At 39.9% G+C, this 133,140-nt stretch overlaps 5 protein-coding genes and 2 long non-coding RNA genes across 45 annotated transcripts in view; 3 read left to right on the forward strand and 4 right to left on the reverse strand.

Annotated features, from left to right (window-relative positions):
• The first annotated feature begins 14,462 nt into the window (after positions 1–14,462).
• map7b (microtubule-associated protein 7b) lies at positions 14,463–51,205 on the forward strand. 10 transcript variants are annotated; one of them, XM_051960890.1, is made up of 20 exons: positions 14,463–14,736; positions 32,341–32,481; positions 33,166–33,243; positions 33,878–34,041; positions 34,886–35,003; positions 35,823–35,924; positions 36,741–36,851; positions 38,037–38,117; positions 40,004–40,123; positions 42,130–42,314; positions 43,594–43,742; positions 45,073–45,296; positions 46,497–46,647; positions 46,733–46,901; positions 47,586–47,690; positions 47,774–47,824; positions 47,916–47,940; positions 48,025–48,136; positions 49,010–49,182; positions 49,856–51,205. In XM_051960890.1, exons 1-20 carry the CDS (start codon positions 14,694–14,696, stop codon positions 49,864–49,866), a joined length of 2,313 nt encoding a protein of 770 aa, XP_051816850.1. In that variant the 5' UTR covers positions 14,463–14,693; the 3' UTR covers positions 49,867–51,205. The 10 variants fall into 10 exon arrangements, with proteins under 10 accessions (XP_051816850.1, XP_051816843.1, XP_051816842.1 ...); XM_051960883.1 differs by lacking the exon at positions 14,463–14,736 and adding an exon at positions 20,103–20,921 and having other exon boundaries at positions 43,597–43,742; XM_051960882.1 differs by lacking the exon at positions 14,463–14,736 and adding an exon at positions 20,104–20,921.
• LOC127537740 (uncharacterized) lies at positions 25,442–48,553 on the reverse strand. The gene is made up of 3 exons (XR_007947562.1): positions 48,418–48,553; positions 25,658–25,822; positions 25,442–25,558 (listed from the first exon to the last, which is right to left on the reverse strand). It is a non-coding gene; the product is annotated as an uncharacterized LOC127537740 (long non-coding RNA).
• Positions 51,206–55,017: 3,812 nt separating the features above from the next.
• On the reverse strand, positions 55,018–60,702 carry armc1l (armadillo repeat containing 1, like). The gene is made up of 7 exons (XM_051936805.1): positions 60,644–60,702; positions 59,514–59,686; positions 58,557–58,648; positions 56,337–56,520; positions 56,144–56,260; positions 55,888–55,962; positions 55,018–55,452 (listed from the first exon to the last, which is right to left on the reverse strand). The coding sequence occupies exons 2-7, from the start codon at positions 59,664–59,666 to the stop codon at positions 55,261–55,263; spliced, it is 813 nt and encodes a 270-aa protein (XP_051792765.1). The 5' UTR covers positions 59,667–59,686; positions 60,644–60,702; the 3' UTR covers positions 55,018–55,260.
• A 115-nt stretch (positions 60,703–60,817) lies between these two features.
• Positions 60,818–72,171, forward strand: mtfr2 (mitochondrial fission regulator 2). The gene is made up of 7 exons (XM_051936746.1): positions 60,818–60,946; positions 62,711–62,885; positions 64,332–64,436; positions 65,398–65,522; positions 66,764–67,210; positions 69,659–69,842; positions 70,758–72,171. The coding sequence occupies exons 2-7, from the start codon at positions 62,814–62,816 to the stop codon at positions 70,791–70,793; spliced, it is 969 nt and encodes a 322-aa protein (XP_051792706.1). The 5' UTR covers positions 60,818–60,946; positions 62,711–62,813; the 3' UTR covers positions 70,794–72,171.
• A 6,962-nt stretch (positions 72,172–79,133) lies between these two features.
• LOC110965675 (uncharacterized) lies at positions 79,134–84,314 on the reverse strand. The gene is made up of 4 exons (XR_007936836.1): positions 84,151–84,314; positions 81,074–81,180; positions 79,844–79,951; positions 79,134–79,712 (listed from the first exon to the last, which is right to left on the reverse strand). It is a non-coding gene; the product is annotated as an uncharacterized LOC110965675 (long non-coding RNA).
• Positions 84,315–98,648: 14,334 nt separating this feature from the next.
• LOC127530296 (NACHT, LRR and PYD domains-containing protein 12-like) lies at positions 98,649–118,155 on the reverse strand. 21 transcript variants are annotated; one of them, XM_051936676.1, is made up of 14 exons: positions 117,680–118,154; positions 116,993–117,130; positions 116,443–116,562; positions 116,147–116,251; positions 115,198–115,406; positions 113,212–115,078; positions 111,508–111,681; positions 110,433–110,615; positions 108,258–108,431; positions 104,621–104,794; positions 102,446–102,619; positions 101,195–101,368; positions 100,411–100,584; positions 98,649–99,021 (listed from the first exon to the last, which is right to left on the reverse strand). In XM_051936676.1, exons 1-14 carry the CDS (start codon positions 117,724–117,726, stop codon positions 99,012–99,014), a joined length of 3,723 nt encoding a protein of 1,240 aa, XP_051792636.1. In that variant the 5' UTR covers positions 117,727–118,154; the 3' UTR covers positions 98,649–99,011. The 21 variants fall into 21 exon arrangements, with proteins under 21 accessions (XP_051792636.1, XP_051792635.1, XP_051792639.1 ...); XM_051936675.1 differs by having other exon boundaries at positions 116,147–116,254; XM_051936679.1 differs by lacking the exon at positions 116,443–116,562.
• A 7,218-nt stretch (positions 118,156–125,373) lies between these two features.
• The window catches only part of LOC110965672 (cAMP-specific 3',5'-cyclic phosphodiesterase 7B), a 22,651-nt gene continuing 14,884 nt past the window's right edge, over positions 125,374–133,140 (forward strand). For 8 of the 10 annotated variants that reach the window (XR_007936791.1, XM_051936702.1, XM_051936703.1 and 5 more), the window contains exon 1: positions 126,018–126,052. Coding sequence is in view for 1 of the 10 variants with exons in the window: in XM_051936706.1 (XP_051792666.1) it covers positions 125,758–126,052 (295 nt within the window). In the remaining 9 variants the exon portion in view is untranslated. Of the gene's footprint in view, positions 126,053–133,140 lie in introns of all 10 variants that reach the window. The other 2 variants (XM_051936706.1, XM_051936698.1) reach the window with 2 other exon arrangements.

Below are 133,140 nucleotides of genomic sequence, written 5' to 3' on the forward strand. Positions count from 1 at the left end.
CCCCTATTGACCTCATGCAGCCCCATATCATCATACCGCCACCTCCGTGCTTCACTGTCAGGACTATGCATCCACTGTGGTCGTCCTGGTCAGGTTCTCACCAAACATCTGGACTCCATCTGAGCTCAGCTCATTTACTTTGATCTTACCATTAAATACATTTATCATTATCATTTATCATTAAATACAATTTCAAGTCATTTTGAACATTCCTCAGCTTGTTTTGGACAATTCTTACGAACATCCTAAGTAGATTGACATTTTTTTACATTTATCTTGGATATTCTGGATTCCACTTTGTTTTAGAACCATGTTCATGTTGCGAGGCAAATTTTGGACAATTTTCTTTGTGATTTTGGATGTTTTTTAGTAACTTTTGACAAATTTGAGTAATTTGGGACAGATTTTTAGTCCCTTCTGACAAATTTTAGGTTGTTTTGGATCAATTTTGAGTCATTCTTCATATTTTTAACTCATGTTGGACAGGTTTTGAGTCAGTTTTGACAAATTTCAAGTCATTATGGACGATTCTGGTCTTTCATCTTCTGTTTCTCTTCTTTTGTACAAACTCTGTGGTTTTCTCCTTCTCTGTTCAATTCTGTTTCCATGTGGAGCCATAGATCAAAGCATAGATAGACCCCAGTCCATAGATTCCAGACTGGAGAAAGGTTCTGCAGATATTTTAGAACCACGTTCATGCAGTTAGAATGACTTTTTGGTCATCTTGGAGGATTTTTGTAATTTGGGACAAATTTCAGTCTCCTCTGACCAGTCTTGGATTGTTTTGGATCAATGTTGAATCAATTTGATATTTCTAACTCATGTTGGACAGGTTTGGGTCAGCTTGATAAGTTTAGGCAGTTTGAACACATTTGAGTAGTTTTCTAGTTGTTCACTTGTTCTTTTGTATACATCTTGGTGGTTTGTCACTTCCCGTGTTCAGGTCTTTTCCATGTGTAGTCATGATGCAGACATAGATAGACCCAGTGTAGTTAAACTGACTGGAGATCACAGCTGGGACTCTGTTAGGTTGGCATTAAGTTTCTACTTTGAGGCCTGAATTCTAAACATCATCTTTTAAAGTGTTGTTTTTTAATGTTCAGATTGGATAAAAATGAGTGTTTAACGTATAGCTTTAAACACAGCTGCTGCGAGCGCGATCCCGGTTGAGGATAATTTGAACCATTTCGGTGACATTTGCCACTCGCGTTTGTTGGGACAATAAACTCTTCAGCTGCCCAAAAGACAAATCAGGGCAAACCGATTGCCATTAGCAGAGCACCCGTGCCCTGCATGCTACCACAAGAAGACAAAAATGGATGATAAGAGTATAATTATCATGAACTTATATACCAAAGCCAAAAAAAAGGACTTTTTTGAACTGAGCTTACCGTGTAGCGACTTTGTAGAACTTTTTGTGTTGAGAACAACGTGGCCGCACACGTTGGAGGGAATCCAGGAAACTTAAAATGGTGCTGGTTTTTGATGTTCTTCCAGAGTCTGGTCGTGTTTAAAGGGCGTTTCCAGTGTCGAGCGACGCCACAGAAATGTGTTTTCTTTACGACGGAGTCCAACGTTTGGTTTCTGCTCCTGAACTGGCTGGAAGGAGACGAGGAAGCCGCAGAGCAGGATTCACCGGATTCCCTTTGAGGAAACCGTTCGGGCAGCAGGCCGATACTTGATCATTTCTGGATTTCACGTGGAGTATTCTGAAGCGTCCCGACTTAGAAAGCGTTGCGTTTGCATGTGTTTTTAAAGTAGCATGTTGAGGGGAACTTTTCTTGGCCTGAAGGTTTTATTTCACCAAATGAAACACTTTCCTTTTTATACCTTTTATTATATTTCTAATTATTATTAGGACTGAAATATTGTGGTTTTTCAGCTGCAGTTTTGTTGATTCTGTACATCACCAGTAAGCGTTCTTGTTTTTAAAACTGTAATGTGGTGTGGTTGTTTTTGCTGATAATAAAAATGCAGAAATTCGACTCTGTACTGTTTAAAGAGAACGACCCACCGCTGTAGTCTGTCTGTTCCATGCTCACTTTATTTTATTAGTCATTAAACGCTCCAGTTTTTCCAGGAATCATCCAGGTTTATGGCAGTATTTTGCAGGGACACCATTCCTGCATCCTGGGCTCAGATTTAGCTCCAATATGCATTAATCTCATAAAGTGTTGACACCCCTTCCATGGAGTTAAACAATGAGAATAAATGGCAGACCAAAAAAAAGAAATTCTAACCGATCAGATGTTTCACTTATTAATATGAACAAATTCTCTTTCAAATAATGGAAAATATAGATTTTATTACAATGTTTATTTTTTTATTGTTTTTTGTATTTTCTATGTAAATTATTGTTTATTTTCCAATTTATTCACTCGATATTATCCGAACTTTTACAAAACAGGAAAAATCTAAAAAAACTAATTATGAATTCTAAGAAAAAATTTAAATCACTGACACCGATTTTTTTAAAATAGAAAATAAGATCTGTAAAATATTTTCTGCAGATTTAAATACACTGAAAAAAGTAGGATAATTTTATGTTAAATATTGTAAAAGGACAGATTTTTTAAACTTCTTTTGTTGTGATTTTTGCAGTTAACATGTGAATGAAACCTTTTTAAAATATTTATTTATATTATACAATTCTTTCTATATGTTATTGAACAAAACTGGAAAAAATTGTCAATTTTTTTGTTAAACACACACACACACATATATATATAATATATATATACACAACAGGAAACACCAAATAGTTATGATTTTTTTTATTTCAAATAGCAAATATCTGTAAAATTAATTTTTTTTTGCTCTGATTTAAATACAGTAACAAAAAGCTTATTTTCTGTTAAACATTTTTGTTAAAATAATTACTAATTGTACAATTTCAGGTTTTTGATGTGGACAATTTTTATTCGAAACAGCAAATATATATATATATATATATATATATACACACACGTGGACGAAAATTGTTGGTACCCCTCAGTTAAAGAAGGAAAACCCACAATTCTCACTGAAATCACTTGAAACTCACAAAAGTAACAATAAATAAAATTTATTGAAAATTAAATAATCAAAATCAGCCATCACTTTTGAATTGTTGATTAACATAATTATTTAAAAAAACAAACTAATGAAATAGGGCTGGACAAAAATGATGGTACCCATAACTTAATATTTGTTGCACAACCTTTTGAGGCAATCACTGCAATTAAACGATTTCTGTATTTGTCAATGAGCGTTCTGCAGCTGTCAACAGGTATTTTGGCCCACTCCTCATGAGCAAACAGCTCCAGTTGTCTCAGGTTTGATGGGTGTCTTCTCCAAATGGCATGTTTCAGCTCCTTCCACATATGTTCAATGGGATTCAGATCTGGGCTCATAGAAGGCCACTTTAGAATAGTCCAACACTTTTCTCTCAGCCATTCTTGGATGTTTTTGGCTGTGTGTTTTGGATCGTTGTCCTGTTGGAAGACCCATGACCTGCAACTGAGACCAAGCTTTCTGACACTAGGCAGCACATTTCTCTCCAGAATGCCTTGATAGTCTTCAGATTTCATCGTACCTTGCACACTTTCAAGACACCCTGTGCCAGATGCAGCAAAGCAGCCCCAAAACATTACTGAGCCTCCTCCATGTTTCACCGTAGGGACAGTGTTCTTTTCTTCGTATGCTTGGTTTTTGAGTCTATGAACATAGAGTTGATGTGCCTTACCAAAAAGCTCCAGTTTGGTCTCATCTGTCCAAAGGACATTCTCCCAGAAGCTTTGTGGCTTGTCAACATGCATTTTTGCAAATTCCAGTCTGGCTTTTTTATGAGTTTTTTTCAGCAGTGGTGTCCTCCTTGGTCGTCTCCCATGAAGTCCACTTTGGCTCAAACAACGACGAATGGTGCGATCTGACACTGATGTACCTTGGCCTTGGAGTTCACCTTTAATTTCTTTGGAGGTTGCTCTGGGCTCTTTGGATACAATTCCAACGATCCATCTCTTCAATTTGTCATCAGTTTTCCTCTTGCGGCCACGTCCAGGGAGGTTGGCTACTGTCCCGTGGGTCTTGAACTTCTGAATAATATGAGCCACTGTTGTCACAGGAACTTCAAGCTGTTTAGAGATGGTCTTATAGCCTTTACCTTTAAGATGTTTGTCTATCATTTTTTTTCCGATGTCCTGGGACAATTCTCTCCTTCGCTTTCTGTTGTCCATGTTCAGTGTGGTACACACCTTTTCACCAAACAGCAGGGTGACTACTTGTCTCCCTTTAAATAGGCAGACTGACTGATTATGAGTTTGGAAACACCTGTGATGTCAATTAAATGACACACCTGAGTTAATCATGTCACTCTGGTCAAATAGTTTTCAATCTTTTATAGAGGTACCATCATTTTTGTCCAGGCCTGTTTCATTAGTTTGTTTTTTTAAATAATTATGTTAATCAACAATTCAAAAGTGATGGCTGTTTTTGATGATTTAATTTTCAATAAATTTTTATTTATTGTTACTTTTGTGAGTTTCAAGTGATTTCAGTGAGAATTGTGGGTTTTTCCTTCTTTAACTGAGGGGTACCAACAATTTTGTCCACGTGTGTATATATGTGTGTGTGTGTGTGTGTGTGTGTGTGTGTGTGTGTGTGTGTGTGTGTGTGTGTGTGTGTGTGTGTGTGTGTGTGTGTGTGTGTGTGTGTGTGTTAACCAAACAAAGAAAATATGTAAGTTAAATGTTTGTTTTTTTAAGAGAAAACTGTAAAGTAGATAAATAAAAATTACAGTACTGGTAATTCCATTAAATTGCTGTAAAAATGACCCCTAAAACATTTATTCTTTCCTGTTCTCATGTGGTTCTCAGCAGGTAAATGGATTCAGAGACAGAAGGAGAAAGAAGGATGAAGGTGTCACATTCTGGCTCCATGATGAGACTCTCAGGTGGTTTTACCTGAACCAATCAGCTCTCAGCTCACTAATAAACAAACCAGAACAGCTTTCATTTCTTAAATTTACTTAATTTTAGCTGAGGAATCCTCCAGCCTTTCCTCCAATCAGATTCAGGCTTCGTGCGCCGACGCTCGTGCACGTTATTCAGATGAGCAGCGTGCACGTGGCTGGTTTCCAGTGTGGTTTAGTAGGACATCCTGCACGCTGTCTGATTCTGTAAAAGGCCCGTCAGGCGCTGACATTATTGCTCAGTGTTTGCATGAGTAGCCTTTCTGCAGCCCCAGATGGAGCGAGACAGCTGGAGGCTGTCGCTAGGCAGAAAACAGGACCAGGAGGAAATAAATTATATTCCTATAACATTATTAGTATGATATTAGTATAAGATTATTAGTATTATATTAGTATAAGACTAGGACTAAGACGGACCAGAGGCAGCTGGAGGCTGTCGCTAGGCAGAGAAACCTCCAGATGGATGTTAGAGGAAGTAAACCAGGAGGAAGCATGGATTTAATTTAATTTAATATTTTAGCAAAAGACTAGGATATTTTTGGATCATTTGAAGCAATTTTGTGTCATTTAAGGCATTTCTGTGTCATTCTGGAACATTTTTGTGTAATTTTGGGCAATTTCTGTGTCGTTTTGGGAACTTTTTTGGTCAATTTTGGATGATTTCTGTCATTTTGAGCAACTTTTGTGTCACTTTGGACCATTTTACATATTTTTTTTTTTTTTTTTTTTTTTTTTTTCTTTTTTTCTGTTTGTCTGCAAGTCCGCTCAAAAAATGACACCAACCACTCATGGTGCCACTGCTTAAGCTTCATGTGCAATTTTTTTTCTTCTTTGTGACTGTGACCATCACCGGCCCTCATGGCAAATTAACCTATCATGTTTATTTCAAGCTGTTTTCTACATTATGCCATTGAGGGCTGTGCACACCCAAGTGAAACATAAAACAAACACAGGACAGACAGAAAGGTGAGGCATAGACAGTGTTCTAAGAGAAAAGGTGCATTTTATTTGTTTGTACTCTTTAATTCATACCTTAAAACCATTTACAAATCTAAAACCCTTCACAAACACCTAATACGACAAAGTCCCAACGGATCAATCATGAAGATGTCAGGAGGCCACAAGAAGGATAGATAGAGCAGAGTGAGATCCACAGACACTAACCCAGCAACCTCCACTGACTCAGCAACCGGAGGAACATTACATCGCACATTACATATTTTTATGATTTTGTTTTGGAGGAATCATGTTCAAGAATGAATCCAGACATGATGGATGAAGGAACCTCAACAGAGAACGTGGAACTGAAGGTCCAGTTCTAATGAAAATATTCTGCTGCTGAAGGTCTGGTTCTGACGGAAACGTTCTGCTGCAGAACGTGGAACTGTTCCTTTAAATTCCTGACCCAGATTCCACAGCTGGCTGCTGCTGAATCAGTGGAGCTGAAGCTGGACGTGAGCAGAATGAAGAAAGATGGAGGTTCCCCCGACAGCAGACGGAACCCAGTCAGCTGGTAAAACACCACGACACCCAGCAGAACTAGAACATCAGACACCAGAACATCAGACACCAGAACATCAGACACCAGAACAGAACATCCATCACCAGAACAGAACATCCACCACCAGAACATCCACCACCAGAACAGAACATCCATCACCAGAACATCCACCACCAGAACAGAACATCCACCACCAGAACAGAACATCCACCACCAGAACATCCACCACCAGAACAGAACATCCACCACCAGAACATCCACCACCAGAACAGAACATCCACCACCAGAACAGAACATCCATCACCAGAACATCCACCACCAGAACATCCACCACCAGAACAGAACATCCACCACCAGAACATCCACCACCAGAACAGAACATCCACCACCAGAACATCCACCACCAGAACAGAACATCCACCACCAGAACATCCACCACCAGAACATCCACCACCAGAACATCCACCACCAGAACAGAACATCCACCACCAGAACAGAACATCCACCACCAGAACAGAACATCCATCACCAGAACAGAACATCCATCACCAGAACAGAACATCCATCACCAGAACATCCACCACCAGAACAGAACATCCATCACCAGAACAGAACATCCATCACCAGAACATCCACCACCAGAACAGAACATCCACCACCAGAACAGAACATCCATCACCAGAACATCCACCACCAGAACAGAACATCCATCACCAGAACAGAACATCCATCACCAGAACAGAACATCCACCACCAGAACAGAACATCCACCACCAGAACATCCACCACCAGAACATCCACCACCAGAACAGAACATCCACCACCAGAACAGAACATCCACCACCAGAACAGAACATCCATCACCAGAACAGAACATCCATCACCAGAACATCCACCACCAGAACAGAACATCCATCACCAGAACAGAACATCCATCACCAGAACAGAACATCCACCACCAGAACAGAACATCCACCACCAGAACAGAACATCCACCACCAGAACATCCATCACCAGAACAGAACATCCACCACCAGAACATCCACCACCAGAACATCCACCACCAGAACATCCACCACCAGAACAGAACATCCACCACCAGAACAGAACATCCACCACCAGAACATCCATCACCAGAACAGAACATCCACCACCAGAACATCCACCACCAGAACAGAACATCCACCACCAGAACAGAACATCCACCACCAGAAACAGAACATCCACCACCAGAACAGAACATCCATCACCAGAACATCCACCACCAGAACAGAACATCCACCACCAGAACATCCACCACCAGAACAGAACATCCACCACCAGAACAGAACATCCACCACCAGAACAGAACATCCATCACCAGAACAGAACATCCACCACCAGAACATCCACCACCAGAACATCCACCACCAGAACAGAACATCCACCACCAGAACATCCACCACCAGAACAGAACATCCACCACCAGAACATCCACCACCAGAACATCCACCACCAGAACAGAACATCCACCACCAGAACAGAACGTCCACCACCAGAACAGAACATCCACCACCAGAACAGAACATCCACCACCAGAACAGAACATCCACCACCAGAACATCCACCACCAGAACATCCACCACCAGAACAGAACATCCACCACCAGAACAGAACATCCACCACCAGAACAGAACATCCACCACCAGAACAGAACATCCATCACCAGAACATCCACCACCAGAACAGAACATCCACCACCAGAACAGAACATCCACCACCAGAACAGAACATCCACCACCAGAACAGAACATCCACCACCAGAACAGAACATCCACCACCAGAACAGAACATCCATCACCAGAACAGAACATCCATCACCAGAACATCCACCACCAGAACATCCACCACCAGAACATCCACCACCAGAACATCCACCACCAGAACAGAACATCCACCACCAGAACATCCACCACCAGAACATCCACCACCAGAACAGAACATCCACCACCAGAACAGAACATCCACCACCAGAACATCCACCACCAGAACATCCACCACCAGAACAGAACATCCACCACCAGAACAGAACATCCACCACCAGAACAGAACATCCACCACCAGAACATCCACCACCAGAACGAACATCCAGCCACCAGAACAGAACATCCACCACCAGAACAGAACATCCACCACCAGAACAGAACATCCATCACCAGAACATCCACCACCAGAACATCCACCACCAGAACAGAACATCCACCACCAGAACATCCACCACCAGAACAGAACATCCACCACCAGAACAGAACATCCACCACCAGAACAGAACATCCACCACCAGAACATCCACCACCAGAACATCCATCACCAGAACATCCATTCAGTTTTTTCTTCCTTTCTGACAGCCAACCAATCATCTTCAGGTTCACATTTTTTTTCAAAGACGCTGATCAACATTTTTCTGACATTAAAGGACAACAACACTAATAAAACGTGTGTTTTGTAGCTCCGTTATAAAGTAAAGAGACGTAGTTTTTTATCACATTTATATTGAATCATTCATTGAAACCTCCTCCAGCCTCACACATAAATACTACATCACACACTTTGTGTGTGTGTGTGTGTGTGTGTGTTGTGTGTGTGTGTGTGTGTGTGTGTGTGTGTGTGTGTGTGTGTGTGTGTGTAAATCCGTTTAACTCCACTGACTCCATTCAGACTCCAAGTTGAAAAACGTGAAGAAAAAAAACCCAAACTGAATGATTTCACCGGTTTTACAAATTTGTTTATTTCATTGATTTTCCTGATTTATTTTGCTCGTTTAATGTTTTGTAAAATATTTTAGCAACATTAATGTTTTGGATTCGTTGTTCTTCTTTTTGTTTGTTTATTATTTTGTCTTGGGGTTTTTTGTAAATCCACTACCAACTACTATTTTCTGCACTTTTTTTATAAACCTTCACTGACGGGTTTGTTCCTCATTCATCCTGATACAACATTTAAAATCTTTAAACTTTTCAAATATGTTGGAGACATCTTCATTATATTTTTTTCTCAACATTTTCACAACTTCTGTTTTTATTTTAGTATTTTTTATTCTTCTTTCTTACTTTTCTAAAGACATTTTGAGGCATTTCATTTTGAGAATATTTTCATCATTTATTTTTTTCTTTGAAAAAAAAAAGCTGTTTCCTACATCAGATTACACTTTGTTGCATTTTTGTAATTCAATTAATATATTTTTTAAACAATTTTAAGGTTTTCACAGGTTTTTTCAGGTATTTTGTGATATATTCTTTGCATTTTTTTTTACAGGTTAACACATTTCTGAATTCTGTCCATTTTGGGTCTTATTTACATTTTAGCTTTTTTTTTTTTTAAATTGACGTTGTGGAGAAATATTTTTCAAAAATTATTTTCAGAATATTTTCAATTTCTTAACTGAATTATTTTTTGAAAAAATCCTGCTTTTTCTTAGTTTTCTTGAAATGTCATTTATATTTCTGAAGATTTTGAAAGTTTTCGAATGTTCATACGTCAGTCATAACCTGATTTATACAGCATTACACAATTTTGAGACATTTTAGAGATTTTTCCTTATACTTTTTAATATATTGTTAACATTTTTATAACTTCTGTAAATTTTTGGATTTTATTAAATTTTATTTTTTTATTTTACATTTTATCTTTTTAAAAAAAATATATACACACACACACACACACACATATATATATATATATATATATATATATATATAGAGAGAGAGTTTGTAAAACAATTAGGATGTTTTCTGAATTTATTTTTTCTTACATTTTTTTGTAATTCCATATATATTTTTAGAAATATTTTTTAAGGTTAGGTTTTTGCGATTTTTTTCTTTACGTTTTCTGATAATTTTATGACTTCTCTTATTTTTTGGAATTAGGTAATTTTTATTTATTTATTCATTCATTTATTTTTTCAAAGACATTGTTTTTCATTTTTAGATTATTTTCTAAATTGAATTTTATATATATATATACACACACACACACACACACACACACACACACACACACACACACACACCACACACACACACACACACACACACACACACACACACACACACACACACACACACACACACACACACACACACACACACACACACACACACAACACCCCACACACACACATATAATTTCTTTTATTGTCTGTTTCCTTGTATTTTTTATAATTCCATTTATATTTGACATTTTTCAACATTCTTGTTCTACTTTAATAACAAATCTCCACCTCAGCAGCTCTGATTTCACCAAACGTTCCCGTTTTCTTGTATTTTTAAATAACTTTTACTGAATGTCAGAAATATTTAATGCTAATCAAGTTCACTTTTACAGGAAACAATGAACTGCAGCACCTTCAGATTTCCATTAATATTAGACATGATCACTGCTTGTTAATGTTCTTCTCCTCAGATGTTTAGCAGACGGAGGTTTTCTATTTAACACTTTTCAGCTCCACTAAGCTGCAACACGACAACGGCTGGAAATGAGACGACAACAAACAGCGAGTCGACAACAACAGCAGGATTAATGCAGGATTTAGTTTGATAGCAGCATTTAGTGACGACACACAACCACACGTCTGCTGCATTTCTACTGGCTCTGATGACATCACTGACACACAACACAGTGTGTGTCTGCTTTGACAACATGAGGGAACCCTGGTGGGTTCTTTTTGTCTAGTGTTTAACACACAAAACGACCACAAAGAGACACAAAACGACCACAAAGAGACACAATGACAGAGACACAACATTACCATAGTCACAACATTACAATAAAGAGCCACATAACCACAAGCTTGATCCATCTTTGTTCAGCTTTTTTATATCAATATTTTTCAGGTTTATTCTGATGAAAAACTTCCTGTCTGAATCCTGATCGCTGCTCCGCCTCCAGCAGACAAATCAAACAGCTGGTTGCCATGGCAGCAGCCATCCCAGCACCAATCAGGAGGCGTTTTACTGCAGGACCAGCAGAGATCTGATCAAACATCTCTGAGTTCTTTAATTCAGTCTGATGGAAGCGTTTCATTGATTTTATGTCAGCAGAACAATCATCTGTGGTTTACCTTTAATCAATCATGCTGTTTATGTTTAATAAATCTTGTTGTTAATCTTTAATAAATTATTGACTGTAAAATGCCTCTTATTGATTTATCAATGAATCCTGATGAAGACCTCCTGATGAATGTTCATGAATCAGAGATGGTAAATTCAGGAGGAGGGCTCCCTCTGCTGGCGAACTCACACCTCTACTGACATTATATAATAGTAGTATATATTTAGAGAGATAACATGTTAACGTACTTTATTTCAGTATTTCTCCTCCCACATATCAGAGGAAATATTCTACTTTTCAATCCACAACATTTATTCTGCCCTAAATCCCAATTGGAGATTTAGCTGACAAAAATATAAGAGTATCCAAAAAATACATTATACATATATATATATATATATATATATATACACACACACACACACACACATACACATACAAATCATAAATATTTAAAATTTAAATATTTAAAAAATATAAGAATATCTTTAAGAATTAGAGCATATTAAAAACTTCTCAAAACATCATTCACAAATATTATTAACTACCCAAAAATATATTAAATACAGAGAGAGTATAAAAGTGTAATATATTAAAGTAGTTTACCAACAAATATAAACAATATTGTTAAAATAAAGATACCAAAAATAATCCACAAATAAATATCCAAAAATATAAATAAAAATAGAAAAACTACAAAAAAATCAAACATAAAAAGAAATGTAAAATATTTACATAAAATTTGAAGATGTAAAAACATACAAAATGATAAAAACAAAATAAAAAAATACTATATTAATAATATTCCTTAAAAATTTTAGCTTTTTAAATTTAACTTTTTTTTTAATCAGACAACAACATATCAAAAATATATGAAACATCAAATGTATAGAGTAAGCAATTTTTTAAATTAAAAAATATATAATTATTTAAAACGGCAACAATAACTTACTTAAAATATTTTCAAAATATAAATAAACTACAAAACCAGATGAAGGTCTGTAGACTAAAACCAGATGAAGGTCTATAGACTAAAACCAGATGAAGGTCTATAGACTAAAACCAGATGAAGGTCTATAGACTAAAACCAGATGAAGGTCTAAAGACTAAAACCAGATGAAGGTCTGTAGACTAAAACCAGATGAAGGTCTGTAGACTAAAACCAGATGAAGGTCTAAAGACTAAAACCAGATGAAGGTCTATAGACTAAAACCAGATGAAGGTCTAAAGACTAAAACCAGATGAAGTTCTATAGACTAAAACCAGATGAAGGTCTATAGACTAAAACCAGATGAAGTTCTATAGACTAAAACCAGATGAAGGTCTGTAGACTAAAACCAGATGAAGGTCTGTAGACTAAAACCAGATGAAGGTCTAAAGACTAAAACCAGATGAAGGTCTATAGACTAAAACCAGATGAAGGTCTAAAGACTAAAACCAGATGAAGGTCTATAGACTAAAACCAGATGAAGGTCTATAGACTAAAACCAGATGAAGGTCTATAGACTAAAACCAGATGAAGGTCTATAAACTAAAACCAGATGAAGTTCTATAGACTAAAACCAGATGAAGGTCTAAAGACTAAAACCAGATGAAGGTCTATAGACTAAAACCAGATGAAGGTCTATAAACTAAAACCAGATGAAGGTCTATAAACTAAAACCAGATGAAGGTCTGTAGACTAAAACCAGATGAAGGTCTATAGACTAAAACCAGATGAAGGTCTATAAACTGAAACCAGATGAAGGTCTATAAACTAAAACCAGATGAAGGTCTATAGACTAAAACCAGATGAAGGTCTATAGACTAAAACCAGATGAAGGTCTATAGACTAAAACCAGATGAAGGTCTATAAACTAAAACCAGATGAAGGTCTATAAACTAAAACCAGATGAAGGTCTATAGACTAAAACCAGATGAAGGTCTAAGACTAAAACCAGATGAAGGTCTATAAACTAAAACCAGATGAAGGTCTAAGACTAAAACCAGATGAAGGTCTATAAACTAAAACCAGATGAAGGTCTAAAGACTAAAACCAGATGAAGGTCTAAAGACTAAAACCAGATGAAGGTCTAAAGACTAAAACCAGATGAAGGTCTAAAGACTAAAACCAGATGAAGGTCTATAAACTAAAACCAGATGAAGGTCTATAGACTAAAACCAGATGAAGGTCTATAAACTAAAACCAGATGAAGGTCTATAGACTAAAACCAGATGAAGGTCTATAAACTAAAACCAGATGAAGGTCTATAGACTAAAACCAGATGAAGGTCTAAAGACTAAAACCAGATGAAGGTCTATAAACTAAAACCAGATGAAGGTCTATAGACTTAAACCAGATGAAGGTCTAAAGACTAAAACCAGATGAAGGTCTAAAGACTAAAACCAGATGAAGGTCTAAAGACTAAAACCAGATGAAGGTCTATAAACTAAAACCAGATGAAGGTCTATAGACTAAAACCAGATGAAGGTCTATAAACTAAAACCAGATGAAGGTCTATAGACTAAAACCAGATGAAGGTCTATAAACTAAAACCAGATGAAGGTCTATAGACTAAAACCAGATGAAGGTCTATAAACTAAAACCAGATGAAGGTCTATAGACTAAAACCAGATGAAGGTCTAAGACTAAAACCAGATGAAGGTCTATAGACTAAAACCAGATGAAGGTCTATAAACTAAAACCAGATGAAGGTCTATAGACTAAAACCAGATGAAGGTCTATAAACTAAAACCAGATGAAGGTCTAAGACTAAAACCAGATGAAGCTGTAACTTCTTGGTGTTTTGTGGTTTCAGGTGTCTGCATGTAGGACTTTCCTCCTCCAGTAGATGTCCTCATTAACCTTCTGCTCTCAGACCTGAACCTGTCCTCTTTCTGCACTTTGTCCCGTTTCAAAACTCAGCAAACAAACTTTTCAGAGCAGAACTTCTGAACTTCTCCTCTTTCCTTCATCTCCGTCCAGCCGGACGCAGCGCTGCTCCTGGATCAGAACCAGGACCAGGACCAGAACTTTCCTCCGTGTTTTTAGGACCAGGACTTACCTCCGGTGTGCTCTGTGTCCCTGAACCCGTGCTGGGCCCCCACCTGTCCGGGGGAGGGGCTCCGGTTCCTCACGGTTCCTGCCGCTGATCCCGTCAGCTGACGTCAGGAGAAATGGCGGAGCAGGACGGCAGCGACTCATCTCCGGAGTCCCAAGGTGAGTCCAAAGCGGAACTTTACCGACGAACCGCCTCCCGGAGCGGCCTGCAGCCCGCCGAGCTCCGGGCAGGTGGACCGGGCAGCCGCGGCTCGTCTGCCCGGGTGTGGGCGCTGAGGTCCGGCCAGGCTGAGGGCTGAGAGCCGGAGCCGGTCGGCCGGTCACGGGAGAAGGATTAACGATCAGCAGAGTCACCTAACCGGCAGCTAACCGGCAGCTAACCACAGCAGCTACACTAACAGAATTAAACCAGCTCCGGTAACTCAGCCGCTGTTTGACGCAGTTCTGCGCTTCTTTCCTGCGCACCTGTTGCTCTGATGAGGAGGAAGAACTAGAACAGGTAGAGCAGAACAAATTAAGGAGAACAGGTGGAGCAGAACTAGAACAGGTGGAGTAGAACAGGTGGAGCAGAACTAGAACAGGTGGAGTAGAACAAATTAAGGAGAACAGGTGGAGTAGAACTAGAACAGGTGGAGTAGAACAAATTAAGGAGAACAGGTGGAGCAGAACTAGAACAGGTGGAGTAGAACAAATTAAGGAGAACAGGTGGAGTAGAACAAATTAAGGAGAACAGGTGGAGTAGAACTAGAACAGGTGGAGTAGAACAAATTAAGGAGAACAGGTGGAGTAGAACAAATTAAGGAGAACAGGTGGAGCAGAACTAGAACAGGTGGAGTAGAACAAATTAAGGAGAACAGGTGGAGTAGAACTAGAACAGGTGGAGTAGAACAAATTAAGGAGAACAGGTGGAGCAGAACTAGAACAGGTGGAGTAGAACAGGTGTTTTATTTCTTCTAGAACTTGTCTCTGAGCTGCATGTTGAATTTTATCCAAAATTTTTTTTAAAGCTTTGTCTAACGCTTTAATTCTTTTATTTTGTTAAACATTTGAATAGTCAAACTTCCTGTTTCCTGTTAGCTTTTATCTCCATTTGTTTATTCAGTAAAATATTAATATTTATTATTTGACATAACTTTTAATATTTAAACCATCAGAGAACGTTGAACTCTAAAAATGAAGTTTCTGCTCAACAGGAACTAAAAATAAAAGAAATAATTCATCAGTTTTAACAACTTTTAATGAATTAAGTTCAACTAACAAACTAAAGTCAGTTCTAGAACTAGTCTGTCCTCTAAAGTCAAAAATATTTTAGATAATTTAATTATTGGAGCAGAAACACAAGTTTTAAAGTTTAAAAAGTGAAGCTAAATTCTTTTTAATTTTAGGAAATTCATTCATTTGACAGTAAATTTGGTGGTGATTAACTTCTTATTTTGTATTTGAACACAAAGTATTTAAATATTTAACAAAAACAACAGATTCAGTTTTATTTTGTTCAGAAAAGTTGAAATTCTGACGTCAAGATGAAGAAAAATACCAAAAATTCAGCACAGAGGCTCTGGTTGTGGAGATTTAGAATCTTTTCATGGAGAGTTCATGTTGTTTAGATTTTTATAAGGACTGAGTCTTTTTGAGGATTTTATTTCTGAGTGTGTTGATTTTGTGTCTTTTTGTGGTGATAGTGTGTCTTTTTCTAAGGATTTAGTCTTTTTGAACATGTCTCTGGTTGTGGAGATTTTTCCTCTTTTTGTGGTGTTTGTCTGTTATTGAAGGGATTTTGTGGTGTTTTGTGGTGATTTTTGTGTTCTTTTCCAGGGTCTAGTTTGTGAGAATTTTTCATTTTCTGTGACGATTTTCAGTCTTTTTGTGGTAATTTTTTTGTGTGTGTGTGAATTCTGCATCCGTTACTGATGTTTACATTCGTTATTATGGGGATTTTGTGTCATTTTGTGGTGATTTTGCATCAGGTAAATTTGTGTCTTTATAGTGTTTTTGTGTCCATTTCCAAGAATATCGAGTCTTTTTGATGGTGTTGTGTCTTTTTGTGATGGTTTTGTGTCTTTTTGTGGTGGTTTTGTGATGATTTTGTGTCTTTGTGGTGACTTTGTCTCTTTTTGTGGTGACTTTGTGTCTTTTTGTGGTGATTTTGTGTCCTTTTCTGCTGATGTCTTTGGTTATTTACATCTAGAATCTTTTTATGGTGTTAATATCTCTTAATAGAGAGATTTTTGGTTGTTTCTTGGCTGTTTTGTGTCTTTTGTTGTTATTTCATGTGGGTTTTTTTGTCTTTTTGTGATGGTTTTGTGCACTTTCCCAAGTATTTAGAGTGTTTTTGAGGATTTAGCCTTTTTTGTGTGATTTTGTGTCTTTTTTTGTGATAATTCTGCTTCCTTTACTGAGGATTTTGGGTCTTTTTGAACATGTTTCTGGCTGTAGAGATCTGGAATCTGTTTGTTCTTCTTTTGTGTCCTTTTCAGAGGATTGTGTGTTGTTTTCTGAGGATTTCAGGTCTTTTCCATCATGTTGTGTGAATGAGGACACCTGGAGTCTTTGTGTAGTTTTTAGAATCTTTTTGTGGTGGTTTTGTGTCTTTGTGGTGGTTTTGTGCCTTTTTGTGATGATTCTGTGTGTTTTTGTGTCTTTTTGTGCTGGTTTTGTGTCTTTTTGTGATGATTTTGTGTGTTTTTGTGTCTTTTGTGGTGGTTTTGTGTCTTTTTGTGATAGTTTGTGTCTTTTTGTGATGATTTTGTGTGTTTTGTGTCTTTTTGTGGTGATTTTGTATATTTTTGTGTCTCTTTGTGGTTGTTTTGTGTCTTTTTGTGGTTGTTTTGTGTCTTTTTTGTGGTGGTTTTGTGTCTTTTTGTGGTGGTTTGTGTGTTTTTGTGGTGATTTTGTGTATTTTTGTGTCTTTTTTGTGATGGTTTGTGTCTTTTTGTGGTGGTTTTGTGTCTTTTTGTGGTGGTTCTGTGTCTTTTTGTGTGTTTTGTGAAGATTTTGTGTCTTTGTGGTGACTTTGTGTCTTTTTGTGGTGACTTTGTTTCTTTTTGTGGTGATTTTGTGTCTTTTTATGGTGGTTTTGTGTCTTTTTGTGATGATTTTGTGTCTTTGTGATGATTTTGTGTCTTTTTGTGATGGTTTTGTGTCTTTTTGTGGTGACTTTGTGTCTTTTTGTGATGATTTTGTGTCTTTTGTGGTGGTTTTGTGTCTTTTTGTGGTGAATTTTGTCTTTGTGGTGATTTGTGTCTTTCTGTGGTGGTTTTGTGTCTTTTTGTGATGATTTTGTGTCTTTGTGGTGATTTTGTGTCTTTTTGTGGTGGTTTTGTGTCTTTTTGTGGTGGTTTTGTGTCTTTTTGTGATGGTTTTGTGTCTTTGTGGTGGTTTTGTGTCTGTTTGTGGTGATTTTGTGTCTTTTGTGGTGACTTTGTGTCTTTTTGTGGTGACTGTGTCTTTTTGTGATGATTTTGTGTCTTTTTGTGGGGACTTTGTGTCTTTTTGTGGGGACTTTGTGTCTTTTTGTCATGATTTTGTGTCTTTTTGTGGTGGTTTTGTGTGTTTTGTGGTGACTTTGTGTCTTTTCATGGTGATTTTGTGTCTTTTTGTGGTGGTTTTGTGTCTTTTGTGCATTTTTGTGTTGTCGTCATGGTGTGTGTGGATGAGGACACCTTTCAGTCTGTGAATGTCGCTGATCGGTCAGATGGAAACTCACATTCATGTGATCCAGACGTACAGTGGACCTCCTTTTAGAAACATGAGGTTTGAGCTGTTGTGTGTTTGTGATGCTAACATCTATCTGGTGTGTCGTTCCTGTAAAACATGAGAAGAACGCTTAAAGAACACATGTGGAACCAGCATCTGTTCCAGAAGCTTCTAAAGTTTCCTCCGTTTGTTCTCACGTCTCCTGAAGCAGAAAAACTGAGATTCAGCAGGAAACCGGTTTGTGTTGTTGTTGTTGTGTGTCTGTGAGGAGGGTGTGTAGCTTCAGGTTAAATGTTGTTGTTTTCTTTTGTGGTGATTTTGTGTCTTTTTGCGGTGTTTCTGTGTCCTTTTCCATGGATTTTGAGTCATTTTGACTATTTTGTCTCTTCGCGGTGGTTGTGTGGTTTTTTTTTGGTAATTTGTGTATTTTTGTGTCCTTCTGTGGTGTTTTTGTGTCCTTTTGAGTCTTTTTGATGGTGTTGTGTCTTTCGGGTTGATTTTGTGTCTTTGTGGTGATTTTGTGTCTTTTTGTGGGGATTTTGGTTTTTTTTTTGATGATTTTGTCTTTTTTTTGTGGTGATTTTGTGTCTTTTTGTGGTGATTTTGTGTCGTTTCTGCTGTTGTCTTTGGTTATTTACATCTAGAATCTTTTTATGGTGTTAATATCTCTTAATAGAGAGATTTTTGGTTGTTTTGTGGTTGTTTTGCATCTTCCAAGGATGTTGAGTATTTTTGACGGTTTTGTGTCTTTTTTTTGTGTGGCAATTTTACATCTTTTAGTGGTGATTTTGTGTTTTTTTTTATGTTTTGTGTCCCTTTCCAAGGATTTTGAGTCTTATTCGGGAATTTATGTCTGTTTTGTGGTGATTTTGTGTCTTTTTGTATCTTTTTTAATGTCCTTTTTCAAAAATTTGACTTTTTTTGGTGATTTTGTGTATCTTGTGATATTTTTGTGTCTTTTTGGAGCTTTTGTGTCTTTTTGTGGTGACTTTGCATCAGGTTAAACATTGTTGTGTGTCTGTGTGAGAGGTGTGTAGCTCTCAGGTTGTGTTGTTGTGTCTGTGTGTGGAGGCGTGTAGCCCTCAGGTTGTGTTGTTGTGTGTGTGTTGTGTAGCAGCAGCGTGTGTTGTTGTGTGTGTGTGAGGAGGGTGTGTATGTGCAGGTTAAAGTCTGAGCGTTGGCTTTCAGCTGCAGGACAAAGATCAGATTCTCCTCCTCAGATCACAGTTCTTCAGCTTAAACTCTTTACATCCAGTGAATGTTTCTGGTTTCTATTCATGGCTTCACGTGTTTAATGTCGACTTTGTGTAGTTTTGTGGTGATTCTGCATCGTTTTGTGGAAACTTTGCATCCTGTTCTGGAGTTTTTTGAGTCTTTTGAGTAATTTTTATGGTGATTTCACGTGTTTATAGTAATTTTCATGTGTGTGTGGTGATTTTGTGGTGATTCCGTGTCTGTGTGTGTTTATTTGGAGTCTTTGTGATGATTTTAGATCAGAATCATCTTCATGTTGAGATCAGCTCCATGCTCCTGAAGATGATTCACGTCACACAGTTCTGACTCCGGCTGTTGTGTTGTTTATTATTGTTGTTTATTATTGTGTGTTTGTTGTGTAATGATCCGAGGTTGTGTTACTGCAGTGAAACAAACGGCATCTTTTTTTTTCCAGAATCCTTTTCACAGCTGGTTTGTCTTTAAGTGTTGGGGGGCGGAGCTACACACACACACACACTCACACACAGACACACACACCAGTGTGTCATTGGTCCATGTGCTGCTGTTGTCACGGAAACGCTGAGTCAGATCAGACTCACCTTCCATCCCTGAATATTTAACACTGATACCTGTGTGTGTCTGTGTGTAGCAGTGTGTAGCAGTGTGCGTGTGTTTGCAGTAGAAGTTGTGTCAGCAGCAGTGTGTCTCCTGTGTGTGTCTGTTGTGTGATTGTTGTCATAACTTTGCAGTAACAGTGTAGCAGCAGCAGCAGTGTGTGTGTTATGTAGCAGCAGTGTGTGTGTTGTGTGTGTGTATGTTGTGTAGCAGCAGTGTGTGTGTTGTGTAGCAGCAGTGTGTGTGTTGTGTAGCAGCAGTGTGTGTGTGTGTTGTGTAGCAGCAGTGTGTGTGTTGTGTAGCAGCAGTGTGTGTGTTGTGTGTGTGTGTGTTGTGTAGCAGCAGTGTGTGTGTTGTGTAGCAGCAGTGTGTGTGTTGTGTAGCAGCAGCAGCTCTGCAGGATGTCGTGGATTAAACGTTATTTTCTGATCCAGACTTTCTGAGCTCCTCCTCACTGCTGCTGAACCTCTCAGCTCCCTGTGCGTGTCTGTTTGTGTGTCTGTTTGTGTGTGTGTTGTGTCTGGTTGTATCTGTAGTTGTGTGTCTGCTGTCGGTCAGAGCAGCAGTGATGTGCAGCAGCAGGACAGCAGCTGTTAGCTCCGTTAGCTGCTAACAGCAGGGTTAGCCGTTAGCCGTTAGCCTCAGGGGGATCATCCGGTCCGATGGGTCCAGGATGGAGACGGGTCGGGCTGCAGGCTGGAGGCTGAGGAGGGGAGGCAGCAGGTCTCTGATCCCAGGTCTGTTCACCATCACTGAGGAGGAGGAGGGTCAGAGACGAAGAGCAGCTCAGAGGAAGAAGAAGAAGAAGAAGACGACAGGTAGAGATGGAGGTCAGAGAGTTAAACTGAGTGTGAAGGACTGAAAAAAGAACAGAACATCTGGAGATCAGAGTGTATCAGCTGCTGATCCTGCGTCTGTCAGGGAGTGTTTGAGGTTTGCTCTGATTTATCTCCTTTGTTGGTGATTTTACATGTTTTTTCCTATTTTCTCCACTTTTTGTGGTGATTTTACACCTTTTTTAAGTGATTTTGTGCTTTTTTGTGATGTTTTTCTGACAGCACTTCATTTTTGGTGGTGTGTCGTGTTTTTGTGGTGACTTTGCACCTTTTCATGGTGTGTTTGCATGTTTTATTTTTACTTTTTATTGAAATGATCAGAGCAGCTGCACAAAATTATCCAATCTGTCAGCTCCTGATTTTCAGTCTTTCATGGTGATTTTGTACGTTTTGTCATCCTGTTTGGTAATTTTGTGTGTCTTTATGGTGATTTCTCATCTTTTTCTGGTGCTTTTGTGTTTTTATGGTGATTTCTCATCTTTTTCTGGTAATTTTGTGTGTTTTTATGGTGATTTCTCATCTTTTTCTGGTAATTTGTGTGTCTTTATGGTGATTTCTCATCTTTTTCTGGTGCTTTTGTGTTTTTATGGTGATTTCTCATCTTTTCTGGTAATTTTGTGTTTTTATGGTGATTTCTCATCTTTTTCTGGTAATTTTGTGTTTTATGGTGATTCTCATCTTTTTCTGGTAATTTTGTGTGTTTTTATGGTGATTTCTCATCTTTTCTGGTAATTTTGTGTGTCTTTATGGTGATTTCTCATCTTTTTCTGGTGCTTTTGTGTTTTTATGGTGATTTCTCATCTTTTTCTGGTAATTTTGTGTGTTTTTATGATGATTTCTCATCTTTTTCTGGTAATTTTGTGTTTTTATGGTGATTTCTCATCTTTTTCTGGTAATTTTGTGTGTTTTTATGGTGATTTCTCATCTTTTCTGGTAATTTTGTGTGTCTTTATGGTGATTTCTCATCTTTTTCTGGTGCTTTTGTGTTTTTATGGTGATTTCTCATCTTTTTCTGGTAATTTTGTGTTTTTATGGTGATTTCTCATCTTTTTCTGGTAATTTGTGTTTTTATGGTGATTTCTCATCTTTTCTGGTAATTTTGTGTGTTTTTATGGTGATTTCTCATCTTTTCTGGTAATTTTGTGTTTTTATGGTGATTTCTCATCTTTTTCTGGTAATTTTGTGTTTTTATGGTGATTTCTCATCTTTTTCTGGTAATTTTGTGTGTTTTTATGGTGATTTCTCATCTTTTTCTGGTGCTTTTACATGCTTTTGTGGTGTATTTGCATGTTTTCTGACAATTTCTCATCTTTTTCTGGTGATTTTGTGTGTTTTTTTAATACTTTCCATTGAACTGACCAGAGCAGCTGCACACATTGATCTGATTCCTGAAAATCAAACTGCAGCGTTTCTGTTTCTGGTGTGTTTTTGTGGTGATTTTCCATCATTTTTTGGAAGCTGTTTGCCTCTTTGTGTGCAGATTTTTCGTCTCTGAGGTGCAGTCGTATCTTTATCTGCTGATTTAGTCTTTTTTTGGTGATTTTGTGTCTTCCAGGTGGTTTCTGGTGATTTTGCGTCCTGTGCATGTTGTCGTGAAGGTCTGTGTTGTGTTTGCATGCTTTATGCGTCTTTGATGGTAATTTGTCTGTATTTGACTCACTGAGGTGATTGTGAGTCTTTATCTGGTGATTGTGTCTTTTAGTGGTGTGTTTCTGTGTTTTTGTGGGTTTTCTTGGAGAACAAAGAGCACATCAGCGAGAATAGAAGTATAAACTGATTATTTTGTCTTCGGTGTTGACGTCTTTTTGCATTTGCTTCAGTCTTTGAGAGGATTCTGCGTCTTTTCATGCAGTGCTTGGATGTTTTTAGTGTAGTTTTGTGTCTTTCATTGGACTAATATTGATCTGTGATGGTTTTGCTTGTTTTTATGGTGACTGAGCATCTTTTTTGTGGTGATATTGAGTCTGTTTTGTGTTTTCATGGTGGTTTTTCCAACTTGTGGGTCTTTTTGTACATCATAGTGAAATAATAAGAACACAGTGGAAGCAGTTTCTGAATATTCAACCCATGATGCCACATTTCACTTCCGTTTGTGGTGATTTTGCATCGGTTCGTGGTAGTTTTGCGTCTTTATGTGGTGTATTTGTGTGTTTTCCAGGTTAATTCCCTTTTTCTTGGACTGTTTGTGGAGATTTTGCCTCTTTTCACTGTGTGTTTGCAGGTTTTTGTGGTAATTTCCCTTCTTTTAGTGGTAAATTCATCTGATTTCTGAGAATAAAGCAGCTGGTGATGCATCCAGCAGCTGAACTATTGTAGAGGTGATTTCAGGTCTTTTTGTGGTGATTTAGGATCTGTTTTAGGTAAATTAAGGTCTGTTAATGATGATTCAACATCTTTTTGAGATCATTTCAGGTGTTTTAGTGGTGATTTAGCGTCTTTTGAGGTGATGTCAGATCTTTTAATGGTGATTTAGCGTCTTTTTGAGGTGATTTCAGATCTTTTAGTGATGATTTAGCATCTTTTTGAGGTGATGTCAGATCTTTTAGTGGTGATTTAGCGTCTTTTTGAGGTGATTGCAGATCTTTTAGTGGTGATTTAGCATCTTTTTGAGGTGATTTCGGATCTTTTAGTGATGATTTAGCATCTTTTTGAGGTGATTTCAGATCTTTTAGTGGTGATTTAGCGTCTTTTTGAGGTGATTTCAGATCTTTTAGTGGTGATTTAGCGTCTTTTTGAGGTGATTTCAGATCTTTTAGTGATGATTTAGCATCTTTTTGAGGTGATGTCAGATCTTTTAGTGGTGATTTAGCATCTTTTTGAGGTGATGTCAGATCTTTTAGTGATGATTTAGCATCTTTTTGAGGTGATTTCAGATCTTTTAGTGGTGATTTAGTGTCTTTTTGAGGTGATTTCAGATCTTTTAGTGATGATTTAGCGTCTTTTTGAGGTGATTTCAGATCTTTTAGTGATGATTTAGCATCTTTTTGAGGTGATTTCAGATCTTTTAGTGATGATTTAGCGTCTTTTTGAGGTGATTTCAGATCTTTTAGTGGTGATTTAGGATCTTTTTGAGGTGATTGCAGATCTTTTAGTGGTGATTTAGCGTCTTTTTGAGGTGATTTCAGATCTTTTAGTGGTGATTTAGCGTCTTTTTGAGGTGATTGCAGATCTTTTAGTGGTGATTTAGGATCTTTTTGAGGTGATTTCAGATCTTTTAGTGGTGATTTAGCGTCTTTTTGAGGTGATTTCAGATCTTTTAGTGATGATTTAGCGTCTTTTTGAGGTGATTTCAGATCTTTTAGTGGTGATTTAGCGTCTTTTCATGGAGACACGAGGAGATTTCTGTTGTAATAGAACAGATCCACCATCAGACCCACATCCAGCTGAACTAACATCAGAACTAAACTGACCTGATTCATTCACACTGAATTATTTGTGTCTGAACTCGACACAAAGCAGCCCGTGTGGCTTTAAATAATAATTCTGGTCCTTTTAGTGAGACATGTTGAGGTTTGTAGTTTTCTCAGAGGAGAGTCGTTCATGTTGGAGCTCGTTTAGATGATAAATAATAGAGGAGAACAGAGGAGAGCATCTGAGATATCAGATAACTGCTGCCTCTGTTTATTTAAAGACACATAAAGGAGTCATCAAACACTCGTCTGCAGCTGTTTAACTAGAATTCATCAGGAATAATGGGTTTTTATTCCTCAGGTACATGTTGGTTATAGAAAATAACCAGACCAGAAACCAGGTTCAGTGTTCAGACTGTGGATGGATCTAAACTGGTCTGGTCTGTGAACATCTCAAGTCTATCATAATGTGACGCAAAACAACACAAGAAATTATATAAAGCAACCAAAGTGTGATGTAAAAAGATGTAAAACAACAACAACGGGAGGCAGAATAACCCCAAATGATGTAAAATGACTGGAACATGAAGCAAAACAACCATGGATAGACGTGAAATGAGCAAAAGGTTCCACAAAATGACCACAGAAAGATGTAAAACGACCACGTAAACATTCTGAGGTCAGAAAAAAATGTGCAAACTCTGTCCAGAAAGACATGGAAAATGTTCAAAATCACTCAAAACTATGTAGAACTTTGGAAAATTTATCAAACTGACAAAATGTAGTCCACCGTCGTTCAAAAAAATGCAAAAAAGACCAAAGCGTTGGCCAAAAAATTACCACGATAAAGCAACTTTTGTCCAAGATTACTCATAAATCAGTTAAAAATGACAAAAACCTGTTGAGACTTACTCAGAAAAAGTACAGAATGACTCAAGAATTTGGACTTCAAGGACCTGGAATATTCTAAGTGAAAATAAACTTAAAGACTGGAAGCAGGAAAGGAGAACGTCCTCTGGAGAAAGTTCTAAAGTAGACCTACTGACAACTGGAGAAAGTTCTAAAGTAGGCCTACCGACAGCTGTAGAAAGTTCTAGAGAAGACCTACCGACAACTGTTGAAAGTTCTAGAGTAGACCTACCGACAACCGGAGAAAGTTCTAGAGTAGACCTACCGACAACCGGAGAAAGTTCTAGAGTAGACCTACCGACAACTGGAGAAAGTTCTAGAGTAGACCTACCGACAACCGGAGAAAGTTCTAGAGTAGACCTACCGACAACTGGAGAAAGTTCTAGAGTAGACCTACCGACAACTGGAGAAAGTTCTAGATTAGAGCTACCGACAACTGGAGAAAGTTCCAGAGTAGACCTACCGACAACCGGAGAAAGTTCTAGAGTAGACCTACCGACAACTGTAGAAAGTTCTAGATTAGACCTACCGACAACTGGAGAAAGTTCTAGAGCAGACCTACCGACAACTGGAGAAAGTTCTAGAGCAGACCTACCGACAACTGGAGAAAGTTCTAGAGTAGACCTACCGACAACTGGAGAAAGTTCTAGAGTAGACCTACTGACAACGGTCCAGTACAGATGGTTCTGATGAGGTGTGGGGAACTTTGGTCAGGTTTTGTTGATGTTTCTGTGGTGAATTTGCGTTTCTTTGTGCATGTTTTTGTGTGGATTGTGACTCTGTGGTGGTTTCAGATATTTTTGTGGTGAGTTTTTGTCTTTTTGCAGCTTTTCGTGGTGATTTAGTGTCTTTTCGTGTGCATTTTGCAATATTTTGTTTTAATTTGGACTCTGGTGGTTTATCATCATGTTAGTAATGTTGCAGCTTTTTGGAGTGATTTTAGTTTTTATGAGGTTATTTCGCATGATTTGTTGTGATTTTGAGCAATTTTTGGTAATTTAATGTCTTTTATGTTGATTTTGCGCCTTTTTGTGTTTTAGCATTTTTTAAAGGTGATTTTGCATCTTTCTGTGATTATTTCAAGCCTTTTTGAGGTCATTTCACATCATTTGTTGCGATTTGTGAGTGTTTTTGTGGTAGTTTACTGTCTGTTTATGTTTATTTTGCAGTTTTTGGCATGATTCTACATCTTTTTTTATGGTGATTTTGCATTATTTTAAGGTTATTTCACATCATTTGTTGTGACTTTTGTGTGTTTTTTGGTCATTCTGGACTCTTAGCTCATAAATATTCACAGTACGAAGGTCAAACGTTCCTTTAGATAAAATTACTGCAGATACAGAACCAGATGTTTTTGGTAGTGGTTTTTCTGTGTCCTCCAGCCTTTAACTGTGTCTCTGTTCGGTATAAACGATATAAAAGGTATAAACAGTGTAGTATAAACGATATAAACGTGGTTCTGGTGTTGTGGATCTGGTCCTGTTTCTGTAGTAAAGACTCTCCTCCCCCGTCGCCTCTAGCTTAGCGTTAGCAGCAGCTAATCCCCGGCAGGCCGACAGCAGAGCTTTAATCTAACTCTTAATCTGCCGCTGGGGGTGGAGCTGCAGGGATTAAACTCTCCCTGTTGGGGGTTGGAGACGCTCCGACCACGGCTGACCTCCGTCGTCTTCGCTCTGGAAGCTCTCCTCTCAGGGTTTCCCGCTCCTTCACGGACTTTAAACGGAGCTTATCTCAGCCGTCGGAGATGTTTCCGGGAAGTGGGACGACCGGTTCTGGAGCCGGGATCAGAGGACGCTAGCTGGGCTCTGAAGGTCCCGGAACAATGAGCCAGAGTCCAGGTAAAGGTGTGAACAGGTGGGAGGAGAGTCCAGGTAAAGATCCGAACAGGTGGGAGGAGAGTCCAGGTAAAGGTGTGAACAGGTGGGAGGAGAGTCCAGGTAAAGGTGTGAACAGGTGGGAGGAGAGTCCAGGTAAAGATCCGAACAGGTGGGAGGAGAGTCCAGGTAGAACTGCTGAGTCAGGCCGGCAGGGAGGAGGTCTGTAGGTTCAAGAGTTTCAGGTCAATATTTACCGATTTAACACATGGAAGCGTCAGACCAACAGGAATTATTGTCCTGATCAAGCAGCTGTTTGGCTCTAAAATGTCAGAAAATAATGAAAAACGTGGATCAGAGTTTTCTTTAAATCAGTTTACTGTCTGAGAGGAGGACAGAAAACAGAAAATATTCACTTCTAAGAGGCTGAAATCACAGAATCTACACTGTTTAAATAGAGAAATAGTGAAACTGATGAACCCATAGTCCAAATAGTTGAATGATCGTTGCTGCTCTTTGATAAATGAACATAAACAGACGCAACACGACTGTAGAGTCACTAAATCAACACATAAAGATGAGAAATGACTTTAAGAACAAAAAATGCAGTCAGACCAAAAACAGATTAAATCAACAAATAATCACAAAAAGAAGCAGAAGGAGATGAACCAGTTAAAGAACAGATGAAAAAAGACCAGAAATCAGTCAGACAGAACAAAGAAACGATAAATAAAAACCAGAAAAGAGATGCACAGAATCTACAGATAAAGCTGTAACGTAATCAGAACCGTGTTTCTGATAAAGAACATCACGTCTCCGGCTGAAGAAATGCAGAACTCTGGACTCTAGAATTCAGGAAGCGTGTTGCTGCTGCTGAGTTTTTACTGAACATCCTCACGTTTGTGTCTTTTACCTTCATGGTATGTCCTCAGAATAATCTAAGATGCCTTAAATGTTGAACAAAATACCTCAAAATGACCCAAAGTTACTTCAAATTTATCCAAAAAGAACTGAAAGGAGTTCTATTTAACATCATTAATGTGCTTCATCACCACCTAAACATCCTGACTGGAGATGTTCTGTGCACACTCGTGTACGTGCACACTCGTCTACGTGCACACTCCTCCAACGTTCACACCCATTAGCTGCCTTTCAGCTGCTCTTTATGACATTTAGAGTAAATATTGATCAGAAAACGTCCAGCAGCTGCTTCATTCATCACCAGGATCTCAATCAACTGAAGTTCTACAATAAAACCCTTTATTATATATTGTTATTATTAGATTTAGTTTAGAGTTCTGCAGTAAAACCCTTTATATGTTATTATATTTAGTTGTGAATCTTCTCTTTCTGTTCCGTCTTCCTGAACAGACCCGTTCCTGTGTTTAATGTACATGTTTGGTTTGTGACTCATGAACAAACACAACCTGCAGCTTCTCTGATGTTTTCTGGTGGATTTAATCCAGAATATTCCAACAGAAGCAGCTCAGTTTGTTCTGATAAACTCAGTCTAAAAAGCATCTGAAGATTTAAAGTTTCACTTTTCAGGATGAGGAGCAGAAATGTTGTTCATCTCAGATATTAGGCTGTAATCTGGAGTTATTGTTTATTTTGGAGGATATTTGAGCCATTTTAGATCATTTAAAGTAACAGTTTGATCAGCTTTTTGTTGTTTTCGTCAATATTTAAATCTTTTTGGACAAATGTTTAATCTTCTTTTTCAAATATACAGATAATTTTGAAATATTTTGAGTGATTTTGCTCAGCGATTGTTATTTAGGACAGATTTAGACTATTTGGATGAATTCTGTGTAGATTTTCTTATTTTAAAAGTATTTTCTGTTAGATTTATCAAGTTTTTGTCATTTTGCAGAAATCTTGAGTTATTTTGGTTGATTTTTGAGTCATTTTCCCAAAGTTTTTGTAATACTGGACAAATGTTGAACCTTCTTTATCAAAGGTAGAATTATTTTTATAATATTTTGAGTGATTTTGCACAGTGGTTGTTACTTTGGACACATTTAGAGTCACTTTAGACAAATTTGAGCTGATTTTCGTTCATTCTGGATCAGTTTTGGGCTCTTCTGACCAGTTTTTAAGGTAATATTTGAGTAATTTTCGTCCGCCTCCACGAAATGGAAAAGGGGATGTAGGTTTGGCCTCCCTCCGTCCGAGATGAAGGGGACAGCTTTTCTTGGAAACTATTACAGCTAGGATTACGAAATTTAGTGTGTAGCTTCACACCATGGACACCTTGATCAAGTTTGAAAATGAGACCTGTGCCATAATATTTAACAGAGTTATGGCCCTTGATCACTATTTTGGATATAGACTCATAGACATCACATGTGGCGGGGGATATTGATGACCATGTCATGCACTGTTTTCCAAATGCTACTGCTTCGCCATACTTTCACCTACAGACTTCATTTTAGTCTTTAAAAAAGCCCCAACTCTCTTCTTTTCAGCCATGTACATATTGTGACGGTGGGATTTATGGTTTTCCATAGAGGAGCCTCCAAAAACCCCTAGGTTGAGTAAAAAATCCCATGTTAGAGCATGTGCTCCTCTGGTGCTAGAGTGTGGAGAGGGACAAAATCTGTCCGTTTTTTTTTTACTTAAATCGCCATCCTGGCCAAACGGTGCATACTACAAGGACAATCCTTTCACAGACTATAGTAAAGACTCTCTACATTCATATGAGTCCGACATTGTTCACCTGGCACATTGTTACGTCACGCGCCAGCCCTTAATTGACGTGGGAACCTGATTCGCCCTCCATAAGGCTCAATGCAAATTTATGCCTTGTGCTGCTTCACACACAGCGATTTTACAACTGCCGTTTCTCGGTTATTTTTCACTCTACAGCAACATTAAACATACCGACCTCTTCCGTGACTCATCCTGCCACTCACCATCCGGTTACTTTGGAGCTAACATTCACGGTTAGCCCGTAATTAGCGACAGAACGCGACTGCAGCTGACAAGCTGTAAACTGCTGCAGGGGCGGCACTAGGTTTTCAGGACAAGGGGGGCTTAGCCCCCAGGAGATGCACACTATGTGAGTGAACGTTTAATTTTACAGCTGACAATTTAGTGTGTAGCTTCACACCATGGACACCTTGATCAAGTTCCAAAATGAGACCTGTGTGATAATATTTAACAGAGTTATGGCCCTTTATCACTATTCTGCATATAGACTCATAGACATCACATGTGGGGGGGGTATTGATGACCATGTCGTCTTGTTTGGACACAGTTTTGGTTTTATCCAGCATCCTTCCATCTTTCTGGTTCACAGTTAATCAGCACTGTAAAACAGAAAACTACACCATCTGTTTAAACTCATTTATAACTAATAAATAAAACTTCAGTCAAATATCAGATGAGCAACATTTATGTTCCTCATCCTGGAAAAGAAAACAGTAAATCTCATTAAACTCCGTTTTCCTGCCGTTCAAATGCAGCTGATTTTAATTAGTTTTATGTTAGTTGGATCAGAATCTTTTTCAACTCAGACGCACAGAAAATGACTCAAACTGTCCAAAAACATGAGAACTGGTCAGAATTACTCCAGAATGAATGAAACAGAATCAGTCCAAGCGTGTCCAGCGTGAGTCAGAAATGAATAGAATAGAATAGAAAGCCTTTATTATGAGCAGGACTTCTTAAACGTTCTTCTTTCCTGCGCTGAGCTGCAGAACGTTCAGACATTCTTCAGTTTTCCTCACCAGCAGAAAACAAATGTCTTTAATCACGTTTTCCTGATTCGACCTTCAGTCTGACGGCAGCAGAACTTTCCTCTGTTTCTGTTTCTGCTGACAGGAAGCTGCTGAGTCACTGTGAGTCATTAATCAATCATTAGTCAGTCATTGATCAATAATTGATCAGAGGAAACCCTGCAGCCAACGGGACACCTGAGGGCAGAAAGAACTCTGAGTTCAGCTCGTTTTAACGTGAGAAAAACACATTTATCAGACAGAATCCTGACGTTTGCATTCCTCTTTTGCTAAAAAAATGATAAAATAATGAGATTTTTAATTCGTGTTTTTACATCTGCAGGACAGAATTAGAGGCTGAGGCTTTATGGAGACACGAAACTTGTTTAAAATGACGAAAATATTCACTAAAATAGTTCAAAATTTGTCCAAAATAACATAAAGCTGATTAAAATGACCCCAGAATCTGTCCAAGATAAAAGTGAAGAAAATGATTCATAATGATTTAAGTTTAGACAAATATAATATAAGTTATTATTATTATTATAGTTATTATTGTTACTGTTCATAATAATTATTATTTTATTAGTAATATAATATATTTTAGTAATTATTAATAATATTGTGTAATAATTCTTTTAATGATTTATTAATTATTTTAATTTGTAATATTTACTTTTTGAAATTATTTTTATTATTGTATTATTATTATTTTTAATTACTTCAGAATCTGTCCAAAATTAGATAAATTTGAATAAATTTAAACATAATAATAATAGTAATTCTTCTTATTATTACTGCTACTACTAATAACTAACTTAGTATCATTATTATTGTTATTATATGTATTTATATAATTATTATTGGTTATTTTACAGTTTTTGCAGATAGAAATATCTTTTGTTAAACATTAAAAAGCCATTAAAGTACAAACTATAATAAAATTCCTGCTATAAACTACATTAAAAATGTGGAAACCGTTGTTATTTTACAGCAGTATTTAGCCGCCTGCTGCTGGAATATAACAGATTTTATTTTAGTTTTCGATGCCGTGTAGCAGCTCTGTGTCACTGATTTAATGTGAGTTATTCTGAGAGTTTCTGCTGGATCTGTGAAGAGATTAAAGCAGCTTTTTATCTAAATAAATTCTACGTATATTAGCAAGTTAAACATTTTTATGTAACTCCTCAGTGACTGTGGATCCTGGAGGTTTTTCTTCATCAGTAGATGGATGGATTTATGTGGAAGTTAAAGTTCTATTTGACCTCTCAGTGGATCCTGAGGTTTGTTCTCGTTGATGTTCTTCATCAGTAGATGGATGGATTTATGTGGAAGTTAAAGTTCTATTTAACCTCTCAGTGGATCCTGAGGTTTGTTCACGTTGATGTTCTTCATCAGTAGATGGATGGATTTATGTGGAAGTTAAAGTTCTATTTAACCTCTCAGTGGATCCTGAGGTTTGTTCTCGTTGATGTTCTTCATCAGTAGATGGATGGATTTATGTGGAAGTTAAAGTTCTATTTGACCTCTCAGTGGATCCTGAGGTTTGTTCTCGTTGATGTTCTTCAGCGGTTCTCCTGTCCTGACTCTGCTCCTCTTCCTCCTGCAGCTTCCTTCTCTCAGTACAGATCAGAAGATGGTCGGGGTTCTTCAGCAGCTCGTCCCGGTTCCTCAGGTTCTGGTCAGACCTTCACCCCGACCCCCAGTAGAACCACCACCAGCCCCAACACCAGCGGAGCCGTTAAAGCGGGTCGGTACCAGAACAGCAGCAGGTGTTCAGTTAAAGATGAAATGTTCTTTGACTTTTTAATGGTTTTTCACTTTCCTAATTTACCAGAACCTCCTAAAAACGACGCAGAATGTTCCCTAAATCACAACAACTGCTTAAAATGAGCTGAAATGTGACTCAGTTTGTCCAAAACTACAAAAATAATTCAAAGTGACTCAAACCTCTGTCTCTGAAAAGACTTTAAACTTCTCTAAGATGACAATAACTCGTCCTAAATGATTTGAAATTTACCGAAGATGACTGTAAACCTTTCTGAGAGGACTTTAAACCTGCTCACAATGAAAACAATGCTTCAGAACTTGTTTACATTACTTGTTGTGTTGTTTATGTTTTTTGTGTTGCGAATGTGTTGTTTATTCTGCTTTTGTTTGTTTTGTTCTTTGTTTTTTTATTCTGCTGTTTGTAGTGTTTGCAGTGTTTGTGCTGCTGTTTGTGTTGTTTATACTTTTTTGTTTGTGTTGTTGTTTGTTTTCTTTGTGCTGCTTTTTATATTTTTAATGTTCTTGTTTGTTTTGTTTGTGTTGTTTGTTTATATTATTTATGTTGTTTGTGCAGCTGTTTATATTTACATTTATGTTTGTTTTTAAATTGTTTACGTTTATGTTTGTTTTTAAATTGTTTATGTTTGTTTTCTTTGTGCTTCAGACTCGCTGCTCTTCAACAAGATCGATGAACGGCAGCGTTTGGCTCGGGAACGTCGGGAGGAACGAGAACGACAGAACGGTGAGTTCTGGTGGTTCTAGTGAGAGTTCTGGTGGTTCTAGTGAGAGTTCTGGTGGTTCTAGTTGGAGTTCTGGTGGTTCTACATAGAGTTCTGGTGGTTCTAGTGAGAGTTCTGGTGGTTCTACTAGAGTTCTGGTGGTTCTACATAGAGTTCTGGTGGTTCTACTCAGTGAGTTCTATTTACCAGGGTTCTGGTCTCCGTGAAGAACGAAAGTCTGGTTCTGGTCCATAAACTCATTGGATCCAGACTTCCAGAGTTCCCTTTAGGTCGGTTTTCTGTTGGTCTTGGTTATGTCCGGAGGTTCTCCTGGTTCTTCTGGTTCTCCTGGTTCTCCTGGTTCTCCTGGTGGGTCTGAGAGGATTTCCTGCGTTCTAAAGCTCTGTCACATGATGATCAGCTGATCAACGTTCTGCTGGAGCTCCCACAGATGTGGACCTGGAGGTTTTAAGTCCAGAGAAGACGATGGTTTATGGTTTTTAGTGGTTTGTTTTCTGGTTTTGTGTTTTCTGTGGGTTTTTTGTGTTCTTATCGGTGAAAGAAACCCCACTAGTGGTTGTTTTGTGTTTTTTTTTGTGTGTTTTTATGTTCTTAGTGGTAAAGATGATGTTTTTGTGTTTTTGGTGTGTTTTTTAGCGGTGAAAGAAGCCCAGCTGCAGGCCAAAGAGGAGCGAGCTCGGCAGCACTATGAGAAACATCTGGAGGAGAAGAGGAGGAAGCTGGAGGAGCAGAGGATGAAGGAGGAGAAGAGGAGGGCAGCGGTGGAGGAGAAACGGAGGCAGAAACTGGAGGAGGACCGGGTACGAATCACCTGTCCACAGCAACTCACCTGTCTGGAAAATAAAAACTATAAAAACCCCGTATAACAGAACAGAAAGAAGCTGGAGGAGGACCGGGTTCACATTTACCTGGATTCACTCACCTGTCTGGAACAAAACACAAAAAAATGTCCAGAATGTCTCTAAATGTGTCCAAAATGATTCTAAATTTGTCCAGAATGATTCTAAATTTGTCCAAAATGTCTCTAAATTTGTCCAAAATGATTCTAAATTTGTCCAGAATGTCTCTAAATGTGTCCAAAATGATTCTAAATTTGTCCAAAATGATTCTAAATTTGTCCAGAATGTCTCTAAATTTGTCCAGAATGATTCTAAATTTGTCCAAAATGATTCTAAATTTGTCCAGAATGTCTCTAAATTTGTCCAAAATGTCTCTAAATTTGTCCAAAATGATTCTAAATTTGTCCAGAATGTCTCTAAATTTGTCCAGAATGATTCTAAATTTGTCCAAAATGATTCTAAATTTGTCCAGAATGTCTCTAAATTTGTCCAGAATGTCTCTAAATGTGTCCAAAATGATTCTAAATTTGTCCAGAATGATTCTAAATTTGTCCAAAATGTCTCTAAATTTGTCCAGAATGATTCTAAATTTGTCCAAAATGTCTCTAAATTTGTCCAAAATGATTCTAAATTTGTCCAGAATGTCTCTAAATTTGTCCAGAATGATTCTAAATTTGTCCAAAATGATTCTAAATTTGTCCAGAATGTCTCTAAATTTGTCCAGAATGATTCTAAATTTGTCCTACATGTCTCTAAATGTGTCCTACATGTTTGTGATTTCTAAGTTGTGGTGGACGTCCTGCAGGTTCGTCATGAGGCGGTGATACGTCGGACGATGGAGAGAAGCCAGAAGACCAGAACCAAGACCAACCGCTGGTCCTGGGGAGGAGCTCTGAACACCAACACTCCCAGTACACCAGCAGGTAAAACACCACCACTCCCAGTACACCAGCAGGTAAAACACCAACAGTCCCAGTACCATTTTTTATCATGATTTTGCACCTTTTTGTGGTGATTTCATTTTTTTGTGGTAATTTTGCACATTTTTGTGTTCATTAACCATTTTTTAAAAACTGATTTTGTGCCTTTTTATGCTGATTTAGCATTTCTTTAGGTTATTTCACGTCATTTGTTGTGACTCATTTTGCAGTTTTGTGTTAATCTTGTGTCTTTGATAGAAATAGTTTTGGATTCTTTCACTCTGGAAATATTCCCAGTCTGAAGATAGAACTCTGATCATTAATAACGTTACTGGAGATGAACAACCAGATGTTCTGGGAGGATTTTATTTCAGATTTATTTTCATTTCTATCTAGTAACCCACTCGTTTCCTCTCTGCTGTGGAAACACTGCCTGCAGTTCAGCTGAAAACTCTGAATTTTTGTGGCCTGACTGTCAGTCAAAGCCGAATCATTCGTGGCTTCACTGATGTGTTGAAGAGCTCAGAATTTTTTGGTTTTTACAGAATCAAGTTACTACAAACGCTTTATTTTTGGTGAATTTTTAAATGAGACTTTTCCTACAGAGCAAAAAGTCAGTGATGGTTAGTTCAAGGACTGTGGGAAAACTGAATTCGATGATTCTTTCTGTTTTTGCTGTTTCTGGCTGATAGATGGAGTCGTTTTGGTGACTTTTTAAAGTTATATCATCCTTTTCTTTGCATTATTTCTGTTCCTGTCTCACCCCCCTCCGTCTCACCCCCCTCCGTCTCACCCCCCTCCGTCTCACCCCTCCTGGTCCAGGTTTTGTCGAGTCGGTCTTCTTCTGTCCACTCGACCTTGTTGGACTGGAGCACATGCAGAGTGCTTCCAGTCTCTACCGCAGACATGGGATGACCCTCCAATGTGAATATGACAGCTCCGTGTCCATTAGCGTTAGCGGCTAGCTCTAGTACTCTCACCACGGTTCCTCCACCTGAGACCCTCAAACATCTCTGACTCACCTGAAACTTTTACATCAAAATCTATGAATATTAAAAATGAGATCTGTGAGATTTTAGCTCAAAATATCAAAACTTTCTGAGACTTTAAGAAATAAAAATGCTGAATGTGAAGCTGTTTGAACATCATAATGCTGCCTCCACCGTGCTTCACATCATAATGCTGCCTCCACCGTGCTTCATGATGCTGTCTCCACCGTGCTTCATCATGATGCTGCCTCCACCGTGCTTCATCATGATGCTGCCTCCACCGTGCTTCATCATGATGCTGCCTCCACCGTGCTTCACTCAGATGTTGCCATTCAAACAGCCTCAAATTGAGACAAAACCTGCTGAAAGTGGGTCGACGGGCACTTTTTTATTTTATTAACTTGAAAAATACTTGATATATGAAGCTAAAACCTCACACATACTTCTATAAATATCTACGTTTTAGGCTCTAAAACTTTCAGGTGAATCTGAGCGGGTTGATCAGAAGTTCTTCTGAGGTTCTGAACTGGACGGACCTTTAGAACCGGTGGTACCATCACGGTTAGTGTTTGTTGTTGTGGTTTGAGGTTCCGTCCTGCAGCTGAGGAACATGTTAGATTCACTGTTAGAGTTCCCGTTTAGCACTAATTCATGTCGTCTCTTCGTAGTTCTTTAACCTGAACTAGAGACTCCAGCCGTCCTCTTCCTGCTTCTACTTCCTGTTTGATGTTTTTTGTCTCTTTGGTTCCAGATGCCGACAGACGCTCGGTGTCCACCATGAATTTGTCCAAACACACCGACCCGGTGATCACCAAACGCCTGTCCTCGTCCTCGGCCACGCTGCTGCACTCTCCTGACCGAGGTAACAAACTCCACCGTCTGAATTCACAAGTTTGAACTAAACAGAAACAGGACGACGACTTTGACTCAGTTTGGAGTCGACTGATTCTGATCGATTCTGTTTGATTTGCTGTTAATTCTAGTTTGTTATTTTTGTGTTTGTGTGGATGTTTTCTGGATATTTCCGTTGGTTTTGTGTTCATTTTATGTCTTTTACTAGTCAGTTTTAATCTCTTTTTTTGGTTATTTTGTGCGTGTTTGTGTTGGTTTTGCAACTGTTTGTGTTTATTTTGTGCTTCACATCATGATGCTGCCGCCACCATGCTTCACTGTAGGGATGGTGTGTTTGTGTTTGGTGTTCAACAAACACAGTGGGTTGTGCTTTTTGGTTTGTCTCCTTGTTTTGTTTGTTTTTTTACATCTTTGCAGCCGTTCATGCCGTTTGTTTTTAGTATTTTTTTTTCATCTTTACGGTTGTTTTTTCTCTGTTTGCATTGGTTGAGCGTCAGTTTGCGTCTCATTCGTTGATATTTAGTCTCCTTGCTGGCACATTTTGTGCTCATTTTGTGTCTTTTTTGTGATCGGTTTGTGTATTTGCAGCCGTTTAGCATCTAGTCGTCCTTTTGTGTGTCTTTGTGATTTTATCTTTGTTTGCATTGAATCAACATCTGTTTGTGTTTATTTTGTATCTTTATTAGTCAGTTTTAGTCTCTTTTTGGTGATTTTGTGTCCTTGTTGTGTTTATTTTTATTGGTTTGTGTCTCGTCATTTGTTTTTCTTTACATCTTAGAAGCTGTTTTGTGTCTTAGATGTGATTCTATCTCTGTTCTACATCTGTTTGTGTCCATTTTGCCTCTCTTTCTGGTCTTTTTGTGTCTTTGTCGCTGTTTCATGACAAGAAATGACAAAAGCAAAAAACAAAACAACAACAAAAAAAAGAACGTTCTTTGTCTATATATAAGCAAGATGAAAATGAGACCCTCTGGAGGGCCGGTTTCAGACCGTGGACCTCATGTTTGACACCCTGGTCTGAGTGTTATTTGGGATTAAACAGAAGAGAAATAAGCTTTTAGATGAACCTGACTGGACTTTGATCAGATAAATAACCTGGATTCTAAATCATGTCACATTTCAGCCCTTTCCTGTGTCTTGCTGCTGCTCTGAGCTTCAGGTCTTCTTGTCTTCTTCGTCTTCGTGTTGCTAACAGGGTTACAGAGGAGAGCAGCTTCTTCTCCTGTCGTCAGCAGATCTCAGTCCAAACTGCACCCGGGGAGCAGCAGGAACTCAGGTGGCTTCTGGGAAACGTTTACAGACCAGAGACCTGCAGACTGAATCTCTCCTCTGAGGTTTTCATTCATCTCTGAGCTGCTGCTGTTTTTAAATGGTTTATTTTACGTTCAGAACAAACGCTGCTCCATCAGAGGATCAAGATTTCTCCGTCCAGCGTGACCCCGTTCTCTAATCCGCTGTTGGATAATCTTTTTGTTTTTGTGGGAACACTGTACGCTGTTTTCATCCCGGCTGAAATATTAACACGTTTACAACAACACGCACGTTTCAGGCGTCGTTAGAGACTTAAAACGGCAGCAGAACGCTTTAAAACCTGCAGCAAAAACCTGTTAAAGGATCCAAACGAGCAGCAAAAACCTCCAAACCTTCAGAGGAGAGAACCGGTTTCAGTCCTCTTTCATCTGTGCTTTATTCTCTGCAACCTGCAGATGTTCTCCTGCAAACTTCTGCATGTTTGTTTGGTTCTAATGAAGTTTTCTTTAAGGTCATTATTTTCCTGCTGAGACGCTGCATGGCCAAACAGCCTGACCCTCTGAGCCCCAAGCTGCAGATTTATCTGCTCCTGTCTCATTTTTCTCTACAATCTGGAGTCCTGCAGCTCTGTGGAAACAGAAAGTCTGCTGTCACTGACAGTTCAGCTGAAAACTCCCTGAATTTTTGCCGTTGTTCTGTTTTCACATCTGATTAAATACTATCTTGATGTTTGCAGAAAGGAGCTCAAATGTTTTTGTTTTTAGAGTCCAGTTAAAGCAAAAGGTTGATTTTTGGCTAATTTTAAAAAGAGACGTGATGAATGAAGTCCTTTTGATGAAACGCTGCTGTTTGAAGCTCAGATTAAGCTGATGATACGTTCAAGGACCTTCAGGGAAAGTTGGAAATCTGAAGACTTTTTCTGTTTTTACAATTTCTGGCTGATAAATGGAATCATTTTGGGCATTTAGATGTTTTTTTGTAACATTTCTCTGGCAGGTTTTGTCGTTCTTGGTTTTTTTTAAACATAAATTTACAGATTTCTTGAAAAATTGAGGCTGTTTTCATAAAATGCTGCTTTAAATGCATGTTAAGTGTGTTTGTGCTTCAGTCTGGACTCTCTGTTTGCATGCAGCTCTATCGCAGCAGCAGACTGAGCATGCTCACAGCTGCACCTCGCCGTGTTCATGAGCCAGAAGGGATTCTATCTGGTTTCTAATCAGCTGATCGGTTGTGCTGCTATCAGGCTTCAGACGTGTTTGATTCCAGATGTTGTTTGATTCCAGACGTTGTTTGATTCCAGACGTCATGTTTGATTCCAGATGTTGTGTTTGATTCCAGATGTTGTGTTTGATTCCAGACGTTGTTTGATTCCAGACGTCATGTTTGATTCCAGATGTTGTGTTTGATTCCAGATGTTGTGTTTGATTCCAGACGTTGTTTGATTCCAGACGTTATGTTTGATTCCAGATGTTGTGTTTGATTCCAGACTTTGTTTGATTCCAGACGTTATGTTTGATTCCAGATGTTGTGTTTGATTCCAGATGTTGTGTTTGATTCCAGACGTTGTTTGATTCCAGACGTTATGTTTGATTCCAGATGTTGTGTTTGATTCCAGACGTTGTTTGATTCCAGACGTTATGTTTGATTCCAGATGTTGTGTTTGATTCCAGACTTTGTTTGATTCCAGACGTTATGTTTGATTCCAGATGTTGTGTTTGATTCCAGACTTTGTTTGATTCCAGACGTTATGTTTGATTCCAGATGTTGTGTTTGATTCCAGATGTTGTGTTTGATTCCAGACGTTGTTTGATTCCAGACGTTATGTTTGATTCCAGATGTTGTGTTTGATTCCAGACGTTATGTTTGATTCCAGATGTTGTGTTTGATTCCAGGCGTTGTGTTTGGTTTCAGGGCTGCGTCGCCTCCCGTTGACGCCGTGGGAGAGCAGCATGGTGAACCGCCTGCAGCAGCCGACTCATTCCTACCTGGCTCGAAGCCGCAGCGCCATGAGTCTGTCTGGAGAGCAAACGGGTAAACACCTGAAACAGCTGATAAACCAGCTGATAACAGCTGATAGGAACCTTCAGGTGGAGAACAGATGTTGAAGGAGGAAAATGCTGCTACAAGTTTGATTCTCTGCAGAAGAACAGTTTCAGATCTTAATCAGATTTGTTGAGACTTAAAGCGTTAAACCGTCTGAAGGTTTCTCTGATAGCCAGTAAAACACACACACACACACACACACACACACACACACACACACACACACACACACACACACACACACACACACACACACACACAGGTCTGAACTAATAATCTGTTCAGGAAGTTACTTCTGATACGTCTGCCTCTGTTACCATGGTAACAGTAACTTTACATCAGTATAAATCTGTCCAAAATGACAAACATCCAAAGTGAATTAAAACGTATCAGAAATGACAGAAAGTCACCAAAATGACTTGAAATGCGTCTAAAATGATTTTGAAATTGTGCAGAATGATAAAAGATGAATAAAAATCACTTTATAATGATCTTCAATGACAAGAAAAACTTCAAAATGTCTTGAAATTTGTTCAAAATCACCAGAAACCTTTCCAAAATGAGAAACAAATGTCTAAATGTACTAAAACTGTATCACAAGTCACAGAAAATGTCCAGAATGACTTCAAATGTGTCTAAAACTGCTTAAAAATAGTCAGAAATGGTTAAAAAAAGAATCAAAATGTCTATAGAATGGTCTCAAGTGACAAAGAAACGAATAAAAAACTCTAAAATGTCTTGAAATTTGTTCAGAATGAATTGAAATCTGTCCAAACAGAGATCTGAGGAACAGATGGTGTGTTTGTTGTTTGTTAGTACACTGCTAACATCTGCCAGCACTTTACATAATTACTGTGTTCAAATATTAAATAAGTCCTAAACATAAGACAGTAGTTTGCATAAATGTCCCCAGCAACAGATTCACATCTTCAAAAGCTTAATTAGAGCATTCTAAGCATCAGAGTCCGCATTTTGAACATTTACAGGTTTGTTCTCCCCTCTGACTAAACCAAAGTCAACATTTGTCCAAAATGACTTGAATCTCATTTAGAGTTTCTACATTTTTTTCTCCAAAATGACTTAAAACGCTAAAGAAATGTCAAAATAGTTACAGTTGTCCAAAGCGATAAGAAAATGTCCAAAGCAAATGGCCGCAAAACGACTTAAAATTGGTTCAGAATCCTTAAAAAATGTCACGATTTGATGATCCACGGTGAAGAAGTTTGTACAGTGACGGGGAATTTGTCCAACGTGACCCAGAACTGGTCCAAAACGGCAAAAAAGACGTTCAGATTGAGCTAAGAACGGTCTAGAAGGACGAACCGGAACGTCTAGAGATTTTAGACTTTTAGAGCCCAAAAAGCTGCAATGAAACACACTGAAGGAACTAAAAGCAGGACATTTATCCTCTAAAGAACTCTGATCTGAGCTGGATGTTGAAGCGTTTCTGATGCCTGCAGAGATCTTTGTTCTTCTGTCTGAGGTGGTTTACATCTTCTATCTTCCTGCTCGTGTTTCTGGATTTCTGCTGCATGTTCTCCGTGTTTTCTGCTCTAATCTCAGATTCTCACTGGTTTCTTCTGATAAAGCAGAAGTTCTTCATCTCTGGGTCGTTCTGGAGAAGTTTCATGGTCCAGAAAGTTTCTTCTAACCGGATCAGTGACTGAATATTTAACCTGCTGGTGGTTGCAGCTCTTCTTCTGATCAGTAGAACTAACACGGGTTTCTCTTCTTCTCCATTCCTACCAAACATCTTTTCCATTCCTACCAAACATCATCTCTGTTCTACCAAACTTCTTCTCTGTTCCTTCCAAACATCTTCTCCATTCCTACCAAACATCTTCTCCATTCCTACCAAACATCTTTTCCATTCCTACCAAACTTCTTCTCTCTTCTTTCCAAAACATCTCCTCCTTCCTGTGGCCTCCTCGACCTTCTGCTCCTCCACTAACCTCCTCCTGGTCCATGGTTCTGCTCGTCCTCCTGCTTCATAGCGTTGCCTGTGTGTCCTCGCTCAGTGTCCTGCCACCCGATGGGCTCCATGTCCTTCAAGGCCCTGCAGGTGGCGCCGCTGCCCCACTGTCGCAGCCACGACCGCAGCCTGAGCAGGGAGACGGCGTCCTCCAGCTCCACCGTCCCACGGAGAAGAACCACCGGAGGAATCCAGGTAGGAATCCAGGTAGGAACCCAGGTAGGAAAAAGCAGGGAGGACGTAAAGTCTGGAACCGTCTGAGAACCTGCTGGCAATTGATCCAGAAGTTACTGATCTGAAGAAGATGTGCAGCCAGTTGAGAGACAAAAAGACTAACGAGCAGCTAAAGAGATGCTAAGGAGACACTGACCAACTGGTGAAGAGATGCTGTTGAGATGCTAGCTAGACATTAATGAGGTCCTGACAAGCTGCTAAAGACATGCTAGTGAGATGCTAACTAGCTGCTGAAGAGATGCTAACCAGCCTCTAAAGAGATGCTAATGAGATGCTAACAAGATATTAACAAGGTGCTAAGAAGCTGACAAAGAGATGCTAATGAGACACTAACCAGCTACTAAAGAGATGCTAACAGATGCTAGCTAGACGTCTGTGTTTGTCCTGAACTCTGATGATCCTCAAACTCCTCAGTTTGAACCTCATCCAGACCAACTGAAGGAAGGGTTGAAGTTTTAAACATTAGATACACTATAAAAACATTTAAAACTGTGATTTTTCTGGTCACTTTTCAATCCTCGATTTTAAACAATAATTCAATAAATAAAGGTAATAAAATAATTTTATTTCAAATATTGGTATTATATGTGTGGAATAATACATTTTTAGCAGATTTAAATATAGTAAAACTTCCATTTTATGGTCAAACACAGTAAAAGAACAAATTACTAAAAGAACTGATACGGAATTTCTAAATTTATGTTTTATTTATTTTTTCACAGTGATTTTACTGGTTATTAAACAATATTATTAAAATGTTTCAGTCCTTAATATTTACAATTTTTCTTTCAAATATTAACAAATATATATACACTAGATATACATTTTATGATCAAATTTAAAGAACAAATTATTATTTATAGAAATGCTGATTTATAAATGAAAGTTATTTAACGTTTTGAATGTTTTTCAGTATGTTAATTTGTACTTAATAATTTCACTAGATATCTAGTTATCTACTAAAATTATTGTACTGATTTTCATCAACAAAACAAGAAAACCATAAAATAGCAGTAAATTATTGATGAAGTTTATATTAAAAACAGTTCAAACATGTTTTTTATTTATCTTTTTTTTTTTACAGTGTATCAGATGGTCTGATTGAGTTTTTTTCTGTCTTTTAGGCGTCTAGTTGCCAGATAAACACTGGTTTTAATCCCGGTACCGTCTGGTTCTGGTTCTGCAGATTTTGGACCTGTTTATTGAGAATCTGAATCTTTAAAATCAGATTAATTTCCTGTTTTTGTTGCAGCAGCTGAAGCAGAAGGACCGAGACAACGTCAGGAAGTCGTGGAGCAACCTGTCCCTGCCTCTGACTCCAGTCCTCAGTTTACCTCCGACCAAACGCTCCGCCTCCCCGGCTAAGAAGAGCGGCAGAGTGGTGGCGCCCCCTCCTGGCAGGTAAAGATAACAGATTTCTAAGCTGCAGGACAGACGGTAGACAGGAGGAAACTGGTTTAATCAGAGCAGAAAGAAGGTTTTACTGAACATGTTTCAGGAGTCATGGATCAGAAAGTGTTGCTGCTCCGTCTCAGGTTTACTTCACAGTTTAGTTCTTTGCTCTTTGGATCCAAAACTAAGTTCTGTAAAATAATCTGGATGAGTTTTTAGAACTTCATGTTTTCAGACTTGGACTTTTTTTCACCTTAAAAGCAAACCTGAGAATTCATTTTAAAGGTTCAGTATCTCCAGAAATAAAACCAACATCAAGTCCAGAATGACTCAATATTTGTCACAAAATAACAATAAAAATAATATTTAATTCAAAACCTCCAATCCGGGCTGGTCTAGTGTCTCCATAAAGTTCCTCTAAGTGTTTATCTATGGATGGATCCATGTTTCTACTAAAATACAGACTTTAACTGACATTTCACCTTCTGAGGCTCTAACATCAGTAGAACCTGATGAGTAGAAAGTAGAACTCCAACATCTAGACCTCTATGAACATCTAGACCAACATCATAGAGGTCTAGGTGTTCATGGAGGTCTAGGTGTTCATGGAGGTCTAGATCTTCATAGAGGTCTAGATGTTCATAGAGGTCTAGGTGTTCATAGAGGTCTAGATCTTCATAGAGGTCTAGATGTTCATAGAGGTCTAGGTGTTCATAGAGGTCTAGATGTTCATAGAGGTCTAGGTGTTCATAGAGGTCTAGATGTTCATAGAGGTCTAGGTGTTCATAGAGGTCTAGATGTTCATAGAGGTCTAGGTGTTCATAGAGGTCTAGATGTTCATAGAGGTCTAGGTGTTCATAGAGGTCCAGATGTTCATAGAGGTCTAGGTGTTCATGGAGGTCTAGATGTTCATAGAGGTCTAGATGCTGGAATTATATTTTCTACTCATCAGGTTCTACTGATGTTAGAACCTCAACAGTTGGAGAAACATGGACCAAAGTCTGTATTTCAGTAGAAACATGGATCCATCCATAGATAAACACTTACAGAACTTTATGGAGACACTAGACCAGCCCGGACTGGAGGTTTTGCACTTTTTAAGGACCAATAATGAAACTTTCATCCTCTGTTGGATCCATTCAAACTCTTCAGTCTGTTCTCACCACATTTCATGGATGGTAGTTTAGTTTTATTCATGGAGACATTAAACCTTTATAGTGGCCTCATGTTTGTTTGTTTTTGGGTGAAAATACAAAAACCTCTCAGGTCTCTCTGTGGATCCACAGACTGTCCTGTATTTCCTCTTCTTGGACTACTTTTTTTTCTGTTTTCTCCTCAGACCTCCGCAGAAGTCGGCTCGTCCTCCCACTCCAAAGCTGCTGAAGTCTCTTGGAGCTGAAGATCCTGGAAACCTCCGTCCGCTCACGATCTCCCCAGAGAGCTCCGACCCGTCCACGCCCACCAGAACCCGGCAGGACGACGAGGAGCAGGTCCTCAGTCCTCCTCTTCCTCGACCTCAACCTCTGGGTCAGAACAAGACGTCGTCTGAAGCGGCAGCCGGAGGTCAGTCCCACTTTATTTTACTAACGGGATGCAAAATCTGTTAAAAAAGCTCATCTAGAGCTCCAGAAACTGCTGATAAAACAACAATAGGTGATTAAAATACAGCAAACTGTCATTTTATTATTAAACACTGATAAGGAACAAATGAATGTCTGTAGAAAAACTGATTCTGGATGTGGAAATTATTCACCGTCTTTTATGACAGTAAAAACATTCATTCATATTTTCTGTGATATCTGTAATTTACACACCCAGTAGCAGTTAGTTCCCATTTTAAAATCCTTTGTCTGCATTATTATTCTTTGAGATATTTATAAATTTCTGTAAATTAACGGAATATTTTTCCCTTTAAATTCTAATATGTATAAAACTACCATATTTTTGTTGAATATGTGTGAAATAAGAGTTTAAAATAATGATTTTGGATGTTTAAATCCTTAAGAAACGTAATTTTTCTTTCAAAAAAATAACATGTGTCTAAATGTACACGCCCTGTCAAAAGTTTTAGGACGCTATCTCATTCATTTGAATAAGAAAGCGTCCTAAAACTTTTGACAGACGGTGTATGTATATTTCTGATTTCTTATTTACGGTTAACATGTAAATCAGGAGTTTTTGCTACGATTTTACGTGATTGTACTTCATCCCGCCCACAGTTTAACCTGAAATACACGTTAAAACGTTTTAATTTTATAAGATGAGTTATTATTTAGTTGTTGTTGTAATAAATATAAAGTCAACCAAAGACTGTATTTTAGTAGAAACATGGATCCATCCACAGATAAACACTAACAGGAACTTTATGGAGACACTAGACCACCAAAGTTTCATTTCTAAGAGTCAAAAAATATACATTTTTGCCATTTTGTCACATTTTCGGACAGGTTTGGTGTCATTTTGGAAATTTTCAAGAAATTTTGGACACATTTCAAGTCAGTTTAGACAAGAATTGACTCATCTTGGACTGTTTCTGTTCTGTTCAAGTGCAAAAAGCCAAAAACTGGAACCTTGTCTCACACATCAGATTCTACTGATGTTAGTCTCAACGGTTGGAGAAATGTTGACCAAAGACTGTTTTAGTAGAAACATGGATCCATCCACAGATAGACACTTCCAGTAAACTGTGATGACCAGTAGCAGCAGGTTTCCATCGTGGATGAGTCCGTCTGAAGTCCAACCTTGTGTTCTGATGCCTTCCAGAGAGCGTCAGCAGCCCTCCAGCCCACAAACCTTCAGCCGGAACCACCGACCCAGAGGAGGCCAGCCGGATCCTGGCCGAGAAACGCCGTCTGGCCCGAGAACAGCGGGAGAAGGAGGAGGAGGAGCGACGGCAGCAGGAGGAGCAGGCCAGGTACCACCAGAACCAGAACCAGAACCAGAACATGGAGGAACACATGGAGGTCTGAGGGTTGATCTTTACCGTTCATGTCTGACAGACTGGCCAGGGAGGAGATGGCTCGACGGAAGGCCGAGGAGAGAGCCAGGAGGGAGGAGGAGGTCCAGCGGCAGGCCGAGGAGAGGAGGAGGAAGGAGGAGGAGGAGAGGAAGGCCGAGGAGGAGAAGCTCCAGAAGGAGAGAGAGGAGGCCGAGAGGCTCCAGAGACAGGTCAGAAAAGTACAGTTCCAGTTTCACATGCAGCTAAAAAGTGCATTTTGTGTTTGCTTTGGTTGACTTTGTCTGACATTTACGTTAGTTTGATTACATTAAAGTGGGGAACATGTACAAAAAATAAGAATTTTAGAAGACGGCAAATTCTTTTTCACCCGACTGGAAGTATTCTCCTTTTACTGTTTTTCAGCATTTAGTCAGGGTCAATTTCATTTGAATTTTTGGATGAGAATTCCAGCCATATGGGTTCTGTAAAGACAATTTGAATTGGAATTAGTGTTGTATAAATAAAATTGAATTGAATTTACAAAAAAGACTCTTTAATGTCAAAGTGAAAACACATTTCTACAAAGTGATGCCAGTTAATTAAAAATATCAACCTGATCCAAGTAAGTTAGTATCATTATCTGAATATGCAGCTACATTTTCCCCAATAATCCACATTTCAGATGCAGTAGATCAGCTGGTTAGCTAACAGGCGCCATGACAGAGACTTCTGAGGAGCTTAATGACCAACCAGCTCATTTGTGTTTAGTTCAATCAGGATCAAACGGGACGTTGAATCTATACCGCTGTGGGGTTTTTTGGCCGTTTGCTCGGCAGGAATCGAGCCTGCAGCTACACCAACCACACCACTGCTCCACCGATAAAGAAATGATAGTTTTACTGGATATGTTTCAGAAAGAGGAGGAGGAGTCCCGGCAGAGGGAGGAAGCAGAGCGACTGAGGCTGGAGAGAGAGAAACATTTCCAGAAGGAGGAAGCTGAACGTCTGGAGAGGAAGAAGGTGGATCTGCCTTAAAGAAGTTCTTCAAACATTCACAATAATAAAATGTTCAGCTTGTTAAAGTTGTGTTTCTGAACCTTCAGCGTCTGGAGGAGATCATGAAGAGAACCAGGCGCTCAGACCCAGCAGAAAAGGTAGAAACAGGGTCAGAATCTAATAAAAAAACACCCAAATAACGGATATTTATATGTTAAATTCTGTTTTTTTTTTTCATTCCATCTGCAGAAAGTGAGGAACGGTGACGAAGCAGGTCAGTTTAAAATCTACAATCATTCAGTTTATCTTCTAAATAGACCCTCTACAGGTGTTCATGAAGGTTCTGTTTGGTCCTCAGTGAGTCCAGCTTCTTCTGCAGGGACTCTCAGCAGTAACGGACGTCAGCCGGACCAGAACCAGGACCAGAACCAGGACCAGAGCAGCACAGAGCAGAACCATCCTGACCAGAGGTGGGCCTCATAGAGCTCTGATATTACCTGGACCATTCTGTAGAAAACCTCAACCAGAATGTAAACCAGAAAGTCTGTAGAGGAGAATGTCCCTTGGAGAAAGTTCTAGAGTAGACCTACCGACAACTGGAGGAAGTTCTAGAGTAGACCTACCGACAGCTGGAGAAAGTTCTAGAGTAGACCTACCAACCACTGGAGAAAGTTCTAGAGTAGACCTACCGACAACTGGAGAAAGTTCTAGAGCAGACCTACCGACAACTGGAGAAAGTTCTAGAGCAGACCTACTGACAACTGGAGAAAGTTCTAGAGTAGACCTACTGACAACTGGAGAAAGTTCTAGAGTAGACCTACCGACAGCTGGAGAAAGTTCTAGAGCAGACCTACCGACAACTGGAGAAAGCTCGAGAGTAGACCTACCGACAACTGGAGAAAGCTCGAGAGTAGACCTACTGACAACTGGAGAAAGTTCTAGAGTAGACCTACAGACAACTGGAGAAAGCTCGAGAGTAGACCTACCAACAACTGGAGAAAGTTCTAGAGTAGACCTACTGACAACTGGAATAAGTTCTAGAGTAGACCTACTGACAACTGTAGAAAGTTCTAGAGTAGACCTACCGACAACTGTCCAGTTGTCGGTAGGTCTACTCTAGAACTTTCTCCAGTTGTCGGTAGGTCTACTCTAGAACTTTCTCCAGTTGTCGGTAGGTCTACTCTAGAACTTTCTCTTGGGGATGTTCTCCTCTATGGAACTCTGGAAATATTCCCAGTGTGAAGGCAGAACTCTGATCATTGATGAAGTTACTGCAGATGAAGAACCAGATGTTCTGAGGAGGACGGAGATAGACTGAATTGTTTTATTTTCCTTGTTTCCAGGGAGAATGGGGAGTTCGAGGAAGTGATTGAGCTGCCTTCACATTCCAGGTTGTCTCCTCCAGAAGGAGAGGAGCAGCAGGAGAACCAGGAGGACAGGGTTCCTGTAGTAGCCTTCACTGAGAACGGCCTCCTGAAGCCTCTGAGAGAAGATCTGTCAGCACAGCAGGGACCAGGTCTAGAAATCCCGTTTGTCTCGTCAGATCCTCACAGCTCATCAGCCACAACATTAAAACCAGCTGATTGGTCCACAGCCCTCTGAAGGCGTCCTGTTGTGCTCTCTGATTGGTCGAGGACTCCGCAGACGTGTTTGTGGCTCTTTTGTGTGTCTTGTTTTGCATCTCTTAGTGGCAGTTTTCCTTCTCATTATGGTCTTTTTCCATCTTTTTGTGGTCATTTTACTTCTATTGTTGGCTGTTTTGCATCTTTTTGTGATCTTTCTGTGTCTCTAGCAGTGTCTTTGCAGCTCTTAGTTGTGTTTTTGCTTCTTTACTGATTGTTTTACGTCTTTTTGCGTCTCTTTTTGATAGTTTTACTTCTGTGAGCAGCAGTTTTCCAACTCATTGAGCTCATTTTGTGTCACTTTTTTATGCTTCTCTGTAATGATTTTGCGCCTCTTTGTGGCTATTTTGAGTAATTATTGCAGCTTTAACACGTCTGCTTCAGGCACTGACTGACTCCTTGCTGCCTCATAGATCTAACCTTCTAACGGCTCAGATAATCAGTGTTTTTCAGTTCGGCTGGTTGTAAGGCTGTGGCTGAAGGGTTCTTCATATTTTCTCCATAAAGTTTGTTCTGTTTTCCTTCACAGCAGCTGATTCTTTTATTTCTCGTGTTTGTGATGTTCAGACGTTGCCTGAGGCCCTCGTCCGTCCCGATGCTTCCACAGCGGAGGTCCGGAGGTCAGACGGTGGAGAACCATGGAGCTGCTGGACCAAATCCAACCACATTCTGTCTTCCTCCCAAAGACGGCGCCTCCAAAGATCTCCCCGAACACTTAGTTTCCCTCAGCAGACTCTCTGGGGAAGAGTCGGCCGCCCCGATGTCCTGAAGCCCCAGGAGGACATCGAACGCCTCGTCTGTGTGTGATTGTGAGCGTGAATGAGATAAATCAGCCGTGGAGTCTTCAGCCGTGATACTTGAAGAGTTTTTTTGTTGCCGTAGAAACTGAGAATCATCAGGAGGAGAGGCTCAGATTTATACCGATGTGTTTGTTTGTCTTTTACTGGATCGTTTCCGCTGAGATGTTCCCAGAAGAAGATGGGAGCGTAACATAACGGAGTCTTCTAGGTTTAATCACATCAAATGCTGAGAGTTAGACTGTAAACTTCTGATTTCTGTTTAGTTTTATTTAATTGCTGTACAGATAAAATGTGATTCTTTATTTCGCCCTCCTGCTCTCTCCTGTATTTTTCCTTTGAGCTGCGTCCTGTAGCTCACCGTCGGTTGACTTTTGTTTTGGCCGAGCGAAGATGATTAAACCGATTAACCTGTGATTAAACGATGTGATTAATTAGAGTTTTTGATTGAGGATGGGAGGAGAAATGCTGCTAATGTTGACGTTACTTTGCCTTACTGCATCGTAGAAGGAAGGAGGTTGTGCATTCATGGAATCAGGTAAAACACTGGAACCCGAACATTCGCTGCATGTTCGTCTCTCCGTTTGACTTCATCTTCCTGTTTGTGTCCTGCAGGACCAACGAAATGCAATAAGCCTCTGGGATCGGCTTCACAAAGACGCTTTTCTAGAGTTTGTTCTGAGAGTTTAATGCAGGTTAGAACAGCTTTTTTTGTCTGAAAACAGAGAAAATAGAGCTGAGGAATCGTTGAGTTTTTTGAGATCACAGAAAACACTCAGCTGAATTCTCCCAGTAAAATGTCTTCATGAGCGTGAAATTTTGTCAAATAATCATCAGTTTTCTGCTCGACTGAAGCTTCTGAACAGCTAAACTTTTGTTAGGTTGGAAAAGGTCATAATTTACCCATAATTCAATGTTAAAATAACCCAATAGCTAAACTTAAGTCTCTGTGAAGCCGACCCCTGAGGTCTCGGCCATCAACACGATCACTTCATCCATTAAATTGTGTATAAACTATTGAAGCAAACTGCAGAGGAAAGGAGGTGCAGGAGGAGTTCTGTCAAACGGAGATCTCTGCTGCAGCTGGCAAAGAAATAAAACTTTTTCAATTGATCAACTATTCGGTGGTTTTGTCGTCCTTTTTTTGTCTCGTGATTTAAAACGAAAGAATTCTTCAAACGAGTTTATCCAGAAGTCTCAAACGGAATCCTGCAGAACGTCAAACTGGAAAAGTAGATTTATTAGTGACGCTTCAATACTCGACCTGAAAACAGCAACAAAGACACAAAACAACCACAAATAGACACAAAACAACCACAAATAGACACAAAACGACCACAGAGATGCAAAACGTTCTGCTTTAATCAAACTGCTGCTGAGGTCTGTTTATAGCTTTAACCCACAGTTTGTGAATGAACTGATAGTTTTATTTTTTACTGATCAATGTGGACGTTATAGTTGATGGTAACATTTACTGATCATTTAATCAGCATGACAATAGAACAGTCTGACATTCTGACCACCTGACTGAAACTCCTCTGACCCGGTGCTTCATCAGGACCTCTGTGGGTTCTGTGGGTCCTACCTGGACCAGGCTGATCCTGGACCAGCCCACAGACGCTCCATCAGATCTGGATGTGAGGAGTGTAGAACCCGGATGAACAGCTGAGCTCTGTCGTATTCCCGGGTCACTCCTGAGCAGCTTCAGTTTGTCCTGCTGAGGGACATCAAGGACTGCTGTCTCCATGGAGACGGGGGGGTGTTTGTCCTGCAGTGTTCAGGTGGTGGTACATGTCAAACATCCACATGAACGTCCAGGTTTGCAGCAGAACGTTGCATTAGAACAGATGATACACTGGAAATAATGCTCCTGTCTAAACTAGAAAAAAACTTATTTTAAGGAACTTTTACCTTGAAATTAGTGAAAAAATCTGCCAGTAGAACAAGTGAACAATGTGTTGGTAAGATTTCTGGAAATAAGAAATCTTAAAATTAGCTGGAAGACTTATTTGAAGCTCTATTTTAACAGGACTGTCAAGCTTAGGGGTCTTAAAATGAGCCAGACATGCTTTAAAAAAGCAGTTTTTACTCAAAAATAGATTTTTGCTTTCATGTATACTCCAAATTTGGGATGTATTAACTCTCCTGTTGTCTTCATTTACAGGCACCAAAAAATATTGTTTCCTTGTCTGAAAAAAAACCCCAAAAAATCCCCAAATTTCTGTAAATTTGCAAAACCATCAGGAAGAAAATTACAATATTTAAAAAATTTCCCTTAAAGGCTTTATTCTAAAAAAAATCCCCCAAATTTGGCAAGAAAATTGTTGTAAATATTTTTTAAAAATGAGTAAAACTCTCCCAAAAAATCCCCAAAATATCTAAAGTGATTCCATATACATCAGTAAAACTTCTATTTTCTTTAAGATCATTCACATAAAAATCAACCAGAATGTTCTTAAGAAACTTTTTTCCACCAAAAAAATGTTCAAAAAATTTCCCAAAAATGTTGAAAATGTGGACATCAGAAGTTTCACTGTGAAAAAAGATTTATTTCCACATTTTCAAACTTTTAAACGGATCAATTTGACCCGCAGGACGACACGAGGGTTAAACTGATTTTGAGTTTTCTTGTAAAATCGACTCAAAACAAGATAATTTCCAGATTGTTTGAATTAAGATATTTAAGATGTATTGTCCTAAAACAAGTCCCTCCATCTGCTGAAATGTCTCTTGTTAAATGAATTTATCTTAGATCAAGTGGGATGAGACATTTAGACTAAAAATCAGACAAACAGACCTGGTAGGATTTAGAGTTTTTCAGTGTGGACGTTGTTCTCTTCAGAGTGTTGTGGCTCATCGTGGATCTTCTGCCTTCACTCTGACATCACAGTTCTACTAAAGCGTAGCATGTGTGCAGAGCAGAAGAGATTTACTTTGTTGTTTGTAGTTTTAGTGGTTCCATCAGAGAACATCATATCCATGGACAGATTTTTATTCATTCCAGGGCTGGTCCAGTAGAGATTATAATAAAAACTACATCAGATAATTCTTTGAGTTTAGCACACAGAGATGGTTGAGACGGTTTGAGGTTCTTGTTTTGGCAAAATATGTTCTAATAGAAGATCTTTGTTGTCGCTGTACATGAAACTATCTGCAAAGCAGCAAAGTGCATCAGTCTGGGGTGTCTACAAATGAGTGAAGAAAAATGCTTCTGAAGCCGAAAATAAACAGAATATTTAGAAGGAATATTCTAGAAAGGAGAGAAAAGCTCCATTCTCACTCCTCTCAGGATAAACTGTCATTAAACTGACTTTAAATTTATCTTCAACACCAGATAAAAACATTTACTTTTATTAAGTTTGAGTAAAGTTCATGCTGCTTCTATAAAATGATGAAAGTGAATAAATTGTATTTCTGTGATCTGTGTTTGGTTTCTGTCTTTTCTCCTCATCCAGATGTTCAGAGGAGCTGATGCCACATCTGGTCCAGCTGATGGAAGGTCTTGAAGTTCTCTGACTGAAGATGGTCCTCTGACTGGATTTAAGGTTCAGATGCTCAGGAACAAACTCCACCAGTGAGCCAACAGGGAAGCTTTAGCTTTATTAAATGCTGCTGTGAAGGTTTCACTGTTTTTCTCTGTGAATGCAACGTTCTCCAACTGAAACCTGAACCAGAACTTACAAGTAAATCCTTTAGTTGCATTAATAACTTCGGAACCTTCAGATTTTTATTCCAGTCTTGGTTGGAAACAGAATCTCTGTATTGATTCAGGTAAAAACTGAACTTCACAGCATGTTGGATCAGAACCAGCAGATAAACTGTGCTGGTGTTGGACTGTCAGAGCGTAATGTTGGATCAGAACCAGATAAACTGTGCTGGTGTTGGACTGTCAGAGCGTAATGTTGGATCAGAACCAGCAGATAAACTGTGCTGGTGTTGGACTGTCAGAGCGTAATGTTGGATCAGAACCAGCAGATAAACTGTGCTGGTGTTGGACTGTCAGAGCGTAATGTTGGATCAGAACCAGCAGATAAACTGTGCTGGTGTTGGACTGTCAGAGTGTAATGTTGGATCAGAACCAGATAAACTGTGCTGGTGTTGGACTGTCAGAGCGTAATGTTGGATCAGAACCAGCAGATAAACTGTGCTGGTGTTGGACTGTCAGAGCGTAATGTTGGATCAGAACCAGCAGATAAACTGTGCTGGTGTTGGACTGTCAGAGCGTAATGTTGGATCAGAACCAGCAGATAAACTGTGCTGGTGTTGGACTGTCCGAGCGTAATGTTGCAGCTCAAAGCAGCTTTTCTATGTCACGTCATTCTGCTCTGAGCTGTGTTCCTATTGGCTGTCCAGGTGGCTGCTTGGTGTCATCAGGAACACCTGAGCAGCTCAGTGTCTTCCTGCTTTATGTCTGCAGTCAAACATTTCCTCTGCTTCTCTTCACTGAACCGGTTTGGCTCTGTTGCTTTAGTTTGTTCTTTAGGCGTTGGCTTGCAGCTTCCAGCAGTAAAATCCTCTTTAATGTGTTTCTTGGTGTGTTTTAGGGCTTTGTACTGGATAGTTGTTTTGGTAAATGTGCTTCTTTAGCCACAGTTAGCACATGGTGCTAATGTGTGCAGTGATTAGTGGATTTGGTGCAGCTGAGTTGTGTCTTTATCTTGGCTGTAGTGAGTCTTTAGAGGTTTTTGGTTGTTTGTGAACCAACGTTGGTTGTCCAGAAGGTAAGAGTTCCTGTCCTGATTCTCTGTTTAAAGAGCTTCTCTGGTAGGCTGCAGGAGACTTTAGTGTTTGGCGAGAAAGAAAACTGACTTCTGCACACGTCTGGCCGACAAAAACATTATTAGCTATGACTCCTTTCTAATAAATGTTTTTGTCGGCCAGACGTGTGCACGAGTCTTTTTTCTTTCTCACCAAAAACCACAACAACACAAGTTCACGTGGAACAAATATTTTGTACGTTTATTTTAACATAAAGCAACACAACCGACAAACAGCAGAAGATGGAACAGGACTTCTCAGTTCATACAGAAAAGTAACAAAGATTTACACCTTTATTTTTACATGTCAGAAGAAAATATTTACAGGAGGAGACGGAGGACAGCCGGTGTGGGTCCGTTCAGTGTTTCAGGCTAACGTGGGTTCTGTGCTGTCTACAGTCTCTACAGCAGCTCCAGTTCACCAGTAGAAGGTCTTTGTGAGGAAGCTGGCGGCAGCGTTCAGCCAGCTCCCACTGGAGTCCTCCTTGGCTGTGGTTCTGGAGATGGCTCGGTCCGTCGTCTTCTCCGGACTCTCCTCCTCCGGGAGGTAATCGGGCAGAGCCGAGTTCTGAGGAACCTCCAGACCAGACGGCTTCAGAGGGAGGTAGACCTGAAGGGAACACGGAGACGACAATCTGAGCAGAAGGTTTCTGACAAATGATGACGATTTAAAATGTGGAGGAGAATTCAAACAAACGCATGAAGATAAATGAGATGTTGAAGACACAAAGAGCTTCTAACAGGGTCAGAATCCAGGAAATAAAATGAGCTCTTTAAGGCCCAAAACTAATTTCTATGACATTTTAGTAGAAACATGGATCCATCCACAGATAAACACTCACAGGAACGTCATGGAGACACTAGACCAACCTGGGTTGGAGGCTTTAAACTTTGTTTCCATTTTCAAGGACCAGTAATTATTCATTTTTGTCATTTTAGACCAACATTATCTTAAGTTGCCCAAATTTAAAGTCTGTTGGGACAAATGTTGTTGTTTCCTCCTATGAGAGTTGTTCTGCTTTAAAAGTTTCCTCAGTTCTCTCACCTCCTCTCCTGCTTCGTTCTTCACCACCTGTTGAGCCGACAGAACTTTGGTAGCAGCGATGGCGGTGGCCAAACTCTGAAAGAGAAGAGACGTTAGAGGAAGTTTCTGCACATTTCTGAAGTCATTTTGTGTCTCTTTGTGGTCACCAAAGACACAAAACATCCACAAAGAGACACAAAACCACCACAGTTCCCTGACATCTTTCAGTAGAACTGTACCTAACCTAATAAATGTGGCTAAATGCTGGAGTGGTCACCTCGGTAGGAAGGTCTGAGCGGATCCTGACGGTGCATCTCTTGGAGGCCATCTGGAAGGTGAAGCTGATCACTCCTTTGACCTTCAGCAGAGCCTCCTCACACAAACCCCGTTGGTCCTTCACAGCACAGAGATTCATTCATTAACACTCTGACGGTTCTAGTTAGAACGTGTTCACCGATTAATCCACTCACTGAGCTGTCCAGGCCCTGGATGAGCAGCGTGACGGACTTGGCCTTCTTGTTGGTGGAGTTGATGAAGAACTGGGACTTCTTCCTCCGTTCCCTCTCAGGAGTACGAGGTGCAGGATTAGTAGGAGCCTTCAGGATGTCATGAACCTCCTGAGCTAAAGCTGTGATGTCCACAGACAGACCTTCTCTGTAGGACAGAGAAGATAATTCATCAAGTGGTTTGGAGTGTTTGAGCATCACTTTTAAAGACGTACGGCACGATTAAACTTTAAAAAACACAAAACGACAACAAAGAGACACAAAACGACAACAAAGAGACAACCTGGCAATATCCAGATTAATAATTGTGTAGTACTTGATAGTACTCCACAATATCAATCTGGGACCGCTCCATGTAAATCCGTTCGGAGGAAAGAGGCACGGATTGGACAATGCAACAGTATGTCCCGCCTCTGACAGGTTTGTTTTTAGCCAATCGCGGGATCTTCACAACGAGCGGAGCCAATTGGTAGATTAAACTCTGACCAAAACCCGTAGGTAAAAAAGCACAAACATCTTTACCATCCAGAAATGTGCAAAGCGCCTCTCATTGTTCTTCCTTCAAAGAAGCGATACGAGATTCGGCTAAAACTGACTTAATAGCAGCATCTGCACGATCGTTGTCCTCCGTTGTTTGTTTTGATCTACTGGCGCTTGGTGTCGTCTTCACACCCGGATATCCCGCCCCACACACGAATACTGCTGCGTGATTGGCCCGTGCCAACTTGGCTCTGTACGAACAGTGAATGCGGGAGCGGAGCAAGATGCTTTCTTGAGAGATTTGTGAACTCACAAATATCGCGAGAAATCAACTTGTTGGCAAGGTTAACAAAGAGACACAAAACAACCACAAAGAGAGACAAAACAACCACAAAGAGAGACAAAACCAACCACAAAGAGTCACAAAACCAACCACAAAGAGTCACAAAACAACCACAAAGAGACACAAAACAACCACAGAGACACAAAAACAACCACAAAGAGAGACAAAACCAACCACAAAGAGACACAAAACCAACCACAAAGAGACACAAAACAACCACAAAGAGACACAAAAACAACCACAAAGAGACACAAAAACAACCACAAAGAGACACAAAACAACCACAAAGAGACAAAACAACCACAAAGAGACAAAACAACCACAAAGAGACACAAAACCAACCACAAAGAGACACAAAACAACCACAGAGACACAAAACAACCACAAAGAGACACAAAAACAACCAAAAAGAGACACAAAAACAACCACAAAGAGACACAAAACAACCACAAAGAGACACAAAAACAACCACAAAGAGAGACAAAACAACCACAAAGAGTCACAAAACAACCACAAAGAGACACAAAACAACCACAAAGAGACACAAAACCAACCACAAAGAGACACAAAACAACCACAGAGACACAAAACAACCACAGAGACACAAAAACAACCACAAAGAGACACAAAAACAACCACAAAGAGACACAAAACAACCACAAAGAGACACAAAAACAACCACAAAGAGAGACAAAACAACCACAAAGAGACACAAAAACAACCACAAAGAGACACAAAACAACCACAAAGAGACACAAAACAACCACAAAGACACAAAACAACCACAAAGAGAGACAAAACAACCACAAAGAGAGACAAAACAACCACAAAGAGACACAAAACAACCACAAAGAGACACAAAACCAACCACAAAGAGACACAAAACAACCACAAAGAGACACAAAACAACCACAAAGACATGCAAAACCACAAGAAAAATATGCAAATCTATCAAACAGATGCAAAACTACCACAGAGACACAAAATGACAACAAAGAGACACAAAACAACCACAAAAAGATGTAAAACAATCAAATGCAAAACTACCACAAAGAGACACAAACAGACACTAAACTACCAGAAAACTACCACAAAATGATGCAAAACTACTTCAGAAAGATGTAAAACTGTCACACAAAGATGCAAAAAAATGAAAGCAAGAAGAAGCGTGAAACAAAAGACTATTTAACGAGACTTATCCATAACAAAGTGAAGCTGCTACTGTTTGATCTGGATTATAAAATGTTATATGTCAAACCACAGACGTGTAATTTATGCAGCAAACCGCTGTAAGTATGACTGCAGACTTCACAAACAGGATGAAAAAGCTCATAAAACGCCACACAGCTGAGGATTCTCACCTGGCCGTCAAGTTCTCCAAGCTCACCATCATTCCCAGTTCGTTCCTCATGGTGGAGATGTTGGGAGGCAGCTCAGCCAAGTAACGCAGAGTCTGAGGACAGATTAAAGCTCACTGTTCCAACAAATCCATGTTTGTTCAGAGTTAGTAGAGAAGGTTAGAACTTATGCTGTCTGACTGAAGCGTTCAGATGTTCCAGTGATTGGACCTAAACCAAAGCGTTTTATGTCATTTTTGTTCAGAATAATCACGTCAGCATCCATTTAGCTTTCCTCCTGCTGCTCTCCGTCCCTCCATCACCTCTGGATGATGTCATCAGTGATAAAACAAATATTACAGTCTCTTTAAAAGTATAAAAGTTAAGTTTACGTTCTAAATGGAATGATATCAAAGACAAGTTTCTGAGGAAGAGATGGAATATGAAATGACTGCAGGAAAACGACCTCACCGGGTCATTTTAGACCCACTGATGCAAGTTTTTGGAATAAAATCTGAATGTTTAGACTCAGATTAACGCTCTGAAACACAACCAGATGTTATGGAATACAACAAAATATCTTTGATTAGTTCCACGAGGGGAAACTCGTATCATCAGAGCAGCAAAGTGACGAAAGAAAAGCCAGAAAACACAACGAGAAATGAAAGAGGTGAAGTACACTCATATGTTCACAATATAAATAAGAACACAAATTTAAGAATATTTACACAAATTAATTTCACAATGTGTTTGAGAAATAACCAAATCTTTCCACTTCTGTCGAGAATAACGTTCTTAGTGATTCTATACCATAATAATGTCAAGAATAATTTTAGGAAACCTCCTTTAATTTGGTGAAACTAGTGCATTTACAGAAATGTGGATGACTGTGGGTTGTTCTTATGAAAAGAGGAAGAAAAAGAAAGATAAACGGAGTTCATAACCAGCTCCACCAACAGCCCAGAGTTCCCCTCCACTCACCTGCAGAGTTGCAAACAGGACCTCTGGGTTCTGGTGGTCCAGGAAGAGAACCAGTCCGGGGAGGCAGCCCTGGTCCTGGACTATCACCTCTCGGTTCTGGGGCTCTGAGGCCAGATCCCTGAGCTGACTCACCACCGACAGAGCATCCATCATCTTCACTGGATTCACCACGCCTGGAACCGGACGTTTACAGATTCATCAGTTCAGTGGAGAAATCACGCTCCAGGAAAAGCTCAAGTTTATTCACTGGAACTCCCATTTCCAATTGTCAGTGAATGCAGCTACGAATAGTGTCCAGGTGGAAGTGAACGCACCATGGGATGACGGCAGCAGCTTGTCTTATTTTTTTCTATTCCTACTATTTGTGACTACAATTTTGCCCTAAACTCTCTGCTTCTGCAATTTAAAGTTACATCAAAACTAAACAGAAACACAAATGCTAAATGGGTGCATTAATAAATACAAATTAAGTAATTAAAGCAATAAAACCACTCACATAGAGCATTTAAAACAACAAAGTGAGTCAGAAAAACAGGACTGGTCTTATAAATTTACTTGTTTAGCATCTAAAAATACTATTTGTTTACTAGTTTAACCCAAATACTTTCTATCTTAGTAATTATAGTTTTAAATGTTTATTACACTGAATTTATCTTCTACAACTAAAAGTGCTGGGTTTGGAGGTTTAATCCACTCATATCCGCACACAGATTAGTTCAAACTCGTGTTTTTAGGCTAGAAGAGCTAACTTCACTTTGGAGTAAACAAGAGCAGGTGTAGAAAAACAAGAACAAGGCTCCTGGAAATGCAGCTTCATCTGCAGACACACCACCCTGTGCCTAAAAGGACCAATAACCGATAATAAACCAATAATGTCAACTACAGACGGAGTTGTTTCCTGGAAGCTAACAGAAGCTAATTTGACATCTAGCCGCTAGTAGCTAACTAAAGAAGCTAACTGATTACTTTTTAACGCGTTCCGAAGCTTTTAAGCTCCACAAAAACACATTTGACTCTTTCGTTTCACCCTTTAAACCTCTAAATTACTAAAACACGCCGACTAATCTGATGTAAAAGCCCATAAAAGTGCCACAGAAGTCGTTAAATTCAGTTTATCGAAGTTTTCTTACCTGACAGAAGCAGAAGTAACTCGTGTGCTAAAATACAAATTTGGTGCTCGCTTTTCGCTATTGGCCGAGCAGCCGTTGCCGACGTTGGAACGCCGCGGGCTCCCATTGGCCGCTCAGGCTTCCGTTGTACTCTCGACCAATCAGAGGAGGCGTTGCTGCTGCAGCGTTATTTGACTTCAGGCCGGTCGCATGTGAGCAGCGGAGGGAAGCTGCGACTTTCAGCTGCACTTTAGGCTTATTTTCTTAAATTGTGGAGATTCTGGATTCATGCAACTGCTGCGGCTTCAAGATTAACGGTCGACGGTGAGTGTGGGTCCGGTACCGGGCTGTTTTTGTCCCGGTTAGTCCCGGTTCTGTGGGTCCCTGCGTGTTTGTCACTGCGGTGTTTGTGTCCGCATCGTTCAGAACAGGAAAGTTCAGAGAGCAGCTGATTAACAGGGATGGAGACAGGTGAGACGGGTCCGTAACCAGGTGAGACGGGTCCGTAACCAGGTGAGACGGGTCCGTAACCAGGTGAGACGGGTCTGTAACCAGGTGACAGTTGGTCAGAAGAATGTAGCTTAAAGTCACTTTTATTTACAGTAATTTTACTGTTAAATAATAATATTGTTATTAAAATAAAGTTGAACAGTTAGTTGAAATGCAATCAGAATATTAATATTCAAGAAGCTGCATTTTTTTTTAATTTTTAAAATGTGTCTCAGCGTTTTCTGAACTTCCCTAAAAAGAGGAACTGATCATCTGTCTCACCTAAAATACCAAAATACAGGAAGTAGTGATGCTACACAGATGCCCTCGCCTACAACAATAATAAGTTTATTATTTTTATTATTAGCACTATTAGTAATTATTTATTGTTGTTGTTATTAACTTTTATTATTTTTTCTATTTTTAATTATTTTTATGTTATTATTAGTAGTAGTACTAGTCTTATTTTTTTATTTTTACTATTTAAAAATATTTGGATGTATTTTTAGCATAATTGTTATTGTTATTTATTATTAATATTTATTATTATCATGGTGTGTGGGACGATGATTGTTTGGTGCAGACTACACAAACAACATGTTTTAATTATTTATGTTATATTTATGTTTTTATTATTGATTTTATATTATTATTATTATTTTTGAGGTTTTATGTTTGTGTGTTTTACAGTGTTTGTGTTTTTGTTGTTTTTATGTGTTTATGTTGATTTTTTTGTTTTTACATTATGGTGGTTTTATGTGTTTTTGTGTTGATTTTTTGTTGTTTTTGTGTGTTTTGTGTTGTTTTTTTTCATTTTATGTGTTTTATGTTGGGTTTATGTGTTTTTGTGTTGATTTTTTTGTTGTTTTTATGTGTTTTATGTTGATTTTTTGTTGTTTTTGTGTGTTTTATGTTTTTGTGTATTTTGTGTTGGTTTATGTTGGTTTTATGTGTTTTATGTTGGGTTTATGTGTTTTTGTGTTGATTTTTTTGTTGTTTTTATGTGTTTTATGTTGATTTTTTGTTGTTTTTGTGTGTTTTATGTTTTTGTGTATTTTGTGTTGGTTTATGTTGGTTTTATGTGTTTTATGTTGGGTTTATGTGTTTTTGTGTTGATTTTTGTTGTTGTTTTTATGTGTTTTATGTTGATTTTTTGTTGTTTTTGTGTGTTTTATGTTGTTTTTGTGTATTTTGTGTTGGTTTATGTTGGTTTTATGTGTTTTATGTTGGGTTTATGTGTTTTTGTGTTGATTTTTTGTTGTTTTTATGTGTTTTATGTTGATTTTTGTTGTTTTTGTGTGTTTTATGTTGTTTTTGTGTATTTTGTGTTGGTTTATGTTGGTTTTATGTGTTTTATGTTGGGTTTATGTGTTTTTGTGTTGATTTTTTTGTTGTTTTTATGTGTTTTATGTTGATGTTTTTGTTGTTTTTGTGTGTTTTATGTTGTTTTTGTGTATTTTGTGTTGGTTTATGTTGGGTTTATGTGTTTTTGTGTTGATTTTTTTTGTTGTTTTTGTGTGTTTTCTGTTGATTAATCCTCTACTATCGGAGCGCTGTGGGATCTTTGACGTCGGTGTTTGTGTGTTTTGGTCTGCTCAGGTGTAGAATATGTGACTTTGTCCTCCCCGTTGGACTCGAACCAGGACAGTCAGCAGAAACCGGATCTGTTCGTTGGTCGGCTGCTGCAGGACCAGAACGTGGGATGTCCCTGCTGGAAGACGTGGTGTACGTTCTGAGGATGGTGCTGGACTACTTCGGAGTGCCGCCGGACCTGGTGAGAGCACAGATGTCATTGGTTTTATTCATAATTTTGTTTATTTAGGACGCCTGGCCGTCGTTATCCAGCTGCAGTCGTTATAGAATGGAGCTTTACACGGCTGAAAATTAAGAAGCTAAATCCAGCTTAGAAACAGAAAATGCATCCTGTCACAGTGAGATAAAATCATTTAGTTTATTCTGAAGGTTATTTAGAACCAGAGAACAAAGCAGGAGGATGAAGCTGGTGATGTGACTTTTAGGGTTTAATAACTTTAATTATTTCATTTGTTGTTTTTTTTATCAATAATGACATTTAGCATTTTAAATCTGTAGTTTTATTGATGTTTTATGTTGTTTTTGTTTGTTTTGTGTTGTTTTTGTATGTTTTATGTTGATTTTGTGTTTTATGGTAGTTTTATGTTCTTTTCGTGTATTTTTTTGTTTTTTGTTTTTCATGTTGTAATTTTGTGTGTTTTTGTTTGTTTTTATGTTGTTTTGTGTGTTTTGCACTGTTTTTATGTTTGTGTTTTTTGTATTGTTTTTATGTGTTTTATATTGTTTTTGTGTTGTTTTTTGTTATTTTTATGTTGGTTTTGATTTTTTAAAATGTTTTTGTGTTGTAATTTTGTGTCTTCGTGTTGTTTTTCTGTTGTTTCTATGTTGGTTTTATCTTGTTTTTATGTTGTTTGTTGTTTTAGTGTGTTGTGTGTTGTTTTGTGTGTTTCTATGTTGGTTTTATCTTGTTTTTATGTTTTTTTCTATGTTGTTTTAGTGTGTTGTGTGTTTCTGTGTTGGTTTTATCTTGTTTCTATGTTTTTTTAGTGTGTTCCGTGTTGTTTTGTGTGTTTCTATGTTGATTTTATCTTGTTTCTATGTTTTTTTTAGTGTGTTATGTGTTGTTTTGTATGTTTCTATGTTGGTTTTATCTTGTTTCTGTGTTTTTTTAGTGTGTTATGTGTTGTTTTGTATGTTTCTATGTTGGTTTTATCTTGTTTTTATGTTTTTTCTATGTTGTTTTAGTGTGTTGTGTGTTTCTGTGTTGGTTTTATCTTGTTTCTATGTTTTTTTAGTGTGTTCCGTGTTGTTTTGTGTGTTTCTATGTTGGTTTTATCTTGTTTTTATGTTTTTTCTATGTTGTTTTAGTGTGTTGTGTGTTTCTGTGTTGGTTTTATCTTGTTTCTATGTTTTTTAGTGTGTTCCGTGTTGTTTTGTGTGTTTCTATGTTGGTTTTATCTTGTTTCTGTGTTTTTTTTAGTGTGTTATGTGTTGTTTTGTATGTTTCTATGTTGGCTTTATCTTGTTTTTCTGTTATTTCTTTGTTTTTTAGTGTGTTCCGTGTTGTTTTGTGCGTTTCTATGTTGGTTTTATCTTGTTTTATGTTGTTTCTGTGTTGTTTTAGTGTGTTGCGTGTTGTTTTGTGCGTTTCTATGTTGGTTTTATCTTGTTTTATGTTGTTTTGCAGCTGGTTCCGGTGTGGGACACTCAGCTGTGTGGTCAGTATCGCAGCATCGTCCGGATGATCGGGACGAACCTTCCTCTGACTCCAGCTCCACGAGTTCACTTCCAGGTAACGTAAACCAGAGTTTATCACACATTTATACCTTCATTGGTCTGTGCCAAATGGCTGCCAAAGCTGAGATATAATCTGATTTAAATGACAGATTTATCACATTTCTTCAAGTCTTTATTCAGCTTCAACGATTAGTCATTTAGTCGATGAATCAAAGAACTAATTTTTCATAACTGAGGGGCCGTTTACGCAAGGACGCTTGCAGGTGAAAACGTCAAAATATTTCAACAAAACACCCTACCATTTATACGAGGACGGCGTTTTGGGGGCCTCCAGAGTGGAAAAGTCGAAAACTCTCCGCCGTTACGTTTCCGTCTAAACAGCAAAACGCAAAACTTTGCCGAGATCTGACCACGTCGCGTACGCGATTACGTCACATACGTGCTTTGGTTTGCCGGCCGGTACAAGGACGTAAACAAAGATGTGTGATTATTTCCATCCTTCCTACCTTCAAGCAGCTCTGGCAGCTCTATGTTCACTACAGGAGTCGTACCAACAAACGTACAGAATCTGTACAGATTCCATTCATGAACATTTACCGCGGCGGAGATCCGAAAAGGGAGATAGTACGCATGCGTGTAGACATGGTGGAGTTTTATCACAGCGCCACCCAGCTGCCTGGCATGCATATCCAATCGAATTCCACACACTATAGAGTCACCGTATATATGCAGATTTCCTTCAAAACCGCTCGTCTAAACATGAAATGACAAGACGCCACTTTTGCGTTTTCTGTTAGGATGGTCCTCGTATAAACGGCCCCTAAATCATGTTTTTGGTCATTTTTTAGGAAAAATGTAAAATATTAGCTTTTCTTTCTCACTCATGATGGTAAACTTATTATTGGATTTTGGTCAAATAAAGCCACAGATCATCTGCGTAGAGACGTACTTTAGCTTCTTTTATAATTATCATTATAGATAAAATGTGACCATGATAAACTGTATTTCCTCCTCAGGTCCCTCTGATCACCTACAGACCTCACGGATACGTCGACGTCACCGTGGAAACGCCCGCCATCCCATCATTCGCTGACATCATGTGGGTGTTCGAGGACGAAGGCGACAGTTTCGCCAAAACCAGGTAAAAAACAACTCAAACTAACAAAAGAAGAGATGGAAAATGAACACAAATAAAAGCAAAATCACCAGAAAGAGATGCAAAAATATCCAGAAACAGATGCTAATTCAGTGCAAACAGAGAGAAACACCTTCTAGACACACAAAAGGATGATTAGATGCAAAACAGCTGCTAAGAGACGCTAAACAATTAGAGAGAGAACGGATTAGATGAAAAATAAACATAAAAACACAACAAATGATCAGAAGAACCATCTGAAATGATCTGGGTCATTTGGTTGGTCTTTGTGGTTTTATTGTGTTCAATTTGTGTTAATTTTATTGAGTTTTACTTACTTGTCATTCATTAATGCACAGTTTTGTTCTTCAAATGGTCAAAAATAACAGAAAAGTGCAGAGTTTTGTGTTATTTTACTGCAGACTGATCGAACTGTTCCATTTTCACCTCCTGAAGCCTCATTCTGAGGAAGAAAAACCTGCAGATGTTGGAGATAAAGATGAAAAATCACTAAATGAGACTCAAAAACAGAAGCAAAACAGAGATAAAATTGCCTTTTAGACACACAAAATAACTACTGGCTGCAAAGAAACACAAAACGGTGATAAATAAATAGAACTGAATGCAAACTGACGACAAAAAGTCTCATTCTGAGAAGTAAAAACCTGCAGATGTTGGAGTTAAAGATGCAAAATGACCCAAAAGCGATGCAAATTGACAGAAAGAGACACAAAACCAAAGCAAAACAGAATAAATCGCCTCTTAGACACACAAAGTGACTACTGGATGCAAAGAGACATGAAACCTAAAAATTCAATGCAAAATAACGGACATTTTTGTTCTTCAAAAACAGAAGCAAAATTAAAGCAAACTGTTAAAATCACTTCGTACACACTCAAAACAACTACTGGCTGCAAACAGACACAAAGCAATGACAAATAAATAGAATTAGATGCAAAATGACGACAAAAAATCTTGTTCTGAGAAGAAAAAACCTGAAGATGTTGGAGATAAAGATGCAAAATGACCAGAAAGAGATGAAAATTGACTAAATGAGGCTCAAAAACAGAAGCAAAACCAAAGCAAAACAGAGATAAAATCACCTCATAAACATGCAAAATAACTACTGGATGCAAAGAGACACAAAGCAATGAAAAAAAATGAAACGCAAAATGACGACAAAGTCTCATTCAGAGCAGAGAATCCTGCAGATGTTGGAGATAAAGATGTAAAACTGGTGTTTCCAGGAATCATCTGCCTCCAGAGAAGCTCGGTGCTGCGTCCAGAGATCTTCTCAGACGTCCGGCGGTGGCACCCAGAGTCCAGAGAGGAGGTCCTCTGAGGCCAGCAGCTGATCCAGACGCCCTGAAGAAGATCTCTGCTCTGGAGAACGAGCTCATCAAACTGAGAGCTCAGATCGCCATGATCGTCACTGCAGCTCCAGAGCCTCAAGGTTCTCCTCCAACTCCTCCGGTCCCGACTCTGACCTCCACCCCTCGCTGTGCTCCTCCTCCTCCTCCACCTCCTCCTCCTCCTCCTCCAGGTTCTGACTCCTCCTCTGTAGCTAAACTAATCCAGCAGCGCAGGAAGAAGGACTGTGATCAGACTGAGGTCAGGCAGCAGAACAAACCGATTCCTTCCATGCTGGACGTCCTGAAGGACCTGAACCAGGTGAAGCTTCGCTCCGTGGAGAGGTGAGGCTTCACATGTAAATAAAATCTGAGTTTCATCAACATTAATGAAGATTTATTCCCTGAACGCTGCAGAAACCAAACCTCAGCTCTCAGAGATGTCCTATTTTGCTCCCTGGTCCTGGAACAACCTTCAGAATAAGCTACAGCTCCATGATTTAGTTTCACAGAAATAACAAAATCCAAAACATTTCTTTCATTATTAATTTAGCAAAAACATTTACCAATCCAGGAATCATCAGTCCGGCAGGTTTTCAAGAGACTTTTCTTCTTTCTGCTGAATCTTTGAATTTTTGTCACATGATTGTTGCAGCTCATGGATTCTGGTTTATGTGGTCTGGTTCCTGAAAAATCATTTATTTTGTTGAATTTTAAAATAAGACTCGTTGAATGTAATGACTTTGATAAAATGTTCAAATTTTAAGCTTAGCTCCAGCACGGTGGTGGCAGCATCATGACGTGAAGCACGGTGGAGGCAGCATCATGATGTGAAGCACGGTGGTGGCAGCATCATGATGTGAAGCACGGTGGAGGCAGCATCATGATGTGAAGCACGGTGGTGGCAGCATCATGATGTGAAGCACGGTGGAGGCAGCATCATGATGTGAAGCACGGTGGAGGCAGCATCATGATGTGAAGCACGGTGGAGGCAGCTTCATGATGTGAAGCACGGTGGAGGCAGCATCATGATGTGAAGCACGGTGGAGGCAGCATCATGATGAAGCACGGTGGAGGCAGCATCATGACGTGAAGCACGGTGGAGGCAGCATCATGACGTGAAGCACGGTGGTGGCAGCATCATGACGTGAAGCACGGTGGAGGCAGCATCATGACGTGAAGCACGGTGGTGGCAGCATCATGACGTGAAGCACGGTGGAGGCAGCATCATGATGTGAAGCACGGTGGTGGCAGCATCATGATGTGAAGCACGGTGGAGGCAGCATCATGATGTGAAGCACGGTGGAGGCAGCATCATGATGTGAAGCACGGTGGAGGCAGCATCATGATGTGAAGCACGGTGGAGGCAGCATCATGACGTGAAGCACGGTGGTGGCAGCATCATGACGTGAAGCACGGTGGAGGCAGCATCATGACGTGAAGCACGGTGGTGACAGCATCATGATGTGAAGCACGGTGGAGGCAGCATCATGATGTGAAGCACGGTGGTGGCAGCATCATGATGTGAAGCACGGTGGAGGCAGCATCATGATGTGAAGCACGGTGGAGGCAGCATCATGATGTGAAGCACGGTGGAGGCAGCTTCATGATGTGAAGCACGGTGGAGGCAGCATCATGATGTGAAGCACGGTGGAGGCAGCATCATGACGTGAAGCACGGTGGTGGCAGCATCATGACGTGAAGCACGGTGGAGGCAGCATCATGACGTGAAGCACGGTGGTGGCAGCATCATGACGTGAAGCACGGTGGAGGCAGCATCATGACGTGAAGCACGGTGGTGGCAGCATCATGACGTGAAGCACGGTGGTGACAGCATCATGACGTGAAGCACGGTGGTGGCAGCATCATGACGTGAAGCACGGTGGAGGCAGCATCACGACGTGAAGCACGGTGGAGGCAGCATCATGACGTGAAGCACGGTGGTGGCAGCATCATGACGTGAAGCACGGTGGAGGCAGCATCATGATGTGAAGCACGGTGGTGGCAGCATCATGACGTGAAGCACGGTGGAGGCAGCATCATGACGTGAAGCACGGTGGTGGCAGCATCATGATGTGAAGCACGGTGGAGGCAGCATCATGATGTGAAGCACGGTGGAGGCAGCATCATGATGTGAAGCACGGTGGAGGCAGCATCATGATGTGAAGCACGGTGGAGGCAGCTTCATGATGTGAAGCACGGTGGAGGCAGCTTCATGATGTGAAGCACGGTGGAGGCAGCATCATGACGTGAAGCACGGTGGAGGCAGCATCATGACGTGAAGCACGGTGGAGGCAGCATCATGACGTGAAGCACGGTGGTGGCAGCATCATGACGTGAAGCACGGTGGTGGCAGCATCATGACGTGAAGCACGGTGGAGGCAGCATCATGACGTGAAGCACGGTGGTGGCAGCATCATGACGTGAAGCACGGTGGTGGCAGCATCATGACGTGAAGCACGGTGGTGGCAGCATCATGACGTGAAGCACGGTGGTGGCAGCATCATGACGTGAAGCACGGTGGAGGCAGCATCATGACGTGAAGCACGGTGGTGGCAGTTTAGAACAAACTGTTTTTGGTTAATTCTCAAACCGACACATTGACTAAAGTAAATAGATCAGATATCAGAGGTTCAGCTGAGGTTTGGTTCAGTTTCAAGGCAGAGCGTTGCAGATGTTTAGTTCAAGGACCGTCAGAAAGTTTAAAATCTGCCAGTTTTTTTCTCTTTAGCTTTCCAAACCCAGCAGCAGGTTCACTGTTCCAGAGGTTCATCTACTCTGGTTCTGTTTCAGGTCTCCAGGAGGAACTCCGGTCCGGAGGCGTGGCAGTAAAGGAGGTCCGGTTTTGCTCAGCGATCCGGCCGCTCTGATCGCTGAAGCTCTGAAGAGGAAGTTTGCTCAGAACCGACTCAACAACTCATCTGACAAAGAGAACTCGGTGGAGCTGTCTCCGTTCGGCAGCCCAGAAACCCCCAAGGTCAGTGTTCTACCAGAATTACCTCCGTTTACTACGTTAAATATGATATAAACTGAGGAAACGCAGTATTTTATGTAGTTTAGTAGGATTATTATCAGATAAATACACACCATTAACAATACTGTGGACACTATTGTCCCCAATATTTAATATGAAATACAGCAGAGTCAAATAATGGGACAAAATTAAAATGCTATTTTAAAAAAAGACAGAACAACATCAAATAGAAACAAAAATAAAGGTTGCTCAGAGAGATTTGTTGGGTTTGTTTGGTTTTGACGTATATTTTTAGTCAACTTAATCTACAGCATTGGCCAAAAAATAAGAAGGAGACATGAGGTGCATAACAACCACAGTAAAGCATGGAGGTGGTAGCATCATGGTATGGGGATAGAGAAATGGTTTTGTTTGAAGTTAAGGGTACCATGAAGCAGGAACAGAACCACTCCATCCTCCAGCATCAGTTCCATCTGGACTAAGACTTGTGGGTCCAAAGTTTGTTTTGCAGCAAAATACCGATCCTACGCATCTTCCAAGTTCTGTCAGGGTTACCCAGACAATAAAGGAGAGGAAGGTGTTCTTCCAAAGATGATTTAGCCTCCGCAGTCTCTAGACCTCTCGAACTGGATCGATCAGTCAGAAAAGTGCCTCCCATGAATCGACAGTCTCTCAGTGATGGACTTAAGGAATCCTGGACTGTAGTTCCTGGAACAGACCTTGAAGAGTATACCAATGAAATTATGATCTTTTGTTGTGTAACTCTGACCTCGCTTCCAAACTTTTGGCCTGTACTGTACATCATGTGGGACTGTTCTGTTCTCACAGTGACCACATAAGAGTCTAAAAATTACAATGATTTAACTGAAAACGGCCTCAGAGTCGATCAGAGCTGCTCACCTGAATCTGCTGTTTCAGGTTCATCTCAGACGGAGTCGAGGACGACGCCTCTGAAACCTTCAACAATGTCTTCAACATCTTCAAGAACGTCTTCAGCATCTTCAAGAACGTCTTCAGTATCATTGACATCTTCAACATCTCCACTGATGTGCCTCAAAGGAAACTATTGCAGCTACTGATCCACATTTCACAGTTTTTTTTTAAATGTCTTATTTTGTCCATTTAAAATCAACCAAATCTGAAAAACCTCCTCAGAACATCTGGTTCTTCATCTACAGCATTTTCCATCATTTCTGAGCCTCAGAACTTCATCAGTCCAGCAGATAGAACCATGACATTTAACACGGGACAGTTTGTGAGTCATGGTGCCCAGCTCTGTGTTTTTGGATAAACTTTAGTCCACATTCACTCAAACTGTACAAAATGACCAAAGGATCGACCAACCTGCTTGATTTAAAATTTGTCCAAAAGGACCTAAACATGGTTAAAAGTGATTCTAGTGTCAAGAATAATTCAAGATTTGTTCAGAATGACATGACATTTGTTCAGTGACACAAAAAAATTCCAAAATTACACAAACATTTGTCTAAAATGACAAAAACTTCAACTTACTTCCTCAAGAAATGTTTAGAATGACCTGGAAGTTGTCCAGAATCACTAAAATAACTGTCCTCAGTCGCTATAAATTTTGCAAAAACAAGAAAAAATTTAAAGTGATATCTATAGGTATACATAATAAGCATACCTTTAGGTAGGTCTACTCTTGAACTTTCTTCAAGAAGTGGGTATACTCTTGCATGACCCCTATAGAAAGTTCTAGGTCTACTCTCGAACTTTCTACAGAGGACATTCTCCTCTATGGACTTAAAGGACCTGGAAGTCTCCCGTTCTAAGTGAGACTAAACTTAAAGACTGGAGCATGAAAGGAGAACGCCCCCTGGAGAAAGTTCTAGAGTAGACCTACTAACAACTGTACAGTCCTCTATGGACTTCAAGGACCTGGAACTCTGGAAATATTCCCACTATGAAGGTAGAACTCTGATCATTGATAAAGTTCCTGTCAATGAAGAACCAGATGTTTCTGGTTTGAGGTTGTTTCCTGGTTTGATTTATTTCTCTGTTCTGAGGAGTTTCTGGTGTTTTTTCTTTTCTTCATGGACTGAGCCTTTTGTTAGTGTTTGTCAGTGAACGTTGTGCTTGTTTTTGTGTCTTTGTTGGGACCTTGAATGTATAATTTGGTGAAAGCAGCAGCGTTGTGGTCCACGTTTGGTTTTCTACTGTATCCGTGTGCAGAAATCACGTCTTAAAGCAGATCTGAATGTAGCCTGGAGCTGTTCACCTCAGAGTACTGGCTTCATTCAGCCAACAGCAGCTCTGTTCTATGCAACTGTATGTTCAGATTTTATTTTATTAAAGAGATTAGGTGCACTGAGCAAGTTTTGTTCTTCTTGTTGAGGTGCTTCTAGACAAGTTTCAGGTCCAGATGAGTCTCCTGGAGGAACCTTCAGGCTGTAGGTGAGCTCAGAACACCTTGAAGAAACTTTGACGAAGCTCTAAAATGGAGATTTACTGACAGAAAGTGATATTTATTATTCAGGTAAATTCATCATTGTCATCCAAACTAGACAGACCGATACAGGTTTTTATTCAGGGAAATGTAAATATAAAATAACAGCAGTATTCCAGCATCTAGGCACCAAAATGCTTTAAAAGTCCGAACAATACAGTCACTTTCCATAACTAATCAGCCTCAATGTTACCTGAGATTGTGCTTTTTTGGCATTTTGTTGTTTAGCAAAGAATATTTAACCAGTAATATTAGTAATTCATCAAAATCTACATATATTTAAAATTTTACCAAAAATAAACAGTTTGCTCTAATAACAGTCCAATTCTGAGTTTTTTAGGTTGAACTGTAGGCAGTGTTTCCACCAAGCAGAGAGGCCAATTATACATGTAAATACTTAAATACCCTATATTGCCAAAAGTATTGGCTCACTCATCCAAATAATCAGAATCAGGTGTTCCAATCTCTTCCATGACCACAGGTGTATAAAATCAATCACCTGGGCATGCAGACTGCTTTTACAAACATTAGTGAAAGAATGGGTCGATCTCAGGAGCTCAGTGAATTCCAGCATAGAACTGTGATAGGATGCCACCTGTGCAACAAATCCAGTCGTGACATTTCCTCTCTCCTAAATATTCCACAGTCAGCTGTCAGCTGTGTTATAAGAAAGTGGAAGTGTGTGGGAACGACAGCAGCTCAGACACCTAGTGGTCGGCCACGTAAACTGATGGAGCGGGGTCAGAGGATGCCAAGAGGTGGACAACTTTCTGCAGAGTCAGTGGATACAGACCTTCAGACTTCATGTGGCCTTCAGATTAGCTCAAGAACAGAGCTTCAGCAGAGAGCTTCATGGAATGGGTTTCTATGGCCGAGCAGCTGCATCCAAGCCATGCAGGAATGGATGCAGTGGTGTAAAGCACACCGCCACTGGACTCTAGAGCAGTGGAGACGCCTTCTCTGGAGTGACCAATCACGCTTCTCCATCTGCCAATCTGATGGACCAGTCTGGGTTTGGCGGTTGCCAGGACAACCATACTTGTGGGACTGCATTGTGCCAAGTGTAAAGTTTGGTGGAGGGGGGATTATGGTGTGGGCTTGTTCTTCAGGATCTGGGCTTGGCCCCTTAGTTCCAGTGAAAGGAACTCTGAATGCTTCAGCATTCCAAGACATTTTGGACAATTCCATGCTCCCAACTTTGTGGGAACAGTTTGGAGCTGGCCCCTTCCTCTTCCAACATGACTGTGCACAAAGCAAGGTCCATAAAGACATGGATGACAGAGTCTGCTGTGGATGAACTGGACTGACCTGCACAGAGTCCTGACCTCAGCCCGATAGAACACCTTTGGGATGAATTAGAGCAGAGACTGAGAGCCAGGCCTTCTGGTCCAACATCAGTGTGTGACCTCACAAATGAGCTTCTGGAAGAACGGTGAAAAGTTCCCATAAACACACTCCTAAACCTTGTGGACAGCCTTCCCAGAAGAGTTGAAGCTGTTATATCTGCAAAGGGTGGAACGACGTCATACTGAACCCTATGGATTAGGAATGGGATGTCACTGACGTTCAATGAGAGACAAGACAGGTGAGTGAATACTTTTAGTGATATAGTGTATCTACATCTGAAATATTACATAGATATTAGTGTGAATGCAGATCAGTCGATAGATAAATTAGTGACAACCTGTAGGATCTACTGCTTGATTTAAGGTGACTGCAGTTTGCAGATACAACCTGCATAATATTTTGGAATATCTAAAAGCTAAACAGTTGTGAGTGAACACTTTATTCAGGGAAAAATGAGTCATTTCTCTCTTCACAAATCCCTCCTTTGTGATCATCCGATTAAACCAAAACTTTAATCCAAAAGGGAAAATTAGTATAAAGAGAACCCCGGTCAGAAAAATCCAGAAAACTGATCCTGTGACGTCTTTAAAACAGCATTTCAGGTCAGAATACAAATCAAAATACAATACGGTAGATCACATTCTCCATTAGACTATAATATTCAAGTAGTCCACCTATTATCTGTACTCCGTTTAATCCTCATTAGAGCCTATCCCAGCTGTCTGAGGGTGAAGGTTCACCTGGACAGGTAACAGACCATCACCGGGCTACATGTAGAGACAAACAATCACACCGACAGATAATTAGAATAATCAGTTAACCTGAACCAGTTTATGGACTGTGGGAGAAAACCCACCATGTACAGGGAGAACATGCAAACTCCATGCAGAAAGATCCCAGGACGGTCCAGCTGTGAAGTGAGAATCTTCTAGTTACAAGGCGACAGTACCGACCACCACACACTGTTCAGCCCAATATTCAAATAATAATGATCAAAATCAACCACAGATTATATGATAAAACACACAACAGACTGTGAGCCTCAAAGGTTTATGCAGGCTCGAATGAAAACCCATCAGTAGAACAAAAGTTTCCTACCACCCTCCTAGAAGTTTGATCTAGACCAGGGGTCGGCAACCTTTAACACTCAGAGTCATTTCCACCCGTTTCCCACAGAAAAGAAAACACCAGGAGCCGCAAAATCCTTTTGGCATTTAAAGTGAAGACAACACTGCATATATTGTTTGTTTCACCTCTATGCCCTTGTTAATCAGTCGTGATTAATTAATTACAAAGCCTCTAATTAGATTCATTTTTTAATTGTGTCCTTCCACTAATATTTATCTTACTCGGTTAATGTCATTTTTGCTCCTGGACCTCATATGTTACGTAATGTTAGCTGGAAATCAATATTTTGCGAATGTCTATTTGACTTGTAAAATCTATTTATCTTAAGCTAATAACTTTTCTCTGGTAAGTCGCTGCCCTGTTTTCCAAGACGACACTCCTCTGACTCTCTGACCTGCTGCCTGGATTCTGTACGTGACATCGAGCCGTGTTCTTGCGAGTAACATGTATTACCCTACCAAAGAGTAGATACTGAGCAAGACAATTATCCGTAGTTTACCTTAGTACTCACGAGTACTTTTGACTCAAAGACAAGACGTATCTTTCTTGGAGTGGAGCTTTAAGGCATGAAACGTTAGCCTGCTCTGTGTGTTATTGTTTTTTTATTGTTTTTTTGTTTTGTTTGTTTTCTTATGTGTTTTATATGGTTGTATGTTTCGTATATTTTTTATTTATTTATTTTTTGTTTTTGTTTTTGAAAACCAAATAAAATCTTATTACAAAAAAAGGCATGAAACGTGTGGGAATCGGAAGCTCCGTGTTGTTTCTCTGCATCAACTTTGCGCTCTCGTGTCCATCCATCCATCCATTCTCTATACACCGCTTTATCCTCACGAGGGAAAACCCCAGCAGCACATCCGGTGGAGTGACACGTCAAAATAAGAGCGGTAATTTTACAATAAAACTCTATATTAAAATGCATTGAAACGCACCTCAAAGGCAGAACAATTTATTTTCCAAAGTTACAGGGAGCCACAACAGAGGACTGAAAGAGCTGCATGCAGCTCCAGAGCCGTGGGTTGCCGACCCCTGATCCAGACAGACAACACCAGATTCATGGAGCGGTGATCCTAGAGATCTGCATAACAGCTCGACAGCCCGTCTCCCTAGAGTCGCTTTTAAACAGACAACACAGATACGTCCTGTTATTCAAATGACTACCAGAAGACAAACATAGAATAAGACTCACTTGGTGATTATCATTCCAAAACTCATGTATGTCAGCTAAATGTGATGTGAGAGTGGGTGTGGCGGTGTCATGGCATTCCATGATTATGTAGGAGGTATGTCTTATGTGTGTATTTTGTACAATTTTCAAGTCTTTTTGGACGCACCTCTATGGATTTCAAGGACCTGGAAGTCTCCAGTTCTGAATGTTCTAAATGAGACTAAACTTAGAGAATAGAAGCAGGAAAGGAGAATGTCTCCTGGAGAAAGTTCTGGAGCAGACCTACGGACAACTGGAGCAAGTTCTGGAGCAGACCTACGGACAACTGGAGCAAGTTCTAGAGCAGACCTACGGACAACTGGAGCAAGTTCTAGAGCAGACCTACGGACAACTGGAGAAAGTTCTGGAGCAGACCTACGGACAACAGGAGCAAGTTCTAGAGCAGACCTACGGACAACTGGAGCAAGTTCTAGAGCAGACCTACGGACAACTGGAGAAAGTTCTGGAGCAGACCTACGGACAACAGGAGCAAGTTCTGGAGCAGACCTACGAACAACTGGAGCAAGTTCTAGAGCAGACCTACGGACAACTGGAGCAAGTTCTAGAGCAGACCTACGGACAACTGGAGAAAGTTCTGGAGCAGACCTACGGACAACAGGAGCAAGTTCTAGAGCAGACCTACGGACAACTGGAGCAAGTTCTAGAGCAGACCTACGGACAACTGGAGCAAGTTCTGGAGCAGACCTACGGACAACAGGAGCAAGTTCTAGAGCAGACCTACGGACAACTGGAGCAAGTTCTAGAGCAGACCTACGGACAACTGGAGCAAGTTCTAGAGCAGACCTACGGACAACTGGAGCAAGTTCTGGAGCAGACCTACGGACAACTGGAGCAAGTTCTGGAGCAGACCTACGGACAACTGGAGCAAGTTCTGGAGCAGACCTACGGACAACTGGAGCAAGTTCTAGAGCAGACCTACGGACAACTGGAGAAAGTTCTAGAGCAGACCTACTGACAGTTTCACAGTTGTCAGTAGATCTCAGTCTCAAAGAGACTTTGAAAAAAAAATCAATATTAGAGTCCTACACTCTGGATTCATTGATCTCCAGTTCTCAAAACAAAAAATACACGGTAGAACTGATGATGATTATACACAAGCATTTATTAATATTATAAGCAAACAATAATCAACAATAGAAAGTAAATAAATGAAGGAATTAATGCAGATAAACTAATTCACTGTGATCATCACAGGATGCAGAAATACTTTGAAAACTGGAAAACCAATTATAATTTGTAAATCCACTCATTTAGCTGAAGGAAAATGATACTTATAGTCTCTGTAGTAGTGAGAGGGAGGCAGCAAGACGTGGAGCTGAGATGATCTACTGGATGAGATGTTCACGCAGAGACAAGAAGAACTTTGGCAGGTTTGTGTTGTAAAAGAGTGGAGAAATAAAAACACTAAGAGTCAAAGCTCATAGTTGCAAATAAAATATTCGTACTGTTGTCGTTAAATAATTCTTAAGTCCAAATTCATTCTTCTAAGAGCCCTGTGTTCTATAAACCACAGTCTTACAAGCCAAGCCCATGTTCAATTTTCTCTAAAAAAAAAGACAAAAAACAAAAACCTTCATTCTTTTAAAAGCCAGTCTTTTCAAATCCCAGTGATTTTCCTCCTCATAGAAAGTTTTGGAGTCAGATTGAAACCAGCATCTAACCAATCATGAATGGAGTTGAGCTTCACTGTCCAGGAGAAGTCAGATACCTTCAGAACTTACTCTTAGTTCATTCCTTAAATGTACAAATCCAATTGTTCAACATTTATGATGATCACAGTTCTGAAATAGCAGTGAATAAATGATTAAAATGATACCAAACACAACATGTCTATCTCATATGGTTCCTGAGATCATAATGAAAGATGTAAAAACATGAATAAACGTACAGATTCTAGACTTTAGGCCAGTGGTGTAGTCCAGGGTATACGGCGGTATACGGCGGTATACGGCGTATACCCACTTATTTTTCAGTTAGCATTGCGTATACCCACTTCTAATGCTCCCTGGTGCGCATCATTCAGTAATATCTGTGTGCCAGGTAGCCCTCTCTTCCTTTAGGATGATGAAGCCATGAACAACCCTCCTCTGCCTGTAATTGGCTGGTACATGCTACCTTCACTGATTCGATTGGTTAACTTTAGGGATGAGCCAATCAGAGGCAGAGTAGGGCGGGTCATACAGAGGAAAGTTTTGCTAACACCTCTGTGGCACTCCAGTTGATTGACAGGTCTGCTTGAAAGATGCGCGGAAATGCGAGAAAGTCAGAATAAACACCTTTCAAGTGAGTGGTACGTATCGAGCGAACCTACTTTCATGGACGATATAATTCTCAGGTCAGTTTTAAGGTGGTTTCCAAATGAATCCTTGTTTTAAACTACTGGCAACATGACTGCACATTTCAAGGAGAGGATATTTTGTCGCCAGTGGTTAAAGCTGCAGTCAATTCCAGCCATTTTCAGTACAAAATATCGCTAATATTCTATTTGTAAATAAAAATATGACAAGAAATACAGGGAATATTGGACGGGCATCCCGAGGTGCATTTCCTCGAAAACGACCGATTCGTGGATCATATACCGTCTTCAGGACATGTTTTGGACAAAATAGTTTACTGGCTTGTTTCGTCTGGATGTAAAAGGTTGGATTATGGCCGTTTTTTGTGGAATATTTTCATCTGTGTGTAATAATGAACCCGGAAATGTGAGTCGCACTGTGTTGAAGCCGTGTATAGAGAACGGATGGATGAATATTCGTTGTTTGTCGGACAAATGTGTTTATATTACCCGCTGTGGTAATCACATCTGAAAGTGGTTTATACCGGCGGATTCCTGAGAATCTAAGCTTTCCATCGGCGTATAGTGTTTGTATAATCGCGTTTGCAGTTTCAGACATTTAGCAAATTGCTTATGCAGATCTCAAAGTGTACCGCGGGCGGAACACTGAAGCGTAACTGAAGCGCAACGGGTTAAACTGAGTGTCGGGCCGAGTCTGACTAACGTTTTGAAAGGTTAACATTATTCTAACGTAAGTCTGAAGCTAGCTAGATTGGGATAATGTGGGAAAACCTCTAGGCTGGTAGTTGATTTTAAAGTAAGTAAAAACACAAGAATGGGGACAGGTAGTTTAAGATTCGACCTAAAACAATATTGAGGTTTTATTCATGATGAAATATGAACAAGGATGCACTGTCAGCTTCATATTTGAAGTATTTTATTTAAATAAATGTTCAAAAGTAACTGAAACACCATGTTTGCCTCATGATAAATACATGTTACATAAATCCAGTAATAACTACAAACTGCTCCTAATCAAGTCATGATAATTTTATAATAGTGGGCAAGTAGAAATGACTGAATAAATTGAATAGTCTTCTATGTCACTGTTTCTAAAACAGGGCGTTTTTCTGGACTAATAAAAAAAGGTGAAAATTAAGAGTATACACCACTGCTTTAGGCTACATGGAAGTTAATTCATAACTTGGCTAAAACACAACATCTACATTCTTCTTCCATCCTGGTCCTGATCTACCTGCTACCAGACACTGACTCCAGATCATCACTCTGATGATGCTACATTTCTTTAATGCCCTGATTTAAACTCTTCATTCCTGCAAACCAAGTTCAGTGTGTTCGGTAGGGAGATCAGAAGGTCAGAATGCCACGTTCAGGTGGTTTCAGTCATCGTCCTCGTCCATCAAAGACCTTAGAAAACACAGAGAAAGCACCTTAACAACAAAGCTCTCATAATGAATGTTCAACAATAAATGTTCCATAGTAATCATAAAAACAGAAAGAAGACTCTGATCAAAGCAGATTTATGGACAGAAACGTACTCGGTGTTGTGACATGAAGCTCATTAAGGCTCGTCAGTCTCTGGAGGTTCAGAGTCTCCGACCGGATCTTCAGTCACGTAAAGAGGCAACTGGAAAACCTGCACAGAACTACAGACAGAGACAGACACTGTTTATAAATACAACAACATCACCAAACTACTTTATAAAGAGAAAAATACGAATTCAGACCCAAAGTAGAAACTCAACCAGAGTCCAGCTGTGATTCCAACCAGTCTACCTGATGAACATGGTTCTAAAATGTGTCCAGAATAACTCCAGATTTATCACAGCTGACCCAAAACCTGTCCAACACCAGCGAGAAGCATGGAGAATGACTCAAAGTTGATCCAAAACTACCTAAAATTTGTCAGAAGGGACTAAAATTGTTTCCCAAGTCACTGAAATGTGTCCAACGTTACTAAAAATTGTCCAAGATGACCAAAAGAATAGTCTAAAATCAGTCTAACTTGCGTAACATGGTTCTAACAGAACAGCAGAACCTTCTCAGTCCTGGATCAATGAACTGGATTTATCTATGTCTGCATCACGGCTCCACATGGAGAAGAACTGAACAGAGGAAGAGAAAAACCACAAAGAGTTTATACTAATGAACAAAATGAACACCAGAATGACTCAAAATGTGTCAAAAATAACTTAAATCATGAAATGGTCCCAGATCATCTGAAAATTTGTCCAAAAGGAGATGAAATTTATTAAAAACGTCTCAAAGTGTTTCTGAAATCACTTAAAATGGTCCAAAATGACTTAATAGTTTTTAAAATCATCCTAAATTACTTAAAAAAGGTCTGAAACCTTTTGAACTTTGTCTAAAAGAAGGTAAAATCTGTGTCCAAAACGACTTACATTTCTTGAAAATTGTGCAAAATGACTTGAAACTCATTCCAGACTACTTAGAATGTTCCTAAAGGTCTTAAAATTGTCCAAAATAACTTGAAATGTGTCTGTAGCGCTTTAAAAATGTGCAACATGAATTAAAATGTGTCCAGAATGGATAAAATGGTCCAAAAATGACTTGAAACTCATCAGAAATGACTTAAAATCTTGTGAAATTAGCCTGAAATGACTCAAAATGAGGTGAAACTGGTCCACCTGGACTCATGTTTACTGACTGGAATGGATGTAATGGAGGCTGGACTGTGGTAATCTGATTACTGGGAGCTGACCCAGGGTTTCTGATCCAGCTGTATTCTGTAGAAAGACGACATTAACCTGTGAAGGATTTGTTGTCCGGTCGACATTGAGAACGTTTCCTCTCCATAAACGACGACAGCATTGTGTCCTTCAGGGTCGTCTTCACACTCAGTGGAGAGCTGTAGCTGTAGAAAATAAAACCCAAAGTTCTGTTGATCAGAACCTAGTTCTACCACTGGGCCTACGTTAGCCTCTATGCTAAAATGCTAACAATGCTAACGATGACCAACGATTCAGAATTTTAAATCATGCATACATGGATTATACCGTTAAAATTGGTACAAATCTGCCCCACACGACTTCAGTTACGTCCTAAATGACTTCAAACTCATCCTAGAAGACTTAAAACTCATCCTAGATTACTTAAAACTCATCCTAGATTACTTGAAACTCATCCTAGATTACTTGAAACTCATCCTAGATTACTTGAAATGGTCCCAAGTTATATAAAAATGTGTCCAAAAGGAGGTGAGATTTTCTTAGAAATATCTCAAAGTGTGTCTGCAATCACTTAAAATGGTCCAACGTATTCTGTGTGAAAAAGTTAAAAACATACGTGTGCTGCAGGCTCCATGTCTTCCGTGTTTGACTGGTAGCTGAACAGCGTCATGTTACGTATTGATGTCAGACATTCATCAACAAGATAAACCGGATGTGTAAAGTCCGTTTTAAACCTTTTTTTGTTTGTGACAGGTTGTTTCTAATTTCTAATTGGTGTTTCCATTTTTTAAAAATCAAAATTAACATTTACTGTGATAAATAAGGCTGCACAGTGTGTAGTGGTTAGCATTTTTGCCCTGCAGCAAGAAGATCCCCGGTTCAAATCCCGGCCTGGGATCTTTCTGCATGGAGTTTGCATGTTCTCCCTGTGCATGCGTGGGTTTTCTCCGGGTACTCCGGCTTCCTCCCACAGTCCAAAAACATGCTGAGGTTAGTTGGTTACTCTAAATTGTCCGTAGGTGTGAATGTGAGTGTGATTGTGTGTCTGTATATGTAGCCCTGTGACAGACTGGTGACCTGTCCAGGGTGTCCCCTGCCTTCACCCAAGTCAGCTGGGATAGACTCCAGCACCCCCCATGACCCTAGTGAGGATAAAGCGGTGTATAGAGGATGGATGTATGGATGTATGGATGGATGTGATAAGTTAAAGCTGTGAATCCAAGCATGTCCAGCAGGTGGCGCTATGACTTTGCATGTGTTTCAGCTGATGGATATGACCATACATGTTAAGTCTGAGGCAGACTGCAGCATGTACCGGCCAGTTATGCAGCACTTCATGTTTCCACCAGTCGCCGTTTCAACACCATCAGACTTTTATGGAGCGACTTTAAATAACGTTAGACCATCCTCAGTAGTTTGGCTGCTCAGTGATCTGTGGTTAGTGCTGTCGCCTTGCAGCTTAAAGATCCCTGGTTCATGCCCCGGCCTTCCTGGGGTCTTTCTGCACGGAGTTTGCATGATCTATAATAATAATAACGTGTGCAGATCTGTATATATATTATTATATTTATGTAAATACTTGTTTCTATTTACTTGTGTGTGTATATATATATATATATATATGTGCAGCAGCTAGTGTATGTTCTGGTTGACAATAAAATGGCTATTGTATTGTATTGTATTGTATTGTATTGTATTCTATTCTATTCTATCCTCTAGCTTCCTCCCACAGTCCAGAAACATGTTCAGATTAATCAGTTATTCTAATTATCTGTAGGTGTGATTGTTTGTCTCTGTGTAGTCCTGTGATAGGCTGTTACCTGTCCAGGTGTCCAGTACCTTCACCCTCAGTCAGCTGCATGGACTCCAGCCTCCATGACCCTAAAGAGGATTGAGCGATGATGGATGGATGAATGCTAAGTAGATTTGAATGACTTCTGAGTCCATCCATCCTCCTCACTAGGGTCATGGGGGGTGCTGGAGTCTATCCCAGCTGACTCGGGTGAAGGCAGGGGACACCCTGGACAGGTCACCAGTCTGTCACAGGGATACATATACAGACACACATTCACACTCACGGACAATTTAGAGTAACCAATTAACCTCAGCATGTTTTTGGACTGTGGGAGGAAGCCGGAGTACCCAGAGAAAACCCACGCATGCTCAGGGAGAACATGCAAACTCCATGCAGAAAGATCCCAGGCCGGGATTTGAACCGGGGATCTTCTTGCTGCAAGGCGAACGTGCTGACCACTACTCCACTGAGCAGCCCGCCTTCTGGATAATTTTCACATAATTTTGAGTCATTTAGAACAAACTTTAACTCATTTTGAATAAATGTTTTAATGATTTTGAACCATTCCAAATAATTTAAGATGAGCTTCTAGTCAGTTTGAACAATTTTCAGGTACATTTTGAACCATTTTTAAGTCATTTTGGAGAAATTTCTGATAATTTTAGATTATAAGTAATTTTGAATGAGTTCTTAATATAATAATTAATAGTTACTATAATATAAATATTGTCACCTTCCTAAAATAATGGCCCAAGTCATTTTTTGCTCAAAATAATTTTTTAAATCATCTCTTCATGAGGCTGACCACCTCTGCTAACATCTCCTGGATCCTCAGTTGAACAGACCATTCCCGTGTATGACGGCCTCCATCCAGGTTCGATATAATAAAATATGATAGATCTAATAATCAGACATGAGATATTGTCTGATTATTATTGCTTTCTCTTTATCCTAAATAACTAGAAGAAATCTAAAATGCAGACCAACCAAAGCTCTTGTCTGAAGAGGTTGAAGTCACTTTGGATGACTTTCAAATCATTTTAGATCATCTTCAGTAATTTTGAATGAGTTCTTCTGGATACATTTTAAATAATTTTGGCCCATTTTAAGTCACTTTGTGAAGTTTCAAATCATTTTGGACACATTCTGGGTCAATCTAAACTAATTTTAACTAATTTTAAACTAATTTTACATGATTTTGAACCATTTTATGTCATTTAAGCTGAGCTTAAAGTCAGTTTAAACTGTTTTTAAATATATTTTGGACCATTTTGTGTCACTTTGGAACACTTTTTTTTAAAACTCTGGATAAATGTTCTGTCCTCTGGGAAAACTTCAGACCCCTAAAAGTAAAACTCACCTGTTCTCCTTCAGATCTTTGTCCAGATGCCGGTTAGACTCTCTTCAGGTTCCACCATGAGCAGAGGAACAGTTTCCAGGAATCACTTGAGTTCAGAAGTTCTCTGAAGGATGGAGCTCCACTTCCTCAGTCTGTATACTGACAAAGTTCTGTCAGCGCACTCTGATCTCAGCAACACGTCACTAAACCAGCACAGATCAAAGTCTGCTGCTTTCTTCTCTCGTTGGTCTGAACCCTTTGGGCGTCACAGTTTTTCAATAAAATATTCAGTTTTAAGATCATTTTTTCAAACGGTTGTAGCTTGAAAATGATTGGAGATAAAATCAAACTATCAATGAGAAAAATCCTGAGCAGGACCCAGAGTCTGTGATGGCAGTAAATTCACTGATTAGTTTTTCAGTCTGTAAATAATAAACACATCAAACACAGTAGAAGACAGAATCCCAGAGAGTTTCACACGTTTGGTCGCTGTGGGCTCATTTTATGCCGTTAAAAACAGATACTGAGGGGAGCTGGTGGCTGGATGTGAAAGAAATCTGCTGATTATAAATAAATATCAATAAACATTTGATTCATCATTTTGGACAAATTCACAAATTCACTGTGAACACGTTTGGACCATTTTAAGCCAATTTAAACAAACTCTAACTTTGTTTTAAACTGATTTTAAATGATTTTAAGTAATTTAAGATGAGCTTAAAGGCATTTTAATCAATTTTCAAGTATATTTTGGACCCATTTCAAGTCATTTTGAACATATTCTAACTCACTTTGGACAGATTTCTACTAATCTTAGAGCATCCTAAGTAGTTTGGAATGAGTTCTGAATCATTCTGGAAAATATTACAGTAATTTTGGATGAATTTTAAATAATTCTGGACTGTTTTGGTCACTTCTCATGAAGTAGAAATGTAACTTTTGTGCGTTTTCCACTAATTGTGAAGATAAAATACTGCAGCACTGCAAAGAACGACACTGAAGGAGTTCAGACCTCATCTGTATTCACAAAGAAACTTTTCAAACACAGACTGAACTTAAAACTTATTTGAAAGATCATAAAAAAGCTTCTACGGTTGATTTGTGTACTTTCTCAGATCCTAATGCCTTCATCAAATCCTTGACTCACTTGAAGACTCATTTGAGAACGAAGGAAATTGATAGATGTTCGTTTGTGCTGCTTTTTCACTTTTGTTTCTTGTCACCTTTAGTCTGGTGGTTTGCTCAGTAGAACTTCTCTTCCTGTCATGTGGTGTGGCTGCTCTTCCTTTAGTCTTTGCTTTATCAGTTGAAATAAAACTGGAGGACAACATGGAACAATTCCCAGCTTTGTTTGTGTTTTCTAACCTCAGTAAACCCAAATGCAACCAAACAAAGCACAGTTTGCTGTTGGATTAATCACTGATAAATCCACCGTACATATTGATAGAGAATGTAACAACGTTGAACCTGTGCCTGTTATTGTGGTTTCCTCTGTGTGAAGCAAACAGATGTTACCTTTAGAGCTCTTTATCATCCAGCTTCATGCAGCTCTTCTGCTTCTGTCTCCTCTCCAGAATAAAACTTGACTGATCAACTACAATCTTACATTTCAGACCTTTACCAGACATAAACTGTAAAGAATTACTCCATGGTGCTGATTCATTATCTGCCCTTTATTATCCATAGTGATGATAATAAAGCAAAAAAATAATTAAATGATGTAGAAACCATGTGTTTAAATGTTTTTGTGTTTTATTCAGTTTGACGCTCCACTTACTACAAGACAACAAGATTATAGCAGTTATAGATTTTATACATATTATATTAATTTGTTTATATATGCAAATGTTATAAAGAAGTCCTGATGTGTTTAAATGAGAGGTTGAGAAAATCACAGTTGACATTCTTCTAATTATAGTTGTTCTATTTATACTGTAATATAAATAGAACATGCATTAGTGAAACAACCTCTGCCTCATTGTCTAGAAACACAGAAAACCCACTGCAGCTCACTGACAGGAAAATAAAGCACCTCTTGAATGCACTTTTTCAAAAGAAACATGGAACAATATTATGCTTAAGTGTTGCTCAGTCGAAACCCACACACACATGCTCACTTCACTTATCAGTCATCTTCTCCATTACCTCCTGCTGCAGAATCCCCTCAGTGAACCGTCTGTTAGTGATCGAAACGAAGAACAAAAAGACTCACCCTGTTGAGAAGCTGTTTGACTCATCTGCACTTGGAAACACAATGATCAGCCCTCCTGTGAAATTTTAGGTTTTCAAAAATTGCCAAGTGCTGTTAAACAGATGAAGGAATTTAGAACAGCTTTTCCAGACATCCTGCTTTTATTTGGGTTCTTCCATTATTTTACTTTTCACGCAGAAACTAAATGATTTAACATAAACTGGAGCATCTGCCCCTTTGCCCCTTCATGCCCAGAGTGTCCTGTTGTCAAAGTTGTTGTTTTTTGATCAAAGAAAGACACAACCCAGTTCAAACTCAGTTTTAGTTCCTATCACTGAGATGCAGCGCTGCACTACTCAAAGGTCCTGAGGAGCTACAAGCATGGAGAGCTCAGCTTACAGAAAAACAGAGGCCCATGGAGCTTCCCATGTCGTCACTTTTACTGTTTATGGGGAAAACAAATATGAATCCGTGTTTTGAATGGTTTACCACTTCACTAAATCAATTTAGATTTAACACAGTTTGTGTTTGTGTTTGTAACACAGTTTGTACTTCTCAGCCTCCCCGGGAAAGTTTACTCTAAGGTGCTGGAAGGGAGGATCCGACCGATAGTCGAACCTCGGATTCAGGAGGAGCAATGCGGATTCCGTCACGGTCGTGGAACAGCGGACCAGCTCTTTACCCTTGCGGAGCTGCTGAGGGGGTCATGGGAGTATGACCTGCCAGTCTACATGTGTTTTGTAGATCTGGAGAAGGCCTACGACCGTGTCCCCCGAGGGGCTTTGTGGGGGGCACTACGGGGGTATGGGGTCCGAGGCTCGTTGTTACGGGCCGTTCGGTCCCTGTACAACCAAAGTGAGAGCTGCGTCCTCATACTCGGCATTAAGTCAGACACGTTTCCAGTGGGTGCTGGACTCCGCCAGGGCTGCACCTTGTCTCCAATCCTGTTTGTGGTTTTCATGGACAGGATTTCAAGGCGCAGTCATGGTGGGGAGAGTTTTCGGTTTGGGAGCCTCGGGATAGCTTCTCTGCTTTTTGCGGATGATGTGGTTTCGTTGGCATCCTCAGACCGTGACCTTCAGCAGCACTGGAGTGGTTTGCAGCCGAGTGTGAAGCTGAAGGGATGCGGATCAGCACTTCCAAGTCTGAGGCCGTGTTTCTCTGCCGGAAACTGGTGGATTTCTCCCTCTGGGTTGGGGGGGAGTTGCTTCCTCAAGCGAAGGAGTTCAAGTATCTCAGGATCTTGTTCACGAGTGATGGGAAAATGGAGCTAGAGATGGACAGGAGGATCGGTTCGGCGTCAGCAGTAATGAAGGCGTTGTACCGGTCCATCGTGGTAAAGAGGGACTTGAGCCTCAAAGAGAAGCTCTAGATTACCATCCATCTACGTTCCAACCCTCAGCTATGGTCATGAGCTCTGGATAGTGACCCAAAGAATGAGATCATGGATACAAGCGTCTGAAATGAGCTTCCTCTGTAGGGTGTCTGGACTCAGCCTTAGAGATAGGAGAAGATCAGACATCTGGAGGGAGCTCAGAGTAGAGCTGCTGACCCAATGCATTTTGTAAAACTTTTTGCCGCATTAAGTAATAAGTTATTACATTTTGAGAAAATTATTACAAAATGCACTTGCAATCTTTTGATTTTCTGGAAAAAGTAATAACATGGTGCATTATGTAATAAGGTATTATTATTGTACATTAAACAATAAACTAATAGATGAGTGACCTTTATTGATTAGTATGGATGTTTTCTTGTAGTTATTTGGCCTAATAAAGCTGTGTATGGCAGAATACTCCAAAGATAATAGATTTTCCTTAATATTTTTCTAAGTCACTGATTTGCTGTTTCTTTCAAAAATATGTAGCCTGTATTTTTTAATGTTTTATAATATTTTCTTTAACTATTTACTTTAATATTTCAGACGTTTTTCTGATGTAGCCTTCTATTTTTACTTCTTGGTACTAATTATTATCATTATTATTATTATTATTATTTTTACTTGAGTACATTCAAAATATTTATAAATATCTGCCTTTTCTACCCACCTTTGTGCAAAGTCAATGCACTGCTTGTATACTGAACAGAATTAAAGCGCAGCCGTCTGAAATACAATACTACAAATATACGCTTCGTGGAAACGCCCCCTCCATTACTCAACACACGCTTCGAAGCCTTGGCACATCTCGTAACATCACTAGCGTACGCCCATTTCAGATTTTCGGCATACGCAAACTTTTAGTATGGATCCTATGCAATGTTTTATAAATGAGGCCCCTGCTCTTTAACCAGCATCCCTAAAATCGCTCCAGAGAAATGAAGGGAGGTCAACTTTTATCAGCCTCCATCCAGATGTTCAACTTGATATCTTTACTTTGGGATTTTTAGCACCACAAACCTTTAGTATCACACTTTATCATCATTTATTAGGACTTTAATGGAATCCAGCAGCAGATTTAGTTTTTGTTCACAAACTTTATTCTTGTCGTCGTGGGACTGCAGGATTTAAAACTGTTCCTTCTATTTGACCTCATGTTTATTAGTTTTAGTGCAGAAAGTTATTTTAATTGTTGATTAGTCTGTTAAAAACCAAATAATAAATTGGATTAGTCAAGAGGTTTAAATTTCTTACTTTGTCGTATTTTAAATATGACAAAAAAATATAAAAATAAAACGTCTTGAGACAATCTGACCTGTAATTGGTGTTCTATAAATAAAATTGAACTTAAATTGTATGTATCTTGTAATGTTGGAGGAATTCAGACATAAATGTTGGAAAACACATTTTCTTTGTCCATTAATCTGTTGATTGTTTTCTCCACTAATTCATTTCTTGTTTTGGTTTATAAAATGTCAAACCCAAATATATTCAGTTTACTGTCATAAAAACCAAAAAGATTTACATTCATGATGCAGGAATCAGGCAGTTTTTCACTTTTTATCTGAGTTTAGTCACAAAGATCGTTGATAATGTGTGAATTGTTGCAGCTTGTGAGCCGTAGAAGGTTTTAATGTTTGGGGCCGAGTGTCAGAAAACATTTAGAAACCAACATCAACAAAATAACAAAGATTTAAACATCATTAAAGGGAAATCCAACTTTTACATGACAATGTCTCATTAAAGGACATTTATTTCCAACGTAAATGTGTGATATTCATCCTCTGGAGCTTCTCTTCACGTCGTCTTCCACCTGGACTGGTTTGGTCGGGAGCATGAGCAACAAACATGAAAAACTGCACTTTAACATCAATGAATGACACTGAAGTTTAATCTCTACATAAATGAGTCTGGATGTGCTGCTCTGTCATTAACTCCTAAGTTTAGGGAAAGTTTAAACTAAAGAGGACAGTTCAGATCAGACTTGACAATGAGCTGATTCTGAACAAACATCTCAGACTTTCTGAGCTTCAGCACCTCTAGAAGATATTTGAACAACAAGCAGCTCCAGAGATCCAGAAGTTGGAGAGAGTTAGCTTTAGCTGAGCCACAGAACATGTGCGACGCTAACCTAGCAAACATTTCAGACTTTTCTCTGTGAATTCTGAGAAATAATTTCCTATTTAATGACAGAGCTACACATCTGAACTCAGTCTCATTAAAGCAGACTCTAATTCAGTGTCATCCATCCATATTAAAGTGCAGTTACCCAAAATGTTTGTTGATGAGCTCCAACTAAACCTGTCCAGGTAGAAGGCCACTTTGACAAACAGGAAGTGGAAGATTCCAAGCAGATTTATAGAAGGGGGAACCGGACTGTACTAAGTGTGGTCCAGTATAGAGGGGGGGTGTTTGTGGGTTTTTAAGGCTGATAATGATTATTAGTGAGACATTTGGAGGAGATATTCATTTGCAGTAAATGAAAGTATTTAAAATCTTGGAGTTAAACTTAGAAGAACACAAACTCTAACAGAAAACTTTGTCGATACGTTTTATCCTCACTAGGGTCATGTGGGGTGCTGGAGTCTATCCCAGCTGACTCAGGTGAAGGCAGGGGACACCCTGGACAGGTCACCAGTCTGTCACAGGGCTACATATACAGACACACAATCACACTCACATTCACACCTACGGACAATTTAGAGTAACCAATTAACCTCAGCATGTTTCTGGACTGTGGGAGGAAGCCGGAGTACCCGGAGAAAACCCACGCATGCACAGGGAGAACATGCAAACTCCATGCAGGAAGATCCCAGGCCAGGATTTGAACCGGGGATCTTCTTGCTGCAAGGCCACAGTGCTAACCACTAGCCCACTGTGCAGCCCATCAGTAAATCAGTCAGCTCACAATTACTACAATTCTATAATGTATGTCTCTGTCTTTTGACTTGTTATCTGTACAATATACGATGTATATGATGGAGTTTCTTCATCTGAAAGGCTAACTATGATGTTTTCTAAGATACATACCATGATACTCTGTTTGTTCTGGCCCTGGGCTGTTGCGCTCCTCCTCTGGTGTTTTCTGGATTGTTCTCAGCTTCATACCTTCGTCCACCCGCCCTCCGTTGAATCGTCCCGCCTGCCGTCTCTGGAGCTGAAGCTGGATTGGATCAGACCAAAGTACCGTCCAATCACGATGCCAGCTGCCTCTCAAAAGGCTCCTTCATCTGGCAGCACTTCTTCTGAGGGGAAGCTGAGCTTCAGCAGAACTTTGGAGATGTGTTCCAGTGGTTGGTGGATGTGTGGGGAGATGGAGAGGGACCTTGGAATTGTTCAGAAAGGAAAACAGGAACCCATTGGTAGTTTTAGTTTAGGGTGCTACTGCAGAGTGTTTTTGGGTTTTAAGAGGTGAACAGGAAGAGTTTTTTTGTATTGATGATCTTTTACTTTGTTCCTGGTTGGAATGTCCATCAATGTCAGCCTGAAGCTCACTTTTAGTTCTGTTCATTTATTTTTATTTTACTAACACTCATTTGCTTTTAACCCCCTCACATGTTGTGTTGTTGTAAGCTTACTCTTTCAAATAAATCCTTGTCTGACCCTCTGGAAACCAGCGTTTGGACTGTTTTTGTGTTGCTCCTCGCCTACTTCAGACAGCCGGGACAGAACAACGTTTTGTGGACCAAAAGCTAAACTATGATGTTTTTGGTAATTGTTCGTTTGACATACTGAACTATGACATTTTTATCAATTTTTGGATGACATATTAAACCAGCGGTTCTCAAATGGGGGTCTGAGTACTCCTGGGGGTACTTGAAGGTATGCCAGGGGGTACATGAGATTTAAAAAAAATAAAAATAAAAACCAACAACAATTCAAAAACCCTTTATAAAACATATTTATTCAATAATTCTTCAACAAAATACGAATGAAAGTTCAGAAACTGAATTTCATATCAAGTAGGCCATTCCATTTTATTACCATGAACCCAGTTTATGGAAGAGAGCTTAGAGCAGTGGTCGGCAACCCGCGGCTCCGGAGCCGCATGCGGCTCTTTCAGCCCTCTGTTGTGGCTCCCTGTAACTTTGGAAAATAAATTGTTCTGCCTTTCAGGCGCGTTTCAATGCATTTTAATATAGAGAGTTTTATTGTGAAATTACCGCTCTTACTTTGACGTGTCACTCCACCTGATGTGCTGTGGTTTTCCCCTGGGACATGAGAGCGCAATGTTGATGCAGAGAGACAACACGGAACTTCCGATTCCCACAAGTTTCATGCCTTAAAGCTCCACTCCAAGAAAGATACGTCTTGTCTTTGAGTCAAAAGTACTCGTGAGTACTAAGGTAAACTACGGATAATTGTCTTGCTCAGTATCTACTCTTTGGTAGGGTAATACATGTTACTCGCAAGAACACGGCTCGATGTCACGTACAGAATCCAGGCAGCAGGTCAGAGAGTCAGAGGAGTGTCGTCTTGGAAAACAGGGCAGCGACTTACCGGAGAAAAGTTATTAGCTTAAGATAAATAGATTTTACAAGTTAAATAGACATTCACAAAATATTGATTTCCAGCTAACATTATGTAACATATGAGGTCCAGGAGCAAAAATGACATTAACCGAGTAAGATAAATATTAGTGGAAGGACACAATTAAAAAATGAATCTAATTAGAGGCTTTGTAATTAAGTAATCACGACTGATTAACAAGGGCATAGAGGTGAAAAAGCGATATATGCAGTGTTGCTTTCATTTTAAATGCCAAAAGGATTTTGCGGCTCCCAGTGTTTTGTTTTCTGTGGGAAACGGGTGGAAATGGTTCGAGTGTTAAAGGTTGCCGACCCCTGGTTTAGACGAACAAATTTATTTTTTAATGATGAAATAATGTAAAGTAGGCTGTGAAAAACACTATAGAGCAGTTTTGAATGAAAAAAAATCATCATGAATTTTGTCCAAAAAAACCCGCCATACTATACTATGTCGAAAAAATGTAGCCGCAAGGGGACACAAGCCAGTGTCTTATTGTCCCGGTCCCAAGCCCGGATAAATACAGAGGGTTGTGTCAGGAAGGGCATCCGACGTAAAATTTTGGCCAAATCAAACACGTGAATCAAATGTATGACTTCCATACCGGATCAGTCGAGGCCCGGGTTAACAACGACCGCCATCGGTGCTGTCGACCTACAGGGTACCGGTGGAAAATGGACTACTGTTGTCGAAGAAGGAGGGGAGGAAGGTGTGTTCGTAGGAAGAGAGAGAAGAGGAACACCAAGAGTCTAGGACTGAGAGTAGGGACTTTGAATGTTGGAACTATGACAGGAAAAGGTAGAGAGCTGGTTGACATGATGCAGAGGAGGAAGGTGGACATACTGTGTGTCCAGGAGACCAGGTGGAAAGGTAGTAAAGCTAGAAGTTTAGGAGCAGGGTTCAAGTTGTTCTATCATGGTGTAGATAGGAAGAGAAATGGAGTAGGAGTTATCTTGAAGGAGGAGTTTGTTAGGAATGTCCTGGAGGTAAAAAGAGTGTCAGATCGAGTGATGAGCCTGAAGCTAGAAATCGAAGGTGTGATGTTCAATCTTGTTAGTGGGTATGTTCCACAGGTAGGATGTGAGCTGGAGGAGAAGCAGAAATTCTGGTTGGACCTTGATGAAGTGATGCAGAGCATCCCAAGAAGTGAGAGAGTTGTCATTGGTGCAGACTTCAATGGACATGTTGGTGCAGGAAACAGAGATGATGAGGAGGTCATGGGCAGGTTTGGTATCCAGGAGAGGAACGCAGAAGGACAGATGGTGGTTGACTTTGCAAAAAGGATGGAAATGGCTGTAGTGAATACTTTCTTCCAGAAGAGGCAGGAACATAGGGTGACCTATAAGAGTGGAGGGAGGAGCACACAGGTAGACTACATCTTGTGTAGACGGTGTAATCTGAAGGAGATCAGTGACTGCAAAGTAGTGGTAGGTGAGAGTGTAGCCAGACAGCATGGGATGGTGGTGTGTAGGATGACCCTGGTGGTGAAGAAGATGAAGAGGGCAAAGGCAGAGCAGAGGACCAAATGGTGGAAGCTGAAAAAGGAAGAGTGATGTATGACTTTTAGGAAAGAGTTGAGGCAGGCTTTGGATGGTCAGGAGGTGCTTCCAGATGACTGGACAACTACAGCAAATGTGATCAGGGAGACAGGTCGGAGAGTACTTGGTGTGTCATCTGGAAGGAAAGGAGATAAGGAGACTTGGTGGTGAAATGAGGAGGTGCAGGAGTGGATCCAGAGAAAGAGGTTAGCTAAGAAGAAGTGGGACACTGAGAGGACTGAAGAGAGTAGACAGGAGTACAGGGAGATGCAGCGTAAGGTGAAAGTAGAGGTGGCAAAGGCCAAACAAGGGGCTTATGATGACTTGTATGCTAGGTTGGACAGTAAGGAGGGAGAGACTGATCTGCATAGGTTGGAAAGGCAGAGAGACAGAGATGGGAAGGACGTGCAGCAGGTTAGGGTGATAAAGGATAAGGATGGAAGTGTGTTGACAGGTGCCAATAGTGTGATGGGAAGATGGAAAGAGTACTTTGAAGAGTTGATGAATGAGGAAAATGAGAGAGAACGAAGAGTAGAAGAGGTGACTGTTGTGGACCAGGAAGTAGCAAAGATTAGTAAGGATGAAGTGAGGAGGGCATTGAAGAGGATGAAGAGTGGAAAGGCACTTGGTCCTGATGATATACCTGTGGAGGTATGGAAGTGTCTCAGAGAGGTAGCAGTAGAGTTTCTGACTGGGTTGTTCAACAGGATCTTAGATAGTGAGAAGATGCCCGAGGAATGGAGGAGAAGTGTGCTGGTGCCCATCTTTAAGAACAAGGGAGATGTGCAGAGTTGTGGCAACTACAGAGGAATAAAGCTGATGAGCCACACGATGAAGCTATGGGAAAGAGTAGTTGAAGCTAGACTAAGGGCAGAGGTGAACATCTGTGAGCAGCAGTATGGTTTCATGCCCAGAAAGAGTACAACAGATGCAATATTTGCTTTGAGGATGTTGATAGAGAAGTACAGAGAAGGTCAGAAGGAGCTGCATTGTGTCTTTGTAGATCTGGAGAAAGCTTCTGACAGGGTGCCCAGAGAGGAACTGTGGTTTTGTATGAGGAAGTCTGGAGTGACAGAGAAGTATGTTAGAGTGGTGCAGGACATGTATGAGGACTGTAAGACAGTGGTGAGGTGTGCTGTAGGAGTAACAGAGGAGTTCAAGGTGGAGGTGGGACTACATCAGGGATCAGCTCTGAGCCCCTTCTTGTTTGCTATGGTGATGGACAGGATGACAGACGAGGTTAGACAGGAGTCTCCATGGACTATGATGTTTGCAGATGACATTGTGATCTGTAGTGAGAGCAGGGAACAGGTGGAGGAGAAGCTAGAGGCGTGGAGGTTTGCCCTGGAAAGGAGAGGAATGAAGGTTAGCCGCAGCAAGACGGAGTATCTGTGTGTGAATGAGAGGGACCCAAGTGGAAGAGTGAGGTTACAGGGAGAAGAGATCAAGAAGGTGGAGGATTTTAAGTACTTAGGGTCAACAGTCCAGAGCAATGGAGAGTGTGGAAAAGAGGTGAAGAAGCGTGTACAGGCAGGCTGGAACGGCTGGAGAAAAGTGTCAGGTGTGATGTGTGATAGAAGAGTTTCAGCTAAAATGAAAGGAAAGGTTTAGAAAACTGTGGTGAGACCAGCCATGTTGTTTGGTCTGGAGACAGTGTCCCTGAGGAAAAGACAGGAGGCAGAGCTGGAGGTAGCAGAACTGAAGATGCTGAGGTTCTCTTTGGGAGTGACCAGGATGGATAGGATCAGGAATGAGGACATCAGAGGGACAGCACATGCTAGAGGCTTTGGAGATAAAGTCAGAGAGGCCAGACTGAGATGGTTCAGACATGTCCAGAGGAGAGAGAGTGAATCTATTGGTAGAAGGATGCTGAGTTTCCCACTGCCAGGCAGGAGGCCTAGAGGAAGACCAAAGAGGAGGTTTATGGATGTGGTTAAAGAGGACATGAAGGTAGTTGGTGTGAGAGAAGAGGATGCAGCAGACAGGGTTAGATGGAGGCAATGGATTCACTGTGGTGACCCCTGAAGGGAAAAGAAGAAAGGAAAAGAAGATTTATTTATGGTTTCTGCCATTTTGTCTTACTTATCGTGATTGTCTATTTTTTGTCGTTTTGTGTCTTGCTTTTGTCTTGTTTGAGTCATTTGTGTACTTTTTTGTCACATTCTGTCATTTTGCCATTTTTTTCAGCGTATTTTGCTGGACTTTGGTTGATTTTAATGTGAATGTTCTATAAGAAAATATTAAAAGTTTTACTGATCGATATCACTTTAGATATTTTTATGATTTTTTGGGAAGATTTTGATTCATTTTAAAAAATTCTTTAGGGTTAATACATCTCCAATTAGGTGGCTACATGAAAGCAAGAATCTGTTTTTGAGTGAAAAACTACTATATTTGAGCATGTCTGGATTATTATAAGACACCTAAGATTGACAATCCTGGTAAAATAGAGCTTAAAATAAGTTTTTCCAGCTAATTTTAAGATCTCAGTATTCTAAATATCACATCTTATTTCTAGAAATCTCTTGTAGGAAGTTTAGTTCCGGACGGAAGTTATTTAATGAGACACCGACTAGAATTACTGGTGGAAAGCTGAAATATTATTAGAATTATTAATAATCTGACTGTCAGTTTATTCTGTTATTTATAATTTAATTTAACATTTAGGCGCTGATTTTAGAAAGGTCACATTCAGGACCTGAAAGACAAAAATGTTTGTGTAAAAAACTTTCACCGAATTACTTAAGTTTCGATTATAACGACCAAATATTCATTATTTCCATGATTTTTAAGCCATTAAAAATGTTTTACATTTTACATTTAAAGTAAAACTAATACAAAAAAACTAATTTTCATTATTTTATTCTGGAATATGTCCGGAATTAGCATCAGTATTGATTCTGGTGTTTTAATTTTTTATGTTGTCAGATTTTTAGTAAATTTCTCAGGATCTTAAGGACAAAATACCCATGTCAAAGAAACTGAATGAAAGAGGAAAGTGCAAGAAAAATCTTATATATTAATATTATTTGCCACTTTCAGCACATTGGTCTTTTTCAGCCCCAATAATAACTGCTAAATATTAATTATTTTTCAGGATTTTAACCTTTAATCCACCCTCTACCTGTGTTTCCACGTCAGGTTTGTGGTCCCAGCTGGATCCTGGAGGTCACCTGAAGATGATCCTCCACAGCTGTCCTCTGTCCCAGTGAAAGAGAAGCCATACTGATGGACGTCTGAAGCTAACCCTAACCCTGGACTGCTTTCCTGCCAACAGACACTTTTTCCTGTTTTGGAGTTTCTCAGTTTGTCATCTTTGTTTCTGCCACAATAAATGGATTTAGTTTTCCATGTTTTAAAGCTGCTGTTGTTCTCCACTGATGTGTCGGGAAAACTCTCTAACACATTTAAAGCAGCAATTATTTTCATTGTTGGTTCATTTTCTGGATGAATTAATCAGATATCTGGTCTCTAAAATGTCAGAAAACATTCAAAATGTGGCTCAGAGTTTCCTCAAATGTCTGGTTTAGTCCAAAGATCTTCAGTTTACCGTCACAGAGGAAAGAAACCAGAAAATATTCACATTTACATCACAGAATTTAGACTGATTTGAATCCAAAAATGACTCAAACTGATGAATTAATCATCAAAATATTTGGTGATTTATTATGTCGACAACAAACTGATAAATGTTGCAGCTCCAGGTGAAAGTAACTAAGTACTGTAGTTAAAAGGACTGGACCCGAATATCCCCCCCCCACACACACACACACAAGTTCTGTTTTTATTAGAAAATAAGATGGTCATAATGTTCAGAAAAAGCTGCTGATTGATTAGTTGAACTAATCGATTGATTGTTGCCACTCTGGTGGAAAATAACTAAGTACTTTTACTTAAGTACTACTTTGAGTTTGGTTAGAAAGTTCGATTTATTTCATAACTATAGTTATAGAATATAGAATTTATTAAAATAAAAATATCCAAAAATATATATTTTTGTATGACACACACAAACACACAAATGTTTGATATTAATAAATATCCCACGAATGTAATAAAATTAATAAAATGCCTTCAAAAACTTATCATGAATTTTAAAAAGTAAAATGTCCCCAAAATAAAAAGTGAAAGAAATTTCTAGAATATTTAGAACAGGTCCAATGAATTTCTGAAAACGTATAAAAAGTCTTTTAAAAATTAAAGATTATATAAATTAGAAAGTAAATATCACACAAGTATTAAAAGTAAAAGTTTAAATAAAATGTTTAAGATGTTCATAATATATCCAATTAATGTAAGAAAATTAAGAAAATGTCTTATGAAACAAAAATATAACCAAATTCAAAATCCCAGAAATGTTAATAAAATTCATAATATAAACTAAATGTTAAACATAATAATATGCCCCTTAAATGTAAGAAAATGTATAAAATTTATTTAAAAAAAAGATTACTATGACATTTAAAAAGTAAAATATCAACAATAAAAATTCATGAAAATATAAATTAAATGTTAAACACATTAATCACATCCCATAAATGTACAATAATAATAAAAATTGTTTCAAAAATGTCTAAAAAAGTTTGAGAAAGCTTTGAAAAAAGAATATTACAGAAATGTTAAAGTAAAAAAAACTACTTTGTTTTTTGGAAACCACTACTTTAATTAAAAATGTTAATATATCTCAGAAATACAAGAAACCTAATAAAATGTCTTAAAAAAAATGAAAACTATGGTAATTTTGAAAACGTAAAATATCCCTAAAATATCAGTGAAAATCATAAAATGTAAATAACATGATAAAGATATTAAATATATCAATTATTTTAAATGTCTCAAAATGTCAAAATGTTTTATTAAAAAGAAATAAAACGATTCAATAATATTAAAATGTTGAAAATCTGCTTTATTTTTATGGAAGCCACAGATATCAACATGAAAAAAAGACAAAAAAATAAAACTTTGTCATAAAAAAAGAAATTAACCATTTACTGAGCTTTAACATGCACAAAACCAAATGAATGAAAATGGATGGATTCACATGTAAAGTTTGCTCTCTCTGACTCCAAAATGAACAAAAATGTGAACAAAATGACCTTTTATGGAAAAAAATACACACACACTGGTTCCCAGTCCACCTCCCAGTAACATGGTCCAGTCAGAGTCTCTACACACCAGCTGCTGCTTCAACCTCTGGATCATCAGGACACACTTCATCCTCTCACCACAAACACCGTCCTGATCAGCATCACTTCCATCTGCAGAGAGAAGAATAAAGATGAGAGGAGATGAATGAGTTTGATGAGCAGCTCATCAGGACTTCAGACGTGTTCAGAGCAGCAGCTTCATGTTAACGTGTTGGAGTGAACACACTGAGCTCCAAGCTCACACACCTGCACACACTGTCAGCATCAGGTGTGTTTCTCTGCACATTTCACTGCAGTCCACAGTGGAAACAAACTGCTGACAGTCATCAAGCTTCATTACTGCACAAACTCTTCACTCATGATTTACTGCTGCTCCATTTAAACCAACAGTCTCTGAGTGTCCATCAACATCTCATCTGCTCTACAAAAACTCAGTCTGGCAGCAAAGGGACACGAAATATGTTCAAATGCTTCTGGAAGCTTCAAAACCTGCAAAAATACTGAGAGTCAAACAGGAAAGATGTAAAATAAAGATGTTTTTAGCAGATTGAAGTCCAGATAAACACTCATTTATGGTCAAACACTGGAAAAGAACAAATGAATATTTGGAGAAATGCAGATTTTTCATCTTGATGTTATTTACAGTTTTGGTCTGTTTCATTTTACATTCACATGGAAGTTCATTATTTTCTGTCATTTTACTGCTAATTATCTGGAATTTAACAAAATGATCAAATATCAGTGAAATAACAGATCAATGATTTATTATTTTATAATCCTTCATATTCATCATTTCCCCTCAAATAGCAGCACATATCTGTAAAATATTGATATTTTTACTGATTTAAACAGTAAAATGAGTCATTTTAGAGGAAAACATTGTAAAAGAACACATTGATGTTTGTAAAAGTACATTATTGTAGAAGTGAAAGGATTTACAGTTTGATCCTCTTTTTATGGTTTGTGCTAAATTTAGACTTTTTTCTCCTGATTTGACTCCAGATTGTGTGTAATTGAACAAAATGATGGAACATGTTGAGAGAATGACTGAATGTAAAGATGCTGCTGTGAAATAAGAGGCGCTGGTTTGCAGGCTTCAGTCTCACTGATCTCAGAGCTGTGACAAACATCACACTGATCAGCTGATCACTGTTGGAATGAGACAACAAACAGTGAGATCAGATCTGATGGACACTTTGATGAAGGAGGACCACTGTCTCTGCACATCTGGAAGGCTGTCAGCTGGAATCAGCTTTATTTCCTCAACACATCAACACAACAACAACAGTCGGCTTCACATCCATCAAACACACCATGACAACAAGCTTGTGGCTCCTCTGATTGGCTGACTGCTGTCTCTGTGTTTGTCTCCATTCTGCTCTCACAGCTTCACTGAGAAGCTGCAGGTTTACAGGAGACACTGGACCTTTGCTTTGATACTGACTGTGTTTAGTAGAAAACTGCTGGAAGCAGCAGAGACTGATGGAACCTTCTACTGACCTCAGAGTCTTCAGGCTGCAGTCTGGACTCTCCACAAGATCTAACAGATGTTTCACTGATGATTCCTCCAGGAAGTTGTAGCTCAGGTCCAGATGTTCCAGATGGGAGGGGTTGGACTTCAGAGCTGAGACCAGGTAATCACAGCTGATCTCTGACAACCAGCATTCCCTCAATCTGAATAAAGAATCAAAGATGTGCATAAAATCATTGATGATCCATCAGATGTGTTCAGGTTCTGAATGTGCAGATCAACATTACTTTGTCCTCATCAATCAGCTTTTCTCTAAAAGCAGCACAGTGACTTTGTCCTTCTCTTATTGTGGATCATCATCATGTCAGCCTTCTACACACATCATCCACATGTCAGCACAACATTCATCCACCTATTCATGTCCACACATCAGTAACATGCTGCATCATCAACAGGATCAGGATCAGTCAAATAAAACTCAACACAAACCAAACAAATATTTAGACTTCATTCACTAAACTTTGTCTCTTCAAACTGATCTGAGTTCAGAGGATCTTCTGGATCCAGATGTGACTCTTCAGCTCAAATTACAAACATTTATTTACTTTAACAACTAACACTCAACATTTTACACACTTTCTGCTACAAAACTCCACTTTGGTCACAACAACCTGAATTTAAGACAAAAACAGAAAATGTGTATCAGAGCAGATTTACAGCTTCATGGATGGAAGTTCTGTTGAACAGAAATGAGCTTCAGTTGTCATTAAACACATCAGATCTACAACAGTAACAGACAGTCAGTGAACTGACTTCAGAGTCTTCAGGATGCAGTCTGGACTCTCCACAAAACCACTCAGATGTTTCACTGATGAATCCTTCAGGTCGTTGAGGCTCAGGTCCAGATGTTCCAGATGTGAGGGGTTGGACTTCAGAGCTGAGACCAGAGAATCACAGCTGATCTCTGACAACATGCAGCGCTCCAATCTGAATAAAGAATCAAAGATGTGAGTTGAGGAGACAAAGTTTCTGCTTGAAATCATTCAGAGTTTCATCATGAGTTCAGAGCTGCAGAAATCTGGATTTCTATGCATCAAATCAACCTTAAATCTCCTTCAAATCTTCTTTTCATACGTGCAGCTTCATCAATGAGATCTGTTCATTTATTCTACCAGAGGAGAAGCTGCTGGACCACAGAGGACAAATACATTTGCTTCCAGGACAGAAAGGTGAAAAGCACTTGAACTGGAGAAATGTATCAAACGCTGGGAAAGACGGATTGTGTATGCATCTTGAATGATGTGACATTATATTGTGATGTATGTGTAAAAGAATCTTTGATGTAATTGTGACGCCCAAGATGATCTCATGTTCTATTTGTATATGTAAATGAATTAAAAAAAAGTATTAAAAAAAAGAACAGAAAACAATCCGCTAAGTTTAAAAAAAATAGATACAATCGAAAAACAAAAGTTCTTTGAATTGTAATTACAGTCAGAAAAAGATCAAGTGAACTTGTGATAAATGTTTCTGCATCCAAATTATTGTTCATTTATTTTATTTTGAGAATTTCAGGACTCAAATAGATTCTGAAACAGATATCTTTATTTTTTTCGGGTGTCGAAGCTGTTTTTATTCAATTAAATTGTTTATATTTACAAAAAAAAAAAAAAAGAAAGGTGAAAAGCATCTAAAGGTTGAGCAGCAGATAAAGCCACTGTCTTTACTTCAGTCATCTCACAGCTCCAAATGCTGGAAAGGATGAAGGAGAGAGTTTGTGCCACTGGTGAGCTTCCAGTTAAAGTGTTGCAGTGATGTGACACACAACAGGTGCTGACAGGTGAGGAGAGTTCTTCTACTCACTGACTTCTATCAGCTCAGCACAGAGAACTTTAAGGACACTTTAGCTTTGACTCTGGACTGAGTCTAGACTTTATGACTCCCTGCTACATTTAAAAAGAAAAACTCTGTGGATGATTCACAGCAGTCATTAAAACTGATGAGAAAAAAGAAACATTCACCCAAAGATGAGAACTTTGAATCACTGAAAACATGAAGTCTGACCTCAGAGTCTTCAGGATGCAGTCTGGACTCTCCACAAAACCACTCAGATGTTTCACTGATGAATCCTTCAGGTCGTTCCTGCTCAGGTCCAGATGTTCCAGATGTGAGGGGTTGGACTTCAGAGCTGAGACCAGAGAATCACAGCTGATCTCTGACAAACTGCAGTTCTCCAATCTGAATAAAGAATAAAAGATGTGAGTTGAGGAGACAAAGTTCCTGCTTGAAATCATTCAGAGTTTCATCATGAGTTCAGAGCTGCAGAAATCTGGATTTCTTTTTTGATAATTAGATTTATTAGTATTTTTTCGGACAAGAAACAACAGACAACAAACCATAAACAAACAAAACAAACATACAGTACAAAGTTGCCAAGCACTATGCTGTGCACAAATTTCAGTCCCAGTTTAACTTGGAAAATGTGTACAGGAGCATATTTATAAAATCACTTCAGAATATATGTCTAGTTCTGGATGGCTGATAAAATATGCAGAATGTGGAAGGTGAAAGACTTTTGAAACATCCAGAGAAGTTTTAAACCATAAAGAGGGGGCCATCAGCCACACTCCCTATCCTGACAAGTGTTTGATCCATTTTGTCCATCTTGCAGAGTGGACATCTTTTCTCAGTCTCAGAAGGAAGGTCAGTCTTTCCATCTCATCAATCTCCTTAATCATCTACTGTAGGCGGGATGGGTTGGAACCATTTACCAGTGATGGCTTATTTTGCTGCTACAGATCAGATTTTTAGGAGGTATTTATGGTTTAATGATATTCCTTCTGGTAGATCACCCAGATAAAGTGACATGCATGTCATTGGGATCCGTTGACCAAAGATCTGCTGCAGAATTCTCCAGATGTGTTCCCAAAATATTTGGATTTTAGGGCAGCTCCAGAAAATGTGCTGATGACCCACCCCTTCCTCCCCACAATCTCTCCAACATGTACGTCTGGTTGATATTAAGCGTGTTTTCATTTTAGGAGTGACAAAGAAACAAACAAGATTCTTCCAACCAAACTGGCACCAATACAAAGAACAGGATGTAAAAATAATAGTTTCTCACATATTCTCCCATTGCTGACTGGATATTTGATCGTTTAACTCTTTCTTCCATCTCTGCTTGATGCATGTTGTGGCAGTTCCTCTGCATTTTCTGATGTTCTCATACAGTTTTGATGCTACAGATTTAGGCCCAGTGTATGTCTGTACCACCAACTGTATCGTTCCACTCAGTTCTGTAGCTGCTTCATTTTTCCTAATTTCTTTTAAATAGTACTGGTGTAGCTGTAAGTATCTATAAAAGTCATGATTTTGAAAATTGTATTTTCCCTTCAGTAAGTTATGTAAAATGTTTTTCTCCATCATAGTACAAGAAGCAGTAATGCCCTGATTTGTCCAGGATCGAAGTCAAGAATCTGTACTGTTTGGTTTAAATAGAATAGAATAGAATAGAATAGAATAGCCTCTTTATTGTCAACCAGATCAGACACTAGTTGGTGCACATCATTCACATCAAATTCTGTATCATATCCAATCCATCTGAGTGTTTTTAACTGGATCCACAAATTTAATTGCTTTATTACCTCGAACCGCGTATGTAAGGTAAATAAGGTTATGGAGTTCAGATGGTTTTGGTAGAAATCTGGATTTCTATGCATCAAGTCAACCTTAAATCTCCTTCAAATCTTCTTTTCATACGTGCAGCTTCATCAATGAGATCTGTTCATTTATTCTACCAGAGGAGAAGCTGCTGGACCACAGAGGACAAATACATTTGCTTCCAGGACAGAAAGGTGAAAAGCATCTAAAGGTTGAGCAGCAGATAAAGCCACCGTCTTTACTTCAGTCATCTCACAGCTCCAAATGCTGGAAAGGATGAAGGAGAGAGTTTGTGCCACTGGTGAGCTTCCAGTTAAAGTGTTGCAGTGATGTGACACACAACAGGTGCTGACAGGTGAGGAGAGTTCTTCTACTCACTGACTTCTATCAGCTCAGCACAGAGAACTTTAAGGACACTTTAGCTTTGACTCTGGACTGAGTCTAGACTTTATGACTCCCTGCTACATTTAAAAAGAAAAACTCTGTGGATGATTCACAGCAGTCATTAAAACTGATGAGAAAAAAGAAACATTCACCCAAAGATGAGAACTTTGAATCACTGAAAACATGAAGTCTGACCTCAGAGTCTTCAGGATGCAGTCTGGACTCTCCACAAAACCACTCAGATGTTTCATTCCTGAATCCTTCAGGTTGTTCCTGCTCAGGTCCAGATGTTCCAGATGTGAGGGGTTGGACTTCAGAGCTGAGACCAGAGAATCACAGCTGATCTCTGACACACTGCATTCCTCCAATCTGAATAAAGAATCAAAGATGTGAGTTGAGGAGACAAAGTTCCTGCTTGAAATCATTCAGAGTTTCATCATGAGTTCAGAGCTGCAGAAATCTGGATTTCTTTTTTGATAATTAGATTTATTAGTATTTTTTTGGACATGAAACAACAGACAACAAACCATAAACAAACAAAACAAACATACAGTACAAAGTTGCCAAGCACTATGCTGTGCACAAATTTCAGTCCCAGTTTAACTTGGAAAATGTGTACAGGAGCATATTTATAAAATCACTTCAGAATATATGTCTAGTTCTGGATGGCTGATAAAATATGCAGAATGTGGAAGGTGAAAGACTTTTGAAACATCCAGAGAAGTTTTAAACCATAAAGAGGGGGCCATCAGCCACACTCCCTATCCTGACAAGTGTTTGATCCATTTTGTCCATCTTGCAGTGTGGACATCTTTTCTCAGTCTCAGAAGGAAGGTCAGTCTTTCCATCTCATCAATCTCCTTAATCATCTACTGTAGGTGGGATGGGTTGGAACCATTTACCAGTGATGGCTTATTTTGCTGCTACAGATCAGATTTTTAGGAGGTATTTATGGTTTCCTGATATTCCTTCTGGTAGATCACCCAGATAAAGTGACATGCATGTCATTGGGATCCGTTGACCAAAGATCTGCTGCAGAATTCTCCAGATGTGTTCCCAAAATATTTGGATTTTAGGGCAGCTCCAGAAAATGTGCTGATGACCCACCCCTTCCTCCCCACAATCTCTCCAACATGTACGTCTGGTTGATATTAAGCGTGATTTCATTTTAGGAGTGACAAAGAAACAAACAAGATTCTTCCAACCAAACTGGCACCAATACAAAGAACAGGATGTAGAAATAATAGTTTCTCACATATTCTCCCATTGCTGACTGGATATTTGATCATTTAACTCTTTCTTCCATCTCTGCTTGATGCATGTTGTGGCAGTTCCTCTGCATTTTCTGATGTTCTCATACAGTTTTGATGCTACAGATTTAGGCCCAGTGTATGTCTGTACCACCAACTGTATCGTTCCACTCAGTTCTGTAGCTGCTTCATTTTTCCTAATTTCTTTTAAATAGTACTGGTGTAGCTGTAAGTATCTATAAAAGTCATGATTTTGAAAATTGTATTTTCCCTTCAGTAAGTTATGTAAAATGTTTTTCTCCATCATAGTACAAGAAGCAGTAATGCCCTGATTTGTCCAGGATCTAAGTCAAGAATCTGTACTGTTTGGTTTAAATAGAATAGAATAGAATAGAATAGAACAGCCTCTTTATTGTCAACCAGAACAGACACTAGTTGGTGCACATCATTCACATCAAATTCTGTATCATATCCAATCCATCTGAGTGTTTTTAACTGGATCCACAAATTTAATTGCTTTATTACCTCGAACCGCGTATGTAAGGTAAATAAGGTTATGGAGTTCAGATGGTTTTGGTAGAAATCTGGATTTCTGTGCATCAAGTCAACCTTAAATCTCCTTCAGTGTTTCCCCTAGGATTGGTGCCTGGGGGGGGGGGGGGGGGGGGGGGGGGGGGGGTGTCGGTCGTTGTCGCCGTCGTACAAAAAGTCGAAATAAGGAATTTGAGTCATAATATGTTTTATCAAGTATAGCCACGCCCCCTGGCTCCGCCAACTTTAACGATTTATTTAAAATTCAGGATTGATTTATTTTAAGATCGGCCACCTGATCTCTCATTTTGATCATGAAAACCAACAGGAAAAAAATCCTGAGCTGTAGAACATCAGTCTATCAAATTTTATTTTTTCCAAAAATGAATTGGGGTCTATGGAGAAAAAGCTTTTTGGAGCAAACCCTAGCAGACGGCGTGATATTGCAAGTTTTTGACACTTCCGGGTGGGCTTCACTTCTGGAGCCAGATGCCACGTCCATCTTTATATACAGTCTATGGTCAAAGCCCGACATGCGGTGGTGAGATGATGACTTTTGCTGCGGGGCAGGTAGGGGGGGCTTGCCGTGCAGAACTTTGGCTGCTGTCACTTGGCCCGGGAGAGGCAGAGCTGCTCTGGGTGCTACTGCTTGAAGAGCCAGAGGGGCGGCTGGTGTTGCCATTATCACCCTGTGACTGTGAGCGTTTAAAAAACGCTGAGATTTTGCTTTGTTTTTCATGTGCCATTTTCCGACAGTCGCTGGCGGGAGTCTGCTCACATGTGCGCTCACGCTTGTGTGTGTGTACACGTGTGCGCGCACGCCGATATTAAAATATATAATTTTCACCATTTTGTACCACTTATTGAGCGTATGAATCATTTTTAGCCCATTTTTACGTTACGGTGTTGAAAGGCTTCATCTAATTATTTCATAATAATAATAATACTTTATTTATTTTAGGCCCAATATTACGACAGACGTCGTCTCAAAGGACCAATTTTGCATCATAAGAAGTCATGCTGTTAAAAAGAGCGTCTTCATTTTTTTTTTTTATCTCTATGAAGTTTCATCGCGGGTCCCACTTCCCTTCGTTCTCTTTTCATTTTTAACACTCCTACACGATTGAGAACAACACATGGCCCCGCTATACGGTCATAATTACCTCATGGCGCGCGTCACTGTCATCAGAGGTGGTTTTTCTTCTGCTTCTTTATTTTATGGCTGAAATAACTCTATATTTTGGCCGTAGTTTGTTGTAGAAAGTAAAACACGAGACGCGCCACTGCAAACTAGTGTTTGTGTGTGTGGTGACTGTGGGGTGGGGGGCAGTGTGACTGTTTACAAGACGGAGGGAGGGGGGGAGTAGACACAGTGGAGTGCTGCAGCGAGTGCTGTAAGGACAGCATGTGGAGCGGCCTTTATGCAGGAAAACTAAAGTTTGCGTGTAAAAAAGTAATTATTTTAATTTAACTTGACCTTCTGGGGGGGCGGGGGGGGCCGTTGGGGGGGTGGGGCGCCCCCCTAATATAATGGTAGGGGAAACACTGTCCTTCAAATCTTCTTTTCATACGTGCAGCTTCATCAATGAGATCTGTTCATTTATTCTACCAGAGGAGAAGCTGCTGGACCACAGAGGACAAATACATTTGCTTCCAGGACAGAAAGGTGAAAAGCATCTAAAGGTTGAGCAGCAGATAAAGCCACCGTCTTTACTTCAGTCATCTCACAGCTCCAAATGCTGGAAAGGATGAAGGAGAGAGTTTGTGCCACTGGTGAGCTTCCAGTTAAAGTGTTGCAGTGATGTGACACACAACAGGTGCTGACAGGTGAGGAGAGTTCTTCTACTCACTGACTTCTATCAGCTCAGCACAGAGAACTTTAAGGACACTTTAGCTTTGACTCTGGACTGAGTCTAGACTTTATGACTCCCTACAACATTTAAAAAGAAAAACTCTGTGGATGATTCACAGCAGTCATTAAAAGTGATGAGAAAAAAGAAACATTCACCCAAAGATGAGAACTTGGAATCACTGAAAACATGAAGTCTGACCTCAGAGTCTTCAGGATGCAGTCTGGACTCTCCACAAAACCACTCAGATGTTTCACTCCTGAATCCTTCAGGTCGTTGAGGCTCAGGTCCAGATGTTCCAGATGTGAGGGGTTGGACTTCAGAGCTGAGACCAGAGAATCACAGCTGATCTCTGACAAACTGCACCACTCCAATCTGAATATAAAATCAAAGATGTGAGTTGAGGAGACAAAGTTCCTGCTTGAAATCATTCAGAGTTTCATCATGAGTTCAGAGCTGCAGAAATCTAAATTTCTTTTTTGATAATTAGATTTATTAGTATTTTTTTGGACAAGAAACAACAGACAACAAACCATAAACAAACAAAACAAACATACAGTACAAAGTTGCCAAGCACTATGCTGTGCACAAATTTCAGTCCCAGTTTAACTTGGAAAATGTGTACAGGAGCATATTTATAAAATCACTTCAGAATATATGTCTAGTTCTGGATGGCTGATAAAATATGCAGAATGTGGAAGGTGAAAGACTTTTGAAACATCCAGAGAAGTTTTAAACCATAAAGAGGGGGCCATCAGCCACACTCCCTATCCTGACAAGTATTTGATCCATTTTGTCCATCTTGCAGTGTGGACATCTTTTCTCAGTCTCAGAAGGAAGGTCAGTCTTTCCATCTCATCAATCTCCTTAATCATCTACTGTAGGCGGGATGGGTTGGAACCATTTACCAGTGATGGCATATTTTGCTGCTACAGATCAGATTTTTAGGAGGTATTTATGGTTTCCTGATATTCCTTCTGGTAGATCACCCAGATAAAGTGACATGCATGTCATTGGGATCCGTTGACCAAAGATCTGCTGCAGAATTCTCCAGATGTGTTCCCAAAATATTTGGATTTTAGGGCAGCTCCAGAAAATGTGCTGATGACCCACCCCTTCCTCCCCACAATCTCTCCAACATGTACGTCTGGTTGATATTAAGCGTGATTTCATTTTAGGAGTGACAAAGAAACAAACAAGATTCTTCCAACCAAACTGGCACCAATACAAAGAACAGGATGTAAAAATAATAGTTTCTCACATATTCTCCCATTGCTGACTGGATATTTGATCGTTTAACTCTTTCTTCCATCTCTGCTTGATGCATGTTGTGGTAGTTCCTCTGCATTTTCTGATGTTCTCATACAGTTTTGATGCTACAGATTTAGGCCCAGTGTATGTCTGTACCACCAACTGTATCGTTCCACTCAGTTCTGTAGCTGCTTCATTTTTCCTAATTTCTTTTAAATAGTACTGGTGTAGCTGTAAGTATCTATAAAAGTCATGATTTTGAAAATTGTATTTTCCCTTCAGTAAGTTATGTAAAATGTTTTTCTCCATCATAGTACAAGAAGCAGTAATGCCCTGATTTGTCCAGGATCGAAGTCAAGAATCTGTACTGTTTGGTTTAAATAGAATAGAATAGAATAGAATAGAATAGCCTCTTTATTGTCAACCAGAACAGACACTAGTTGGTGCACATCATTCACATCAAATTCTGTATCATATCCAATCCATCTGAGTGTTTTTAACTGGATCCACAAATTGAATTGCTTTATAACCTCGAACCACGTATGTAAGGTAAATAAGGTTATGGAGTTCAGATGGTTTTGGTAGAAATCTGGATTTCTATGCATCAAGTCAACCTTAAATCTCCTTCAAATCTTCTTTTCATACGTGCAGCTTCATCAATGAGATCTGTTCATTTATTCTACCAGAGGAGAAGCTGCTGGACCACAGAGGACAAATACATTTGCTTCCAGGACAGAAAGGTGAAAAGCATCTAAAGGTTGAGCAGCAGATAAAGCCACCGTCTTTACTTCAGTCATCTCACAGCTCCAAATGCTGGAAAGGATGAAGGAGAGAGTTTGTGCCACTGGTGAGCTTCCAGTTAAAGTGTTGCAGTGATGTGACACACAACAGGTGCTGACAGGTGAGGAGAGTTCTTCTACTCACTGACTTCTATCAGCTCAGCACAGAGAACTTTAAGGACACTTTAGCTTTGACTCTGGACTGAGTCTAGACTTTATGACTCCCTGCTACATTTAAAAAGAAAAACTCTGTGGATGATCCACAGCAGTCATTAAAACTGATGAGAAAAAAGAAACATTCACCCAAAGATGAGAACTTTGAATCACTGAAAACATGAAGTCTGACCTCAGAGTCTTCAGGATGCAGTCTGGACTCTCCACAAAACCACTCAGATGTTTCACTCCTGAATCCTTCAGGTAGTTTCCACTCAGGTCCAGATGTTCCAGATGTTCCAGATGTGAGGGGTTGGACTTCAGAGCTGAGACCAGAGAATCACAGCTGATCTCTGACAAACTGCAGCCCACCAATCTGAATAAAGAATCAAAGATGTGTATAAAATCATTGATGATCCATCAGATGTGTTCAGGTTCTGAATGTGCAGATCAACATTACTTTGTCCTCATCAATCAGCTTTTCTCTAAAAGCAGCACAGTGACTTTGTCCTTCTCTTATTGTGGATCATCATCATGTCAGCCTTCTACACACATCATCCACATGTCAGCACAACATTCATCCACCTATTCATGTCCACACATCAGTAACATCTGCTGACCTCAGTCCACTCTCTCATCAAAGGATCAACATCAAATCTCTTCATTCTTTCATTTATTCCATCACCTTCTTCTTCTTCTGTGGAAATCAGCTTGCTAGCTTTGTCTCCTTCACATCTTCCAGTGTGTCTTCAACAACAGTCACATGTCATCTGTACATTACAGAGGGATTCTGATTCCTGCTGTCCACACTGACTGTCCACTGCTCTCTTCCTAACACAACTCCACTGGAAGGAATCACTTCATCAGCTCAGCTCACACTAACATCAAGCTTCAGCTTCTGACTCACACTAATCAACTTCCACACTGTTGACAACTAAACTCCTCTTTGACTTCCTGAGGCTCCACTGCAGCTCAGCACAAACACTGTGGAAACACAAACATACTGACTGGATGTGTGGAAGTCACACTGCTGAAGCCTCACATCACTTTCACATCAGCTTTACATTCAGACACACAGCAGGACTGTGGATTCTGTCCTTCATCTGGAACTCTGCAGTCAGCTGATCAGGGCATTTATTCACACTTCAACAATCTCAAACATCTTCACACTGTTTTCAGGAAAATACTCGAAATTTACCAACAAAACTTCAAACTTCAGTCAAAGATTTAAACTGAATATATTGATAAACCATCAACAGTGAACTGACCTGAGAGTCTCCAGTTTACAGTTTGGACTCTGCAGTCCATCACAAAGATGCTTCACTGATGAATCCTGCAGGTTGTTCCAGCTCAGGTCCAGTTCTATCAGATGGGAGGGGTTGGACTTCAGAGCTGAGGCCACGACTTCACAGTGACTCTCTGAGAGATAGCAGTCAGTAAGTCTGTAATGAGACATAAATGATAAACATGTTGTGAAAGAGGACACTTTAGTGAACAGTTCCAGTAGAAAGATGATGATGTCTCTGCTGTGGACCTGCTGCTGTCAGCTTCACCTCCATCACTCAACATTTACAGTCTGCTGTCAAACGCTACACAAACCAAACTGATCACTGGACAACATCACACCTGAACACCATGAATATGAACATCAGGAAATGTTCTCCTGTGATGACAGACCACTGAGTCAACTTTAGTCCTCAACGTTCTTCAGAGAGATTCTGGAAAACTTGTTGAGCACAAACACAAAGAACAAACCAGTAAAGTGGAATTATTTCCACCACAACGTCTCACAAACATGTTATCAGGGTTTGTAGCGTTAAAACCACAACTCTGAGCTTTGTGTTCATCACATCTCTGGAAACAGTCTGACTTGTAGCATTCTGCTCCGATATATTCACACCTCTGAGCATTTCCTGATTCCACTCTTCTCTGCAGCAACAACACACAAAACAACAGAGTTTCTCTGTGAGGAACTGAACATCAGGAAAGACGTCACATCTGGACTCTGGAACCACTTCCCTCTTTAGAAGCAACAGCTGAGTTCACATCAATAAAAAGCTCCATGACTCAGTCTTTGTCTGATCAGTGGTTTACGGAGCCTCATGTCCAAGTTAACCAGCTTTAGATACAAACTGTTGGACAAGAGACTCAATCACTGCACTCATCTCAGGATTATTCTCTACCTGAGAAACCAAATCACTGCTACAGCATCAAGATCATCTCATCACTGTCACACAAAGTTAGCTTTAAAGATTTACAATCATTATTTATCAATACACAACATTTCAAAAACTACTTCTGAGTCTTTTAAAGGCAAAAAACTGAATATTACATGTAACACTGAGAACAAAGAACAACAGGGTTTAATCAGATAAAACCAGAAATAATGTGAAATAAAAACTAAAGTCAAACGAATTCACATTCAGTTCACATCAGTGACAGCAAGAATTCCTTCAATCATTTCTGTCAGACTTCAGAAATGTTTGTTAATGACACAGATCTGCTGTTAAACTCTGAAGAGGAGAGAAATAATCTGATCAAATCTGTTTGATCAGAAAAGATTTCACAAGCTCCTCATGTGATCAGAACTTTACTGCTTCACTGAAAACTGGAAAATGCTTCCACATAAAGAACCTCTACAGTTCTTCATGAGTTTCAGCAGATCTGCATGTTTCCTCCATCAGCCAAAGGAAGAACCTCAGAAGAACAAACTGTCTGATGGAACAATTATTAGAATGAAATAGAAAAACTGTCTTCATTCATTTATCAGCTTCAAACACAAGAACATGAAAAATCCACATTTTCACAGAGTTTGAAGCAGCTGAAGAACATCTGAGACTAAACACAGCTGACATGATGTTTGAAATAAACAAGTGGAACATGAAGAAGAATGAGATGTTCTAGTGAGAACATGTGAAGAACTGAACTACTGATCTACTCTGACTGATCATGTTCATCACATCTGGACTCACCGAGCCTTTCTGCAGTTCCTCACAGCTGGAATCAGTCTCCATCTTCCCTCATATGATGTTCTGTACTTGTCCAGGTCCAACTCATCCAGAACCTCCTCTGACATCTGCAGCATGTAGGCCAGAGCTGAGCACTGGATCTCAGAGAGTTCCTTCTCTGATCTGTTCTCTGACTGCAGGAACTCTTGGATCTCCTGATGAACTGAAAGATCCTTCATCTCCATCAGACAGTGAAAGATGTTGATGCTTCTGTCTGGAGACATTCCATCACTGTTCATCTCCTTCAGGTTGTTGATGATTCTCTGGATCATTTCTGGACGGTTCTCTGTCCGACCCAGCAGACCTCCTAAGAGTCTCTGGTTGGACTCCAGACAGAGGCCATGAAGGAAGCGAACAAACAGGTCCAGGTGACCATTTCTACTTCTGAGGGATTTCTGCATGACTCTGTTCAGGAAATCATCCAGGGATGAGATGTCTGTGTTATCCTCCTCTTTCACCTTATCATCATCATCGTCATCATCGTCGTCATCATCTTCATCTTCAACATAAAGATCTTTCCGTTCTTCTCCCAGGAACTTCTCCAGAACCTCAGTCTTCTTGTTGGTGTGACAGTGGAACACGTAGACTGCAGCCAGAAACTCCTGAATGCTCAGATGAACAAAGCAGTAGACTGGTTTCTGGAACATCTCACACTCTCTCCTGAAGATCTGGGTACAAACTCCTGACAACACCGAGGCCTCTGTCACATCCAGACCACACTGCTCCAGGTCTTCTTGGTAGAACATGATGTTTCCTTTCTGCAGATGTTCAAAGGCCAGCCTCCCCAGCTTCAGAAGAACTTCCCTGTCAGCCTCCGTCTGCTCTTGTGGACTCGTCTCAGGTCCCTCATGGTACTTCTTCTTCTTCCTCTGTGTCTGAACCAGCAGGAAGTGTGAGAACATGTCAGTCATGCTCTGGGGCAGCTCTCCTCTCTGCTCTGTGGTCAACATGTGCTCCAGAACTGCAGCAGTGATCCAGCAGAACACTGGGAGTCGACACATGATGTGGAGGTTCCTGGATGTCTTCATGTGGGAGATGATTGTGCTGGAGCGCTCTTCATCACTGATCCTCCTCCTGAAGTACTCCTCCTTCTGGACGTCGGTGAAGCCTCGTACTTCTGTAAACCTGTCCACATATTTAGGAGGGATCTGATTGGCTGCTGCAGGGCGGGAAGTGATCCAGACAAGAGCCGAGGGAAGCAGATTCCCCTCCATGAGGTTGACCAGCAGAACGTCCAGCGATGACTTCTGGCTGACGTCAGACACAACCTTCCTGTTGTTGAAATCCAGTGAAAGTCTGCTTTCATCCAGACCGTCAAAGATGAACAAAAGTTTACAGACAGCCAGCTGCTCTGCCGTCACCTTCTGTAATGTTGGATGGAAAACATGGAGCAGCGTGAGAAGACTGTGCTGCTCATCTCTGATCAAGTTCAGCTCCCTGAACGGAAGCACCACCACCACACTGACGTCTTGGTTTTCTCCGCCCTCTGCCCAGTCCAGAGTGAACTTCAGCACTGAGAAGGTTTTTCCCACGCCGGCCACGCCGTTGGTCAGGACCACTCTGATGGCTCTCTGCTGCTCAGGTAAGGCTTTAAAGATGTCCTGGCACCTGATGGGAGTGTCATGGAGGCTCTTCTTGGAAGCTGTCTCCAGCTGCCCCACCTCATGTTGGACATCAGCCTCTCCACTGTGTCCCTCTGTGATGTAGAGCTCAGTGTAGATCCTGTTGAGGAGGGTTCCACCTCCTGCTTCATCACTTCCTTCAGTCACATGTTCAAATCTCCTCCTCAGACTCATCTTATGTTCCTGCAGAACCTCCTGCAGACCAACACCTGCTCACAGACCAGACAAACAATCAGACTCAACAAACACAAACATCTTTCATGTCTGGACAACACAACAACAAGCTCAGTTTCCACACATCAGTCCACCAGCAGATGTTCAGTCTTACTTTGTCCACAGCTGCTGCTTCTGGATCTTTCTCCACACTGGGGACAGGAGGAGTGTCCTGATGGAGCAGACTGGTCCCAGTCTGAGCTGATGCACTGTCTGCAGAACCAGTGTCCACAGCTGCTAGAGACTGGATCCTTCAGGACGTCCTGACACCGAGCACAGCAGGACGGCTGCTCCTCCACACAAACTCTCCTCCTCTTCATCACTCTGTCAACACATTTATTCATCACATCATCTGGAGAAAAACATCCACATCTGACTCCACAGAGCAGAAGAGAACAGTAAAAGTGAGGCTACTGTTCTGTCTGAGTTCAGCCTCTAATAAAAAGCTGCTTCCTTTTATTATTAACTCCACTCACTTCTTTTCCCATCAGCTGTCTGATTAAACTCTCACTCATCTGCTGCAGTTTGCTGTTCATACAAACTCAACACTTTGTGCAGCAGCTTCACAGTAACAGCCTTCCATCACAGACAGCTGCTTCTGTTCTTCACTGCTTTACTCACTTTGGCAGCTCAGCTCGGCTCACTTCACTTTAACTCAGAGAACAAATCATGGAGAAACTGTGACAGAGCAGCAGCCTCAGACACACAGCGTTCAGCTTTCATTTAAACATCTGGATCATCTGGAGAAGGAACCAATCAAGACCAACCACAACATCAGCTACACATCTGGAGAACGTTCTTTCACTCTCACAGTCTTTACAGTGGCTTCAACATTGGCCTGGAGATGTTTGAATGTTGGCTGGAAATGGTCCAATCCAGGTTTTCAGCTGTTTTACCACAGAAACACCATCAGAAGTTCTGCTTCTAAAACCCAGACCAGGATCCATCTCAGTCTGAAAGAGTTCTGCATTCTGACCACTGTGACTGTTTCAGCAGAGCATCTTCCTTCATCCTAAAACCTTCATCTTCCATCAGCTCACTTTACAGCAGGAACACTTTCTTACTTTGTGTCTGAGGGTTCAGGTTCTTTACTGAAGTCTGGATTAAAACCTTTGGACCAGTCACTCTTCATGGACAGACGGCTGGAGGATAGAAACTCTGATCTCTGTCTGCTGAAACACATGTTTGTTCTCTCATCAATCACTGATCAATTCTGAGAGGAAAACAGAACAAAGGATTTCTATTTGTGTCACAAAAACCTTTTCAACCTTCAGTTTAATCTACCCACTAAAATCAACATTTAACTGACAGATGGAATTATAAAGGAGACACATGAATAAGTTAGAGGCAGTTTTCTTACTTTGTGTCTGAGGGTTCAGGTTCTTTCCTGAAGTCTGGAGGACGTCCTTTGGACCAGTCCCTCTTCATGGACAGACGGCTGGAGGCTGGAAACTCTGATCTCTGTCTGTGGATCTGAACTCTGCAAACACAAACATGTTTCTGATCACATTAATCACTGATAGATTCTCTGATATCAGTCATTCTGAGAACCTCAACTGAAAGAGAAATGAAAGAAATTCAGTAAAAACCTCCATAAATCTGGACTGAACCAAACGCTGCTGATGTGTCTGCTCTTCTTGTCCAAACTGAGAGTTTCCTTCAGTTCAGGTGGATTAGAACAAGGAGAACTGTCTGTTCCTTCATTATTGTGACCACAGCAAACATCACATCTCACTGCAGGATCCATCTGACCCCCACATGAAGCCTTCACTCATTCTCTTTACTGCTTTTACAAACTTCACTACTGAATATTCTGTTTCCTGACTCCTTGTATTCCACCTCTGAGAACAAATCCAAACATCTGCAGTTGATCTCTGACACAGTTTAAAGGTTTCTACATGTTTTCTTACTTTGTGTCTGAGGGTTCAGGTTCTTTACTGAAGTCTGGAGGTTTTCCTTTGGACCGGTCACTCTTCATGGACAGACGGCTGGAGGATGGAAACTCCTCCTCCTCCTCAGAATCACTCATCTTGTGGACTTCAGTCGGTCTGAGAGGAAAACCAGCAACACTGACTGAGAGCTCAGGAAAGAAGAAAAGTCAAAGGAACACAAGTTCACATTGGTCTTCATTCAGGTTCTTTGTCCACAGAAGTGAACTCTGAAAAAGTCCTCAGAGAGAAAACTGAAAAGTTGTGTTTCCTCTTTCCTTCTTTCCTCGTTCTATTTCTCCTCTGATCATAAATCCAGATGCTGTTGCTCTAACCACGTCTACAGCTGATCTCTGACATGTCAAACTCTTCATTTATGTTGGAAAACTGTCATACAAAGTGTTGGAAATACTTTCAGATCCCAGTTTATCAAGGAGAACCCCAGCAGAGTTTCCTTCTTCTGGACCTGGTTCTCTGCTGCACCGACACACCTTTAGTTACTGACATCGTTAAATATCTGTCAAGTTTTAACACGGAGAACAGGAAGTGAAGCAGTTTCCAGTAAAGATCATTCAGCAGATAAAAAGCTTCCTCAGCAGTCAGTATTAAAACACTCCTGTGACAGCAAAACACAGAGAACACAAATAAATAATAACGTTAAACTCTCACCCTGTAGTCCTCCTCTGTCGGCTGTAAAATGGATCTGAACTGTTCATTTCCTCATTCTTCTGCTCTAAAGTCACTCAGAGCTGCTCCTCTGTTTCCTGGAGATCACATGACTACATGTAACTCCACCTGGCTGTGGGGTTTCCTTCTTTCAACTCATGTTCTGATGCTGCTCAGCTGAAGACACATTTACTAACAGAGCTGTGGACAGACTGATCAGAGACACGTTGCTGCTGCAGTTGTTGTTCCAGCACTGAAAGAAGAACGCTGTCAGCTGATCAACATGTTTTCTCCACTAATTAGGATCAAACTCTCTCAGGTGTGATCAGTGAGCTGGAGCTCTGCAGAGTGAACCAAAGCTGTGATGCAGAGAGACATCCTGAGCTGTTCACGTCTTTATGGGCCTGAAGTTCAGCGTCTCCACCTGCAGGTTGCACTGGGAGTTGGACTTTTTCTCTCACTGGTGGCTTTGTATTTTTATGGGATATTTACTTTAATTGCTGATCAAAAAGAGACAGCAGCCCCATCACTAATCACTTCAAATCTGTTTGTTAACATGCAGTTTTACTGCACACATTTGGGACTGAAACAACGATGTTTTGTGCTGTTGCTTCTGTCAAATTATATCACTTTCTGAAAAGTTTTAGTGGATCCACTGATAGAACTGAGAATGAGGCGGTTCAGTTCATCACAAACTACAGCTGTCAATAAATCAGCGGCTCTAAAATATTTTTAAAAAAGTTTATTAACGATGTTACAAACCTGAATATATCTCCACAATAACTGTTTTCATATTAAAACGTGAACACGCAAGGCTGTGTTATTATATCTGATTCTATTTGGTTGTTTTTCACGGTAAAAATAACCGGAGCAGAAGAACCGAGGCGGTGACGTCATCAATTAGGCTGGTGTTCCAACTGAACATGAACCGGGATGCGTCCTCTGGAGTCCAGAGTCCGGACTTCAGAGTCGTACTTAAATATTGATCCTAATGTACATGTTATATATATACAAATATGCCATTTTGGGGGGGCTTTTATTCTGAAATTCCACATCAGATTGACCTGATTTTCACTCGGTGTCTTCTTGAGGTCGCGTACTATCAGTCTGAAGTGGAACAGTTGAATAATAACGGGCAGTTTGAGAGAAATATGAATGCTAATGTACATGATATATCTAAATAAATATGGCTGTTCAGGGGGCTTTTATTCTGAAATTCCACATGAGATTGACCTGATTTTGAGATGGTGTCTTCCTGAAGTGGACTACTATCAATCTGAAGTGTAAAAGTGGAATAATAACAGGCAGTTTGGAAGAAATATGAATGCTACTGTACATGATATATACATAAATATGCCATTTCAGGGGGCTTTTATTCTGAAATTCCACATCAGATTGACCTGATTTTGACATGGTGTCTTCTTGAGGTGGAGTACTATCAATCTGAAGTGGAACAGTTGAATAATAACGGGCAGTTTGGGAGAAATATGAATGCTAATGAACATGATATATATATACAAATATGGCTTTTCAGGGGGCTTTTATTCCGGAAATCCACATCAGATTGACCTGATTTTGACTCTGTGTCTTCCTGAGGTGGAGTACTATCAATCTGAAGTGGAACAGTCGAATAATAACAGGCAGTTTGGGAGAAATATGAATGCTAATGAACATGATATATCTAAATAAATATGGCTGTTCAGGGGGCTTTTATTCTGAAATTCCACATCCGACCAACGTGACTCTTAGCGGATGTCACACCCTTGAATAATAACGGCAATTTAAAAAAGATCGCTCTTGACGTACTGTTTAGTATATGCGCGCACCGCTTTTCCAAGTGAGGGCTAGTTTGACCGCGGTAAATAACCGGAGCAGAAGAACCGAGGCGGTGTCGTCATCAATTACGCTGGTGTTCCAACTGAACGTGAACGTGAAGAGCATCCCTGAACGGCTTGGAGCAGCTCCTCCATAGATATATACAAACACTAGATGGCTCATGAGCGCTGTCAGCCTATGGGGAGCAACGTCGCCACATGGCGGCCATCTTGGGACAGGGCTGCTCGATCACTCATAACATTAAAGTCAATGGAGCATGGATTTTAAAATCACTGTAGATTGCTCAATTTTCAACCGATTTTACAACAGCTTGGTTTGTTATAAACGTCAGAGATGTACTTGTTTTACTGCTTACATAAGAATAATTAAAACCATTGAATTCATATAATAATGAACACAGATATCATCTTTTTTCAGCATAAATGGATGTAAATGTAATTTTATTATTTAGCATTGCACTTCTTTATTACTATCAGCTTTCTAATGCACAGATAAAAACAAAGCTCAACCAAAATCAATGCACAACAAACAGAGATGTTGTCTTTTCTTTTCATGAACCTGGTGCCTACATTACCCACAATGCATTTCGGCTGCAGGCTAACTAATCCAGGCATAGATGTATACAAACAATAAGTCTAAGGTCTCAATCAAAGTCTCTTAACAAGCAAATAAATACAACCACAACCACAAAGAATGTAATTTCGCCTAAAGATTAGGTTCTCAAAAAACGTTGGTCTCAGGAAAACCTAATAATTTAAAATCAGATTGTGAGTAACACCATCTTCAATGTGAGTAGCCAGGCAGAAAAGACACACAACTATGCCGCATTTTTCAAAACGAAAAGCTGCGATTTCGGAATTGAGCCCGAATCATAGCCACGTTAATAAGGTTTGTAATAAACTAAACCGTTTGTAAATCAATCAAGAATTGAGCGAGTTGTGAGTGTTAAAGTGAGGAAATCATCCACCTTACCATTGACTACAGTACAGTGCGCCAGAGCAGTCCCCTGTCCTAAGATGGCCGCCAAGTGACGACGCCGCAGACTCCGTCTTGAGACATCTAGTGTTTGTATATATCTATGGAGTGGACTGTTCAGCCCTTAAATAGCGAGTCTGCATCGATGCTCACTCTGGACAACTTTTTCAGGAAGTGCAACATCGAAATGGAGGAGGAAACAAACATATTGATGTGAGTTCCACATGCGTCCTTTATTTCTCCCACGCCTTTTTCACACTGACAGAACATCACAAAAAGAGTGGTGAAAAAAGATAAAACAAAAGAAACAAATCATCTTCTCTGCTGACGTTTGATTTAATTGTGCACCCCCTGACACCTTAAAATTTGAACACAACTGACAGAATTCATTCATTCATTTGTTGGATTTGAAATGCCAGATAATAGGATTGGAAAACATGTGAGTGAAAAAAGTGGGATGCTTTCGTCTTCTGGAAGCAGCAGCGATCCTTGTTAGTTGCAACCTGTGCCACAGCGCTACAGCCATGACAGTAGGCGTCTTTGTGTTACCATGGCGATGACGTCTTCCTTTTTCCGGTGAGGCGACAGGGCGTCCCATTCCTGACGATCGTATTTATACCCTCCCCCTTCAGTAATAGGTGCCCTCCACAGCCAGCCCGATCTCACGAGGATTCGTGAAACTGTTACGTAAATTTTTGTTTCGGTTTCGTGCGCACCAACACGATTTCGTCATGTTTTTCGTGCCGCTCACCACGAAATGCGCACCAATGTATTTTAAACGGCGGACTTTTCGTGCCACCCAGAACGTATTTCAAACGAATGTGTGTATTATATTTTTAATGTAAAACCATTGCGAATCCAACGCTATATTTTGCATGACATCGTCCCTAACCATAACCCTAACCATAACCCTAACCATAACCTAACCATAACCTAACCATAACCCGGTGGTACACTTACCAATTAGCATAGGAATTTCAAGAATGTCCGGCGGCCGGCGGCCGCAAACGCGATCACACAAGCAGTATACGCCGATGGACAGCTTAGATCGTCATGAATCCGCTGGTATAAACCACTTTCAGCTGTGATTACCACAGCGGGTTTCGTTGTGAGCAACACGAAAAACATTTCGTGGTGAGCGGCACGAAAAACATGACGAAATCGTGTTGGTGCGCACGAAAAAGAAACAAAAAATTTACGTAACAGTTTCACGAATCCCCGTGAGACCGTGTTGCCACAGCTGCGAGTGTGACTTCTTTTGGAGTGACACTCGGTAGTGGAGGGGGAGTGTGTAGGGGGGGTTTGGGACTGAGCCGAAGACATCTGTTTGCATGACTTCCTGATGAAGGCTTGATGCCGAAATGCGTAGAAGTAATGTAGGTCTATATGACCATGCCGTTTAAATAAAGGCTTTTTAAATCTTAATATTTTTTAGAGAGTGCCTTGGAGTCTCCTCTTTTTGTTTCAAGGACTTTTTGAATCCCCTTCCAAAGAGCACCTCAAACTAACTTTGCCGAGTCCAGGTAGCGCTCCTTTTCTTTGTCTTCAGGTGTCAGCGTCGTGTTCGTTGATATTTTAACCTTGTTCATTTCATGTCAGCTCATTTTAACCTGTTTTATTCTAAAATGCAGGGTGACGTCACATATTTACAGATTTAACCAGCAGTTTACAACTACTGGTTTAATCTAGAAAATGTTGACAATTTTTAGATCATTTTAAAACTATATATATATATATATATATATATATATCTTATGAAACATTAGATTTTTTTAAATGCTTGAATTTTGTCAGAACATTTTAAATCTCTTAAAATGTTTATTAGATTTTTTAAAATAAAAATTTATTTTTGATATATTTATATGCTTTATTTTTATATGAATATTTTTATATATTTATTAGATGTTTTATAAAATATTTGATCGGTTTTGACAACAATTTAGAAATATTTTTTGAAATAATATGTGTAATAATAATATGTGTGTGTGTGTGGAGGGTGTTTTGTTGCTATTTTATAGTTTTATCTGGTGTTTTACGGTTGTTTTCTGAGGTTTTATTGCCTTTTTTAAATGCTTTATTGTTGCTTATTTCAATAAAACACTGTATGAGTCTGATATTAGCTGCTACAGGAATAAATTTACTGTCCTCTAGCATTTAAATTAATTTTACCTGCTTCACCTCAGAGTTATTGATTCATGTTTTTGTACCTTGCATGTCATTTTTATTTAATATAAAAAATGAAAATAATCCATTAAATTCCCTCTTCTGCTGTCTGCTCAGTCACAGGAAAATAAAATAAAAATTAGATTAATTTAATAAAAATACAAATAAAATAGAATCAAATCAAATAAAAACTGTCTCTCTCCACCAATCACTTTCAGGTCTGCGACTGTATCTCAGCTCTGATTGGTCCAGTCCTCCTCACTTCCCGCCCCACCCCCTCCCACTCTCTGCGGCAGGTTTGGAGCAGCGCGCGGACAGCAGCGGCTCACCTGTGAAGGGACAGACAGGTGAAGGCATAGATATGTATGTATTCTATATGTATGTATTCTATGAAAATAGATATGTATGTATTCTATATGTATGTATTCTATGAAAATAGATATGTATGTATTCTATATGTATGTATTCTATATGTATGTATTCTATAAAAATAGATATGTATGTATTCTATACATATCTATCGGTGAAGGAGGAGGAGCCGAAAGGGGGAGGAGCTAAACCGGGTCACGTTTACGTTTCTGTGGTCTGCACGCGTGTGACTCCGTCGCAGTCACCTGCAGGCGTAAACTAACCGTGACGTCACCCGTTGGTTTCAACGCCGAGAAAATGAAGCCCGGATTTTGCTACTTCCTGGTCGCCATTTTGGATTTTTTGGAGCCAGTGACGTAAAAAGCGTCATCAAACAGGCTGGACCGGAGAGGAACTAGGGGCAGGACCAGTCTATGGGACTGTCAATCAAGTATAGCCACGCCCCCTGGCTCCGCCAACTTTAACGATTTATTTAAAATTCAGTATTGATTTATTTTAAGATCGGCCACCTGATCTCTCATTTTGACCATGAAAACTAACGGGGAAAAAATCCTGAGCTGTAGAACATCAGTCTATCACATTTTATTTTTTCCAAAAATGAATTGGGGTCTATGGAGAAAAAGCTTTTTGGAGCCAACCCTAGCGGACGGCGTGATATTGCAAGTTTTTGACACTTCCGGGTGGGCTTCAATTTTGGAGCCAGATGCTACGTCCATCTTTAAATAATCTATGGTCACCTGTCGTGCACGAGCGGCCACCGCGGTGTTTGTCTCCATAAAACTCCTGTAAGTGTTTATCTATGGATGGGTCCATATTTCTAATAAAATACAGTCTTTGGGTCACATTTCACCAACTTTTGGGGCTCTAACATCTTTAAAATTACTCAAAATTTGTCTGAAACAAGACAAAGAATATTCAAAATGTTTTAAAAATTCCTTAAATTTGTCCAAATGTCCGAAATACTGAAATTTGTCCAAAATAACTTGAAACTCATCCAAAATGACTCATAATGTCAGTAAGATATAATTATTGGTTGAAATGGTAAAATAGTTTAAAACCCCCAATCTATGCTGGTGTAGTGTCTCCATAAAGTTCCTGTAAGTGTTTATATATGGACCTCTATGGACACCTAGACCTCTATGGATACCTAGACCTCTATGGACACCTAGACCTCTATGAACACCTAGACCTCTATGAACACCGAGACCTCCATGGACACCTAGACCTCTATGAACACCTAGACCTCCATGGACACCGAGACCTCCATGGACACCTAGACCTCCATGGACACCTAGACCTCTATGAACACCTAGACCTCTATGAACACCTAGACCTCTATGAACACCTAGACCTCCATGGACACCTAGACCTCTATGAACACCTAGACCTCTATGGACACCTAGACCTCTATGGACACCTAGACCTCTATGAACACCTAGACCTCCATGAACACCTAGACCTCCATGGACACCTAGACCTCCATGGACACCTAGACCTCTATGAACACCTAGACCTCTATGAACACCTCGACCTCTATGGACATCTAGACCTCCATGGACACCTAGACCTCTATGGACACCTAGACCTCCATGAACACCTAGACCTCTATGAACACCTAGACCTCCATGGACACCTAGACCTCCATGGACACCTAGACCTCTATGAACACCTAGACCTCTATGAACACCTAGACCTCTATGAACACCTAGACCTCCATGAACTGCAGGTTCTGGTTCCTACTAATGAGTCCACATCAACATTTAATCTAAACATCTAAAAACTGGAACCTTGTCCGGTCAAACTTTAACTCATCAGATTCTACTGATGTTAGAGCCTCAACAGTTGGAGAAACGCAGACGAAAGACTGCATTTTGGTAGAAATATGGATCCATCCATAGCTAGACACTTACAGGAACTTTATGGAGACACTAGACCAGCCTGGATTGGAGGTTTTGCACTTTTTTACAATTTTCAAGAACAAATAATTATTTATTATTGCTATTTTGAGATCAATATTGAGTCATTCTGGATGAGTTTCAAATTATTTTGGACGAATTTAATTCTCAGAAATCAGCCAGAATATTTTAGAGACTGATGTTAGGACTAAAGTCTGAGACTGTGCAGCTGAATCTGGTCCAGGGTTTTCTCCTGAATCTGGTCCAGGGTTTTCTCCTGAATCTGGTCCAGGGTTTTCTCCTGAATCCTGGTCTGGAGTCGGTGTTTGTTGGATGCTTTCACCTCACTCAGCCCTGCTCCAGCAGACACCGTTGGGGAACAGAGCTGAGATTCTCACGCATCCTATTGGTCCGTGGAGGCAGGGGGCGGAGCTTCAGACTCAAACAGAGATGCAGCTGGAGCTGGGCTTCAGACAGAGGATGCTGCAGGAGGAGGCAGCAGACCGGCGGCTCTGGAGGAACTCTCTGCTCTTTGTTTTCTGGATCCGTCTTCTTCCTCGTTCTCTTCATCCTGCCTCTGATTCCGTCTTTTTCTGCCGTCTTCATCACTCCGTCCTCTGCTGCCTCTGTCCCAGTCTGTCCTCATCCTCATCTCCCATGGGAACCTGACAGCTGGTCAACATCTTCTGGTTCTTCTTTAACCTTCAGCTTGATCTATCTGTCTATCTGTGTATCTGTCTATCCGTCCGTCCGTCCATCCATCCATCCATCCATCCATCCATCCATCCATCCATCCATCCATCCATCCATCCATCCACCCATCCATCCATCCATTCATCCATCATGCCGGTCCTGGAGGGTCTCTGGGGTCCGGACCTCCGGATGCGGGACTCTTCTCTGGGCGTCTGTCCCGATGAGGCCCCTGGTTCTCCGGTCTGGGCCCCTCTCAGGACTCCCCCGGTCACCTGTGGAGGTCTGTCTCTGGCCCTGGAGCTCCCGGCTCTGATCCGGCAGCTCCGGGCCGCCTGGAGGGCTCGAAGGGGAGGCCCCCGGGGGCCCGAGAGGAGCCAGCCGGACCCCTGGGTGGAGGCCGAGGAGGAGGAGGAGGTGAAGCAGGAAGGAGGAGCACATCTGGAAGGTAAAACATCTGGAGCACCGTGGAGCTGTTTCTGTTGAATCTTTAATGTCTGATGAGTGAGTTTGACCCACAAACGTCTCAAACGCTGTGAAGAAAAACCCAGGGACCCGATCCACCAGAAAATTACAGAATAAACTCATTTACTGACTGAATTAGACCTTAAAGTTGTAAATATTATTCTGATGGTTGACCTAATAATGTTGCATCAACTTAATGAACTCAAATTTCTGCTTTAGGTGATTTAAAACTAAATGAAAATTGATGTACCTTAAAGAAATTAGCTTGAAAACTGTAAAATATTATAAATTTGCCATTTTATAAACCGTGTCCATAATGATGATAGTAAAGTACGTAATAGTTTAGAATTAATTTAAAAATAATCACTTTAAAAAACGTGTTTAAGATTTCAAATTATGAATTAATCAAATTATCTTTAATTGGAGATGAAGCTGATTCCATTCCAGAAAAAAGATGCTAACTGTTTTTGTGGATATTTTTGTTTTGTTTGTTTGTGTTTTGTTCGGGCTAAACATTATTTGTAGGGCGTTGAAGTGTAAGAGATGCAAAACAACCACAGAGACACAAAACCACAACAAAGAGACACAAAACGACCACAAATAGACACAAAACAACCACAGAGACAATATAAACAGCAGTTCTGAGATCAGCTTCATCATCACTATTTTTCCAGAATAATAATTAGACTAGTGAGTAACTAATGAGTACCAGTAACTAGTGAATTACTAATGACTAACTAGTAACTAGTGAGTAACTAATGAGTACCAGTAACTAGTGAATAACTAATGACTAACTAGTAACTAATGAGTAACTAATGACTCAGCGTCTGAGTTTTTCTTTAAATGTTGTTTAATCCGTCTGCTAAATGTCAGGTCTGAGGGTTTAAATCCTCGGCTGAATGATGTCGTGTCTGCTGGGTGATGATGTCATGGTGATGTCATGCGGGCAGCAGATGGTAGCGGTCTTCATGTAATGGACTCAATCCCTGATTCCAGAGAAACCAACCTGCACCACGTCAGACACACAATCTGTCACACAACCAGTCTGAGGTCTGATCTTCACATTTAAATGCACATTTAAACCCTTTATTAAATAAAATGGCTAAAAAAGAGATGAATGACATCATACTGTTAAAGGATGAAGCTATAAAGTCCCTAAAGTTCAGTCTACATTAAGATCGGACCTCTAAAAACAATGAACACAACAGCTGGCATCAGTCTTCATGAGTTACAACAACTAAAAATAAAACTATGTTCAACCAACAAACTATATTCAGTCTCTTAGTGGTTGTTTTGTGTCATTTTGTAGTCATTTTATGTTGTTTTGTGGTCATTTTGTGTCTTTCTGTCGTCGTTTTGTGTCTTTTTGTGTTTGCTTTAAGCCTTTCGTGGTCATTTTTTGTCTTTCTGTTGTCATTTTGTGTTCTTTCGTAGTCATTTTGTGTCTTTTTGTGTTCGCTCTAGGCCTTTTGTCATCATTTTTGTGTTGTTTTGTAGTCATTTTGTGTCTTTTTGTGTTTTCTTTAAGCCTTTCGTGGTCATTTTCTGTCTTTCTGTCATCATTTTGTATTTTTTCGTAGTCATTTTGTGTCTTTTTGTGTTTGCTTTAGGCCTTTTCTCGTCATTTTTGTGTTGTTTCGTAGTCATTTTGTGTCTTTTTGTGTTTGCTTTAAGCGTTTCGTGGTCATTTTGTCTGTCTTTCTGGTTGTTTTGTGTGTCTTTCTCATCTCATCTCTGCTATTGTGTCAATAGGTCTGATTATTATTATAGTAATGTGGTGATGAGTCTGATCTCAGAGCTGCTGTTGTGTTAATTATCATTCTGGTATCATCATAATCTGATCTCAGAGCTGTCGTCTCTCGGTGATGACTCACTGGTTTGGAATCACCTTTAGTGACTCATCAGGTTTAAACGTTTTAACGTTAGCATCGGATAGTAGCTGATGTTCTGTGAGTCACCGTGGTGTTAGATGGAGGAGAAGATCAGATGTTTTTATTCCAGGTCCAGTCCTCGGTTTGGGCAGTAAAGCGGCACATGATGTCAGAATGATCATTTAGAAACACCTGAGGAGGACGAAGGAGTGTCTGGTGGCAGAAATCCACAGTTCTCAGTCTGCTCACTCCACAATATAAGCTTTGGGCTCGACAAAAAATGACAACACAATATTTTGGAGTTATAACAACAAACTGCATGGAATTAGGGGCATCTGTCTCTTTGTGTTCATTTTCTGTTGCTTTCTGGTTGTTTTGTGCATTTTTGTGATACTTTGTGTGTCTGTGAAAGTTTTGTGTCTCCTTGTGGCTGTTTTGTGACTCTTTGTGGTTGTTTTGTGTCTCTTTGTGGTCGTTTTGTGTCTTTTTGTGGTGGTTTTGTGACTCTTTGTGGTTGTTTTGTGTCTTTTTGTGGTTGTTTTGTGTCTCTTTGTGGTTGTTTTGTGTCTCTTTGTGATTCTTTTGTGACTCTTTGTGGTTGTTTTGTGTCTCTTTGTGGTCGTTTTGTGTCTCTTTGTGGTTGTTTTGTGTCTCTTTGTGGTTGTTTTGTGTCTTTTTGTGGTTGTTTTGTGTCTCCTTGTGGCTGTTTTGTGACTCTTTGTGGTTGTTTTGTGTCTCTTTGTGGTTGTTTTGTGTCTTTTTGTGGTTGTTTTGTGACTCTTTGTGGTTGTTTTGTGTCTCTTTGTGGTTGTTTTGTGTGTCTGTGGTTGTTTTGTGTCTTTTTTGTGTGCATGTTCATGGTCGTTTTGTGTCTGTTACACTCCTACACTTTGAGTTTCAAGAAAAAAACTAACACAACAGTTTGAGTCATTTACTTTTTTGGTCAGATTTGTCAGATTTCCTTTTTGGTTGTTGTGATGATTTTGCATCTCTTTGTGTGTTTGCACGTTTTTGTGCTGATTTTGAGTCTGTTTGCAGAGATTTAACAGCTTTTTGTCGGAATTTTGCAGATTTCTGTCATGGTTTTGTGTGTTTTTCATGTAAGTTTCCATGTTTTTGTGATGATTTTGCAGCTTTTTAATCAATTTTGTACATTTTTGTGGAAAATATTCACAGTATGAGAAGTTGCTGCAGATACAAAATGTTGTGTTTAAATCTGTTCATGTCGACACAAACAGCCAAAAATAGAAGCAAAAATAAACACAAGCAACACAAAAAAAACCCACAATCCATGTGAAAAAAACGACAGTCGCTGCACAAAGTGAGTTAATATTTAAAATCATAATTCTATTTTTTGCAAACACTGCAGCAGGAGCAGCGCATTAGAGCTGCAGATGTGCGTGTGTCTGAGTGCACATGGATCTGTTGTGTTTGAGTTGTGTGTTTTAGTGTGTTTGTGTTGTGTTGCATATGGCAGCGGTGATGACAGCAAACACCAACCTACTCAGTGACTCTCTAGTGTGTCTGTGTGTGACGGGCTTGTTTTTGCATTTCGAATGAGGGATTTAACCTCATTTGAGCGTGTGTGTGTGTGTGTGTGTGTGTGTGTGTGTGTGTGTGTGTGTGTGTGTGTGTGTGTGTGTGTGTGTGTGTGTGTGTGTGTGTGTGTGTGATTCATGTGAATTGACCCAGTTGTGCAGCAGAGACAGCGACCTATTTACTGGGAGTCTGGAGGATGAGAATCAAAGCGATGAGAGTTTATTCTCTGATTGTTGCTGCATCAGAAACAAAGACGTTCTCCGGTTTTAAAGAACGAACTGTTCCAGCAGCACTGAGTCACCTCCAACACTTTAGCTGGTCCTGGACAACAACTAGCATTCACACAGTGTGTTTCACCGACACACAACCTGCCTACAGAGACACAAAAATGATCACAAAAAGACACGGAATTACCACAAAATTATGCAAAAACACACAAAATGTTGATAGAAACACATGAAAAGATGCATAATGACCAAAAAAACGATGCAAACTGATCAAAATGAGGCACAAATGGACCACAAAAATGCACAAAATGACCACAGAATGATGCAAACTGATCAAAAAGACATGGACCACAAAAATACAACAAACATACACAAATTATCACAAAGAGACACAATGCAACCAAAACAGAAACAAAATGACCAAAAAGAGAAACGGGAAAATTCTAAATTAACACAAAATGACCACAAAACTACAGAGAGGTGCAAAATGACCCCAAAACACATAAAATGACCACAAAAACACATGGTAGGATGCAAAAATAACCCGAGATAATGGCAAAAAGGGACAACGCAACTAAAAGAGACTCAAAATGATCAAAAAGAGACACATAAAAATGCAACACGACCACGAAATGACTACTAAAAGATACACAAATATACAAAACTACCACAAAAAGAAACAAAATTACCACAAAAAGACTTGGTAGGATGCAAAAAGACCACAAAATAATCAAAATGGCACAAATCCATTGCAGAAAGACACGGAAGACACAAAATGACTACAAAAGGCACAAAATTATAGCCTAGCCGCGCTAGACAACCCACGGCAACGAATTTAATTCTCTGCCAGGGTGGGTCTAGTTACCCTCCATAAGGCTCGAGGCTGGATTCTCCTAAAACTGGCCGGACCAATCACCATGAAGTGTAGAGTCAGAAGGCAGGCGTAACTAAGTGACGACAGAGGCGCGACGATTCTGACAGAAACAACCGGAAACAATAAACAGTTATCTTTTGACTCGGCTTTGGCCACAGCCCTTAAAGATTTGAAGCTAAAATTCAACTTGAAAGATAAACAAAGGACGGGACTGAAGTGTTTCATTGAGAAGAAAGACGTATTTGGACTTATGCCGACGGGATATGGCAAATCCTTAATATACCAGTTGGCTCCGCTGGTTGGGAAGCTAATGGGACTTAGCCACAATCCGCCGGTGCTCTCGGAACTACGTCAGCCTATTCGTTGCGCTGATTGGTTGTATACCTACCCAATTGCTGCAGAGGGATTTGATAGACAACCTTTTAGCCCGCCTCCCTCCCTGTCGAGCTTCCCTAGACCCTTGTGCCGTCAGAAACATGGGTGTAGCGTGGCTAGGCTAACAAAATTAAGCAAAAACACAAAATCTTGACAGCGACACATGAAAAGATGCAAAATGACCACAAAACAATCACAAAATCGCCACAAAATTATGCAAAATGATCAAAAACAGGCATGAAATTATCACAAAAAGACATAATGAGACACAAATCGACCACAGTGGGACAGAAAACGACAAAAGAGACATACAAATGACTATTTAAACACTTAAAAGACCACAAAGACACACAAAATCCCATCAGTCCTGTTAGCTCTCAATCTGCTAGCTTCACTCTGGTGACTCTCAATCTGTTGCATTAGCTTCTGCCTGTTAGCTTTGTTCTGTTAGCTTTTTCTCTGCTTTTAGCTTCTCTCAGTTAGCTTCACTCAGTTAGCTTCATCTGTTAACTTCTCTCAGTTAGCTTCACTTAGTTAGCTTCACTCTGTGAGCTTCATCTGTTAACTTCTCTCAGTTAGCTTCACTTGGTTAGCTTCACTCTGTGAGCTTCTCTCTATTGGCTTCAGCAGCTAGCTTCTCTCTGCTAGCTCTCTATGGTAGCTTCACTCTGTTAGCTTCAGCTGCTAGGTTCTCTTTGTTAGCGTCTCTCCGCTTGCTTCAGCTGCTAGCTTCTCCCTCTTAGTTTTAATCTACTAGCTTCTCTGTGCTAGTTTCTGCTGCTTGTTTCTCTCTTTTAGTGTCAGTCTGTTAGCTCCTCTCTCTTAGTTTTATTATATTAGTTTTGTTCTGCTAGCTTCAGCCGCTAGCTTCTCTCTCTTAATTTTACTCTATTAGCTTCTCTCTGCTAGCTTCAGCTTTTAGCTTCTTTCCGTTAGTTTTACTCTATTAGCTTTGTTCTGCTAGCTTCAGCTGCTAGCTCCTCTCTCTTTGTTTTAATCTGTTAGCTCCTCTCTGCTAGCTTCAGCTGCTAGCTCCTCTCTGATAGCTTCAGCTGCTAGCTCCTCTCTGCTAGCTTCAGCTGCTAGCTCCTCTCTCTTAGTTTTAATCTGTTAGCTCCTGTCTGCTAACTTCACCTGCTAGCTTCTCTCTGATAGCTTCAGCTGCTAGTTTCAGCTGCTAGCTCCTCTCTGTTAGCTTCAGCTGCTCGCTCCTCTCTGTTAGTATCAGCTGCTAGCTCCTCCCTGTTAGCTTCAGCTGCTAGCTACTCTCTGTTAGTTTCAGCTGCTAGCTCCTCTCTGCTAGCTTCAGCTGCTAGCTCCTCTCTGTTACACAGCAGCTCCAAACCCATTAGCAGATATTTTAGCTGCTTTTAGCGTCTCTGAGGGGGAGATAATACGCTCCAGTTCCTCACAGCTGATCTGTAAATTATTCAGTGTGTTCGCTTTTCAGTTTATTCGAGTGTAAACTCAGAGACCCAGTTGTGTTGTTTGCTGCAGGCCTCCGGCTGTGTGAGTCTCCAAACAGAGGCTGTTGTGTTGATTCTGGATTAAATCCTCCGACTTCCTCCGGCTCTCTAAAGACTTAAGGATTCATCCTGCAGAACTAATCAGCTGCTTTTACCAGGAAACACACAGGAATCTGGAACGCTGCTGCTGCTGGATGCATTCTGTCATTTAGAGTCAATGCATAGGAGGTAAAACACAGAATAACACACTAATATCAGACTGAAGATAAATCTGATGCAGGTGATCATCCTGTCAGAGGTCATCTAGAGCTATTAGGAGATAATGACCTCAAAACAGCACAAAAAGACAACACAAAACAACCACAAATGAGCACAAAGAGCCAAAATAATTAGCACTAAGGGACACAAAATGCCCAGAAAGTGTCAAAATGAGCACATAGAGAAAGAAAATTGGTAGTGAGAGATGCAAAAGGAACACAAAAAGACACAAAATGAACACAAAAACAAACACAAAAAGAAAGAAAATTAGCTCTAAGAGGGACAAATTGATGCCAAAAAGACACAAACTGAACACAGAGACGTAAAATGAGCACTGAGTCATACACTGATGACAGAAACAAATAAAATGAGCAGAAAAACACTCAACATCTGTACAAAGAGACAGAAAATGAGCAGTGAGACTCAAAATGACTTAAAAATACACAAAATGACCACAAAAA

This window comes from Acanthochromis polyacanthus, chromosome 16 (genome assembly GCF_021347895.1).
Source record: "Acanthochromis polyacanthus isolate Apoly-LR-REF ecotype Palm Island chromosome 16, KAUST_Apoly_ChrSc, whole genome shotgun sequence".
In the NCBI taxonomy this organism is placed as follows: domain Eukaryota; kingdom Metazoa; phylum Chordata; class Actinopteri; family Pomacentridae; genus Acanthochromis; species Acanthochromis polyacanthus.

Excerpts from the sequence above, each read along its gene's own strand:
- map7b (XM_051960882.1), top strand. The coding sequence starts at position 20,777 with ATGGAGACGGGTCGGGCTGCAGGCTGGAGGCTGAGGAGGGGAGGCAGC. Across the intron at positions 45,297-46,496 it reads GTCTGAAGCGGCAGCCGGAG|AGAGCGTCAGCAGCCCTCCA; the intron begins GTCAGTCCCACT and ends GATGCCTTCCAG. Across the intron at positions 47,941-48,024 it reads GAGGAACGGTGACGAAGCAG|TGAGTCCAGCTTCTTCTGCA; the intron begins GTCAGTTTAAAA and ends TTTGGTCCTCAG.
- armc1l (XM_051936805.1), bottom strand. The coding sequence starts at position 59,666 with ATGATGGATGCTCTGTCGGTGGTGAGTCAGCTCAGGGATCTGGCCTCA. Across the intron at positions 58,649-59,513 it reads TCCTGTTTGCAACTCTGCAG|ACTCTGCGTTACTTGGCTGA; the intron begins GTGAGTGGAGGG and ends ATCTGTCCTCAG. Across the intron at positions 56,521-58,556 it reads TTGGAGAACTTGACGGCCAG|AGAAGGTCTGTCTGTGGACA; the intron begins GTGAGAATCCTC and ends TCTGTCCTACAG.
- mtfr2 (XM_051936746.1), top strand. The coding sequence starts at position 62,814 with ATGTCCCTGCTGGAAGACGTGGTGTACGTTCTGAGGATGGTGCTGGAC. Across the intron at positions 67,211-69,658 it reads AAGCTTCGCTCCGTGGAGAG|GTCTCCAGGAGGAACTCCGG; the intron begins GTGAGGCTTCAC and ends GTTCTGTTTCAG. Across the intron at positions 69,843-70,757 it reads GCAGCCCAGAAACCCCCAAG|GTTCATCTCAGACGGAGTCG; the intron begins GTCAGTGTTCTA and ends CTGCTGTTTCAG.
- LOC127530296 (XM_051936675.1), bottom strand. The coding sequence starts at position 117,726 with ATGAACAGTTCAGATCCATTTTACAGCCGACAGAGGAGGACTACAGG. Across the intron at positions 117,131-117,679 it reads CGACAGAGGAGGACTACAGG|ACCGACTGAAGTCCACAAGA; the intron begins GTGAGAGTTTAA and ends TTTTCCTCTCAG. Across the intron at positions 115,407-116,146 it reads CCTGAACCCTCAGACACAAA|AGTGATGAAGAGGAGGAGAG; the intron begins GTAAGAAAGTGT and ends ATGTGTTGACAG.